Raw genomic sequence first — 144,179 nt, 5'->3', positions numbered from 1 at the left:
GAAACTCGCTTTGATCGGTTCCCCCCCTCCCCCCCGAGGCCAGCAGCGCTGCTCCTCCCCCCCCATGAGAACCGGCATTGCTCCCCCTGAAGGCCTCCCCGCGAACCGGCACCCTCCCCCCCGCGATCCGCAACCCCCCGCCACGATCTGAGGTCCCCCCAACCCACCCGAACCCTCTTCTTACTTTTCTGTAGCCTCCACAGCGGCACCAGCACCAGCATGTTCTGTGCATGGTGCCGGTGCCTGAAGATCTGCTTCCTGTGCTGGGCCTTGAGAGTTCACATGCTGGTGCCAGTGCCGCTGTGGAGGCTACAGAAAAGTAAGAAGAGGGTTCGGGTGGGTTGGGGGTACCTCAGGTCGCGACGGGGGGGTGCCCGATGGCGGCGGGGGGTGCTGGATCGTGGGGGGGAGGGTGCCGGTTCGCAGGGGGGGGCGCTCGCAAATTCAAGCGCGCTCGGTTTCCGAGGCGCCAATTTTGAGAATGTTTTGCTCGTCTTGCAAAACACTCGCAAACCGAGGTACCACTGTATAGCGCACTCTTTTGAAAGAGCATTCTATTCTTATTTATTTATTTTTGAAATAATTTTTTATTGATAATGCAGCAAAAGTCACAACAAGAAACAATTCTATCTTGCACTATTCTCATAATATATTCTAGGCGGATAACAATTTAAAAAAATAGTTTCCAAACAAAATAATTCATTTAACAATCATTCTGTACTGTATATGGTGCCCAAATGTGGGTGCAGAACCAAGATGCAGGTTCATGCAAATTAGTTAATACACCATTAACTGTCAATTAATTGACATTATCAATTATTGAAGTTAATTGCCATTAATTTGGATTTGTGCACATTACTGCCTCACTGCTGTTCTATAACACTGGGCACCTAAATCTTATAGCACACAAATCCAAGGGGGTGCATGGCTGAGTCAGGAGCATTGTGAAAATTTGCATACAATGTTATGCGAGGGGCCACTGAAAAGTTCTCAGCCCAACAACAAAATTGAGGCAGTCTCCACTGAGGGCAGTACACTTGGACCCGGATTCTGTATAGGACACCCAGTCTCAGAAGCCGCCTAAGCGGCTTTTGAGAATTGCACATGGGCTTCATATATAGAATTGTGTCTGTCCTGATGGACAGATGCCTAACCTTGCCTAACCACCCCGATTCTCTATCCAGCATCCAAGTCACAGGCGCTGGTTAGAGAATCGTGTTGCCACTGAGCTGACTACGGCAAGGGAATCTGCATGCCGCAATCAGCTCAGCAGCCGTAGCAGGGAACCCATATCCCCCTCCCCCACTAAGTTGACCAGCAGGAGGGATGTCCACTCCCAGAACCCCCGAAGCCCCCCCCCTAAATGTTCAGGCTGGAGAAGTGCCGAATTCCTCCTGCTGCTACCACCCCGATACATCCCCCAGCAGGAGGGATGCCTATTCCCTCCTGCTAGAACACCCCCCTCCCCTGAGAAATCCCCCAGCAGGAGGTATGCCAAGTCCCTCCTGCTGGAACCCCTCCACTCCCCCCCCCCCTGCAAGATCACCGGCAGGAGAGATCCCTTCTAAGATCATCGGCAGGTAGGATGCCCAGTCCTTCCTGCTGGATACCTCAACCCCCCACTGAAGATCACCTGTAGGAGGGATGCCCAGTCATCCTATGGGGAGTGACCTAAGAGATCTGACCAATTGGAATTTTAGGCCACTCAAAGTGCATCCCAGAATGCACTCGGAGAGAGGCCTAAGATTCATGTTGGCTCAGGTGCCTAAGGCCCCTCCTATGGGAGGTGTTTTAGGTACCTTGGCCAATCAGGGTCTTAAGACCCTCCCCAGTGCATCCCACGATGCATCAGGAAGGGGAAAGCCCAACATTTTTTGGAGGCGAGCATGCCAGCTGGAGGGAGTAAGCATCCCTTTGGTCGGCCAACAAAAATAGGTACTGGTGGGGTCCAGGTGGGTTGGGGGGTCAGGGGGGTAATGCTTCAGAGGGGGTTCCAGCAGGAGGGACTGGGCATCCTTCCGATGATCTTAGAGGAGGATGGGGTGTTCTGGAAGGAGGGTCTGGGTATCCCTCTTGCCGATGATCTTAGGGGGGGGTTCCAGCAGGATGGACTGGGCATCCTTCCTGCCGGTGATGTTCGGGGAGGGGGGTTATCGCAGGAGGGATTGGGAATCCCTCCTTTTGGGGGATGTGTTGGGGTATTTGCCTACATTTCAAGTGCCTAGTGTGGCCCTAGAGAGATGTCTAGGGCCACCTAAGCTTGCCTAAGGTCACTTCTGGGCAAAACTATGCCCACACCTAGTCTTGAGTGAGCTTAGGCAGCTCTATGTGCCTTCCTAAGCTTGCGAAGATGCCTACAATGTAGGCAGCATGCCCTGGGGTGTTTTTTTTTAAAAAAAACAAACAAACATACATCCCAATTGGCTGGTTAGACAGCGTTAGGGCACCTACCGTTGCCTACAATCAGACCTAAGTGCAGTGATTATCTATTTTTTTTCTGGCAGAAAAATACAGAACAAAGAAAGTGGAAAATTGTGAAACTAAGTGCATTGCCCTCGATAGAGGCTGCCCCAACTTTGTTGATTGGGCTGAGAACTTTTCAGTGACCCCTTGTAGAACATTGCCATTTATACCAGTTTTCAGCTAGTACCCAAATTTGGGAATGGTAATTAGCAATACTACTAAAATACCTGCTTCTATAGATGTACACAGCAGTTACTTTCCCTGTCCCCAGTGGACCCACAATTTAAGTCTTTGTATCTGGGGCAATAGAGAGTTAGGTAACTTGCCCAAGGTCATAAGAAACTTCAGTGGGAACTGAACCCAGATCACCAGGGTCAATACCCCTGCGCTAACCATTAGACTATTCCTCTACTATGAGTTACGGCCTCTTTTACAAAGCTACGTGGCAAATCTCTTTGGGCTTCGGGGCCATTAGCGCAACGCAGCCGCTAGTGCGGCTTTGTAAAACAGGCCGTTAGTCTATAAAGGGTGCTCAGCCTGAATCTCTTAGGGCCCCTTTTATCAAGCTGCGCTAGAGGTTTTTTGCATAGAATTCCTATGATCGTCAGAGCACTTACCTCACTGGCCTGGGTTTAAAACCTCTAGTGCAGCTTGATTAAAAGGGAGGAGGGGTAGTGATGATTTCACTGGTGCCGATTTATATATTTCTAACAAATACATAAATAGAATGCTTCAGAAATCTACTAACAATAATTTAACCAACTTCTTGATTCATCGTATCAAAGTAGCAAAAAGCTGCTGCTTACCGATTGTGGAAGCATTCATCCAAAGGCTTGAATGAAGAAATCAACTGGCTATCTATTTATAATTCTGCCTTACCAATACAATTGTTCCATCGGTACTTTCAATATATGAAAGAAGTTGTCATCAGTTCTCTTTTTAAACCATTTTTAATGCAACTTTTGTGCCGGGTAAGCGATGTCCTTGGAGGTCCCGGTTCAACAATCCTCATTAGCCATGAGGTCCCGGTTCAACAATTCTCATTGGCTATGCGTATGACGTTGGACGCTGTACGTCAGCTCATGCGGCTGATCAGCTGAAATAAATTAATTTGAGCTACAAGCCACGGCCATGTTCAGACTTCGGATGAATGCGCCCACAATCGGTAAGCCGCAGCTTTTTGCTTCTTTGATAAGATGAATCAAGAAGTTGGTTAAATTATTGTTAGTAGATCTCTGAGGCATTCTATTTATGTATTTGTTATGAAAGCTATAACAGTAAGAGCGTATTGGTTCTATTTTTAGAACCCCTCGACCCTGAAGAAAGTTTCTTTTGAAACATGCATGTCGGTAGAGGTGGTCGTGATGAATTTTAAAGTAAAGTAAAGAAGGAAAAGAAAATCAGAATTTGAAGCTAAGTGCTATAATAGATTTTTATATCAACAGTCACATAAACAAATTAAAAGAATTTTTGGTTCTGATGAAGAAATAATATGAGGAAATAAATTTAAAGTGAATTTCAATAAAAGTTGGATCGACGAAGAGTTCAGCAGTTGGAAGTACTTAATGCCCTTCTGCATTCTGAAGGTCCATACATATATAAAAAATAAAAAAAATGAAAATATTCTCTTACATATGTAACTGCTATACATTGAGTAGGTTACATATAGCTATATGATAAATGGAATACGGATACAGTTGATTAGATTAGTACTTTCTGGAGGAAAATACATTATTCACTACTAATTTAGAGGCAGGAGGAATGACATAGCATGAACATTTTCTGGTTGCCTATCCTTACCAAGCAAACATTTCAGCTTGCTCAGACTGCCTCAGAAAAGAGTTATAATACTGAATGGGATGGTTCACTGTTGTTGTTTATTTTTTATTAAAAGCTTCTATGCCACTGCTAATGACTGGGGGAGTCCATGCTGAGTGGTTTATATGAGTTTTCTGAGTTGGTTCTCAATACAGCTCTCTTAAACCGTAATCAATCCTCTCTTATTTCTACCTAAAATATATAATCAATCTACCTGCATATACATACCTATATAACATATATCATATTTAGTCATATTATGTCTCATTATACACACATAATTAGTATCGTGTACTATGTTCATGCTACTCCTATTTCAATTTGCACTTACCCCCTTTTTCTACAAAGCCGTGCTAGTGGCTGCCTTTAAATCTCTATGGGCTTCGGGGCCGTTACCGCGTGGCTTTGTAGAAGAGGGGGTTAGTGTCTCTATCTTGATCTGTGTTCACCTTGGATGCACTAACTTCCTGATAAATCTTATCCCCTGTCCCTACTGTGTTTATCCTACAGATGTTCCTAGTGGAGACTAGCCAACTATCTTCTTTTTGTTGCATTATTGGCTATAGTATTCTGTGAAGAGAATGGTCTTCATCCCTTTCTTGAACTTTCCGGTGTCCTTTTCTAATTTTAGTTCCTTAGGAAGGGTGTTCCACCACCTTGGAGCCATCACTGAGAACATTCTTTTCCTGACGCTTTTGTATTTGATGTCTATGAAGGATGGTATTTCCAGCAGTACTATTGAAATCTATGAAGCTGAGGAATAAGGAGGAAGAGCAAAGAGTCCTATTTCTTTATTCATTTTTTATACCATTCTCCCCAAGGAGCTCAGAACAGCTGTATGAATGAGTAAGGTGTGGTAACTTAGTAAATGATGGCAGGTGAAATCCAGCATTGCCCATCCAGTCTGCTCCGTAATGTTATTAAGCGTCACGCCATGCAGAGTATTCTCTCTTTTCTTTAGGGTGGTTTCTGCTGCTTTGTGCAGGTTACTCTATGCTTTTTTTATAGTGTGAAAATCATTTAAGTTTTGCTATAGAGGAGTTTGTTTTCTTAATATTCTGAGCATGATAAAATTTAATAAAGCTGTTAACCAAAATACTCCCACGATCTTAATTTCCTGCATCACATTCACTGTGTATCAGTTTCTGAAATAACTAAATTAGTCTTTTCAGATGCATGGATTTAGCTCATTCATTTTCAATAACAGCTCAAGGCAAGTGAGATTCCACTAATATATGCATTTCCCTGTCCCTGGAGGCAGTGGCATAGCAAAGGTGCAAGGCGTCCAGGACGGTGGCGCCCCTTTTCCCTTTCCTTGAACCTCTAATTGTTCACCACCGCGAACAATAAAAACTTCAACATGCTCCTCCCATCGTCTCTCCCGCTGACGTCACTTCCTATGCGTGGCATCCGGAAGTGACATCAGTGGGAGAGATGACGCGGTCGGGAGGAGCACGATAAATCTGTTGCTCATGGTAGTGAACAACTAGGGCTACAGGGAAAGGGGCGTGCACGTGGTGAGGGGAAGATTGGAATGAGGCGGGAGCAGAGAGTTGCCGGTGCGCCTGCTAACATGATGCCTGGGGAAGATCATCCCCCCCCCTCACCCCCTTAGTACGCCACTGCCCGGACGGTTTACAAATGAAGTCTGTAAGTGAGGCTATCGTGGGTTAAGTGATTTCCCCAAGATCACAAGGAGTGCCAGTGAGATTTCCTGGCTTTCCTGATTCTGAGCACACTGCTGTAACCATTATATTCCTCCTCCTCCACTCTACTGCCATCCCTGCCCTCTAATGCTTCCTTAGAATAATTTATTTCTTCAGTGATTCTAAGGAGGATACTATGAATTATCTTAAAAAGGCTGCATTGCTAGAACTTTTACTCTTAGGAATATGATATACAAGGGACCGCTGAAAAGTTCTCATCCCAACCAACAAAGTTGGGGCAGAGTTCATCGAGGGCTATACACTTAATCCAGCAATTTTCCACTTTTTTGTTCCATATTTTTATGACAGAACGAAAAAAGTGAAAAATCACTTGGCTAAGTGTATAGTCCTCGATGGAGACTGACCCAACTCTGTTGGTTGGGCTGAGAACTTCTCAGCTGCCCCTTACATCTGTCAATGATTATGCTGGTTCTCCTCGTTCATCTACAGTTACACTATTCAATGTTTATCTTTCATCATTAGGCTCATGTTTGAGCAACCTGGATGTAGAACTGTTTAGTTACACTGATGACATTACTATTATCATCAGGAAAATAGTATATAATACTGCTCATACTGGACAATACATATCTGTATTAGAGGCCCAACATACTTGAAGGGCTCTGGCCTCAGAATCGGAGCCAACACACAGCAGTGAATCACAAACTGAGAAGATCCGCGTAGTTAATACAGCTCCTGCTCCAATCATTGGCCAGTAATTTAATCTTTTTTTGAAAAAAATTTTTATAAAGCAATTTAATGAAGCTAAAACCCTTTCAACTTTAAAGGGGTATTATACATATGTAGTAGCCAGGATTTGAAAAAATGTGAGACCAAAAAGACTTATCTCAGAACTTGACTTGTCTTTATACCATGTTCAGTCACCAGTGTCTAATTTGCCGACGCGGCCACGTTTCGCGGGAATTTTTATCATCCGCTGCGTCAGGGCCACCAAGACACTCAAAATCACAGGCTCACTTAGTTTGCTGCCATGGTAAGGATTGATGCTTTCTGGCTGTCTTCCTTCGGCTTTAAAATCCTTACCATGGCAGCAAACTAAGTGAGCCTGTGATTTTGAGTGTCCTGGTGGCCCTGACGCAGCGGATGATAAAAATTCCCGCGAAATGTGGTATAAAGACAAGTCAAGTTCTGAGATAAGTCTTTTTGGTCTCACATTTTTTCAAATCCTGGCTACTACATATGTATAATACCCCTTTAAAGTTGAAAGGGTTTTAGCTTCATTAAATTGCTTTATAAAAAATTTTTTCAAAAAAAGATTAAATTACTGGCCAATGATTGGAGCAGGAGCTGTATTAACTACGCGGATCTTCTCAGTTTGTGATTCACTGCTGTGCGTAGGCTCCGATTCTGAGGCCAGAGCCCTTCAAGTATGTTGGGCCTCTAATACAGATATGTATTGTCCAGTATGAGCAGTATTATATACTATTTTCCTGATTATATTATATGTTGCTGGGGTAACTAGTTTTAGGTTGATTACTATTATCATGCATTTTACTTCAGTCCTATCTCAGATTACCACTAAAGTTGAAATCATAATGAAACAGATGGATTCCCGGATGCAAAAATTTAAACAAACTAAACTCTGGCAAAACAAAGGTTTTCGTGGCGACTGCTAGTAATATTTCTTCTGAACCTTCTATTAGTATAAATTCAACTCAGTATATAATTCATCCAACGATTAAAATTTGGGGAGTTATTTTAGACCAGCATTTTACAATGCACGCTCAGATAGATACTGTAGTGCGTAAATGCCACTTCACATTATGGAAATTGCGAACAATTAGATCTTATTTTGAATTTACTGCTTTTAAATTACTGGTTCAATCATTACTACTGAGTCTTCTCGATTATTGTAATATTATCTGACAGTCACCACGAAAGAATTAGCAAGACTTACAATAATACAGAATACAGCGGTCAGAATGATTTATGGCCTGAAGAAATTTGATCATGTTACACCCTTTTATCGCGAATTGCATTGGCTGCCAATGGAGGCCCAGGTACTGTTTAAACTAGGCTGTTTCTGTTACAAGGCTGTTTATGGTACAGCTCCTTCTTACTTAGTCAATAGATTTTCTTTAGCATCATACAGACATAGTAGAAGAACTCATCCTTTGTTTAATTTTCCATCTGTCCAGGGTTGCAGGAGTAAGAAATTTCTAAAACATACTTTGGCATCTCAGGCAGCTCTTCATGACAACAAATTCCAAATATTGTTGCTTACTATCCATTCCTATGGCCATTTTAGAAAACAATTGAAGACCTATCTTTTTTCTAAATATTTGACTGTTTAATGAATCATCTTATTTCATGTAACATGTTTACTTTTATAACTTTTTGTAAACCGCGTTGAACTTCTGGTTACGTGGTCAATAAGCACAATGTTATGATCACAATGTAATCAACTTTAAACTTGACATCGGGAAAGGGAAACATGCCAAAACCTTAACCACCACCTTAAACTTTAAAAAGGGTAAATACGATCGCATGAGAGCCATGGTAGAAAAACGACTCGAGAAGATGGTGGACAAACTTGAAACGGTAGATCAGGCATGGTCCCTACTGAAAAATACTATCACAGAAGCACAAGATCTCTACATTCCGAGGATTTCCAAAGATCGGAGAACAAAGAGCAAAAGAGAACCGGCATGGCTTACCATACAGGTGAAGGAAGCCATAAAAGAAAAGAAGGACTCTTTCAAAAAATGGAAATGCATAAAGACAACCGAAGCCTGGAACAAACATAAAGATGATCAGAAGAAATGTCACAAGGCGGTGAGGGATGCCAAACAGGAATATGAGGAAAAAATAGCCCCAGGAGGCCAAAAACTTCAAGCCCTTCTTTAGATACGTGAAAGGGAAAAAACCTGCAAAAGAGGCAGTGGGACCCCTGGACGACCAGGGAAGAAAATGGTACATCAAGGAAGATAAACAAATCACAGACAAACTAAATTCCTTCTTTGCGTCCGTCTTTACGAAGGAGGACACCTCAACAATACCTGAAGCGGAGAAAGTGTTTGCAGGAGAAATAGAAGACAGCCTCACCACAGTTGAAGTGGACTTTGACCAGATATACTATCAGATCGACAAACTTAAAAGTGACAAATCCTCTGGACCGGATGGAATTCACCCGAGAGTCTTAAAGGAATCGAAGGTTGAAATCGGAGAGTTATTGCAAAAACTTGCAAACCTGACAATCAGAACTGGACAGATACCGGACGACTGGAGGATAGCGAACGTCACGCCAATTTTCAAAAAAGGATCGAGAGGGGAACTGGGCAACTATAGGCCTGTGAGTCTTACGTCGGTCCCCGGCAAGATGGTTGAAGCACTGATCAAGGATAGCATAGTCCGGCACTTGGACGCACACGACTTGATGAAACCCAGTCAACATGGATTCAGGAAAGGGAAATCATGTTTGACGAATTTACTCCAATTTTTGAGACCGTGAACGAGCAAATTGATAGTGGGAAGCCGGTGGACATAATATACTTGGACTTCCAGAAAGCGTTCGACAAAGTTCCACACGAAAGACTTCTCAGGAAACTACAAAGCCATGGCATAGAGGGAGATATACAAAGATGGATAGGCAAATGGCTGGAAAACCGAAAGCAGAGAGTGGGCATAAATGGGAAGTTCTCCGACTGGGAGAAAGTGACTAGTGGTGTACCCCAGGGCTCGGTACTTGGGCCGATCCTTTTTAATATTTATATCAATGACCTGGAGGAAGGAACATCCAGTGAGATCATCAAGTTTGCAGACGATACAAAACTATGCCGGGCAATCAGATCGCAGGAGGATAGAGAGGAACTCCAGAGCGACTTGTGTCGGTTAGAAACATGGGCGGAGAAATGGCAGATGAAGTTCAATGTGGAGAAATGCAAGGTAATGCATTTAGGCAATAAGAATAAGGAATACGAGTATACAATGTCAGGTGCAACTCTGGGGAAGAGTGAACAAGAAAAGGACCTGGGTGTACTGATAGATAGGACCCTGAAACCGTCGGCACAATGCGCGGTAGCGGCAAAGAAGGCAAATAGAATGTTGGGCATGATAAAGAAAGGAATCTCGAGTAGATCGGAGAAAGTTATAATGCCGCTTTATAGGGTAATGGTCAGACCACACTTGGAATACTGCATCCAACATTGGTCTCCCTACCTAAAGAAGGATATAAAACTGCTGGAGAGGGTGCAGAGACGAGCAACAAAACTGGTGAAGGGTATGGAGAAACTGGAATACGAGGATAGACTTATAACACTAGGATTGTTCTCCCTTGAGAAAAGGAGACTGCGTGGGGATATGATCGAGACCTTCAAAATACTGAAAGGAATCGACAAAATAGAGCAGAGAAGATTATTTACATTGTCCAATTTGACACGGACTAGAGGACATGTAATGAAGCTAAGGGGGGACAGGTTCAGGACTAATGTCAGGAAGTTCTGCTTCACTCAGAGAGTGGTTGACACCTAGAATGCCCTCCCAGAGGTGATTATTGCGGAATCGACCGTCCTAGGCTTCAAGAGCAAACTAGATGCATATCTCCTTAAGAGAGGCATATAAAGATATGGTGGACTATAAATTACGCCAGGTGTACACCTGGCAGGGCCTCCGCGTGTGCGGATCGCCGGACTTGATGGACCGAAGGTCTGATCCGGAGATGGCAGTTCTTATGTTCTTATGTTCTTATGTTATGCCTTCTACTGTGAATAACTCAAACTTCAGTTATCACCAGAACCCCCTAAATGGACTTAACTTCTCTAATAGTAGTAATGGGCTAATTACAATCAATCAACTTTGTGGCTAATTGGGAACTTTGTACTGCACTGAAGGTGAATCCGAATGACATCCCCAAATGAATAATTAACAAGAAAAGACCCCAATATCTCAGTGAGAATGATTCAACCAAATTACTATAAAGTGCTCAGAAGCTTAACGGTAGATAGAACACAACCAGGGACACGCCCCTAAATGCGCCTCTCTTAGTCTTTCACTGCACTTTATACTACCATTGTGCTACTATTACTGAAACAAATTTTTGTTGTTTAATCGGTTCATAAGAATAACACTTATCTTGAATTTGTTCAATACTGAGAGAGCGGGAGCCAGAAGGCCCTGAGCATGCGCAGATGCTCAAGGCCCAGCCGAGGCAAGAGGCAGGAATTTTGGGCTGCGTGCCGGTACCAGATCGGGGTAAGGACTTATGTTCATGTGGGGGAGGGCAATGCCGGCTCTCGGGAGGGGGTGAAGGGTGGAAGCACACCAGTAGCCTCGGGGGTTGGGGGTGCGGTGGAGCAGCGTCGGTGGCCTTAGGGGATGGGGAACGAATCAAGCGAGTTTCCCTTCCTATGGGGAAACTCGCTTTGATATACGAGCACTTTGGTTTACAAGCATGCTTCTGGAATGAATTATGCTCGTAAACCAAGGTTCCACTGTATATAAGTGAAGCATAAAAGCATGCCAGTGGCAGTCTCACAGGAAGAAGGATGGATGGGTAAGGTGAGAGACAGAGAGATATGGATAGGTGATAAAAAGATGACATGTAAGGCCAAAGAAAACCAAGATCTTTGTTAAGCCCTGTCTGGTAAGTGTCAAAATATTTATCATTTTGATTTCAAGGGTCTTACATTCCTGAATTGTCTTAAAATTTCCTTTTAGTATTCTCATAATAAAATCATTGATGCCGTGTTCTGGTTTTCTAAAAGTGTTGTCTGACAGAGCTGATATCCTGATTGGCATTCCAATGTTTAATATGATATCTGTGTAGAGTCTGATCATAGTGTTTAGCATCTTTTTCTTTACACTTTTGGAATTGGATGATATATACCATATTAGAAGATCAGCATGTGAAGGATCGCCTTATGCTGAATTTTTTCCCCAAGTGAGTGACAGTGTGGTCCTATGAAATGTGTTGGCATAGTGAGGAGTAGTGGCTCGTGGCCAGCAGGGGGTGCTGTTTATGGGACGATAATGGATGGATGTCGGAGCATGATAGTGCAGTATTTTTGTGGAGTTTTTCTACAAAAGCGCCAGTTTTTCGTACAATTCTGGGTAATTCTAGTTAGACAAACATCTGTGTCAGTTAGGGACACGCCCAGTGGAAACATATGAAAAACGGGTGAATAAAAGTCTGAATAATGTAGCTAAGGCCAGAGAAAAACACACTAAGGATTAATATAAGGGAAAGCATAATAATATCTGTTTATGTACTTTGCTGTTGAGCCAAATCATGGTGGAAATCATGATTACATGATTACATGAAATCCATGGGTTCTCTGTTTGGACACCATCTTGTGCCAGTGAATAGTTTTCTGTCTTCTTTGTCCTCTCTGAGTTTTCCCGCTCCCAGCAGCGTGGTGTTAATTAACACCAGATGTGCTTGTTTTAGACTGGTAGAGAAGGATAGCGTGTCCCCATACTGAATTGGATGTAGTTTTGAATGAAAATTATGATTTATTGAATGTATGGAGGCTTGGCCAAGCAAAGTATAAATGAAGTGTATGACTGTGTTGCTTTGAAAAAACATATTTTATATATTTTAAACCTGAAGAAACACTAAGGAAAATCCTAAGACAGCATCTGGAAGTAATTAGAGTCAATCTCAAGAATAGGAAGGAGGGGCATTGGAAGCCCACGCTTCAGGAAGAGGAGAGAGGGACTTGCCCCCCCTCCGCCTCCAGAGTAAGGTTTCTGTGTAAGGCTATGCAGTTTGAACCTGTCAGCTTAGGAAGAGTTTTTTCCTTTAGGGCTCTGCATTTGTCAGCACCCTGTTAATAATTCTTGTCCTAAGCGGGGAATTTCCCTATTTTCATTCCCAACATTAAAAGGATGCACTTCAAGAAGATTTCTGGGCAAAACTTTATCTTATCAGGCTGGTGTTTGGAGTAAAACTATAAGTGGTTTATTCTTGAATTCAATCTCTTACCAAATGTTTAGAAGATCTGTGAAGGCTTATTTATATGATAACATTTGTGAAGAAATTTTAGTTATATGACAGATACATTTCTGTATGTACTTCATCTGCGTCTGGTAGATCTTCTTGATATAAACTGCTCTGATCTGTCAAGTTATAGTGGGTTATAAATTTAAAAAAAAGGTATTATTATTATTAATAAATGGCTTTTCTTACTAGCATTGCTTGCTTAGAATATGGAAGAATACATGTAAGCTCAGCACCTGTGTTATCCCTGGCACTCCTACCAGAAAGCTACTCTCTATGTGTGTGTTTGGCCCTTTTATATGCCTGTTTTACCACCCTTGCTGGGTATCCCACTGAATAAATCTATGGAACATCTGATCAGATTGAACCTGAAAATCCTCCTGGGACATGCAGATACACTTTAAGGAACTGGACTATAGGATTGCTACATTTCAGGTGCCTACCTTTTTGGAGAATTACACTTTACGGTGCCTAAGTAACTTAGGCATTGGGCACCACTAAGGGCCTGTTTTATAAAGCCACGAGGCAAGAGCCCCAAAGCCCTTTAAATCTCTATGGGATTCGGGGCTGTTACCGTGCTGCAGCCGCTAGTGTGTCTTTATAAAATAGGCCCTAAGTGCCATGTGATAGGTGCCTCTCTTTTATAGAATTGGATAGGTGCCTATCACATAATTAATTTTTTTTTCTTGCGATTTTTATCAAAGCTATAAAGAGAACCACAAAATTTTTTTTTTTTTTAAGGTTCAAAATGATGAAGAAAGACAATACTTAGCTTTCAATTAGCCTTTTTCAGCTGCCATTCAATCATGCAGATTCCACTGGCCAGACCCGACAGCGGCCCTGTTTCTCTTATCAGCTGTCTCCGGGGAACTGACAAAAGCAACTTCTCCAATGAACCACAAAAAAGGAAGACAAAGTTGTCCTGACTTAAACTCACTGACAAACTGAAGCTCAATCCAGAAGTCAAACATTTAAATCCTTTCTCCAAAGAAAATGCTCACTACCAGTTGCTGAAAATGCCAAAGATGGTGTTCAGTAGTCGGTTTGTGTGATGACATCACAGACAAAAAAGGCGCAAAAAATAAGCATAAGAAGAAAAACCCTGAGGGAAATCTCCCAATGATACAACAGTACTATGCAGTCAAAAAATTAATAAAAAGCATTCCACTCAAGGCTATTATTAAGTGTCATAGGAGAAATAGTATTCCGTTCGGGACAGAGAGAGTAGCTCAATGCTCATATTTAGTATTGTAAACCACTTAATACCTATGATCAAGCGGTATATCAAATGCAATAAATTCAATCCAATCCACTTAAAAATCTATTTTTGATCCATCTGCCACAGATAAGAACATAAGAACATAAGCAATGCCTCTGCTGGGTCAGACCTGAGGTCCATCGTGCCCAGCAGTCCACTCTCGCGGCGGCCCAACAAGTCCTGGACCTGTGTAGTAATCCTCTTTCTATACCCCTCTATCCCCTTCTCCAGCAAGAAATTGTCCAATCCTTTCTTGAACCCCAGTACTGTACTCTGTCCTATTATGCCCTCTGGAAGCGCATTTTCAGTGTTCCCGCTAAGCTGCGCTGGGGTGCGCTGACGCACAAAATATTACCTCGCAGCGCACAAGTTTCTCGTCACAGCGCACACAGTGTAGAGCACAGTTCTTCAACCGCCGGTCCGCAAACAAAATCTTGCCGGTCCGCGAAGGATTCGGTCCCCGCCGCAACGAAAGGCCGGCGTCAGCTGACTTGCAACTTCCTGTTGCAGTCGCTGTGCCGGGACTCCTGCCTTCGCCGGGACTCCTGCCTTCCACCGCGTTTGCCTCCTGCCTTGTCTCCGCACCTCCAGACCAGCAGCGGCAGCTGTGTATGCTTTTAACTTCGGCACAGAGCTGCCCCTAATCAATAGTTTAGCGCGGTTTCATAAGGCAGCCTCGGGGCCTTTGCTAGGCCGGCCCACATCGCATCATCGAAGCGGGCCGGCTATCAAAGGCCCCGAGGCTGCCTCATGAAACCGCGCTAAACTATTGATTAGGGGCAGCTCTGTGCCGAAGTTAAAAGCATACAGAGCTGCCGCTGCTGGTCTGAACTCTTGGGCCGCTGAAGGAGGGCAAAAAGCAGCTGTCCTGGAGGTTTCCCTTCCTCTCGCCTTTACAGGTTCCTTTTTTCCACCTTTTTTTTTTTCTTTCAAACGGCAACGGGCCCCAGCATCGACATCAATCAAGTAAGTTCCACTGTCAATCAAGCGGTTCTGCTCGGCCAAAGCTTCCCCTGTGACATGAGCCACCCTCAGGGGAAAGAAAGTGACCCACAAAGGTGAGGGGAAGGGGGGCAGATGATGGAAGTTGGGGGGGGGAGAGAGAGAGAGAGAAGGGGCAGATGATGGAATGGAGGAGATGAGAGAGAGAGAGAAGGGGACAGATGATGGAAGTGAGAAGAAGGGAGAGAGAGCAGAAGGCAGATGGATGTCAGTTGAGAAGGGAGAGCAGATGCTGAATGGAAGTGGGGAAAGAACACATACTGGATGGAAGGAGGAGATAAATAAAGGGGGAAGAAAATAGTAAGATAATGGAGGGGTGAGGGAAAGGGGTGACAAGCTGTGTGTAGACACAGTGAAAAGAGGGAAACGGGACTAAATAGTAAGAAAGAATTTAATTTAGATGGAGGCAGAAAATAGAGAAGGAAGACCAGAGAAGAAAAGGGAAGAGAGAGCAGAGAATGATCAGATCTGAGTGGAGGAAATGAGAAGAGAGATATGCTAAAAACCACAGGGGGGAGGGAAGGATAGAGATGCCAGACCATGAGGGGAACAGAAGGAAGATGATGGATGCTAGACCAAATTGGGGGGTGGGGGGGGGGCAGGAGGAGAGATGGCAGGGAAAGACAGACAGTGAATGGAAGGGGCAGATGCTGGACTGAAGAGACAGAGAAGGTTATCATGCTGCTGTACCGGGCCATGGTACGCCCTCACCTGGAGTACTGCGTCCAGCACTGGTACTTTAAGAAGGACACGGTACTACTCGAAAGGATCCAGAGAAGAGCAACTAAAATGGTTAAGGGGCTGGAGGAGTTGCCGTACAGCGAAAGATTAGAGAAACTGGGCCTCTTCTCCCTTGAGCAGAGGAGATTGAGAGGGGACATGATAGAAACATTCAAGGTACTGAAGGGAATAGACTTAGTAGCTAAGGCAGGGAGAACGAGAGGGCACTCTCTAAAGTTGAAAGGGGATAGATTCCATACAAACGTAAGGAAGTTCTGTGGTAGAAAGCAACATATTTATTTGGCTCATAACTTGCTGGCGCCCGATATTTTTAGCTCACAGTGAAAAAAGTTTGCTCACAACACCCGCCCGCTTAGAGGGAACACTGTGGTAACCACCACACGTTGGGTAAAGAAGAACTTTCTAGCATTCGTTTTGAATCTGTCCCCTTTCAACTTTTCTGAATGCCCTCTTGTTCTTCTATTTTTTGAAAGTTTGAAGAATCTGTCTCTCTCCACTTTCTCTATGCCCTTCATGATCTTGTAAGTTTCTATCATATCCCCTCTAAGTCTCCTCTTCTCCAGAGAAAAGAGACCCAATTTCTCCAATCTCTCAGTGTATGAAAGGTTTTCCATACCTTTTATCAGATGTGTCGCTCTCCTCTGAACCCTTTCAAGTAACGCCATATCCTTCTTAAGGTACAGCGACCAAAATTGGACGCACCATCGCCCGATACAACAGCAGGATAACTTCTTTCGTTCTGGTTGCAATACTCTTCTTGATTATACCAAGCATTCTATTTGCTCACTTAGCGGCCGCTGCGCACTGTGCCATCGGCTTCATTGTCATGTCCACCATTAACCCCAAGTCCCTTTCCTGTGTACTCTCATTCAATAATATCCCTCACATCGTATAGTTGTACCTCAAGTTTCTGCTTTCCATATGTAATACTTTACATTTCTCAACATTGAACTTCCTCTGCCACCTCGTCGCCCATTCCCCTAGCTTGTTCAAGTCCCTTTGCAATTCTTCGCAGTCCTCTATAGCCCGAGCACCACTAAATAGTTTGGTGTCGTCTGCACATTTTATTATCTCACACTTTGTCCCTGTTTCTAGATCATTTATGAATATATTAAATAGCAGCGGCCCGAGCACCGAGCCCTGCGGGACACCACTCGTGACGCTCCTCCAGTCCAAGTAGTGGCCCTTCATTCCTACCCTCTGTTTCCCAACTGTCCCACTACTTCTACTTTCTTTGCAGGTCCCCTTAACCCATTTAGGATTAGATCCAGAGTGGCATTTCCTCTGTCGGTTCTCTAACAAGCTGCTCCATGAAGCAATCCTGTGTAACCTCCAGGAATTCTGTCTCTCTAGCGCATTTTGAGCTCCCAAGGCTCCAGTCTATCCCGGGGTAATTGAAGTCTCCCATAATAACCGTGTTGCTGCTTTTACATTCTCGCTTCATCTCAGCTTCCAATGCTTTTGAAAGTTTCCTCTCTGAATCAATATAGCATCCAGCAACGCAAATCAGTACATTTATGATGGGCAGCTATACAGTGTGGAACCTAAGGAGCTGTCATCTTCCCAGTAGCATAGTAAGGAGGTGCAGGGGGTGTGCTCCATCCCGGGTGCAGTCTTCCTAAGTGTGCGGCGGCAGCCCTCCTCCTCTCCTCCCCCCTGCTCGCCCACCCGCTCATCTCCCTCTCACTAGCTTGCCTGCCTGCTCACTCCCTGATCCTCTCCTTTCCGCATATGAACCTTGCCTTCCCCGTGCCTTTTTGGTGCTCTCTCCGATGTCTCTTCTGGGACCCGTGCCTAGAAAGTGGCATCAGAGAGAGTGGCAAAAAGGTACGGGGGAAGGCAATGGGGTGCATGCATGGCAGCGGGGGAGGGGCATTGCCTCCCTGAGCGCCCCTCACCCTTACTAGGCCCCTGCATCTTCACCAGCAATAAACAACTCCTATGTTCGATCAGTATATTTTCAAAGCTCTAGTACTTTGACCCACATATAGCCGATGACATGGACATTCCAACATGTATATAACGCAAGTAGATGAATAATACTCCTGCCGGTGAAATTTTTTTTTGGGGGGGGGCGGGGAGACTGGGTATCTCTCCTGCTGGAGAACTATCGGGGGTCGTGGCTGGTGCCAGGCAGGAGGGTGCCACAGTCGTTACAGGGGTGGGGGGATGTTTGCCATGCTACGTCCCACCTTATAATGCTTGTCATGCTATGTCAAACCATACCAAGTTATGTTATGTTGTGTTTTGCTATGCTTTGTTGACTGCTTTGCCAGCCCTGTCAGACAATGCCATGCCATGTTTGTCAACACCTTGTATAAAAACACTTTAATATGTACGTAAACTTGTAACCCGTTCAGAGCTCTCCTGGGAGGACATGATGTAAAACCAAATAAATACTATTAACTACATGCTTTGGACTAGGTGCCTACATTTTATATAATTGCGTTTTTTGAGTTTGATAGCTAACTTTCAATTAAGTCCATTTAATGTCAATTATGAGGTATTAAGTGCCAATTATCAGTGCTGATTAAGCCTATCAATCAGTTAACCCCCCCTCCCTTTTACTAAACCGTAGCACGGTTTTTAGCGCCAGCCACGGTGGTAACAGCTCCGATGCTCATAGGAATTCTATAGGTGTCAAAGCTGTTACCGCCATGGCCGGCACTAAAATCCGTGCTATGGTTTTGTAAAAAGGGGGGGGGATAAGTTAGGCACCTACGTTGGCTAGGCATGTCAATGTAAGCACCTAACTTTAGGTGGACTTTATAGAATCCGTCCCTTTGTACTCAGGTCAGCCTTTGTAAAAATATTGAGACTGACATGTTGCTGTGTTTACAAGACTGATTAATTCCTTTTTGTTGGAAGACTCGTCAAACTGTTCTTATGCCATATAAAACATGTAATCGTATGTATATTATGACTATATATCATCATTATTATGGAAAAGTTAATTTTCAGTCTACTTTTGTCATTGATTTATGCGATTCTCATTTTTTCAATATAATTTTTATTGAATTTTATACAAATACAAATTGTAAAGCGATGATAATAAACAGAAACTGAATACCAAAAATCATCGAGGTATTACAAACAGTAAGAAAGTTAAACTTTCAACAATAACCACAACTAAACTAACAGAGGAGCCGTGTGTATATAAACGTTAAGAAAAGGATGGAGATTGACAGTATTTAGAAAGAAATTCATCAGCTTTCATCCATTTATGGTTACATTTACAGTTTAAAAGAACAGAATTTGTAACATCTTCATATTTTCTATATTGCAAAACTGTATTCCACCATACCCTGCCATCCTATTTGTCTGTCTTGATTATTTAGATCAGGGGTGTCCAACCTTTTGGCTTCCCTGGGTCGCTTTGGCCGAAAAAAAATATTTCTGGGGCCACACAAATGTGCAAACACTGCAGCAAGACAGAGGAAGGAGCTGGGTAAACACCCAGGGGCAGCAGAGGAAAACACTTCATTGCCCTCAACCGGGGCCGTACAAAATACTTCATTGGGCCGCAGGTTGGACACCCCTGATTTAGATTGTAAGCTCATTTGAGCAGGGACTGCCTCCTTTGTGACTGTACAGCTCTGCATACATCTGGTAGCGCTCTAGAAAATATTAGTAGTAGTAGCAGCAGTAGTGGTGTTATGTTGTCTTATGGTGCATTTCGAAAAGTTATCAAGTCAACGTTGTTTGACAAATTTATTTCCTAAATGAGGACGTTACTATTAACCAAAATCTTACATTGAATATTTTAAGAAACTTGTTATATTTTAATTAATTGTATTTCACTGATTGTCCAGCCTTCTTCTGTTGTAAACCGCCTAGAAATTGTTTGATTATGGCAGTATAGAAGAATAAAGTTATGTTATGTTATGTTAGTAGTAGTAGAGATAAGAGTTGTCTTTCTAGTGCTGGATAATACATTTTAATGTTTTTAACATACTTTTAGACTCATCCCCTCTAATTTTATAATCTTGGGCACCCAACTTTAAGCTTAGCATGCAAGGTTATATATACAATTTACAGAATAAGGTCAGTTGCATGAACAATTTAATTTAATAACAGCAGTTGGATGTGCAACTGCCTTAGGCCTAGATTCACTAACCTCACCGATCATGTCCAGACCAGTTTGCGACCCCGACCTGATTCACTAACCTTCCTCCCGATCCGATCCACGCAGGATCCAATCCGTGCATATAAATGAGGGGAAATGGCATGCAAATTTGGATGGCAGCGATTCAATAAACTCAAGAAGGAACACCAACTGGGCTGGCTGATCCAATAAGAAGCGTCTGCTGAGGACCAGTCAATCACGTCCCTGCCGACTCTCCTGCTCCCTTCCGCCCTGACTCTAAAGTAGTTTCCAAAGCTGAGAAAATCCCAAACTGCCTACACATATGAGCAAACAAAAGAGAAACAGTAGTTCCCAGCAGCTGTCTATGGTGTCCTGCCAGCAAGTCACTCATAAATACAATTTTTTTCACTCAGCTTCAACGCTTTGTCAACAACTGTTCGACTCACCTGCTCTCTGCCGCCCTTCCCTTCAGTGCAAACCCATGTTTTTAACCCACAGGTTTAAAGCGGGGATGCACTATGGGCGCTGGGACTGGTGGGAAAAGGACAGCAAAGGGGGATGGGGAGAGCAAGTGCTGCAGGCAGCCTCGTCAGCTGAGCCGGCGGAAAGGGGAAAGGGAAGAGGGAGAGCGGCGAGCACTGCTGGCAGGACTCAGTCGCAGGTGCCCAGTATAATGAAAGGCAGAGGGGCGATTACGGCAGCGCCCGGGGATACCGATGACCGGGCTCTGGTGGGGAGGACAGGGAAAGGCAGAAGGGTGGCCGGTGGGACTCCCTCACAAGAGCCAAAGATGCAGAGAGGGAGAGCAGCAGGTGCTGCTGCCACAATTGGGCATAGGAGTCGGGAGGGATGAAAGTCAGAGGAAGCAGGAGAAGCAAAGTGGTTACAGGTGGGACTTCCTCGCTGGAACTGGGGGAAAGAGGGAAGGTGGTGGCGGGGGACCAGGAAACTGCGGAGGTAAGTAAGGAGATCAAACTCATGCGCAGACCATCTACAGCAGGGGTGTCAAAGTCCCTCCTCGAGGGCCGCAATCCAGTCGGGTTTTCAGGATTTCCCCAATGAATATACATGAGATCTATTTGCATGCACTGCTTTCATTATATGCTAATAGATCTCATGCATATTCATTGGGGAAATCCTGAAAACTCGACTGGATTGCGGCCCTCGAGGAGGAAATTTGACACCCCTGATCTACAGGCAAAGAAGATGGTCTGCCATGCATCAGGATCACTCTGCAGGATCGCTCTGGGGCATGCCTCCAATTACATTAATTTGCATGAGGTGGTTGGTTAATTGGTCTCCCGGGAAGACTCGGCCACAGATCGGCCATGGATCGAATTGCTAAGGTAAGTTTAGTAAATCTAGCCCTAGAAATTGCACTTGAAACTGTTCTAGCAGTTTCAAGTGCAATTTCACTCATGCACAATTCTAGGCAGGGCATGGGTCAGGGCATGCCTAGGAGTTACGCACCTAATTGCCAACACTTAGATGCAAGCACCTACACCAGCCTTTGACATTGCGTGAATGCTCATGCCTAAAGTTAGGCACAAAATTACAGATTATGCTAGCGTTCTATAAGGGCAGTTCCATGTGAAACTGCCATTGCAGAATTGCATGAACCCACCACCTAATGTTTGGTGATATAGCTAGGTACTTGGGTTGGCCACCGGATACTGGGCTCGATGGACCTTTCGTTTGTCCCAGTATGACAGGTTTTATGTTCTTATGTGAGCCAAGTATAGGACAATCAAGCCATTATATCACATCACTGATGAGGTAGGCTCTTAGGGTGACAGGTCAAAAGCGCGCGCCGACAAAGGCGCGCCGAGACAACTGAGCGTAAGGCGAAAGCCCGTGCCGAAGAAAAACGGTGTTTTAAGGGGCTCCAACGGGGAGTGTGGGGGTGAACCTCCCACTTTACTGAATACTGATCGCGCCGGCGTTGTGGGGGTTTGAGGGGTTGTAATCCCCCCACATTATACTGAAAACTTTACTTTTTCCCTAAAAAACAGGGAAAAAGTTAAGTTTCAAGTATAATGAGGGGGGTTACAACCTCCCAAACCCCCCACAATGCCGCACAACGCCAGCGTGATCTGTATTCTGTAAAGTGTGTGTGTGGGGGGGGGTTCCCCACCAACACCCCCCGTCGGAGCCCCTTAAAACACTGTTTTTCTTCAGCGCGGGCTTTCGCCTTGCTATCAGCTGTCTCGACGTGCCTTTGTCGCTGCGTGCTTTTGACTATGAACCGCTCTTAGGTATTGATGGAATGAGGCATTATGACATCACGATAAGAGCTCTGGAATTTTGCTACTATTTGGGTTTCTGCTAGGTACTTGTGACCCGGTTTGGACACTGTTGGAAACAGGATACTGGGCTTGATGGACTGTCAGTCTGTCCCAGTATGGTAGTTCTTATGTTCTTTATCTTTCTTGAATCTACCCCTTATGTTTAGCTTTTTATTTCTGCTCTTATACAAGATATTGATATCTTTATTTAGCATGTACAATTTTCATTTTTATATGTTGCTTTTATTTATGATCTTTTACATTAGACCACGAAGCAGACTTTTTAGGTAGGTTAAACATGGTCAGGTTGGTCATATTTTTATCTATAAACTTGGAACTCTAATTTTGGACTATTGTACAGTGTTTCCTGTTTGAAAGTATTATACCAAAGTTCTTTACTTGTTTTGTACATCAAGTTTTGTTGTTTGAATAAAGACAGCTCAGATAAGGGCTAACATAATGCCACAGGATGTACTATGGCTTCAATGGGAGTGTATGGCGCAGTGGTTAAAGCTACAGCCTCAGCACCCTGGGGTTGTGGGTTCAAACCCATGCTGTTCCTTATAACCCTGGGCAAGTCACTTCATCTCCCCATTGCCCCAGGTACATTAGGTAGATTGTGAGCCTGCTGGGACAGACAGGGAAAAATGCTTGAGTACCTGAATAATTTCATGTAAACTGTTCTGAGCTCCCCTGGGAGAACGGTATAGAAAATTGAATGAATAAATAAATAAATGAATGAAGCATGACTTCAAGACCTTAATATGTATAGCCTGGAGAACAGAAGCAAGAGATATTCAAATATTTAAAATGTATAATATGAAGAAGGAAGATCAAATGTTGGCGGATAGACTGAAGAGTAAGGGAATCATCTTACCTCAGTCGGGGAGTTCAAGAATGTGAGACAAGTACAAAAGGATCTTTAGGATGGGAAGGAGAAAGTTAAGCTGGTGAACCAGTAAAATTACATTACATTACATTACATTAGTGATTTCTATTCCGCTTGTACCTTGCGGTTCAAAGCGGATTACATAAGAAGAAGCTGGACATTTCCAGGAGGGTACATGACATTTAGGGTAAGACATAGTAACAGAATGAGTATAGTCTTAGTAACATTGGATGAAAGCAGTTATATTACATTACATATCAAATCTTTTCCAGGCGTTGGTAGGTAATATGATTCGGTAGGATGAATTGGGTTTGATTTTTAAATTTTTTTTTGTTTTTTGGTTTTTTTTTTTGTTTTTTGGTCGGTTGAGGGTATGGTGCCAGGGAGTGGGTAAACCTGGTCGGTGTACGTGGAAGAGGAGAGTGAGATTAGGTGTTTTGAATATGCTTTTTGAAAAGTAGCGTTTTGATTTCTTTACGGAATGCTTTGAAGTCAGATGTTGAGGTTAACAATCTGGTTATGGAGGGTTCGAGTTTTGCTGCATGTGTTGCTATGAGGTTATCATAAAGCTTTTTGCGATGAGTGCCGTTGAGTGGTGGGTATGAGAATGGTGTCAGTGATCTTCTTATTCTGGGTGGAAGGTTACGGTTTAGACGATCGATTAGATAGGCAGGTGCTGTACCGTTGAGTACTTTGAAGATTAAGATCTGTCCTTTGTGACATGGAATTATCTGCTTAGCCTACTATGCTTCCTTTCTCCTGTCTTCCATCTTCCTTAACATTCAAAGATTCTTGAGAAACTACTCTCCAATTCTGTCTTCGCAACAGTGAACGTTTCTAAGAGCATTCACCATGTAGGCCTGGCAAACTGTCTGCCATCAATTTCTATGTTGTATTCGTATATACTTTAGTTGGCACTCTGTTGTTTTTTGCTAGTACAGCATTAGAGTAATTGTGTGTGCTATAAATCTGTAAATTATCAATGGCAAATTAGTGTCAATAAATGAACACTAAAATGATGACTTCCATAGCAGAACACACTATAATTCCGCTTGTAAATCTGCTCTTGATGCCATCAATATGACTGGCTAAAAACAGCGTCTTATGACTCTTCATCCTGCAGTATGAGTACTCGAGGGCCCACTAAATATATATTTTGGAGGAGTTTCATTTCACACTGATGGTAACAGTAAACAAAGGTTGCAGGCATTCCAATTTCCAACTTACGTAGTGGTCCATCCAGTCTGCCCAACCATACATGCTCCATAAATTAATTTAGTTTAAATGGTCCTTTTTCTTAGATATTTCTGGGCCAGAAACCCAAAGCTCTGCCCAGTAGTGTGCATAGGTGTCTCCGTCAAAGCTCACTCCAGCCCATCTTAATCATCCCAGCCATCGAAACCCTCCCCAGCCCAAACTCAACTGAATGTTCATATACGGGACCCAGGCTGTGCAAGCCTGCCCAATACTAGCCTTAGTTCCTTCAATGTATACCCATTTTTTACTGGCAATCAACCGTCTGTGAGTACCAGATTAACTTTCAAAAAGTGAATGCCATATGACCCCCTTATTGGTAGCTGCACTGAGTGTATATTTGTGATAGATTGCAATTCTTACATTGTCATGGGAAGAAAAATCAGCACCTGAGTCTCTTACAAGTAATAAGAGTGAACTGTTGCTTGCAATGACACAGGAAATGTCAACATAACCCATGTCATTGCTTGTTGTTAAAACCTGAAAAAAGTGGGAAACCCTCCCCCACAAAAATTCAGGTCTGATAATAGTGTGTATTCTTTCTGAAAGAATGTACATTCTTTTTCCAATAGTGTACCACTGCGTGAGCACGAACCACTGTGCATGTGCAAATAGCGCACATGTACATATGCTATCGGGAAGAGAGTGCAATCTTTTATAGAGGGCTCCCTTTTTCCAAATACAGTGGTACCTTGGATTACGAGCATAATCCATTCCAGGAGCATGCTCGTAATCCAAAATGCTCGTTTATCAAAGCGAGTTTCCCAATAGGAAATAATGGAAACTCGCTTTGATCGGCACCCCCTCTCCCCCCCCAAGGCCAGCAGCGCTGCTCCTCCCCCCTGAAGGCCCCCCTGCGAACCGGCACCCTCCCCCCCGCGATCCGCAACCCCCCGCCACGATCTGAGGTCCCCCCAACCCACCCGAACCCTCTTCTTACTTTTCTGTAGCCTCCACAGCGGCACCAGCACCAGCATGTTCTGTGCATGGTGCCGGTGCCTGAAGATCTGCTTCCTGTGCTGGGCCTTGAGAGTTCACATGCTGGTGCCAGTGCCGCTGTGGAGGCTACAGAAAAGTAAGAAGAGGGTTCGGGTGGGTTGGGGGTACCTCAGGTCTCGGCGGGGGGGTGCCCGATGGCGGCGGGGGGGCCCAATGGCGGCGGGGGGGGGTGCTGGATCGCGGGGGGGAGGGTGCCGGTTCGCAGGGGGGGGGCGCTCGCAAATTGAAACGCGCTTGGTTTCCGAGGCGCCAATTTTGCGAATGTTTTGCTCGTCTTGCAAAACACTCGCAAACCGAGGTACCACTGTATAGCGCACTCTTTTGAAAGAGCATTCTATTCTTATTTATTTATTTTTGAAATAATTTTTTATTGATAATGCAGCAAAAGTCACAACAAGAAACAATTCTATCTTGCACTATTCTCATAATATATTCTAGGCGGATAACAATTTAAAAAAATAGTTTCCAAACAAAATACTGTAATTCATTTAACAATCATTCTGTACTGTATATGGTGCCCAAATGTGGGTGCAGAACCAAGATGCAAGTTCATGCAAATTAGTTAATACACCATTAACTGTCAATTAATTGACATTATCAATTATTGAAGTTAATTGCCATTAATTTGGATTTGTGCACATTACTGCCTCACTGCTGTTCTATAACACTGGGCACCTAAATCTTATAGCACACAAATCCAAGGGGGTGCATGGCTGAGTCAGGAGCATTGTGAAAATTTGCATACAATGTTATGCGAGGGGCCACTGAAAAGTTCTCAGCCCAACAACAAAATTGAGGCAGTCTCCACTGAGGGCAGTACACTTGGACCCGGATTCTGTATAGGACACCCAGTCTCAGAAGCCGCCTAAGCGGCTTTTGAGAATTGCACATGGGCGTCATATATAGAATTGTGTCTGTCCTGATGGACAGATGCTTAACCTTGCCTAACCACCCCTATTCTCTATCCAGCATCCAAGTCACAGGCGCTGGTTAGAGAATCGTGTTGCCACTGAGCTGACTACGGCAAGGGAATCTGCATGCCGCAATCAGCTCAGCAGCCGTAGCAGGGAACCCATACCCCCCTCCCCACTAAGTTGACCAGCAGGAGGGATGTCCACTCCCAGAACCCCTGAAGCCCCCCCCCTGAATGTTCACGGCTGGAGAAGTGCCGAATTCCTCCTGCTGCTACCACCCCGATACATCCCCCAGCAGGAGGGATGCCTATTCCCTCCTGCTAGAACACCCCCCTCCCCTGAGAAATCCCCCAGCAGGAGGTATGCCAAGTCCCTCCTGCTGGAACCCCTCCACTCCCCCCCCCTGCAAGATCACCGGCAGGAGAGATCCCTTCTAAGATCATCGGCAGGTAGGATGCCCAGTCCTTCCTGCTGGATACCTCAACCCCCCACTGAAGATCACCTGTAGGAGGGATGCCCAGTCATCCTATGGGGAGTGACCTAAGAGATCTGACCAATTGGAATTTTAGGCCACTCAAAGTGCATCCCAGAATGCACTCGGAGAGAGGCCTAAGATTCATGTTGGCTCAGGTGCCTAAGGCCCCTCCTATGGGAGGGGTTTTAGGTACCTTGGCCAATCAGGGTCTTAAGACCCTCCCCAGTGCATCCCACGATGCATCAGGAAGGGGAAAGCCCAACATTTTTTGGAGGCGAGCATGCCAGCTGGAGGGAGTAAGCATCCCTTTGGTCGGCCAACAAAAATAGGTACTGGTGGGGTCCAGGTGGGTTGGGGGGTCAGGGGGGTAATGCTTCAGAGGGGGTTCCAGCAGGAGGGACTGGGCATCCTTCCGATGATCTTAGAGGAGGATGGGGTGTTCTGGAAGGAGGGTCTGAGTATCCCTCTTGCCGATGATCTTAGGGGGGGGTTCCAGCAGGATGGACTGGGCATCCTTCCTGCCGGTGATGTTCGGGGAGGGGGGTTATCGCAGGAGGGATTGGGAATCCCTCCTTTTGGGGGATGTGTTGGGGTATTTGCCTACATTTCAAGTGCCTAGTGTGGCCCTAGAGAGATGTCTAGGGCCACCTAAGCTTGCCTAAGGTCACTTCTGGGCAAAACTATGCCCACACCTAGTCTTGAGTGAGCTTAGGCAGCTCTATGTGCCTTCCTAAGCTTGCGAAGATGCCTACAATGTAGGCAGCATGCCCTGGGGTGTTTTTTTTTAAAAAAAACAAACAAACATACATCCCAATTGGCTGGTTAGACAGCGTTAGGGCACCTACCGTTGCCTACAATCAGACCTAAGTGCAGTGATTATCTATTTTTTTTTCTGGCAGAAAAATACAGAACAAAGAAAGTGGAAAATTGTGAAACTAAGTGCATTGCCCTCGATAGAGGCTGCCCCAACTTTGTTGATTGGGCTGAGAACTTTTCAGTGACCCCTTGTAGAACATTGCCATTTATACCAGTTTTCAGCTAGTACCCAAATTTGGGAATGGTAATTAGCAATACTACTAAAATACCTGCTTCTATAGATGTACACAGCAGTTACTTTCCCTGTCCCCAGTGGACCCACAATTTAAGTCTTTGTATCTGGGGCAATAGAGAGTTAGGTAAATTGCCCAAGGTCATAAGAAACTTCAGTGGGAACTGAACCCAGATCACCAGGGTCAACACCCCTGCGCTAACCATTAGACTATTCCTCTACTATGAGTTACGGCCTCTTTTACAAAGCTACGTGGCAAATCTCTTTGGGCTTCGGGGCCATTAGCGCAACGCAGCCGCTAGTGCGGCTTTGTAAAACAGGCCGTTAGTCTATAAAGGGTGCTCAGCCTGAATCTCTTAGGGCCCCTTTTATCAAGCTGCGCTAGAGGTTTTTTGCATAGAATTCCTATGATCGTCAGAGCACTTACCTCACTGGCCTGGGTTTAAAACCTCTAGTGCAGCTTGATTAAAAGGGAGGAGGGGTAGTGATGATTTCACTGGTGCCGATTTATATATTTCTAACAAATACATAAATAGAATGCTTCAGAAATCTACTAACAATAATTTAACCAACTTCTTGATTCATCGTATCAAAGTAGCAAAAAGCTGCTGCTTACCGATTGTGGAAGCATTCATCCAAAGGCTTGAATGAAGAAATCAACTGGCTATCTATTTATAATTCTGCCTTACCAATACAATTGTTCCATTGGTACTTTCAATATATGAAAGAAGTTGTCATCAGTTCTCTTTTTAAACCATTTTTAATGCAACTTTTGTGCCGGGTAAGCGATGTCCTTGGAGGTCCCGGTTCAACAATCCTCATTAGCCATGAGGTCCCGGTTCAACAATTCTCATTGGCTATGCGTATGACGTTGGACGCTGTACGTCAGCTCATGCGGCTGATCAGCTGAAATAAATTAATTTGAGCTACAAGCCGCGGCCATGTTCAGACTTCGGATGAATGCGCCCACAATCGGTAAGCCGCAACTTTTTGCTTCTTTGATAAGATGAATCAAGAAGTTGGTTAAATTATTGTTAGTAGATCTCTGAGGCATTCTATTTATGTATTTGTTATGAAAGCTATAACAGTAAGAGCGTATTGGTTCTATTTTTAGAACCCCTCGACCCTGAAGAAAGTTTCTTTTGAAACATGCATGTCGGTAGAGGTAGTCGTGATGAATTTTAAAGTAAAGTAAAGAAGGAAAAGAAAATCAGAATTTGAAGCTAAGTGCTATAATAGATTTTTATATCAACAGTCACATAAACAAATTAAAAGAATTTTTGGTTCTGATGAAGAAATAATATGAGGAAATAAATTTAAAGTGAATTTCAATAAAAGTTGGATCGACGAAGAGTTCAGCAGTTGGAAGTACTTAATGCCCTTCTGCATTCTGAAGGTCCATACATATATAAAAAATAAAAAAAATGAAAATATTCTCTTACATATGTAACTGCTATACATTGAGTAGGTTACATATAGCTATATGATAAATGGAATACGGATACAGTTGATTAGATTAGTACTTTCTGGAGGAAAATACATTATTCACTACTAATTTAGAGGCAGGAGGAATGACATAGCATGAACATTTTCTGGTTGCCTATCCTTACCAAGCAAACATTTCAGCTTGCTCAGACTGCCTCAGAAAAAAGTTATAATACTGAATGGTCACTGTTCACTGTTGTTCACTGAATGGTTCACTGTTGTTGTTTATTTTTTATTAAAAGCTTCTATGCCACTGCTAATGACTGGGGGAGTCCATGCTGAGTGGTTTATATGAGTTTTCTGAGTTGGTTCTCAATACAGCTTTCTTAAACCGTAATCAATCCTCTCTTATTTCTACCTAAAATATATAATCAATCTACCTGCATATACATTCAGACGTTCAAATACTTAAAGGGTATTAACGTAGAACAAAATCTTTTCCAGAGAAAGGAAAATGGTAAAACCAGAGGACATAATTTGAGGTTGAGGGGTGGTAGATTCAGGGGCAATGTTAGGAAATTCTACTTTACGGAGAGGGTGGTAGATGCCTGGAATGCGCTCCCGAGAGAGGTGTTGGAGAGTAAAACTGTGACTGAGTTCAAAGAAGCGTGGGATGAACACAGAAGATTTAGAATCAGAAAATAATATTAAAGATTGAACTAGGCCAGTTACTGGGCAGACTTGTACGGTCTGTGTCTGTGTATGGCCGTTTGGAGGAAGATGGGCAGGGGAGGGCTTCAATGGCTGGGAGGGTGTAGATGGGCTGGAGTAAGTCTTAACAGAGATTTCGGCAGTTGGAACTCAAGCACAGTACCGGGTAAAGCTTTGGATTCTCGCCCAGAAATAGCTAAGAAGAAAAATAAATAAATAAATTTAAATTGAATCAGGTTGGGCAGACTGGATGGACCATTCGGGTCTTTATCTGCCGTCATCTACTATGTTACTATGTTATGTTACATACCTACTTGTACATACCTATATAACATATATCATATTTAGTCATATTATGTCTTATTATACACACATATTTAGTATCGTGTACTATGTTCATGCTACTCCTATTTCAATTTGCACTTACCCCCTTTTTCTACAAAGCCGTGCTAGTGGCTGCCTTTAAATCTCTATGGGCTTCGGGGCCGTTACCGCGTGGCTTTGTAGAAGAGGGGGTTAGTGTCTGTATCTTGATCTGTGTTCACCTTGGATGCACTAATTTCCTGATAAATCTTATCCCCTGTCCCTACTATGTTTATCCTACAGATGTTCCTAGTGGAGACTAGCCAACTATCTTCTTTTTGTTGCATTATTGGCTATAGTATTCTGTGAAGAGAATGGTCTTCATTCCTTTCTTGAACTTTCCGGTGTCCTTTTCTAATTTTAGTTCCTTAGGAAGGGTGTTCCACCACCTTGGAGCCATCACTGAGAACATTCTTTTCCTGACGCTTTTGTATTTGATGTCTATGAAGGATGGTATTTCCAGCAGTACTATTGAAATCTATGAAGCTGAGGAATAAGGAGGAAGAGCAAAGGGTCCTATTTCTTTATTTATTCATTTTTATACCATTCTCCCCAAGGAGCTCAGAACAGCTGTATAAATGAGTAAGGTGTGGTAACTTAGTAAATGATGGCAGGTGAAATCCAGCATTGCCCATCCAGTCTGCTCTGTAATGTTATTAAGCGTCACGCCATGCAGAGTATTCTCTCTTTTCTTTAGGGTGGTTTCTGCTGCTTTGTGCAGGTTACTCTATGCTTTTTTTATAGTGTGAAAGTCATTTAAGTTTTGCTTTAGAGGAGTTTGTTTTCTTAATATTCTGAGCATGATAAAATTTAATAAAGCTGTTAACCAAAATACTCCCACGATCTTAATTTCCTGCATCACATTCACTGTGTATCAGTTTCTGAAATAACTAAATTAGTCTTTTCAGATGCATGGATTTAGCTCATTCATTTTCAATAACAGCTCAAGGCAAGTGAGATTCCACTAATATATGCATTTCCCTGTCCCTGGAGGCAGTGGCATAGCAAAGGTGCAAGGCATCCAGGACGGTGGCGCCCCTTTTCCCTTTCCTTGAACCTCTAATTGTTCACCACCGCGAACAACAAAAACTTCAACATGCTCCTCCCATCGTCTCTCCCGCTGACGTCACTTCCTATGCGTGGCATCCGGAAGTGACATCAGTGGGAGAGATGACGCGGTCGGGAGGAGCACGATAAATCTGTTGCTCACGGTAGTGAACAACTAGGGCTACAGGGAAAGGGGGCGTGCACGTGGTGAGGGGAAGATTGGAATGAGGCGGGAGCAGAGAGTTGCCGGTGCGCCTGCTAACATGATGCCTGGGGAAGACCAACCCCCCCCTCACCCCCTTAGTACGCCACTGCCCGGACGGTTTACAAATGAAGTCTGTAAGTGAGGCTATCGTGGGTTAAGTGATTTCCCCAAGATCACAAGGAGTGCCAGTGAGATTTCCTGGCTTTCCTGATTCTGAGCACACTGCTGTAACCATTATATTCCTCCTCCTCCACTCTACTGCCATCCCTGCCCTCTAATGCTTCCTTAGAATAATTTATTTCTTCAGTGATTCTAAGGAGGATACTATGAATTATCTTAAAAAGGCTGCATTGCTAGAACTTTTACTCTTAGGAATATGATATACAAGGGACCGCTGAAAAGTTCTCATCCCAACCAACAAAGTTGGGGCAGAGTTCATCGAGGGCTATACACTTAATCCAGCAATTTTCCACTTTTTTGTTCCATATTTTTATGACAGAACGAAAAAAGTGAAAAATCACTTGGCTAAGTGTATAGTCCTCGATGGAGACTGACCCAACTCTGTTGGTTGGGCTGAGAACTTCTCAGCTGCCCCTTACATCTGTCAATGATTATGCTGGTTCTCCACGTTCATCTACAGTTACACTATTCAATGTTTATCTTTCATCATTAGGCTCATGTCTGAGCAACCTGGATGTAGAACTGTTTAGTTACACTGATGACATTACTATTATCATCAGGAAAATAGTATATAATACTGCTCATACTGGACAATACATATCTGTATTAGAGGCCCAACATACTTGAAGGGCTCTGGCCTCAGAATCGGAGCCTACGCACAGCAGTGAATCACAAACTGAGAAGATCCGCGTAGTTAATACAGCTCCTGCTCCAATCATTGGCCAGTAATTTAATCTTTTTTTGAAAAAATTTTTTATAAAGCAATTTAATGAAGCTAAAACCCTTTCAACTTTAAAGGGGTATTATACATATGTAGTAGCCAGGATTTGAAAAAATGTGAGACCAAGTCCTTGAATTATTACAAATGTTCATCGGAAGTTTGGAACAATATTTGTGCCTGATTAAAACATAAATATGTTCATCTGCCCCCCCCCCTTTTTTTTTTTAACTTACCATTCCATTTTAATCCTGATCTTTTGAGCTTCTAGCTCAGTTGAAATAAGGGTTGATATCCAACACCACCCAGTGACTGCTATTCTTAATTGTATATTACTTCTACTACTAATCATTTCTATAATGCTATTAGACTTAGGCAGGGCTGTACATCAAAACACAGAAGAGGCAGACCCTGCTCGAAAGAGCTTACAGTCTAGTCAAGACAGACAAACTGTACAAGTAGGTGCATCTATACACAGTACTCAGGTGGAGGGAATTACCGAGGGACAGATAAGACAGATATTGGTGCTTAGAAGGTGGGTTGGAGTTTGGAATTGAAACCATATTCAAATTAGTAGGCTTTGAGTCTGGATTTGAGATGAAGTCTGACACAGAGTCAGGCAGTTTGTTTCAGGTATACAGTGAAGCAAGGTAGAAAGGACAAAGTCTGGATTTGGCTATAGAGGAGTGCTTGGAGGAGGGGAAGTGTGGGGAGAGATCCTGAGGAGCTGCGGAGTTTGGACTGTATATATATTCTCTCCCACCTTCCTTTAATCCAGTGAATGCAGCAATGCTCAAGATTCTGTGATCATAGGCCCAAAATACAGCCATTGGATCTTCCACCCCCAAGAGGAAGACCCCCCCCCCCCCCCCAGTCACAGAAAACCTTGAAACGGAAGACGGGTTCCTTCAGAAGGCAGTGTTCACAGCTCAGTACTCCTATTAGCCATACTGACCTCAGTGCTTCTTCCCTCGGTATAGAATCTAACAGTTTCTACTGTTTGGAATGGATTATTCTAATTGCATCAATCATTTCTGCAGTTGACAAAGAATAATAGGCCTGGCTGAATAAGAGGCTGTGTATTTCTCAGAAATTACCCAGCTTCAGAATTAAAGTAATTTACTGATAAATGATTATCTGTTTGGAGGTAACACTGTCAGCAAAAGCTAGCTCAAATTAATCTCTTTCCAAGTTTTTTTCTCTTTGTCCTTGATGTTTCAGGGGAGCAGGCTTACCAGCTTTCCCAATATCATGGGGAGAGACTATGTGATTGTGACCTACTTGCAGCCCCTTCACTCCCTCTAGAGAACTATCTTGTCAAAGGATTTTGAAACAGTGGGGACCCCCTACCCCCCCCCCCAAAAAAAAAAAGAGAGACACACATCAGCATACATGGTCCACCCCTAGTAGTCCATTTAGCTATTTGTAACTGCTAATGTGCTATATCTGTGATCTTTTCCCTCCCTACACCACTTAAGTCTTTCCTTTGTGCTATTAGGACTGAATTATGTCACTGTTTTGGCTGTGCTGATCTCTGTTAGAAATCTTTTTCCAGAATCCACCCCTTCCCCATATATATATGGGATTTTTTTCCCCTCACATTCCTGTGGAATTTAAATCCCTTCAGCTTCATGTGATGACCCCCTGTCCTCAAATATTTCAGTCTGTGGAAAATGAAAGTTAGCTCTGGTACCTTTTTTTGGAGCCAGACAGATATTTGAATGTTTCTATCATATCTTCCTTTTTCCTTTTTTCTTGTAGAGAATACCTAACTTGCTCCTTCGATTTTTCCATTCTATTGGTCCTCCTTAGAATTGCTTCTATCTATCTCTGACATCTTGATTTGTCCGACAACAGTAAGGTTTCCTATAGTGCCTATGACCTAAAATTGAGCGTAATGATAGCACTGCAAAGAGAGATTCTACTTCAGCTTAAATGAGACTGCCTTTGGAGCCACACAAAATTATAGCCCACTAGAGATGGCCAAAGATAAAGAAAACAGTCCTATAAGGATCCCTCTTGTCACTGCATCTGCAGAAAAGGTAAGAGTTTCTGGTACAGATTCTCCAGTGCTCACAGCCCGTTTTGCTATATGCTCCTATATCAGAAAGCGGATTTGGTGCTGTTGCTTCTCCGCAATAAATCACTGGCATTGGGGCTCAAGTGTGCAATCTACCTGTGGGTACAGAAGATCCAAGAGCATTAGGAGCTACTGGAACAATTCCACACGAATAAAATAAAGGAGTTAATTAGAATCGACTAACTTCAGGACAATTCAAAGGTGTGATTCACCTGGGATGAATGCTCAACAGAAATCCAAGGGCATTAGAATGCCTGGTGCTACTTCCATGTGACAGCTTCATTTTAAATAACGCAACCTTATGACCCCAGTGGCCCAATTCACAGTATCAGGCAAAAAAGGGCTTTATTGAAATATGGGGACATTAGGACCCAGTGGTGTCATTTAGTGAATTATGAAACGACACTAAATGATACTTCTGTACAAACTGGGCAGCATAGCAATCAAAACTTGTTTTATGAGGATAGCACAGAAGTGAACAAGTGATTGCTCGAGGCATCTCTCTTCCCTTACTTTAACAACACAATATTATAGCAAATGTATTTTATTTAGTGCTAGCAACCCAGATCTACCTCTCCTGTCTCCTCCCATCCCCATCTCCCTGACTTTTCTATCCTACTCTGTAGCTAGGCCTAGGTTAAGGCATAAGCCTCTGCCTTCGTTGTCAACCTCTGATAGACACTGGAGCATTGCCAGTACTGCTGCATCTCAATCTAAGCTGGTAGTGCTACAGCTAAATCAGGGCTGGCGCTGTTGCCTTGTTCAGCACCTTGGTCCCCAAGCAATGGCATCAGCAGCAAATCAACTTGCAAAATTCAGTGTAGGATCTGTGAGCCTTTGTGCTTTGTACAAAGAGCAGTGGATACAATTAAAATAAATCAATGGTGCTCAAATTGCCTTTAATGAGTGTCTTCTACACGACTTAACACAGGCCTTGTTTTGGCTCAATGGCCTGCATCAGCAGCGTTTCCAGACGGTGAGCAGACAGCAGTTATGTCGGTGTGCCATAAAGCAGTTCCTTTACGATTCAAAACCTGAGGTAATAAATATTGCCTCGTTCTGTTGGATTTGTTTGCTGAGGACACTGAAAATCAACATCAATTGTTGATTAGAACGTTTCCAGACTCCTGATGCAGGTCATTAAGCTGAAACACAGCCCATGTTGAGTCTCATAGAAGATATTAAAAACGATTTGAGCACTGTTGGTTTGTTTGGGTGTTTTGTTGTTGTTTTTTTGTCATCTACACTGTTCTTTTAGTCCTTGTGCTTTGGCAGATCCTGAAGTGCCCCACCCTCTCCATCTGACCCACCCTCTATTGAAGCTAAAGTGAGAGAAGTCCAAAAGATCATGGATGAGAGAAGATTGGGTACCGCAGGGCCTATCTAAGTTTAAGAGCTTACAAGTCATGAATATCAAATTTTCAAGTGGATTTGCAGCTGCCACTGCTTAGGGACTAGGCCTCTGAAGATGACAGTAAGGATGGTAAAAAAAGGTGCCATAAGAAGGCAGATCTGGAGAGGGGTGAACAGAGCATTTTTCCACACATCCACCCCATTTCCTAAGGTTGACTAAAATAGTGGTGAAACATCTACCGGCAGAACATTTGTGATTACCAGTATGGTTTTTATTGGATAATTTCATCGTTGAAAGCTAAAAGTAGTACTTTGATGGATTGAAGTTCAAGATGGCCAATTATATAATCATGTTTGATGTTTTTATGGTCACTAAAGGGGTTCTGTAGTATAATTGAGAGTGATTAAGTGGGGATATTGCTTAGTATTATGATATTGTTTTGAATTATATTGAACGATGAAAGAAAAAATTTATAATAAAATGTGATATTTATAGTTTAAAAATGTGTTAATAGCTTTCTCTACCTTTAGTAGTATCCATATTCATTGGAGAAATCCTGAAAACCCGACTGAATTGCAGCCCTTGAGGACTGACATTTGACATCCCTGCTCTATGACCTCACGGGGGCGGGGACAGGGACAAATTTTTCTCCCCCGTGTCAATCTCTACTACGAATCAACCCATACTAGCATCTTTTCCACCCATCTTAGAGGCTATATATTTGCCAATATCCAAACAGTATATTTTATAGACTAATCTAATTCAGACCTAGCTAACACTCGTGTCTAGACACTGAGGCCATAACAAGACGAATCTCCCTAGCCCCGAGAAGGAAAACTGTGTGCAGGGGAAGAGACTGCAGTCTCTTCCCCTGCACACAGTTTTCCTTCTCGGGGCTAGGGAGATTCGTCTTGTTATAGTTTTGCTTAGCTCCCTATTTTTTCGGGTTAGTTTTTGATTCAGATAGACACTGAGGCCAGCAGGCTTTCCCAATTGGGCAGTGTATCGCAAACTGTGTGCTGCGAGACGCTGGGGAGGAGAGATGCTGGCTGAATGACTACAGGGCGTGCCTCTCATGGCGACAGGCACATCCTGTAGGCCAGTGTCCTGCAAACTTTTCCAGCCGGCGGTACACTAAATGCAGTGCTAAGGCTGAAAGGCACCCCGGAAGTTGACAAGATGACATTACGCACATGTGTGATGTCATTGCGTCATTGTCTGCACATGCACAGAGGCCCATCTTGCCATTACCCCACCTTTACAGGGATTTGAGAGATGCAGGGAGGAAAGGAGAGATATCAACCAGGAGGAGAGTCGTTCATGCCAGCTGACTTCCTACATGACATGCCTCTTGCCACGAGAGGCACATCCCATAGGCAGGCATCCAGCGTGGACGACTCTCCTCCTCGCCAGTGTGTTGCTGCACACCAGAAATCTCAGGAGGCACACTGGTGTGCCGCAGCACACAGTTTGTGATACACTGCTGTAGGCAGTCAGCCAGCACTAGTGCCTCTCCTCCTTCCTTGCCCTTCTCTGTGCCTCTTCCCTTCCAGCACCCCCTTTCCCCCCCACTGGTGGCTCAGGGCACTGTCTAGAGGGCTTTCACACATGCATGGACGTCGACATCATGCATGTGCGAGATGCCATCACGTCGATGTCCGTGCACTTCTGGATGCCCCTGAGCTGCGGCCACCAGTTTAGTGTACTGCAGCTTTGCAAAGTTTGCGAGACACTGCAATAGGGCAGGGAACTAAACTTTTCAAATCTAAGGTATTATGGATTTCATGTGTCCCCTCTTTCCTCCATTTAGTGTTGTATCTATATAATCCCAGTTCTTTTCTTCAGGTGTATTAAAATTCTTTATTGTAAGTTTGACTCCTTTCTGGCTTTTGATTCTCAAATTACATCAGTTTATTTCATCTTATTTCAACCTTAGGCAAACACATTCAGTAAATCCTTTTTTATCCCTGAGAACATAAAAACCTTAGGGCCTCTTATCAAGCTACGCTAGAGGTTTTTAGCACGAACTGGCACAGTAAATGCCCCAATGCTCATAGAATTCCTATGAGCGTTGGAATACTTACCTTGCCAGTCCACACTAAAAACCTCTAGAGCAGCTTGATAAATTGGGGGGAGGGGAGGTTTTTGTCCTAATTTTAAACTGTATTACTGCAACTCTCTTTACTTTGGACTGACTCATTCCACTTTTTCAAAAATTGTAACTCCTACAAAATACAAGATTCAGGGCTGGTCTTAGCAACTGCAGAGCCCTGTGCAGACTAGTTCAGTGCCCCTCCCCCCAACACACACACCTGACCATTCTCCTGCCTCAACATACAAAGTACCTCAAGACTACACTGAATAAAGGAAACAGGGCCGCCATCAGAAATTTCTGGGCCTCTTACTGAGCAATCCTATTGGGCCCCCATGTACCCCTTCCCCCCCCTGAACCCCTCTTCTTCCATGGGCCGAATACACACATACTTTTCTCTGTCGCCACACTCTTTGACCAAAAGATTTGTAAGCATGCAACCACGTCAAGGTAGACTCTTTCAGCAGTTCCCCTCCCTCCCCCTTATATTTGTGGCCAAGTCAAAATGATCTACCAACAATAAAATTTTAAAAACACAAAGCACGCTTTACGCAGAGAAAATGTTAATTATCATTTATATTCCGCGGGTTTTCAAAGAGGTCAAGGCAGATGACTTTATGCAATGTCACCTCAGTAACAACTATACAAAATTAGACAAATATTCCCCCTCCCTTTTTACTAAACCGCAATAGCGGTTTTTAGCGCAGGGACCTGCGCTGAATGCCCCACACTGCTCTTGAAGCTCATAGGCTCTCTGCGCTAAAAAATGCTATTGCGGTTTAGTAAAAGGGGGCCATAGTGCAAAATATAGACAGCATATATAAATTCTCAAAACGGACACATTTTGATCACTAAATTGAAAATAAAATCATTTTCCTACCTTTGGTAATTTTATCAGTCTCTGGTTGCACTTTATTCTTCTGACTGTGCATCCAATATTTCTTCCCTTCTTTCAGCCTCCTGTATGCTTCCTCTCCTCCAGACCTCATTCCGTCCCCAAACTTTTTCTTTGTTTCACCCTGCCCCCTTCTTTCTTTTTCTCTCTCTCCATACCCCCTTTCATTCTGTATGTCTGTCTTTCTCTCTCTCTCCGTGCCCCATTTTTCTTTGTTTCACCCAGCCCCCTTTCTTTTTTTTTTTTCTGGCTCCCTGTCCCCCCCCATTTCTTTCTTTCTCCTTGCCCTCCCCTATGCCACCACCATTGGGAAAATGCTGCCACCGCCACTGGGGAATAGGCTGCCACTGCCGCTATCGGGAACAGGCCGGCGCCGAGTTCACCCTGCTTCTCTTCCCCGCGGGGCCGACCAACTCTCGCCACTCAACGTCAATTCTAACGTCGGAGAGGACGTTCTGGGCCAGCCAGGCAGCGATTGGCTGGCCCAGAACGTCCTCTCCGACATCAGAATTGACGCGAGAGTTGGTCGGCCCCACAGGGAAAAGCAGGGAGAACTTGGCACCGGCCTGTTCCCAATGGCGGCGGTGGCACTCAAGTGGCTAAAAAGACGCAGTTTGCCAGCCTAGGGAGAACACTGGAGGGTGGCCAGCAGTGCACCCCCTTGGGGCGTAAACCCGGGGCAGACCGCCCCCACCCCCACCTTGGTATGCCACTGTCTGTACCTCACTCCCTCCCTATGACCAAAAATTCTCCTTTCTTCTGTTCCCCGTGTACACAACCATCTTTTTCCCTCCCTTCCTCTCTCCCAAGTCCATGCTTTCTGTGTCCAAAAATGCATTCCCTCCCCCACCTCAGCATCTCTTTCCCTCCCTTCCTCTCTCCCAAGTTCATGCCTTCTGTGTCCAAAACCCCATTCCCTCCCCACCTCAGCATCTCTTTCCCTCCCTTCCTCTCTCCCTAGTCCATGCCTTCTGTGTCCAAAAACCCATTCCATCCCCCACCTCAGCATCTCTTTCCCTCCCTTCCTCTCTCCCAAGTTCATGCCTTCTGTGTCCAAAAATGCATTCCCTCCCCCACCTCAGCATCTCTTTCCCTCCCTTCCTCTCTCCCAAGTCCATGCCTTCTGTGTCCAAAAACCCATTCCATCCCCCACCTCAGCATCTCTTTCCCTCCCTTCCTCTCTCCCAAGTTCATGCCTTCTGTGTCCAAAAATGCATTCCCTTCCCCACCTCAGCATCTCTTTCCCTCCCTTCCTCTCTCCCAAGTTCATGCCTTGTGTTCAAAACGCACTCCCTCCCCCTTTTGTGTTCTCCGTTTGCCTCCCAGCCCATCTTAGCAACTTTCTCAGCAAAATGTAGCTCAAGCCGCTTAGGCTTGTCTTCTATTTCCTGCCTGTCCCGCCGCGCAAACATAGCCGACTAGAAGTCTTCCCTGACTTCAGCGCTGACGTCGGAGGGCGGGCTTTGCTTAAGCCCTCCCTCCGACATCAGCGCTGAAGTCGGGGAAGATTTCAGATCGGCTGTGTGAGCGGCAGGGCAGTCGGTGTAGAAGACGAGCCTCGCGGCTCGAGTTATATTTAACCCCGCGGGTCCCCCATCATCCCCGTTCAGCTCTCTCTCTTGTGCACCCCTTTGAGGCATGCACCCGGGGCGCATCACCCCCCCTAGGTACGCTACTGGCCCGGGCCCCCTGTCAGCTCCGGGCCCCTGAATGCAGGACTGGTAGTACTGCCCTGATGGCGGCCCTGAAAGGGAAAACCAAAAATGAAATACCGGTAAACCAAGAAGCAGCTAGTAGTACTGTCAAATAGTCCCTAGCTAATAATACCTAGTGGTTGTTACTTGAGACACTTTCATTCCATTGCAAGTTTCATGAATATGTTTCTTGGATCAGCTAGGTGATTTCAAAAAGGGACCTCTGATAAAGGTATTTTATGTTATAAATATACCTGTGTGTTCCCAGTTCATAATCTCCACTGCTGCCAGTTTCTTGGTTCACCAGTGTTTTGTTTTGGGTTTTTCCTTCCCTGCCTCACCTATTCCTGCCCCACCCAGCCCCACTCCCTGCAGGCAAGAATTTTTTAATTTGTTTTTTAAATTTTTATTTATGAAATTTCAAATAAAGACAAACCAAGCAAAATGTACAGAAAAACTGATTCAAATAAGCACAATGCTATCTTAGGTAACCTAGTATCAAGCCCCCTTCCCCTCCCCCCCCAAAAAAGCAGCCATCTGGCTGCACCACTAATTATAAAAACATCTGTGATGCACATATCCAAAAGCTAATATATTCCAGTTAATAAATTCAAAATAAAACACTATTTTCTACTTTTGTTGTCTGGGCATTTTGTTTTTCCATTATCTTGATCTCAGTTTATCTTTTCTTCTTTTTTGTCTGTCTTCTGCTAATTCTCTTTCCAGTCTGTTGTCCATTTTTTTTCTTTTTCCTCTCTTCTATCTTGTTCCATTTCCTCACTATACCTGTATCTAAGATATTGATTTTCTTTTTCAGCTCTTCCTTTTTTTCTGCCTCTGTCCAACCATATTTTACCCTCTTTCTCACCCTTCTTGTTTTAAATTCTCAACAATTTTCCATCTCCTCTCTGTTCCTAGCGCTCCCATTTCCCATCTCACTCCTTTCCCAGCCTCCTTTTTCCTTCCATCTTCTCCCCACCACCATATTTCTATCTCTGTAATCACTATTCTCCTCTCACTCATCTTCTTTCCATGTCCCTTTTGAACTCTCCCACATGATTCCACCATTTCAAAAATTTCCTCTCCCTTTTTCCATTCTTGTAGCCCATCTCACTCTCATTCCCTGTCTCTTTTCCTTCCATCCACTAGCATCTTCCTGTTCCATCCTTCTTGCCCCCCATGGGTCCGTCTCTCCTCCTCTCTCTGTCTCTCTACCCCTATAGTCCAACATTACTTTCTGTCTCTTCTGTTCTTCTTCCTTCCCCTCTTTGATGCTGAACAATGGGATGGAAAGAGGAAAGAGATGCTACATCTCGCCCTCCCTTCCACCCCAGACCAAACATTTTTCCTTTTCCCTTCTCTCCATCCCTCCCTCTCCTTTCCTTCACCAGACCCAGTTTCTCTCTTTCTCTTCCAGACTGCCCTCCTATCCAGATTATCTCCTTCCCTCTCTACCTCTCCTGGGTCCACCATCTATCTCTTTCTCGTCCCAACTGCTATCCCATCTCATATATCAGCCTTCTTCCCTCCCCACCTCTTTTTGGTTCACCATCTTTCCCTTTCTCTTTCCAACTGTACTCCCATCCATTATATCTCTCCACCTCCCTCCCCATCCTTTTCCTCTCCCTTTCTATTCCTTCCCTCCACCCCTCTCCTGTTTCTATCATTCCATCCCTTCACCTGTACCCATCCCCGATCTGGCATTTTCCCCTTCTCTATGAACACCTTCCCCCCAGTCTAATTTAAAAGCTACTCCAAGGGTCCAAACTATTTAAAAACCAGCTACTTCAAGGGTCATTCCCTTCATTCCATCCGAGTCTCCCTCACCTTCCTGCTCTATGCTGTGCAGAGGGTCATTGGTGGCAACAACTCTTATATGCTGCTGGCGGCCTTCCTGGTGCCGTCCCTCTGCCATGGTCAGCCTCATGATGCAACTTCCAGTTTCCAGGGCAGACCACAGCAGAGATACAGTGACAGGAAGGCCACCACAGCATATCAGAGTCACTGCTGCTGGTGACCCCCCCTGCAGAGCATGGAGTGGAAAAGATGAGAAAGACTCGGATGAGGTGGAGAGAAGGAGATGAAATGCTGGGCCGTGGAGCCCTGTGCGACTGCACCTCTTGCTCATGCCTAGAACCAGTCCTGGCTAGAATACTTTCAAGCACAAGCAGATTTAAGCTTATTACCTCAGTTCTTAAGCAACTTCATTGGCTCTCAGAATCCTCTACATTTTAGTGCTGATGCTCAAAATACTTCATGTAGACATTCCTTTTTACCTTTCAGACCTTTTCATTCAATACCACTCCACATATGCTACTTAGTCTCAATATGTCAACCAACTATTTATACCATCCCAATACTCCCATCACCTGGATACAACCTTCTCATTCTTTGGCCCCTTAGAATGGAACACATTCTTTCCTCACCTGAGAGAAGAACCAAACCAGACTTGTTTCAAAGCAGCTTTAAAAGACCTACATATTTTCTCTAGCATACAGTGATGAGTGATTTTCATGATCCTGGGTTTTCCAGAAAAACAGAGTATCTATAAATTGTGGTGGTTCTGTGGCTGCCTCCCACCACAACCTTGGAGATGAATGGAGCAAATTGGAAAAACCTATGCCTAGAGCAAGGAGCATAGAAGAATACGTCCAGCCACCCTGACCTAACTTGGAGTGAAACACTGGCTGGCTAACGTCGGAGGAAGGCATCGGAGGATGCCACACACAGTTTTTGAAGACAGGCAGTGAAGTTGGAAAGAGGGAGAGCCGCTGATAGACAAGATAAATAATTTTGTCCTGTGTTCCCGGCTCACTTTAAAGTATAAGTCAACTTGAATTGACTGAATTGTTTTATAAAACAAATCTGAAGTTAAACAAATCCATACTGAGAACTTTGAGTAAACAGCAAGCAAGGAGTTTTTTTTTTTTTAAAGCCGGTGAGGTTGTTACCCTTTCTAGTCTTTAAGCAAGATTTGCTCTGGCTTTGGATAGGGATCTGAGGCTTTTTTTCTCCTTGTATAAGTAATTTTTTATGGTACATTGTATAATAGTGTGAAACAATAATATATAAGAAGTGGAAGGGTATATAAGATTTAAATAGTGGGGTTCCCCAGGAGCCTATGCTGGGACCGCTGCTTTTTAACATATTTATCAATGATCTAGAGACAGGAATAACTAGTGAGATATTTAAGTTTGCTGATGACACAAAGTTGTTATATCGTCAAAGTCAAAGTTGTTAAATCGTAAGAGGATTGTGAAAAATTGCAAGAGGACCTTGTGAGACTGGAAGGCAGGGCATCAAAATGGCAGATGGCGTTTAATGTGAGCAAATGCAAAGTGATGCAAGTGGGAAAGAGGAACCCAAACTATAACTACGTGATGCTGGGTTCTATGTTAGGAGTCACTGCATAGGAAATGGATCTAGGTGTCATTGTTGAGGCAATGTTGAAACCCTCAGTTTAATATGCGGTGGCGGTGGCTAAGAAAGCAAATAGAATTTTAGGAATTATCAGGAAAGGAATGAAAAACAAAGATGAAACTGTTATAATGCCCTTGTATCGCTCTATGGTATGGCTGCAACTTAAATACTGTGTACAGTTCTGGTCACCATATCTCAAAAAAGATATAGCAGAATTAGAAAAAAAGGTATAGAGAAGGGTGATAAAAACGATAAAAGGTTTGGGACAACTTCTGTATGAGGAAAGGCTAAAGCGGCTAGGGCTCTTCAGCTTGGAGAAGAGATAGCTCAAGAGTGATATGATAGATGTCTATAAAATACTGAGTGGAGTGGAAAGGGTAGATGTGAAACGCATGTTCACTCTTTCCAAAAATACTAGGACTAGGGAGCATGTGATGAAGCGACTAAGTAGTAGATTTAAAAGAAACCGGATAAAATATTTCTTCACACAACGTGTAATTAAACTCTGGAATTTGTTGCCAGAGAATGTGGTGAAATCAGTTAGCTTAGCGAGATTTAAAAAAGGCTTGGATAATTTCCTAAAAGAGAAGTCCATAGGCCATTATTGAGATGGCTTGAGGAAATCTACTGCTTATTCCTAGGATAAGCAGCATAAAATCTGTTTTACTACTTGGGATCAAGCTAGATATTTGGGACCTGGGTTGACCACTGTTGGAAACAGGATATTGGGCTTGATGGATCTTCAGTCTGTCCCAGTATGGCAATTCTTATGTTATGAATAAGGCCTGGCATTAAATACCTGGTTCTAATTAAGTCTGCAGCCTCAGCAGTATTAAAATCACTGCTTGTCAAATGTCAAGGGGTAATAAACTAAATAATTAAGCAATGAAATCTAGAAAACATGGTCAAGGCAATTAATATAACAGGGTTCAAAAGAGTTTTAGAATAAATCCTAGTGGAAAAATTATTAGGCAGGTAGACTTGGGGAAGCCATCACTCATCCCTGGAAGTGATCTACTTTTGGGATCTGCCTGCTATTTGGTGAGGCAGGATGTTCGGCTTGATAGACCATGGTCTGAATCCGCATAGTTTTTCTTAATTTCTGGCAGTCATTATACTAGATAACCATACTCATCCACATTTCTTAGAAAACTTTGGCTGGCCAAGTAGATTGTATTTAAGATGTCATGGACAAGGTATTGAGTTGGGGCTAGCAGCAGCTTCTATTCCAGCAACACCTTGCAGTTCAGAACAGTTCCAGGTCAATGATCTAGTATGATCTGGCAGAAAATCAACACTGTGACAAATTATTTCTCTGTAATCATCTCAGATCATGGACATGACTGCCAAATATTTTAGTAGTAATGTAGCGGTCCTCAAATCCAGTCCTTGAAGTCCACAACCCAGCCTGATTTCCAGGATTCTTCAATGAATATGTATGAGATCTATCTGCATTCAATGGAAGCAGTGAATGCAAATACTGTAGATCTCATACATATTCATTGTAGAAATCCTAAAAACCAGGCTGGCTTGTAGACATCAAGGACTGAATTTGAGGACCCTGTAGTAATGTCTAGCTCAGGGGTGTCAAACTCATCACATTAAGGGGCTGAAATCCAAAACACAGGCTAAGTCGTGGGCCAGACCCTGCCCAATCTCCGTCTCAGACCCAGCTCCTATAATAGTACTAATTATAACATCATTTTTTCCATTCATATTTCATATATACACACACACACACACACATACACACAATATAATCTTATTAACACATAATGGTTAACCACAAAATTAAACTATATAAAGCACACTGTATGCTTCTCAACATTCATTCCTACCAGAACACAGATAACCCCTATGCAAATATGGGACCAAAAATCAAAAGTACGAATATATAAAAAAGAAACCCTAAGATTCAAGACTCTGTATGCAGTACAACCCCCAGAGAAAGAGAAACAAATGTATTTTTTCCTGAGCAATGCAAAAGATAGACGTCAGATTCAAATTCCCAAAATCAACACAATTCAAACACTAAATTGAAAATAAAATCATTCCCCCCTACCTTTGTTGTCTCCCTCTCTCCATGCTGTGCCTCCCTCCAGCGGATGTCTTACCTTCTGGCCGGCTCCAACCTGGCCGTTTTATGCGGCCCACGATCCAATGCCCCCCAGTGTTATCTTGTGGCCAGCTCCCTCCTCTTCACAGCCTCAATGTTCCTGCGCCTGAACCAGAAGCCTTCTCTCTGACATCGCAACATCATAGGAAATGCTTTTGGATGAGGCACAGGATACGCGAGGAGCCGCTGCACGCGGCTTCATGCACACTGCGGCTGTGAGGAGGAAGCCGGACACAAGATAACATGGGGGGCATCGGACCGCATAAAACTACCAGGCGGGCCAGATTCGCCCCGCGGGCCTTGAGTTTGACACCTGTGGTTTAGCTGTTTGACTCTTGCTGTGAATTTCCATTTTATTGGAACTGAATTCAAGAAGGATTTGTCTGATACATGAAAAAATGAACCACTCACTAGTCTATAGTGAAGAAAAGGAACTTGCTGATGGTAGAACAAATGAAAAAATTTAAAATCTCAGATTTAAAAAAATAAAACTCCCTGAAAAGGGAGTGTGGATGACCCTGTTCTATATAATTCAAGTGAATGTAATTTGGAGTTATATATACATTTTTATGCAGTAATTCCACACTTGACTTAAAGAGCTTATTTAATGTGCTACACAGTATTCAGTCAGTCAATCTCATGTTAGTCTGTGCACATGCTGTACCTCTCAACCTTCTGAATCCCTAAAGAAGATTGGCGGCTGTCAAAGGTTATAATGGGATTCAAATTCCTAAGATAGTGAAGTCTTTGAAAGTGAATGATTTGGTGGCTTTCTTCCTATGTAGTGTTGAAGGCAAATGAGGAGTTGTGTCAGCATTAGCCGGAAGCATCCATCCTTCTGGATAATAGTGGATTCATGGTCACGTTTGAATATGTCATGTCTTTTGCCAGGCATTTCAGTTAATGTGTAATTACTCAGTTGCAAGCCCTGTTCTTGTAGTGACTTGCATCCGTTTTCATACTACATATGTAAAAGGATGGGAACTGCTTTCAAAATGCGAGAGAACAATTTTAAGCCTGCCATGCCAGTATTTTCCAGGGGGGATCCATCCATTTTATCAGTGAATTCAGCAAGAAGTCATGCTGCTCGATAAGTCTTCTCAGGCATAAACAACCACTGTGCACGCAACCTATGTGTTTAAACTGCAGTCCACACACAACCATGTAGAGGGTAAACTTCATTATGCGGTGTATGTGGAGGGACTGAAGGTTGCCAAGACCTCTAGAAGCTAATGGATTTTATTCACTGTTCTGCATTTTAGTGTGGTGTAGATGAGGTACAGTACAGCCTTCCAGGCAGTTGAAATACTGCCTCCTGTGAACCCAGAACTTCTGCTTCTGCCAGGTTGCTGGAAGACCTGAGGTGATGTGGCAAGCCATCTGGTTGCTTGCTGGTTCCAGGACAAGAAAGAAATCCACACAACCCTTTATTATAAAACCAGATATAAGATACAGCATCCTATATTAACTGTCCACATTATTGTTTTTGGTGGAATTCTGTTTGTCATATATATAAAATGGAAAGGGCGTTAGCTGTCCAAAAAGGGAATTATAACAAATTTAAGGATGTGTGGAGGCCATTGATGGATTTTTGTAAAGATTAAAAAATATTGTTCCCTGAATTAAAAAATTAAAGAAAATAGGGGAGGGAGGGAGGTGGGTATTTTTTGATTATAATAGAATGAATATATTTTTCATAATTATATAAGGAAGGGAGATATTATTACATTTTATAAGGGTTGTTTATAAGATGTCAAGTGTATTTGAAAGTGAAATTGATATTTGTATTGATTGTACTTGATTGAAGATATGTAATGAATAAAGTATTTTAAAAAAACTGTCCACATTTTAAAAATGAACCCAGACCTACTGAATTACTTACAGGAAGTAAAGTTTAGCAATTATCATGAAGTAAATGCAAACCTGTACAGTAACTTCTGTTGACATTCCAGGCATATTTCCACATGATTACTGCATAGATAAAAAGCATTTACTGCAAGTTAAGTGTATCAACAGTTAGAGCTCCTTTTACAAAGGTGCGTTAGCGTTTTTAGCTCACGCTATAGCAGATGCTACCCGAAAAACTACCGCCTGCTCAAGAGGAGGCAGTAGCGGCTAGCGTGCGCTATTCCGTGTGTTAAGGCCCTAACACACCTTTGTAAAAGGAGCCCATAGTTCTTTTATGTGTATTTTATTTATTTATTCAATTTTCTAGCCCATCCTCCCAAAAGAGCCCAGAATGGGTTATAATCAAGGTTAATGACAAGGTAGGCGCATTCTTCATACAATAGTGAGACATTTCTATACTTGGTAGAGGTTAGTTGCTAGGTTAGCAGGAAAGCTGCCAAGTTAGCGACTAGATGAGTACATTCTTTGTATAGTAGTGAGACAATACATGGTAAAACATTTTAATAGACAGTATATAGCAGTGGTCTTCTTTGCTAGGCCTGTGCAGCTTTGTGTGGCCTGTGCAGCTTTGTGTGGCCTGTGCAGCTGTCCAGGGTTCCTTCATCCCCTCCCCAATAGCATCTAATGCTTTTCAAAGCCAAATGCATATATGTGGAGAACCTTAGATCCTTTTTTATGCATTTAGGCAAAGCATTTCCAGAGACTTGTTTTGGGTATAATCAGACAATAAGAACGCTTGATTATATTTTCGAATCCATGTGCATTATTTGAACAAAAAAAAAAAAACCACAGCATAAAGCAGGCACAAACATACCCAGCTACTTTATGCCTGTAGCAGGTTTTAAACTAAAAGTATGTTTCCTTAAAGTAACTTTACTTGCAGCTAAGCAGTTTAAAAAAAAAAAAAAAAAAATCTATCCCGCATGCTGTCCATATTTCTTTCTTACTCCCAGCATTTCAGTGAGCAGTAAGTGGTAACGGACCAGCATTTTCTGACCACTGGAAAAACAGAAACAGCTTTCCAATCAATCCATGCCATAAAATTTTGCAGTTCATGAGATGGTACATGCCACCATAGCATTGAGCATCGGTGCCAATTCTGTGTTAGATTTTCGTTCTTCTAAGATGACTGGAGTGGAAGAGGCATAGAGGTGTCTGCTGCATGGTTTACACAATTGGCCTGTCCATCAACTGCCATTTTAATGCTCTTGTAAAGGAGAGTTTTCTTTGATAGCATGCCACAGTGTCATTGTCAGCAGTGATGAAATGCACATAGTATCTGTCTGAGTACAGAATCTGCATAAATCTCTATCCAGAGCTCTCATGCTTATTGACAGATTCATTGCTTTCTCTGAATTTGCTGAAGAGCACACAACTGAATATTAATGCTTATCCCAGCAAAGGAGCAGCTTAGGGCATGACATAATGAGATGCTATTGAGCAAGGATGAGATGGTGTGGATTGTGGGGAACTCTAAGTCAGAGAAATACTGATCCAAAGCTGTATGATGTGATTTTATGATGGGGAAGTAGTGAGAGAGGGTCCCGAATTAAATAGTAAATCACTTTTTTTTTAGGGAAGCAATATCAAAATTTGATCAAACAAACAGGAATTCTGGACCTTAGAGCAACTGTTTGCATGAGGCACTGTTTGGAATCATGCAGGGTTGTGGTCATAATGGAGCTTGAAACAACTATGGTCCCAGACTGCCAGGAGGAGGCACGGCACTACTATATGTAGAATGAGAGAGCTGCATAGAAATGGGATTTGCTGGAATCCTGTGGAACCTGTGGAGCTCCCACAGGTATGGATGAAGTTGCCATGATTTTCCCACAGGAGTGTAGTCATAATCTCTAGTGAATCCAGAATGAGGCTTGGAATGCACTGAGTGAAGCAACTGAAGCACAGGAATGAGGCTTGGAGTGTCTGGCTGCCTCGCTGGAATACCAAACTGGCTGCTATTGCGTCCAGCTGGCTCGCTGGAACACCAAACTGAGGCTTGGTACACTCACCGCTTGAATAGTGAATACCATCCAAAAAAAACATAGAAGGCTGTTGAGGTTGGGAGGAAACAGAAGACTGTGAACAAGTAAATAATAGCATCCACTCCTGTGGGTACGGTGAGAAGGAAGAAGATTAATTGTGGGGAGGGGTGGGGATGTGATGGATCTTAGTGAGTATGGGTGGGTATGGGTTAGATTAGGGTTACCATATGGATCCAGAAAAAGGAGGACAAATTGAGACATCCAGGTTCTACTTCCATTGTTTACATGGAAGTAAAACCTAGATGTCTCTCTATCTGTCCCCCTTACTTCCATTGCTTTCAGTGGATATAAAACCCAGGTATCTCAATTCATTCTCCTTTCTCTGGAACCATATGGTAACCCTAAAATAGATTCATTTGGGGATGGGTAAAATTTCTGTCCCCATTCAACTCTCTAATAGGAATAATGCCTGGCTGAATGAGGCATAGAATGGTAGAACCCTATCCTTCAAGCACTAGTACTATCTCAGATAGATTACTGTAATGGTATCTATCTAGGTTTACCTCATGCACGTATTAAAGCATTACAAATGATACAAAACTCAGCAGCCCGGCTATTGGCTGGAGTATCTCGATATGAACACATTACACCTATTTTAAAAAGATTGCACTGGTGGCCGATTTTATTTCGTATCCAATTCAAAGTTTTGAAACTTGTCCAACAAGGTGTTTATGACATCCCGCCAAATTATTTGACAAAATGCCTAACACTATATACTCCGCCAAGGACGCTAAGGTCACAGAATTGTTGGTTGTTAGACACATCAGAGGGGAATATTTTATGATATGTATGGACCAAAAAGTTATGTTTCTCTATAGCTGGACCATTTATGTGGAATGCATTGCCTGGTATCTTATAGTTTTGTAGAAATCTATTGCAATTTAGAAAGTTCCTCAAATTGCATTTGTTTGTTCATTTCTTTTTAAGCTAATATTCTGCTTCTTGAGTTAATATTTTACTTTCCGAATATCATCTTTTATGCAGGTTATTAGATTTATGCATCTTGATTGAAGTAATGTAGTAAATGAGTGGTTGAGATGGTATAATCATATGATTTTTTGCTGATGTATGGTATCTTTATGTTGTGCTAATCCTGAAATATGTATGTAATACTGTGAGCCACCTTGGATAAAGGTGGATTAAAATTTTTTAAATAAATAATCTAAAGAAAAGAACACACATATAAACAGCATCAAATGGCGTCTTATTCCTAGGCACTGCTTTGCGCAGTTGCCAATAGTAGTGGTAGTAGGCGTCATAATGTTAGATGCCGGCAATGTAGGCCAGGGTTTTCCTGGTCTACTTTACTGGGATGTAAGTCATATCATGCCTATTTTCACCCCTAACCACACCTATTTTTCACCAGGCGCCAGTAGAATTCCAGGCTCTGCTCGCAGTATTCAGTGCAAAATGCTAAGCACGATATAGCTTAGGACTTGCATCTACTCTGATCTTATTTTTTGCACATAGAAAGCATTCAGTGAATGCTACATAAGTGCTACTAACAATTTAAGACGAGTCTACTCTTGCCAGAATCATTATAGGAGCCATACCACCTCCTAAAATTTAGTTATGCTGCTGGGTCTTTTGGTCAAGTTTTTAGCTCATCCACTAGGACTTTCTATAGAAGTGGACGCAACAGCTCAAGATGAGGTAATATAGAAATAAGAGAGAAGGCTGGAGAAGTGAAAACAAGAGGAAATAGCATTCTTGCTTCCAGAAGTTTGTTCTCACCCACATGCAGTGCATGAACATGAAAAATGAATCAGACTGTATCTTCAGTTCATCATGTCTCCTGCACCAGGTGTCAAATTCTGAAACATCATTTGTCACTCCAGCATTTCCTAGTGCCTGCTAAGTGTGTGGGGGCGGGTGGGGTGGAGGGATTACAGAATTAACTGCTGCTATGCTACAGAAGCTGGCACCAATATCTAGCTGTCACTTTGAAGAGAACTCCATTTTGTTCCATGATTTAGAAAGCGCAAAATTTGAAGTGACAGGAAAACTGGCCCTTTAGTTAAGAAGGCAGAGAATTGTCAGGTAGTGAACGGCAGCTAGAGCAAGGGGCACACATAGCTTTCTTTTCTCCCCTTTTCCCCAACCTCCAAATCCAGTAACCCTTTACACTTCAAATACAAGCCAAATACTGAATATATTTAGGAAAACCAGAAGTGAGGCCTTAGTGTTTGATACAGAGCTAGTGAACCTAAAGGCAAGGGGTGAAGCTCCTTGCAATTATGGAATCACTCCCAACAGGCCTGAAGTTCACTACATCTACCATAAATATGCATGAAAATGCATTTGTCTCTGATGTATGCAAATGCATTATGCATATTTATGGTGGGTACCCTATAAACCACCACTCATTAGGCAAAGCACCATGACCAGGTTAGGAAACCACTTTGCATAGTACATGCCTGCCACAACCATGTTGTCACTTAAAATTAGGGCTGTGCATCTATTAGTGCAAATACATTCGACTATGCACCTAAAAACAAGTGCGCACACAAATGACTTGGGAACATGCATTCCTATGGATTAACAGATATACAATTAATTTGCACATTAAACCAATAGTTGTAACACCCATAGTCTGCATGCATTTAAAATAAATATGTGAAAAAACACACAAAAAAATATGAAAACTGAGGCCAATTTGGAAAATAGGAAATTGAGCCAAAGTGTTTTTGACCATGAATCTCCCTACATACAATTAATCCTTACAGCACAAAGGACGATGCTGTGAGGCATTTGATTTTCAATACCATTGAGATCATTATTTTTATATCAGCTCTTGCACGTTAGTGTTCATCTTTAGCATTCTTTTCTCTTTTATTTAACATTATCTGCAAGAAAATGTATTTGAGCAAATATAGCTTAAATTGTTTCTGATTATCCCTCTGTCTATATACAAGAACTTGTCAGTCTACTGCATGCAAGTGCTTTTAGCTGTACTTTGATGGAATCTTTCCTATCATGTCTCTGTCTGTGTCTCATGGGTATGAAATAGCCCTTGATTTTGCAAGCATTTTAGCTTCCACTATTGTGTTCCCAAGCATGCCCAAAATGCATTTATCACACGTAACCTGTGGCACACCGAGAGTTAAGGAGCGACATTCACTGATGCTATGGTAAATATCCCTTGTGGTTCAGTAGCATTTTTGAGGGATTAGCTCTGTCTTGCTGTATTGAAATGTTAGGTTGTAATAAGCGATTTCACCATAAGAGCTTTTAACTGTCAGAGGCATCAAAATACCACGGCAATGGTTACGAGTAGATTTAAGTCAAAAGCTTGACAGTTTCATGTGTTCCTCAGCATGGAAAGTGATTCAGTAATGATGGTATAACATACCCGCCTGGGGCAACCCATAGAAAAATTGTTACTTTCACCATATGTTGCAGCATCATTCCTATACTCCGTTGTCAGAGACACTCACAATCCACTCCTTTCTGTCACACACAGGAAACTCGTGGCTCTGTTTTCCGCTGATCCAAGAGAATCTCAGCTCCTTGCACCCATGTTTCAGAAATAGAGTCAAAACACAGCCTCTGCAAAGGGTGTTGTGGGTTGAGTGAAGAAATAGCCTAACAGAGCAGTGGCATAGCTAGTGTATGTGGCATCCGGAGCCCATCATTTTTTGACACCCCCTCTTGTAAAAAAATATTTTTTGTAAGAACCATGAAACGGAATAGAAACAGGCAGTGAATATTTTCTTTTACTGAACCTCATATATGGAACCATTATTCCAAACATAACATAACATAAATTATGTCTGAATTGTCATGACATCAGAAGTACATATGGAGTAGTTGCAGGTGATGCTTGGGACAGTTATGATTGTGTTAGTTCGATTTTATGTGTTTTTTGAATAGAAGGGTTTTTATTTCTTTTTTGAAGGTTTTGTAGTCTATGGTCGAGGTCAATAGGTTGTAGAGTTGGGGATCTAGTGTTGCAGCTTGAATGGTTAGGAGGTTGTTGAACAGTTTTTTTTCTCTTGACGTTTTTGGTTGGAGGGTGTGTGAATGGTGCATGAGTTCTCCTATGTCTGGTTGAGGTGGATTGAATTATTTAGCTGAAGAAATTAGTTACCCCCATTCCACACACATTAATTCTCTTCCATTTTTGTTCCATTATAAAAAACACTGATAAGTTCCCAGAAAAAAAATACATTAAAATAAGAAGTGAAAACAAAACATAAGAATAGCCTAACTGGGTCAGACCAATGGGCCATCATGCCCAGTAGCCCTTTCTCATGGTAGCCAATCCAGGTCACTAGTACCTGGTCAAAACTCAGAGTAGCAACATTCCATGCTACCGATCCAGGGCAAGCAGACACTTCCCCCATGTCTTAATAACAGACTATGGACTTTTCTTTCGATCACTACATAGCCTAATGACACACAAGCAGCGCTGTTACAAACATATTCTGAAGGTCAATGCTAAGGTTAACAAAGTTTCCTTCCTTGGACCACAAGGAGATACTGACAAACCACTGGAAGAGATCCCAAAACAACTACCCAGGCACAACACCCAAAGACCCATTCAGTGTGTGAACCAGTTGAGTGGCGTGGACTAACTGGGGGGTGGAAATGGGCCTGGAGTTTGCTCAGCAGAATTTCTCAGACCACAACACATTGACACGATGCCACCACCACCACTACTAGGAACACCTCACCGGGTAGGCCAGCAATGCTTATAAACTTTATACAACACATTATTATATTTTCTTATAAAGCACATATTTTAACTGAACTCTCTGACATCCTCAGCCTTGCCATTCACAAAAATAGAAGGAAGAAAAGGTCCCGTTTCCTGCTGTCTCATGTCCCCGGCCTATACAATATTTTTCTTCTGCAGACCCTTCAAAAGTCTGACCAAATCCTCGTTTCACTTGCATTATAAAGTACTGAGGATGCCATCTCTCCCCAGTCCCAGGTCCTAAAGTCTAAGACAGTAGCACAAACTAGTGCTGCCCAATTCAGGAAAAAAAATTTAGATTCAATTCAGCCTATTGAATTGGTTTTTCGATTCAATTTTCCTGCCCAATTGGGTGTTTTTTTCAAACATCTTGGTGGGTTTATTTTATAGCTTTTTCACCCCCTTTTGGCTTCTCCTAACCACACTGGTGCTGTGGTGTAAATAAAATAAAGAAACAAAAAGGACTTTTCCTCTCTCTGTTAAATCCTAGCTCACTTTTGCAGTCTCACACCAGCTCTGGCAGGATACACATTTCAAATCTGACATATTGTAATCACAAAACAAAAAATAAAATTAGTTTTTCTACCTTTTGTTGTCTGGTTATTTTTTAAATCTTGTTGATCCAAGGCTCTGGTTGTCTTCTGATAACTTGCTTGCCAGGGTCTCCTTCTTTCTGCATACTAACCATCCATCTGCCATCTCTGTCCTCCCCTTCCGTTTCCCTTCCCTCCCCAGGAGGTCTGGCATCTTTCCATTTTTTCATCTTCCTCCACAGATCCACCTTTTCTTAACTACCCTTTCATCCGGCATCTGTCCCTCCTTCCCTACCACCCCAGGGTCCACCATCTCTCCCTTTCTTTTCCCAACTACCCTCCTATCCAGTATCTCTATCCCCCCTCCACACCATCCCTTGTGTCCAACTTCTCTCCCTTTCTGTTCCTTCTCTCCCTAAATCCCATGGTCCATCATCTCTCTCCCTCTCCTCTATTTTCAGACCCATTATTTCTTCCCCCCACAAAGTTTGACATATGCATGTCTCTTTGAACCCCCCTTCCCTCCGTGTACTTCTACACCAGGGCCCCCCCTCCCCTGAAGGCCTGTCCCCCTCCCCCTTAAAGGTCTGCATCCCACCCCTGAAGGCCTGTCCCCCCCCCTTGAAGGCCTGCATCCACCCTGAAGGCTTGCCTGCCTGCCTCACCCCGAAGGGCCGCTCATCCCCCTGGCCTCCCCGCACCATTTTCCGTAGAGAAGCAGCCAGCAGCAAGATTGCGATGCCAGCGATCTTTGCGCTGCTTCGGTGCCGTTTCCTCCACCGTGGTCCAGCCCCCTCCTCTGACGTCAATCTTTGAAGGAAAGGCAGGAGAGGGGAGATGGGATAGAGAAGTTTAAATACCTACGTGATGTAAATGCACATGAGTCGAGTCTCTTTCATTTGAAAGGAAGTTCTGGAATGAAAAGGCTTAGGAAAGGGGTGTCCAACCTGCAGCCCAGTGAAGTATTTTGTGCGGCCCCGGGCGAGGGTGATGCAGTGTTTTCCTCTGCTGCCCCCAGGTGTTTACCATCTTGCCGGCTCCCTCTTCTGTCTTGCTGCAGCGTTTGCGCGGTCCCAGAAACATTTTTTTTGGCCAATGAGGCCCAGGGAAGCCAAAAGGTTAAACACCCCTGGCATAGGATGAAGTTAAGAGGTGATAGGCTCAGGAGTACAATGAAATATTTTTTTACAGAAAGGGTGGCATATGCATGGAAAAAATATCCTGGAAGAGGTGGTGGAGACAGAGACTGTTTCTGAATTCAAGAAAGCCTGGGATAGGTACATGGGATCTCTTAGACTAGAGAGAGGAAGAGATAATGGTAACTGTGGATGGGCAGACTGGATGGGCCATTTGGCCTTTATCTGCCATCATGTTTCTATGTAATCATATTTTCTCCCCCTACGTTTCTAAAAACAGCATCTAATGGCGTCTTACTCCTAGGCACTGCTCTGCGCGTTTGCCAATTAATCGGTAGGTGCCGGTTATAGAAGCGCACCTATAGGCGCCTAACAACTTAGGAGCCAGTAGGCCCCATAATGTTAGATGCTGGTAATGTAGGCCAGGGTTTTCCTGGTTTACTTTATTGGGACGCAAGTCATACCATGCCTAGTCCCACCCCTACTTTTCACCATTTAGGCGCCAGTAGGCACCTGTGTTGCTAATTTAAACCTGTTTTTTTGATTGGCTTAAAACTGGCGTGATCAATTATGCAAATTTTTAAAAATGTTAGAATCTGCATGCAATTCGACTAGGTGCCTGTGATCTAGGCACCACTTATAGGATTAAGACCATATAGCCTACTGTCTGACTGTGTAAATCTCATTAATCTGTATATGCAAATACTGCCCTGGAAACAGGGCCTGATTGAGCAGTGCTCCATTTGTTATCAGGAGATGGGGCTGAACAGTAATCAAAGCATGTGCGATTGTAAGGCAATCATAATTCCAGTCTGACCTCAGAACATGGATCCAATGCAAAGGCAACAGACAAACAAGCACAGTATATCAAGCGATGAAGGCTAGGAACTGAAATGGCATTTTGTACATTATGACTTATTATATAGAAGGGTTTTTTCAAAAACTATTCTGGTATGCCTAGTATTTTTTTCTGCACCTCAGTAAATCATTCTGGCATTTTACCCATTAGCTAATGTATGTGTTTTTAACTTACTGTTCTACCATTTTAGAATCCTTTGCTCTGGGCATCAGGTCATTTTTTGATTGCCACGGCACTAAATATTCACAATTATTTTGTTGGAATAGTGAACACCTCCTCTGGTATCTCGCGGTCACAACTTGAAAGAAACTGATTAGTTATGAAAGGGCAGCCCCCCTACCTTCCCCAGAGAGGAGTATGAATGGAATACACATTCTCTATATCTTTGGTCGGAAAGAAGTGGATTTAACATCATCTAGGAAGCCATACCTGCTCTGGAACCTATGTTGTGCCAATAGCATCCTTTAGTATTCTTTCCATAAAGTATGTCTTCTGATTGCTGGCCTGTGAGGAGAGATAATGTCAGCTAGGAGGAGCTGGGCCAGATGACAGGTATGCATTTATCAGAATTGGCTCCAAATGGAAAGAGTACTGACTGCTGTGCTACATAGGAAAACACCGTGGAGTTGACTTTGATAAGTCTGCTATTATATCATCAGTTTTTCTCTTATTTTGGAATATGCAGGAAAACAGACAGAATGGAAAGAACTCCCTCTATGAAGTTCAGACAACAAAAAGACTTTTCTAACCTTATTCAGTTAGGGCCTCTTTTACAAAATCGCAGCTTTGTAAATGGGACCATTAGTTATCTAATCTAAACATTACCGTATCTGACTAGGTGCCAGCAGCCAAGTTATATCCAGATATCGAGTACCAGCTGGAGACCGGATACTGGCACTGAATATGCAAGGGTGAAATAACCATGGCAGCTAGCATTTAAATGAAGCAGAAACAAGGAACTTTGTGGAGAAGGTGATGTTCAAGATGCAGGCTTTATTAAAAGTACAATTTAATAATCCATATAAAATATATCTAGGACCCAAAACGTTGGAAGCTATGGACCCATCACAGTCCATGTTTCAACGATGCTGTCTTCCTCAGGGGTCCCTAAAGATCCAGATATACAAAAGCTTGTGGATTAAAACCTAAAAACAAACTGAATCTTAACTCTGCTCGGGTGAGAAATTCTCACGAGTGGGAGAAAAATGCCGACCACAGTGGCTACATAATGGGGAGTTAAAATTGGTTTTATTTATTGAGAAGTATTTATGTCACTCTAATCAGTAACACTTCTAAGCAGTGTTACTAAAACAAAAAAAATATGAAAAAAAATCACATAAAATATGAACAAATAATTAAACATACAAGAGGGTGCTGAAAAGTTCTCAGCTCAGCCAAGCAACTTCCTAAATTCTGAGTGTTATTTTGCCACTGTAGCTGAAAAGTGCAAATTTACACTTAGTGTTATCTTTTTTCATTAAGTGTAAATTTGCAGAAACAAAATCCAATATTTTGACATTGTTTCAGATTTTAGTTTGAACCATATTCATATCATTCTCTTCTTGGTTGGGCTGAGAACTTTACAGCACCCTCTCGTTCCATAATAAGATATACATTCCTATGAGCGTCGGAGCTTTTACCACAGTGGCCAGCGAAAAATATCCCTAGCATGGCTTAATAAAAGTGGGCCAAAGTAAATAAAATAAATACAGTAAGGACAATTAACTTAACCACAGAACCCAGTATGACATAACTTAAATATCTTTCCTGCAAAATCCTGAGCAAAACAATGTGTTTGTTCAGTTTCTAAGATCTTCTTATACTGGAAAAGTACAAATATTGTTTTTAAATTTGCTGGTAGGTTTCTGTAACTGAAGCAAAATTACTACAAGACATCAGGGGTGCCATGAAGACCTTGCTGCACAAAAAGAGGGACAAAAGGCATCGCAAGCCACTGTGAGATGGGCAAACTGGCACAAACAGCAGAATGGATCCCTTATGGAACCAGGAAATGGACAAAAACAGCACCATCATTATCAGAAATAAAAAAAACAAACCACCAGGAGTAAAGTGGCATCAACTTTTCAGTACTCTTAGAATTTTATCTTCTATCAAGCCTCTCACTAAAGTCAATCTTCCATTGCCCCAGGTACAGAATAAGTACCTGTATCTATGTAAACCACTTTGAGTGTGCTTATATAACTACAAAAAGCCGGTATACAAGTCCCAATCCTTTTCCCTTTCCCCATTTCCAGAGCTGCCAAGTTATCCAGTTCAAGAAATAAGAATTTTAGCCAGTTCTCCTTTTGAATTTATATTCCAAAGCAATAAGGTATTTATTGTCCCAGAATCTTGTTGAAATCACCAGTGCAGTCCCATAATGAATCAGGATGGAGATGTTAGAAATTAAGGACTCTTAAGTATACAAAACTCCTTAAATAGTCCAAAGAATTTTTTTTTAAAAAAATATGTTTTTTAGAGCCTCAGTCCCACCACTCTACCGCCTCAAATATCTTTCATAGCGGTGAGCTTTATGTGGTAATCTCCTCATCGTCTCATACTGTTTAAACTTTTTTTTCAAATTCTTTCAGACTTTTTTTATTTTTAAATTCTTTCAGACGGTTTAAAGTGCACCGTGCTTTGTGCTAAATTCTTCCTATATCTCAAAAGTGCAAGTGCTTTATCATTTACTTCATATGCACTTGCACTTTTGAGATAAAAGAAGAATTTAGCACAAAGCATGATGCACTTTAAACCGTCTGAAAGAATTTGAAAATAAAAAAAGTTTAAACAGTATGAGCCAATGAGATTACCACATAAAGCTCACCGCTATGAAAGATATTTGAGGTGGTGGAGTGGTGGGCTGAGGCTCTAAAAAACCATATTAAAAAAAAAAATTATTTAGACTATTTAAGGAGTTTTGTATACTTAAAGTATTTTCTATATACTTTGTTCCTTTTCTATACTCTGAGTAAAGGAACTGGGAATTTTTGTAATAGAAATTAAGGACTGGCACAAAATCTTGCTTCTGGATTGGGGTAAATTGGCAGCTCTGCACCTGAGCCTTGAATATGCTCTTGTTTTCTCTCTTTTTTTTTTTTAAGCCTGATGATTTTCATCCCTTTTCCTCTGAAAAATTTACGTTTATAGCTTCATAGCTTCTCCCTCTGAGAGACACATGGTGTTGGTTTCAGTTTTATGACCAAACATCAACCATGGGATATGGAAGTGCTGGAATAAGCTTGTTTGGCTGCTTGTCAAAAAGTTTTAAACATGTTTCTTCTTTTTTCCCTTCCTAAGTTGGCTCCATTTGATCTGGCTGTTAAGCTCATGGAGAACTGAGCCCTTGACCCTCAGAAAAACTTAAAGGTGAAGCCAAAGGAGTCAAACAGGAAAAATAAAAGCCAGTAAATAATTATCCTCTGGTCAGCTGAAAACAAGATACATCCCCATAGGAGCTCACTGGATCCCCCTCTCCCCTCCCAAGGGTGTTCCTTGATTAGGACCAAAGACCCTAATTGTATAAAAGAGGCTTAAAGTTAGCGCCTAGACCGCGTATAGCCAATATAGGTCCCTAACTTAATTATTCAATTTGACTTAATTGGCACCGTTAATTGAAAATCTCAATTAAATAGCAATTAAAAACAATTAATTAGATTGCAGGCACCTAATTTAGTAGGCATCTACAACTCCCAGATAGGCATCTAGACTGATGAATCTGCCAGAAAGTAGGCATGGTTAAGGGTAGATTCTGGGTGGACCTTGGGTGCGTTTTGCATCTAGGCACCTAAATTAGACTTAGGCACCAGAAGGCATCTAACTTAGGTGCCAGTATTTAGGCCAAGAAAACCCTGGCCAACTTAGGTGCTGCTAGGTGCAATTCTATAAAGGGTGCCTAACTCAGGATTGACAGCCACTATGCACTGCATTACTCAGCATCTCTGTTTTAGGTGCCATTTATAGCATCGGGGCCAAAATGCTGGTACATTGGGATCCTCCAAAGCTTCAGAGATGCCAAGTTATTCAGTTCCAGGCTGGAGATATTTTGGCCAATCCTGGTTTTGAACTTGTAACTTAGCTGTGCAGAATTGGCTGTAATGAATCATCCTAGTCCCCAATGGAATCATTTAGAGCTTAGAGATGCTAAGTTACAAGTTCAAAACCAGGACTGGCCAAAATATCTCCAGCCTGGCTCTGAATAACTTGGCATCTCTGAATCTCTGGAGGATTCCAATGGGGTCTAGGATGATTCATTACAGCCAATTCAGCACAGCTGTTTCATCGTAGTCATTTTATCACTGAATCGTCCATGGCAGCATCTGACCTTTTGTGAGGGGGAGGGTCTATGCCTCCCACACCTCCCAAAGTAGGAGTGCCCCCACTCCCCCATATCCCCAAGGTAGGAGCATCCTCCTGCCCCATATACCTCTTGAAAAGTTTACTGTCACGAGCACAATCTTCTACTCCCTGCTCGTGCCAGCCTTGGCTCCCTCCTGGCGTCATGTCCTGATGCCACGAATAGGAAGTGATGTCAAAAGGGAGCCAAGGGTGGCCAAGCAGGGGATTGAAGATGCTGCTTGCGCTGACGGACTTTTCAAGAGAGAAGCGGAAGGGTAGAGAGGATGAGAGGCACCAGTGGGGGAGGAGGGAATGGGGAGGAGAGGAGAAGCATCAGTAGTAGGGGAAGAGGAGAGGCACCAGTGGAGGGGAGGACAGGCACCAGTGGGAGGGGAGAAGAAGAGGGACGATTCATCATAGCTTTGATGAAATGTCTCGTGATGAAATGGCCACAATAAATTGTAAACTCAACCAAATCGTCAAAAATATGGGGAGAGGAGGACACCTCTTCCCATATATTGAGGAGAAGGGGATGAATGAAAATATCTATAAAAAAATCTCCTGCAAAAATAGCCAGGCATTTTTATGACCAATGTCAGTTTTTTGGAAAAATGGGCGACTGACGTCTCTTACACTTAGAGGTTTATTAAGCAGGAGATTTTTTATAGATATTTTCATTCATCTCCTTCTCCTCAATAGATGGGAAAAGATGTCCTCCTATCCCCATATTTTTGACGATTTGGTTGAGTTTACATTTTAAATTTCGGCAATTTTTGGTTTTTTTTGCTTTTGCCTTTGTGGTCACAATAAATTGTCCCATTCTGGGTCAGAAATCCAGGACTGTCCCAAAGTTTACAGCCTGGAACTGGGTAACATGGGGCTTGTTGTCACTTCTGCAGCCCAGAGGATAACTATTCACTGGTTTGAACTCTCAATATGAAATGCCTATGATTTGAGCTGCAAACTGTAAACCTCCATTCCAAAGGGATGATGAGTCTGGTCTCCAGTGAGCCTAACAATAACAAATCAAAGACAAGTGCTGTTCCTTGGCCTCATAGATTATAATGAACGCCTAAGTCCAAAAGATTTGGGGATTCATTCTAGATCTTTACCCATTTTATTATATCAGAGATATACAAACTAAAAATGGCCTCATTTCTTACATTTGACCATTAGTCAAAAAAACTAATGTTCCTTCCTATCAACTCTTCTATAACATTTTGCAGATCTATAGTAAGAAGTAAATTCCATGTAGAACTGAAACCACAGAGCATCTCATACCATGTCTCTCATGCAACTACCTAAGCAGTAGAGTCAATTTTTCATGCACATTTTCTGGTTGTATTCTTATAAACATTTTAGTCTTATTCAGACTAGCATTTTTGCTTGTACTCCTAATTTGGGACCCTATTAGCACTGAGGCACTTCTTCAACATCCATCTGCACACCCACATAAACTATGGACTGCTCCAGACAGGGGCTGCAAAAGTCAGCTCCTTCAAATGTCCACATCTTCCCATACTGTGCCGGCCTGGGGAGACTGCATGTACAAGATAAAGAAATACAATTGCCCCATGTGTGTGGTTAAGCAAGGACTGGAAGAGAAGATAGTGAAGAAAGACATAGAGATACTCATTAATGGAAACACTTTTAAAACAGAGAATGGCGAAGTTTCTGGAAATCTGTGGATTACAGGACTGGAGGCAACATGGATTCACTAGAGGTAGGTCTTGTCAGACAAATCTGATCAATTTCTTTGACTGGGTGACCAGAAAATTGGATAGAAGATGTGCGCTAGATGTGGTGTATTTAGATTTTAGCAAAGCCTTTCACAGTGTTCCACACAGAAGTCTGATAAATAAACTGAGTGCCCTTGGGATGGGTCCCATAGTGACAGGCTGGGTCAGGGACTGGTTGAATGGAAGGTGACAGAGGGTAGTGATCAATTGAGATTGCTCTGAGGAAAGAGATGTTACCAGTGGTTTGCCTCAAGGTTCTGTTCTGTGGCCTGTTCTTTTTAACAGTTTTATCTAATCTAATCTAATCTAATCCTTAGGTTTGTATACCGCATCATCTCCACGTTCGTAGAGCTCGACGCGGTTTACAGTAGGAGAAATAGGAAGGAACCACAACAGAGGGTTAGAGGTAGAAGTGTGAAGAAAATTTAGAGGACTTGGGATGCCAAGATATAAGAGTTTCCTTGATTCCTAAGTTGGAGGGAGACTTACATTCTTTGAGAAAAGCCAGGTTTTCAGATATTACTGAAGGATTGTCGGATAAGATTTACCTCTTTGCGGATGATACCAAAATCTGCAAGAGTAGACACGCCAGATGGTATGAATAACATGAAGACAGACCTGGTGAAGCTTGAAGAATGGTCTGAAATTTGGCAGCTAAAATTTAATGCTAAGAAATGCAAGGTCATGCATTTGGGCAGCAAAAACTCAAGGGAACGGCACAGTTAGGAGGGTGAAGAACTTACCGTATTTTTCACGTGCCATTTCCTGAATGGCTATTGTCAGGCACACGAGAACTGGTGGCAGCCGTTTGGGGGGTGGCACACGCCCACGCAACAGCACACTTGTGCGCTGTTGGCCCTGATATGCCAGGGAGGACAGGATATAAAACCAAATAAATAAATATCTACATAATTATGACCGATGGATTGAACTTTTCTCAACAAGGAACTGACCATGTCCAGACACAGAGCAAGTGTCCACATTCTCAGAAAATCTAAATGGCTTCTAGTGGATTCAGCAATGTTAAAGTCTGAGAGAGAGCTTTGAAAAATGCCAGTAAAAGCTAACACCTCAGCAATTCCCCCCACCATCCTTGCTATCAATTTATTTGTTTATTTGTTTTGTTTTCTAGCCCGTTCTCTCCAAAGAGCTCAGAACGGGTTACAGGTTAACAGATTTAGGCATATCGTCTAATACTGAAGTGGCGGACAGCCTCTCTCGGGGGAGGGGGGTCTGCTGGCAGCCGGTACTTGAATACCTGCGACTGGTGTGTGCCTTCTCCATTTATTTTCATTCTGTCACCAGACATTTCTGTTTAAGCCATTCAGAAGGTTCTCTAAATGACATCTATTCTGAGCTTAAGGAGACCGGGGACTCAGGCTGACAATTATCATTCTTTTTGTTTACAATAAATATGATAGTAAAAATTGATAAAAGTCTACCGCTGGTGCTGACGACATTATAAGCATAAATGCTGAAGATTTTTATGATGGCTGTGGTCTGAATTAGGAGCTGTAAATAGGAAGGGATTATCGCCTTGATAAAGCCTTTTGGGCGAAACATGTTGGCCTGAAATCCCGGCGTCCCGACCACCAAGCTAAGTACCTTAAAGTTCAAATGTTAATTAAAACTAAGTCATAAAAGTTATATTAAAATATCAGTCCAATGAGAAGGAGACACATAAAGCTAAAGAACTATGAGAGTAATCGAGTTCATGGTGGTGTCGCCAAGGACTATTAACTAATGGTTTTGAGAAATATTGAAGACACTGTCTAAGAGCTGAACAGTTGTTTATTCTATCTATGAACTATAGATTTCTCAAATATACTCTTGGAAATTGAAACGGATATGCTAAAATATAGAAGTATATATAGATGCATTACAAATTAACATTAGCTCTGCATGAATCATTGCTAGGTGTTTACTGTGTGCTGAAGGAGTATCTTCACTGTACTCGTGCACCAGCAGACAGATTACATCACTGACTCTGATGTTTTGCTTTTATCACTGGCAAAGTGGCTAGTTCAAAGTCTCATTACAACTCCCACTGTGGTCTTGAAAACCACATTTGAGGTCATGACCTAGGAGGTAGAACAGAATGGGCCAACACCAGGGAGTGTTTCATGCTTTCTGTGATTGAGCAAACGTCCACAGAAAGATTAAGCAGCACAGAGCTGTAGTGTATGTATATACTAGTTAATACAGTCACTGGTACTCAGTGACTAATGGAAACATTGCATTCTTGATTATTTCATATAATTTATTTTGATGTGATTTATCACTTGTTCTTATTGCTATAAGTGACGCACAGAATCATTATAAAGTGAAATGATCATGCATAAAAATAATTACAACACTATTTCATAAATACAATTAAGGATTTATGGGTTTATAAACTGTAAATGTTAAGAGAGTAGTGGCATACCTAGTGTATTTGACACCTAAGGCAGATCTTTTTTTTTTTTTAACACCCCCTCCCACCCCCCCATTAAATGTTTTTAGTAGGTTGCCAAATGGCCACCAGGCTTCAGCTCTGCTAGCTTTAATGTAGTGGTTCCCAAGCCTGTCCTGGGGGAATCTCAGCCAATTAGTTTTTCAAGATACCTGCAATGAATATTCATGAGACTGATTTACACATACGGTTTCTGTTTCTTAGGGTCATGCATTACAAATATCTCTCAAGCACATTTAGGGGAAAATTCTAGGCCCTACCGGCACCTAAGTTAATTAACAAACACTGTTTAAAATGACAAAAAATGAAACCATTAAAGCACCTAGAAGATACAAAAAACAAAATGGAGAAATGATGTTCCTGAGATGGACTTTATTAATATTAAAACAATATTAAAACTTGGCAAACCACATAAAAACCTCTAGGACGCAATCCGCCGAAAAGCTTTAGACCCTGGACCCAACACGGCCGTGTTTCGACAGAATGTCTTCTTCAGGGGTCCCTATGAAGTCCCATGGTAAAGATACGTGGATAAAAATGCCAGTCGGAAATAAACTGTTCCGTAGAAGCTGTGTGCAGGACATGGGCTCAAAAAGCCGAGTGAAAAGCACCTACTAGCGCCTAAATAATACATGCTGGAATCACACCTACATAGGCGCTTTAGGACACTGAATGCTACTATGGGCGTGGCTAACGTAGGAAGTGGCGTTAGGCATCTTAAAGCATCTACTTAGGTATGATACACAACAAAGAGAGACGTTGGAAATGTAAGCCCGGAAAACCCTGGCCCCTACATTTACGGCACTATCTTTTGCGGAGGCACAATTCTCTATAAGGTGCCAAACATAAGAACATAAGAATTGCCGCTGCTGGGTCAGACCAGTGATCCATCGTGCCCAGCATACCGCTCAAGCAGCGGCCCTCTGGTCAAAGACCAGCGCCATAACTTAGACTAGCCCTACCTGCATACGTTCTGATTCATCAGGAACTTGTCTAACTTTGTCTTGAATTCCTGGAGGGTGTTTTCCCTTATAACAGCCTCCGGAAGAGCATTCCAGCTTTCTACCACTCTCTGGGTGAAGAAGAACTTCCTTACGTTTGTACAGAATCTATCCCCTTTTAACTTTAGAGATGCTCTCTCGTTCGCTCTACCTTGGAGAGGGTGAACAACCTGTCTTTATCTATTAAGTCCATTCCCTTCATTATCTTGAATGTTTCGATCATGTCTCCTCTCACGATGGGAGGGCTGTTATTGAGTGAGTTTCCAAGAAAGGGACTTGGGGGTAATAGTTGACATGACAATGAAGCCATCGGCACAATGCGCAGCGGCCGCTAAGAAAGCAAATAGAATTCTAGGAATAATCAAGAAAGGTATTACAAGCAGAACAAAATAAGTTATCCTGCTGTTGTAACGGGCGATGGTGCACCCGCATCTGGAGTACTGCATCCAATATTGGTCGCCGTACCTAAAGAAGGATATGGCGATACTCGAGAGGGTTCAGAAGAGAGCGACACTTTTGATAAAAGGTATGGAAAACCTTTCATACGCTGAAAGATTAGAGAGACTGGGGCTTTTTTCGCTGGAGAAACGGAGACTTAGAGGGGATATGATAGAGACTTACAAGATCACGAAGGGCATAGAGAAAGTGGAGAGGAACAGATTCTTCAAACTTTCAACAACTACAAGAATGAGAGGGCATTTAGAAAAATTAAAAGGGGACAGATTCAGAACCAATGCTAGGAAGTTCTTCATCCAATGGGTGGTGGACACCTGGAACGCGATTCCAGAGGGCTTGATAGGGCAGAGTACGGTATTGGAGTTCAAGAAGGAATTGGACAATTTTCTGAAGGAAAAGGGGATAGAAGGGTATAGATAGAGGGCTACTATACATGTCCTGGACCTGATGGGCCGCCGCGTGAGCAGACTGCTAGGCATGGTCTGACCTCTGGTCTGACCCAGCAAAGGCATGGCTTATGTTCTTATGCTCTTATGTCCTCTTTTCAAGGGAGAAGAAGCTCAGTTTCTCTAATCTTTCACTTTATGGCAACTCCTCCAGCCCCTTAACCATCTTAGTCGCTCTTCTCTGGACCCTTTTGAGTAGTACAGTGTCCTTCATGTACGGCGACCAGTGCTGGATGCAGTACTCCAGGTGAGGGCGCACCATGGCCTGGTACAGCGGCATGATAACCTTCTCTGATCTAAACTAAACTAAACTAAACCTTAAGTTTATATACCGCATCATCTCCACGGAAGAGGAGCTCAGCACGGTTTACAAGAACTTAAATATAAGAAGAGAAAGGAAAAGGTTTACATGAGCTTATATATAGAAAGGAAGAGTAAGGGGGAAACAGAATTACATGTTAGAGAAGAGCCAAGGTTTCAGTTGCTTGCGGAATAGTTGGAGAGATCCCAGGTTCCGCAGCGGGATAGTAAGGTCATTCCAGAGACCTGTGATTTTGAAGAGAAGAGATTTTCCCAGTTTACCTGCATAGAGAATACTGTTTAGAGAGGGGAAGGATAGTTTATATCTATGGGCAGGTCTGGTGGAGTCAGGATTCGAGGAGTTAAAGGATAGTGGGATTAGGGGAGGAAGAATAACGTGAATGATCTTAAAAGCCAGGCAGGAGCATTTGAAATGGATTCTGGAAATCACTGGGAGCCAATGAAGATTGGATAGGAGTGGGGAGACATGGTCAGATTTGCGTTTTGCAAAGATCAACTTGGCTGCAGTATTCTGGATAAGCTGGAGTCTTTGAAGACTTTTTTTGTTAGGCATAAGTAAATGGCATTGCAGTAGTCAAGTTTGGAGAGGATAATGGATTTGACGAAGATGGCAAAATGTTTTTGGCGAAAGTAGGATCTTACTTTCCTCAGCATGTGGAGGCTGAAAAAGCATGATTTTGCCAAGGAGTTGAGGTGGTAGTTGAGGAAGAGAGAAGAATCATTAATAATGCCAAGGACCTTGCTTGAGAACTCAAAGTGTAGAGCAGTGGGTAGTGCGAAGAGGGTGGGCAAGTGTTCTAACTTTGGGCCGAGCCAGAGTAATTTTGTTTTTGATTCATTTAGTTTCATCTGTACCAAGAAGGACCAGGAGTGGAGTCTCATTATGCAAGATGTAATGTTCTCGTGGAGGTTGTTGAGGTTCTAGTCTGTTTCAAGGAGGACAAGGATGTCATCAGCGTATGTGTAGATTGTTTCAAGGGGGGAAAGTTAGAGGAGCTTCAGGGAGGACATGTAGAGATGTTAAAGAGAATAGGGGATAGGGGTGATCACTGAGGGACACTGCAAGATGGTGTCAAAGGAACGGACATGGTGCCATTTGTGTTGACAGTGTAGGAGCGAGAGCGAAGGAAGTTTGAGAACCACTTTAGGTTGAGTCAATTCCTATCTCGTAAAGTTGATAAAGTAGTATGTCGTGGTGGATGGCATCGAAAGTTGCAGAGAGATCGAATTGTAAGAGAACAGCGAATTTGTTACGAGAATGTAGTTGTTGAGCCTTTGAAATTAGGGAAACTAGGAGGGACTCAGTGCTGAAGCTGGGTCTGAAGCCGTGTTGGTAGGGGTGGAGAATGGAGAATCTCTCTAGGTAAGAAGAGAGCTGGGAAGTGACTATGGTCTCTAGCAGTTTAGTTAGGAGAGGGATATTTGCTATGGGGCGGTAGTTCGATGGTAAGGAAGGGTCGAGATCGGCTTTTTTCAGAAGAGGGGATAAGGCAATGTGTCCCATTTCTGTTGAGAACAGGCCCGATAGTAGAGCAGTATTTATAAGACTGGTAAGGGAGGAGATGGCCTGTGCAGGAATGTTTTCGTACAGGTAGGATGGGAAAGGATCTAGGATGCATTTGCAGGATTTCAGTTTGAGACAAAGTTTAGAGATCTGGGGTTCGGATACGAGTTCAAAGGCAGTCCAGGATCTATTAGCAGGGATAGGGTTGAAGTCATTGGGAGGCAGAGAATTGTAAGAGACAGCTGGGGGGGAAGAACTCCTTATGGTAGTAATCTTTTCGTTGAAAAATTTGGCTAGGTCATTTGCGGATGGGGGGGAAGGGGGAAAGGTGGAGTCGTTTTTTGAGGTTAGGTTGCGCCAGATGTTGAACAATGTATTGTTTTGGTTTTTTGATCTGTTCGCCCTTTTCGCCTCCGCCGCACATTACATGGATGGCTTCATCGACTTGTCAATCATAACTCCCAAGTCTCTTTCCTGGGAGGTCTCTCCAAGTACCGCCCCGGACATCCTATATTCATGCATGAGATTTTTGTTACCTACATGCATCACTTTACACTTATCCACGTTGAACCTCATCTGCCATGTTGATGCCCATTCCTCGAGTATGATTATGTCACATTGCAGATCTTCGCAATCCCCATGTGTCTTCACTACTCTGAATAACTTTGTATCGCCCACAAATGTAATCACCTCGCTCATCGCACCTATGTCCAGATCGTTTATAAAGATGTTGAAGAGCATGGGTCCAAGCACTGAGCCCTGTAGCACCCCACTGGTGACGCTCTTCCAGTCAGAGTATTGTGTGATTGTGATTGTGATTGTGATTGACACGCGATCTATTGCTTTTCAGGCAACTGCCAATATCAGCACCCTATAGAGAATACGGGCCTTAGTGTGGATATCCCAGAAACCTGACTGGCTGGGGTTGCCTATGAAAGGTATGGAAACCCTTGACCTAATGGTTACAGCAGCCTGCCTAGAACCAGGGGAACCAAGATGCAAATCCCATAGCAGCTCTTTGACATTTTAGACAACATACTTAACCCTCTACTGCCTCAGGTATAAAATTTAAACTCCAGGGACAGGACCTACAGATCAATCTACCATGCCATAATAGCAGTAAGTTGAAAGGCTACACAACAAGAACTTACATAGGAAAAGGCAGTGCCTTAAACATTGCAGTGAGCACTGGAACAATAATCACCCATTAGAAAACTAAACCAGCCAGATTGGAACAGATTGATCCTGCACAAGCAATACAGTACTAATATGAAACCATGTGTCTTTCCTATACATGGAACACAGACTCTCAGGAGTACAGAATAAGACTAAGGGCCTGTTTTACAAAGCTGTTTTACAAAGCAGTAGTGGCAACAGCCCCGAAGCCCTTTAAATCTCTATGGGCTTCGGGGCCGTTACTGCGCTGCAGCCGCTAGCACGGCTTTGTAAAACAGGCCCTAAGTAACCACAAACTAAAAAAGAAATACTGTATATAGAGAAAAATTGATCTAAATCCCCCAAAAGCCAGACTCTGCAAACAGAACAACCTCAGAGAGAAAAAGTGAAGATAGCAGATGTACATTTAAAAAACTGACTTATTCCAATTACTATCCTACCCCATCCCCCCTTTTATGAAGCCATATTAGGCTTTTTTTATCACCGGTCACAGCAGTATTAGCTCTGATGTTCATAGGAATTCTAAGAGTGTTGGAGCTAATACTGCTGTGACCGGCAATTAAAAAAAGCCTAATGCCACTTTGTAAAAGGGGGCCTATATTATATATTCACAAATACAAATAAAACAAAAAAATGGAAAATAAGATGACATCATTTTTATGCTAAATATATTTTTCAATTAGCTTGTATTACAATTCATCTAATATAAAATTCAGCTTATTTTCGTTTTCAAATTATATCCCCTCCCCCCTCCCACCTTTTACAAAGCTACACTAACGGCTGCCATGCAGCAACAGCCCCAAAGCCCTTTATATCTCTATGGGCTTCATGGCAGCTACCACAGCAGCCCATACTAAACTGTTTTGTAAAAGAGGCCCTATATTTATTAGTCATTAATAAGACAGCTATCACACTACTTTATCGTAAGCTTAAAAAAAAAAATATATATATATATATATATATTTATATTTATATTTTTTAACATTGTTGTGTGCTATTTCCTTTTTCTAATTGTTGGTCCCAGTCTCTGGTTTGTGCTTTGCTCATCTTCTCTTATCTCTGTTGCCAGGATTTCCTGCCCATTTGTCTTTTCTCTCCCTTCCCTTTCAGATTTCTTGAATTTATTTTTTTCTGCCTCTTTCTCCAGATCTAATTCTGTCTTACTATCCAGCTCTTCGATTTCCCTCATTTTACTCTGTCTACCTACAACTTTCAATTTGTCCTTCACCCTCATATTCCCTAGTCTCTCTCAAACTCTATCCTCTTTCTCTTCCTCCCCTTCCAACCAGTGTCTGCCCTATTTTTCCTTATATCCAGTGTCTACCCCCTTTCTTGCCCCTGTTACATCCATTCTGTACCCTTTCTCTCTCTGCCCTCTCTCTATCCCTTTCAATCCAGCAACTACACCTTCTGTTTCCAGTCTCCTCTTTCCGTCCAATATATTCTTTCACCCCCCTCTTCCCCCCCTACATCCATCAACTGCCCTCTTTCTCTCTCCCTCCCATATAGTGTCTGCCCTTTCTTTCTCTCTCCATTCTCTCCCTTCCATCAAGCATCTCATCTCTTTCTCTCCTTCCTTCTATCTAGCTTCAGTCTATCCCCGTCTCTCTCCCCCTTCTCCCCAGCATCTGCCCTCTTCCTTTCCCTTTACCACAAAGCACCTGTCCATGATCTTTCTCCCTTTCATCCAGAGTTTACTCTCTATCTTTCTCCCCTCTAATACAGCATATGCACTTTCTCTTTCCAGTCTCCCTTCCATCCAGCATCATAGTCTACCCCTCTCTCCTCCCTTCCATCCAGCATCTGCCCTCTTTCTCTGTCCCTACCACAGAACATCTGCCCTCCCTCTCTCCCCTTCCATACAACCTCATAGTCTACCGTTTCTCTCTTCCCTCTTCCCTCTTCCATCTACCATCTGCTCTCTCTTTCTCCAGTCTCCCTCATGTGTTCTCTCCCCTTCCATCAATATCTCCCTTCTCCCTCCCTGACACCTCCATCACTGCTGCTGCTTCTCTAGAAAAGCAGTAGCAACAGAAGCAAAATAGCTAAACCCATAACAGCCATTAATGGGAAAAAAAATAGAAAATTGTGGTTTTTACAGTCACTGTAAAAATGGCCTTAGCACACAGGAAAGACCTGTGAAAGGGCATGTTAAGACCCATTTTTACAGCAGCTTAGTAAAAGGACCCCTTAGACTATATGTGTTCTAGACTAGAAACAGGAATATACCTACTATACCTAAATATAATTTGCCTTGAGCTACTACTGAAAAAAAGGTGTTCACTAAATCCAAAATCTCTTCCCCTTCTCTCCTGTCTAAAATGTGCTTTTGAATTGGCACCATGTACTACTAGGACAAGTGTACCATAGCAAGCAATGGGACAAGAAAAAAAATTGCTGCAGACATGGTAACAAATGATGTGTGAGATTCCTTTTACAAGAGCACCCTTGATGCCAGTTAAAATATACTTGTAAACAGAAAGGTCTCTTACAAGAGGAATTACTTGCAGAGAAAGGAACAAGCTGACATTTCTGGCCCTGCAAATGGAATCTTCTGTACTACTGTATAATGAGGGCTTCTGATTTTCAGTTATAACCAGAAAAACCTAGGTAAAATCACCCTTGAGAAAGAAAATTGAGGTTTTCAGTTTTAACAGGAAGAAATCCCTGGAAAACTCACCTGCCTCACTGATGACATCATCATACTGTTGCTGCTCGCACATGAAAAAACAACAGTGTAAGCAGTTCAATTGTAAACTATCTTGTTATGTTTCAAGAAAGACAATTTAATAAGCGAAATAAACCCATAAACTATAAATTTCCTTGTTCCTGTGGTGACCACACCAGATTGCTGCCACAATTTCACCCCTCCCCCATTTGCTCCTGCTCTCCCAAGAACAGAAGAGAAAATAGGAGGAAGGAGTCTGAGAAGCAGCAAAAAATGGATATCTGATGATTGACAGTAGAGTTTAACCTACCCTCTTGCAGGGCTCACATAGAGGTAGACCTATGGCTAGGGTTACCACACAAGGGGCCACTGAAAAGTTCTCAGTCCAACCAACAAAGTTGGGGTAGTCTCCATTGAGGGCTATACACTTAGTCCAACAATTTTCTTTGTTCCATATTTTTCTGACGGAATGAAAAAAGTGGGAAATCACAAAGCTAAGAAGTAGAGAATGACATGGGAACAAATATTTACCCATCCCTGCAGGAACTCAATGTCCCTGTCCCATCCCCACGAGTTTTGTCACTGTTCCTGTCCTTGCCCCATTACTGTAAGCTCTGCCTTAACTGCACAAGCCTTGAACACTTATGATTTTAAAATATTTGAGGCTTGTGCAGATGAGGACAGAGCTTGCATGAATGGGACAGAGAGAAGAAAAGAACTCTTCAGAATCGGATGAGAAACTGAGTTGCCACGGAGACGGGGAAAAATTTGTCCCCATATCATTCTCTACTAAGAAGCTCATTTTCAAAAAAAAAGATAGACGCCAAAAGAAAGCATAAACAAGCACTTGGACATCTTACTGGTCAAAAAACCCAAGTGGGCATTCTCAAAACAGACTTTCTAGATGCCTTTCTAGCCGTTTTGTCTCCAGTGCATCCAAATCTTATGGGGGCATATTGGAAGCATGTTTTAGGTGGGCTTACAACTTGGACACTCGGCAGGCAAAATCAAACCTTTAACAAAACGTCTTGGGCTTTTTTTTTAAGATGTTTGGAGCTATATCTGTTTTAAAAGCATTTAAATGCTAAGATATCTAAACTGACCAGATTACCACTGGAGGGATTAAGGCATGACCCCCTCCCCCTTACTCCTCCAGTGGGCACTCACCCCCTCCCATTACCCAAAGTTGTAAAAACAAAACAAAACACACCAGTATTTTCCAGCCTGTATGACAGATTCACATGGATCACATACGAGGGGTGCTGAAATGTTCTCAGCCTAACCAAACTTCCTACATCCGACGTTATTTTGCCACTATAGCTGAAAAGAATGTTAGTTTAGTTTTGCATAGTGGCAATTTGCAAAGTAACGAAACAAACTAAAATAACACTCTTTTCAACTACAGTGGCAAAATAACGTCATTTAGTAAGTTGGTTGGGCTGAGAACTTTTCAACACCTCCTCCTACATCTCCACAGCAGAGCAGAGGGACTCTCTAAGGGTTACTGTAGAGACACATCACATTATAAGTCCCAGGCAGATGTTGCTTATATTTTATGGTAAGCTTTCCAAAACCTACTGTACCTACATAAGGATGACACCAGCAGGCATAAGGGCTATTGTTGTGCTGTACAGATGGGTACAGTAAGTTTTGGGTGGGTTTTATAGGGCTCATCATACATTTCTCCCTCCAGATTCACGGGAGTTAGGGGCAGAATATAGAAAAATTACAAATAACTTTTAGGGCCGACTGACCCACCCCCACCTCCCTCCTGGCCCTCTCAACACCTTACCAGGTGGTCTAGTGGTGAAGTTGGGCAGGAGTGATCTTCCTACTTTCCTGCCCCCTGCAAAGCCATTATAAAATTTGTTACCCAAAGATTCCCAACAATGTTTGCTTTTAACCCATACCAAATATGAGTTCTTTCTATTACCACCCCCAGCTGAGCTATCCTACCTTTGACACCATTTGACACAGATGGCAAAACAGTTAAACCATAATATGATAAAACATGGCATGACGACCATAGTACGGCAAAGCATAGCATGGTAAATATAGTATTACAAAGCATGGTTAACATAACACGATTTGGCAAAAATGGTAAGACAAGCATGCTTGACGCGACATGGAGAGGGAAACATTGGCCTGGAAAGAAAAGAAGGATAAGCAAAGGTAGCCAAATTAACAGAAAAGTGTTAGAGGCAAATTGAAGAGAATGTTGCAAGGAAGGGGCAAATCCTCCATTAAACCCTTTATCATCACAGAACCTGATTTTACAATAGAGCACCTAAAGGTACCTATTTTAAGACTATTTTCTAAAACTAACATGGAAGAAAGAAGAAGCAAAGGTGTGCATACATAGTTTATAACATATGCACATATACTGCAACGTTACCTCTGTTCCTCCCAGACTACGCCCCCAAGAATAACTATGCACTGATCATGTAAAATTAAAGGCAAACAGTGGAGATGTCCAAAACCACAAGTGTGCTTGTTTATTTCAAAACTCTGCTTTATTTGTGCGACATGTGTTTCGGCCCAAAACGGCCTACTTCAGGAGGAGTCTACAAATTGGTGATGCACAAAATATTAAAAACATGTTAAAAACATTATATGCATGTATATCACTTGATTGAAACAAACAATCATACTTGTGTTTTTAGACTTCTCCACTGTTTGTTTGCCTGTTATTTGCCCGTGGAGGTGACTCCTGGTTTTGTTTGCCCTGTAACATTAAACACTTATTTTTCTGTGCATATTTGATTGCTTAATTTTATAAAAATTATTTTTCTGCATGTAAAACAAACTTTACATTAAGAATGTACATTCATTTGAAATGAGATGACAAAGATCAACAAAATAACGGGGAATACAGGAAAGTTCTCGGTTATTTTCATGCGTTCTTAAGAGCGTGAACTATTTCAGAATAGGGCACACCATTCACAAAAAGTGGCCATTATTTGCAAAGAGGGTGCATTCCTTCTGAAAGAGTGTGCTGTCTTTGCAAAATGACCAGCCTCTTTCCAAAACAGTGAGCACTTTTAATGACATTGCTGACATCATGAAAAAATGCAAAAAAAAAAAAAATCCTCAAACAAAATGTTCTGTAAATAACACGATAAATTATAAGACATGTCAAAAAAGTGTTGTGCTGCATTCTACTTTACAAGCAGAAGAACTTTATAAACTTTACTACCAAAATGGTTTATCAGTATGTGTCTTGTCTGTCATGACTGGCTTGTAAGCCCCAAGGACTGTCCATCATGTGTCTCTATTAAGTGCTGCGTACATTTTTTTTTTTTTTTTAATAAACTATTCAAATAACAGTGATAAAAATAATATAATGACCTTGGAAAATGATGTTTGAGTGGCAGTTCTGAGTAGTGAAGTGGCAAGGAAGAGAAAATAAAGAGAGGAGACTGGGGAACAAAAGAAGGAACATTTTACAGCACTGAAAAAAGATTTTCTGTTCATCTCTATAAAATCACATAGTTCAAGAATGTAGGTAAAGGTATACTACTGAAGTCAACCTCTTTTATTCTCAGACAGGAGTACAGTCAAACCGTGGTTTGCGAGTGTTTTGCAAGATGAGCAAAACACTCCTGCAAACTTTGACTTGCAAACTGAGTGTTGACTTGATATGCGAACCCCCCACTACACCCCCAAGAACCGGCTTTGCCCCCCCCCCCCAACACTTACCTCGAGCGGACACTGGCACGCATCACTAACCCACAGGATGTGCCAGTGCCGAAAGAGCCTGCCGCTGATCTCTGCTGGGCCGCTGCGAGGCCTTGAGCATCTGCCGCTCAAGGCCTTCTTCTAGCTTCCACTCTCTCTGAGGTTCTCATGAGATTCTCGGAGAAACCTAGAATCTCAGAGAGAGTGGGAACCAGAAGACCTTGAGCATGCGCAGATGCTCAAGGCCCCGCAGCAGCCTAGCAGAGATCAGCAGCAGGTGCAGCAGGCTCTTTCAGCACCGGCATGTCCTGTGGGATGGTGCTGTGTGCCGGTATCTGCTCGAGGTAAGGGTTTGGGGGTGGGGGGCTGCAGAGGGGGCAAAGCCGGTTCCCAGGGGTGGGGTGGAAGCGTGCCAGTAGCCTCGGGCAGGGGGAAGGTCTTTTTGGGATGTGGGACAAATCTTCCGAGTTTCCCTTACTTTCTATGGAGAAACTCGCTTTGATATATAAGCACTTTGGTTTACGAGCATGCTTCTGGAACAAATTATGCTTGCAAACCAAGGTTCTACTGTAACTTGAAAGCATGAGAAAACAAATTCTGCAATTATAATAAGTGCACTTTTCTGAGCATTTTGGTAGTCTCCAGTGGATTATGGGGCTCATTTTCTTTTTTTTTTTTAAAGGTCCAAAAAGTGACATAAATGTGCACTTGGACATTTTTCTTGCCAAGCCCTTTCAATTCTCTATTTTCAAAACCCATTTTGTAAACAGATTTCTATGGTGGTTGTTTTAACAATGAATAAGTTCCAAAAAGTCCTCAAACCGACCAGATGACCACTGAAGGGGTGAATGCACACACACTCCCCAAGTGCTCAATGGCCTCCGCCCATCCCCTCAAAATATGAAACAGTATATATTAGCCTGTATGATAGCTTCAGATGTTATAGCCAGCCCTAGTAGAGCAGCAGGCAGGTTCATGAAGTAGCCTAGTGAGCGGTGTCATCAACCATAGAGATGGGGATTCAGGCCCATACCCCACTCTAACTACTACACTTATGGTCTAACATTTAAGCACTCCAAAACTCACCCAAATCCCACTGTACCTACTGGGATGCTTATGTGGCCAGTCTACTAAAAATGCTGGTCCTTCCCAATGGCTTGTTTTGTGCATTATTCTTTTCACTGTGTTTTTTGTGAAAATGGTTCAGAAATATAGACACACTGAATAGTGGCGTATTAATGGGGGGGCGGGGGTCAGGGGCAGTCCACCCCGGGCCCGTCTTGGTGAGGGCACAGGCACCTGTCCTTCTCTCCACTCTCCCACTCCTTCCCTGCCTTCCCCACTGCCGCTCGTGTGTGCTGTTTCCCTTCCCCCATAGCTCTGTAACATTCCTGGTGCGAACAACCCCAACCTGCTGTTGTGCCATCATCGGCTCTTCCTCTGATATCACTTCCTGGACCCACACCTAGGAAGTGACATCAGAGGAAGAGCTGATGCTGGCGCAACAGCAGGTAGGGGATACCAGGAATGTTACAGAGGTACAGGGAAAGGGAAGTGGCATGTGTGCAACAAGAGGGGGCGAGGGAGGAATGTGTGGAGGGAGGGGCAGAGAAGAGGGTGGGGGAGGGGCGCCACTGCCCTGGGTGCTTCTCACCCTCGCTACACCAGTTGCACTGAAGACAAGTCTGAAAAGTGACCATTTTTGAAACAAAAAGTTGTTTAGCTGTTTTGAAAATGGTCATGTTCACTACTGGATGTTTGGGTCTTCCGAATTCCGGATTAGAAACATAGAAACATAGAAAAGACGGCAGAAAAGGGCTATAGCCCACCAAGTCTGCCCATTCCAAATTCCCGCCCCCTTGATTTTACTCCCTTAGAGATCCCACTGAACATCCCATTGTCTCTTAAAATCTGACACGCTCTTGGCCTCAATCACCTGTAGTGGGAGTTTGTTCCAATGATCCACTACTCTTTCAGTGAAGAAGTATTTTCTGTAGTCGCTATGGAACTTCCCTCCCCTGATTTTTAACGGATGCCCCCTGGTGGTCGAGGATCCCTTGAGGTAGAAGATATCTTCTTCCGACTCGATACGGCCCGTGATATACTTAAATGTTTCAATCATGTCTCCCCTCTCTCTTCGTTCCTCAAGTGAGTACAGCCGTAGTTTATTCAGTCTTTCTTCATACATGAGATCCCTGAGCCCCAAGACCATCCTAGTGGCCATACGTTGAACCGACTCAATTCTCAGCACATCTTTCCGGTAGTGTGGTCTCCAGAATTGAAAACAGTATTCCAGATGAGGCCTCACCATGGACCTGTACAGCGGCATCACTACTTCAGGTCTCCTGCTGACAAAACCTCTACGGATACAACCCATCACTTGCCTTGCCCTGGAGGAAGCCTTCTCCACTTGACTAGCAACCTTCATGTCATTACTGATGATCACCCCTAGATCACGTTCCGTCGTGGTCTTGGCCAAGGTTTCACCATTTAGTATGTAAGTTCTGTGCGGGTTTCTCTTTCCCAGGTGCATTATCTTGCACTTTTTAGCATTGAAGCATAGCTGCCATGCTGCTGACCACCGTTCTAGCAGCAGTAGATCCTGCGTCATATTATCAGGCAAGGTGTTTTTACCTACTATGTTGCAAAGTTTGGCGTCGTCGGCGAACAGTGATACCCTTCCTCTAAGTCCTTGGGTCATATCTCTTATGAATAAGTTGAATAGAATCGGGCCCAAGACCGACCCCTGCAGCACTTCACTGATCACGCCTGACGTTTTGGATGGGGTACCGTTTACCACCACCCTCTGAAGTCTACCACTCAGCCAATCCTCAACCCATGTAGTTAGAGTGTCCCCTAATCCTATCGACTTCAGCTTGTTCAATAACCTTCGGTGTGGGACGCTATCAAAAGCCTTACTGAAGTCCAAATATACCACATCCAGTGACTCTCCGGCATCAAGTTGTCTAGTAACCCAGTCAAAAAAGATGATCAGGTTAGATTGGCAGGATCTGCCCTGGGTGAATCCGTGTTGTTGGGGATCATGTAGGTTTTCCTCGTCTAGGATTGTGTCAATATTTCGTTTGATCAGTGTTTCCATGAGCTTGCACACTATAGACGTGAGACTCACCGGTCTGTAGTTTGCCGTCTCTGTCCTGCAGCCCTATTTGTGGAGTGGGATAACGTTGGCGGTTTTCCAGTCCAAGGGGACTCTTCCTGTGCGTAGGGAAAGATTGAAAAGAACAGATAGTGGCTCTGCCAGGACTTCTCTCAATTCCCTGAGCACTCTGGGATGTAGGTTGTCCGGTCCCATGGCTTTGTTTACTTTGATTCTTGATAGTTCGTAGTAGACGCTATTGGGCGTGAACTCGAAGTCATGAAACGGGTCCTTCTGGCTGTCTCCCATCTGAATCTGTGGACCAGCTCCCGGCGCTTCATGGGTGAAGACTGAGCAGAAGTATTCGTTTAGTAATTCTGCCTTGGCAGAATCTGATTCTACAAGATTACCGTCCGATTTCTTCAGGCGTTCTATCCCATCTTTGTTCCTTTTCCTGTGACTAATATAGCTGAAGAAGGATTTATCCCCTTTTTTAATGTTCCGTGCTAGATCTTCTTCCATTCTGAGTTTGGCCTCCCTGACTGCTATTTTGACAGCTTTTGACCTGTCCAAATAGTCTTTTTCCGCCTCTTGTTTTCCTAAATGTTTGTAGGTGATAAATGCTTCTTTTTTCTTTTTAACGAGGTCCGAAATTTCTGCACTGGATTTGGATGTCATATTGAATATGCCTCTCCACATCAGGCATTTCATTTCTCACTTTCAGTAAAAACATTTGAATGAGGTTGCCAATTTCTTCAATGCAAAATGTTCTGCTAAATTATCCTCTCTACCTCATTTTAGAAGACTTTCCAACCTCCTTCTCCTCTCTCAATCTCTTCTTTCCCCCCGTCTTTTCTCTGCATTACTCGAATTGCACATCGCCTTGAACTTACTTAGGGGTGTCAAACTCAGGCCTGTGGGGTAATTTGGCCTGCAGGGTAATTAAATTTAGCCCGCGACTTGGCCCTAGATTTGGCCCACCATTCCTTCCCTCCCTCCATCCTGGCTTCCCGGTCTCTTCTTCAAAGCAGCCTGCAGGGGATCGCTGGTTGACTGTAGTGAACCTCGCAGGCTGTCATTGACCTCCGCAGCATGTTCCCTCTGCTACGATCCCATACATCAGAGGAGGGTTGGGACTGCGGCAGAGAAAACGTGCTGTGGAGGCTGAGGCAGCCTGCGAGGTTCGCTACAGCTGACCGGTGATCCTCTGCAGGCTGCTTTGAAGAGGAGATCGGGAAGACGGGATGGAGGGAGAGAAGTAACGGTGGGTCATATCTCGAAGGTGAGACCGGGAAGAAGGGAGACAACATGAAGGCCTTTGGTGGGGGAGGAGGGGGGCTGGTGTAGAAGTATATGGAGGAAGGGAAGGAGGGGTCCAAAGAGACATGCATATGCTGGACTGAGGGTGTGGGGGGAGAGGGGAAGAAATAATGGGTCTAAAACAGAGGAGAGGGAGAGAGATGGTGGACAATGGAGACAGAAAGGGAGAGAAGTTGGACACAAGGGATGGTGTGGAAAGGGGGATACTGGATAGGAGGGTAGTTGGGAAGAGAAAGGGAGAGCTGATGGACCCTGGGGTAGTGGGGAAGGAGGGAGAGATGCTGGATGAAAGGGTAGTTGAGAAAAGGAGAGATGGTAGATCTGGGGATGGTGGGGTCTTGGGATGGTGGGGTCCATCGCTGCAGCTGCGGGGATGGAGACAAAAAAAGGAAAGATGCCAGACCTCCTGGGGAAGGAAGGGAAATGGAATGGGAGGACAGAGATGGAAGATGGATGGTTAGCACAGAGAAAGAAGAAAACGACAAATGGGCAGGAGACCCTGGCAAGTGAGTTATCAAAAGACAACCAGAGCTTGGTACCAACATGATTTGAATAATGACCAGACAACAAAAGGTAGAAAAAATAATTTTCTGTTTTGTGATTACAATATATAAAATTACATCACAGAGCCGGTGTGGGGTTGGAGAGGTTGTAACCCTATAATTCTACTAAGACTAAGAGGTCCTTTTAGTAAGGTGTACATTTAGCGCACGCTAAATCAGTTAGCATACCTTACTAAAAGGACCCCTAAGTATCTTTTTTCTTTAAATTATTTATTTAATCAAACATTATCAAGAATAACTTCTAGGACCCCTAAATATCTTAATAAAAAAATTTGGCCCACAACTTAGCCTATGTTTTAGATTTTGGCCCCTTATGTGATTGAGTTTGACACCTCTGGCATAAAGTGACTCACAAATTGTAGATGAGTTTAGATTAGACTTTTCAGAAAATCAATATTTTAGAAACCAATTTGTAAAATTTATAAAAATGCTGATTCTATAAAATTGAATACAGTGTAAATGCTCAGAAAAGCAGGCTTAATGTAGTCTTGCTCTTATGCCACAAAATTGTTATGCCTCGAGAAATATTCAACCATCCTGCAGAGTTCTCCTGCCTGATAATGGGAGACATTTTAGATTTTCTTTCATGAAGTTGAATCAGCCCAAAAAAGGTACACATAGGAGTACTGCTTGTACTAAGAAAAACTAATTTTATCATGTGTTCATTTTTTATTATGTATATAAATTATGTAAACCACTTAGTTTAAATGGTATATAAATTTTTAAATTAAAAAATAAAATCTATTTCCATGTAGAGATCCATGTAGACCCAAAATTATATCTAGTGACTCTACTAAAGTAACATACTTTTGACTTTATCATGTATCAATGGTATAGCCAGACCTAGTATTTTGGGTGGATCCAGAGTAGGGTTATCAGATTTTTTTCCTTAGAAACCTGGACTAGAGAATGACATAGGGACCGTTTATCATAGTAAACCGTGGTCACCGCAGTAAATCCGCAGTAATGGAGACATTTGCAACCGGTTTACCGCAGGAATTAGGACAAGACCTTTCACTGCCCCATGGGAACGGTGAAAAGTCTTGCTCCTGTGGTAAAAAAAATTGCACCCGTCAGACTCAGCATCTTCTCCCCAGTTCCTCTTGCGCCTATTTTACCTTCAGGAGCCAGCCATGCCACGATGAAGACAGAAGGAACCCACAACCAAAGCCTGAGACCAATGTGATTTGAAGAACAAAATGACCAGATAACAAAAAGGCAGAAAATAATAAATTCATTTTATATTTTGTGATTAGGATATTTCGGATTTGAAATATGTATCCTGCTAGAGCTGGTATTAGACATAACTGGGGACTGCAAAGCCCAGGCTGTGCATCTTTAGCTTCCAGCTGACTTAGGGCTCTCTCTCTGACCAGGGGGCAGTTGCCGTAGTTGCACTCTCCTAACACTATTCTTGCCATGTGTGACTGAAGTATTCTGTTAGCTTGATTTTGCTATGTAGCATTCTGTAATAATTTGGTTTGTTCAGTTTTCACAATAGTGGAGGGGATATTTGTGAAAGGGAGGGGAAACAGGGGTTTTGTTGATCCTTGCTCTGTATTATTTGTGTTTATACAATAACAATTGTACAGAATATTGTTTCTTTTTATACTTTAATAAAATAAGTTCAGTGTAAAATCATAACTATTCAAGGCTTGTGCGGATGGGATCTGACATTTTGCGGGACGGGGACTGAGCTTGCAGGATGGGGATGGGGACTGAGCTCGCAGGGATGGGGCAGGGACTGAGCTCACAGGGACAGAGCAGGAACCGAGCTCGCAGGGACGGAGACGAGCTCATTGGGACGGGGTGGGAACGGTGATAAATTTTTTTCCCCATGTCATTCTCTAACCTGGACACATGGCCCTGCCCCATTCCGTCCATAACCATGTTCTGATCTGCCTCCAGCCCTGCCCCCCACAAAGCCTCATCTTCTTCTAGGCCACATCTGGAGGGTCGCTAAGCATGCCCCGATGCATGTGACATCATCCGCACATGCCCAGAGGCCCTCCAGGCTCAGCCAGTAGGTTGGGGCTTTCCAAAACCCAGACAAACTGCCAGATTTTAGAAAGTCCATCTGGGCACCCAGACAGTCCTCTAAAAGAAGAACGTGTCCGAGTTTTCCCAGATGTCTGGTAACCCTAGCCTAGAGCTAACTCAGATGGGCCTTGCCAAGCACACACCCTCTAGAGATATATAAAATTTAGGTTTTTCTTTTCACCTATCCCACATCCAACATCTCTCCCCATTGTCTTTCCTCCTCTACTATCCCTCCCCAGTGTACCTTACAAGAATACTTGGCAGTTCCAGTGATTCAGCCCCACAGGCTTTCTTCTGCTGCATCCTGCCTTCATTAACATACTTCCTGTTTTCTGGCTGGTGAGTCTTGGCAGAAGGAAGCCTGCTGGGCTGTTGCAGGCCGGAAAAATGAATCACTATAGCCATCGTGGACATTTGGGGAGGGACAGAGTTCCGAGACAGGAGGGCAGATGCTGGGCCACTAGTGGAGGAGGGAGGAGAGTGTGGTGCTGCCAATGGGAGGGCTGGACCAAGAATGGGTAAGCCTGTGCCTACCCAAGCCCACCCGTAGCAACACTGCTTCCATTTATCACTTTTTCTTGAAAAAAAGGAAGTTCTCCTGTGACGAGTATTACCATTGGCAGCGGAACGCTTTTTTGTTTGGGGAGGCCCACAAGCTCTGCCCCAGACCCTGCCCCCATAATAGTACTAATTGTAATACCATTTTATATTATAGCAGGTAAAATAACCCCAGCTAAAAGCTAGGGTTATTCAACTACCTGGGAGAATCTTTGCCCTTATATGGAAACCCGACCACTAGCAGTAATATCATGAAACTACACCTAGGACTCATCAGTGCAATTTTGGGTGAAGGCACCAGCAAGGGCAGAAGAACTGGGAAATTACTCCTGCCTAGATCACTAAGAACCAGAAAGTTTACTAAGGTAGGTCTGATTCAGCCCTTTGGTACAGTAGGAAGGCCTAGAGTTACCAGACATCCAGATTTACTCGGACATGTCCTCTTTTTAGAGGACTATCTGGGTGTCCGGATGGCTTTTCAAAACCCGGCACTTTGTTCGGGTTTTGAAAAGCTTCCAGCCCGGGTCAACATCAAGAGGACATCTGCCCATATGTGGATGCAACGTGGTGACATCACATGTATGCGCGCATGCATGTGACATATCACATCAAATCTGCGCATGCAAAGATGCCCTCCCGATGCGGCTCTGAACACGAGAAGAGGTTGGGGGTGGGGCGTGACTTGGGCGGAACAGGGCAGAGCTGTGTGGAACTGGGCAGGCCCGGGGGCGGGGCCATGGGTTCAGATTTTATGATCATAAAATCTGATAACCCTAGGAAGACCTAAGGGCATCTTCCATTGGGGGAGGGGAACTTCTGGATGGGGGGATTATGAATAGGGGTACCCTAAGTTGGAAGGGTTTAGTTAGGGGGCCTTGACTGAGGAGTCAAAAGGGAATTTGGCATGAGTGGAGCAATCTGGCCACTACTAATTTGACTGGTGACAGCCCATTAACTTAAAGCCTGGAAGCAAGCTACAGCCCAATGCTCCCAGGGTGATGGAATATTGCTGCAAGTAAGCATTATTCATTTACCACAGGAGTCAGCAACCTGCAGTACTGAGATACCACAAGTTGGTGATTCTCATGGTAAATCAAGATATGGTAGAAGCCTTTTTTCTGCATTTTAATAACTTCTTCCCCTGGCCACATATTTATGCCCTTAGGATATCTATGTTGCCTTCTCTAACTCAATTAAGGCTTTTAATATACTGTGTTAAGGAGGTAATATGGCAATTAAGACCACATTGTTGGCATATGCTCCTGCTAATGCTAGCACAGTGGCTTGAACCATAGCAAGTATTAATTTACATGTTAACTGCCAAATGTGGACTAGGGTAGGGAATGGGTTGGATCTGCACCTCTCCGCATTAACCGCTGGAGAACATGCTGGACACTCTCCAAACAGATTTCACAGAGGCTTTGTGGTTACTGCATTTTAATTTTTGCCAATAATGCAGAGTGCTACACTATTGCAATGTAGCTTAATTAAAGAGGGCCTTAGTCTTTCCTCTCCATATTTTTACCTTAATAGTTCTGCATTCCTGGACCTGCCTAACATCCTACTCAGGATATTAAGGGTTTGATTGATAATATTTTGAATAGGGCCCGAGATGAGGGAGTAATCACGGGTAGGGAATTTAAGTGTTTGACTGTTGAATTTCCTGAAATCCCTTTTATCTATTTTACCCCTAAAATCCACAAGTCCCTCACGTGCCCTCCGGGCCGTCCGATTGTAGCGGGCATTGGGTCAGTGCTGGAGCCTCTCTCTAGGTATGTTGATGGTTTTATCTGTAAGCAGATGTCCATGGCTAAATCTTATGTGCATGACTCCTCTCACTTCCTTCAATGTTTAGAGGAATGTGAAGGCAAGGACTGTAAATTCTTAGTCACGGCTGATGTAACAGCACTGTACACCAATGTCCTCCAATCGGCGGCTTTAGCAATTATCAGGCAGTCCCTAGGTAAATCTAATTTGCCAGTACAGAAACAGGAATTGGTGGGTGCATTGGCTGAATTTGTCATACTTCAGAATTATTTTCGTTTTGAAGATAAGTATTTCATACAGACTAAGGGGCTGGCGATGGGGGCTACTGTTGCCCCCTCTGTCGCTTGCCTCTATATGTCTCAATATGAAGAGCTTTATGTGTATACTTCTCGTTGGTTCAGTAAAGTTGGCCTTTGGAAGCGATTTATTGACGATATTTTCCTAATGTGGAATGGGGAGCGTGACGAATTGGAAGAATTCCTTAAAGAATTAAATCACATGGATGCTAACATTAGGCTCACCTACAAGGTGAGCAGTGACACTATATCTTTCTTAGATATTTTATTTGCAAAATCTAATATTGATGCAGAGGTACATTATGTGACTACCGTACTTTGTATAGGAAGCCTTCTGATTGTAACACGCTCCTCCGCTACAATAGTTTCCACCCAAAGCCCCTCCGTGACAGCATTCCGGTGGGGCAATTTTTGAGATTGCGGAGGGTTTGCTCTGACGATTTGGATTTTCACCAGCAGGCTGCCCAATTATATGGGAAGTTTATAGAGCGAGGGTATCCATCCAGGGTGGTGAAATTGGCATGGAAAAGAGCCCGCAATTGTCGGCGGGAATGGTTGTTTCACCCCCCCAAGAACTTAAGAGAGAAGGGGCCACGGTATGTGTACTGCCGTATTCTAGCTGTAGTCATCAAGTTAAACAGATCATTTTGAAGCACTGGTCGGTGTTGCAGGTCCGTGAGAGCATGAGGGAAGCCCCCCCTGTTTGCTTTTACTCGGGGGCAAAATTTGGCTCAAATCCTTAAACATCAAGGTCCCACTCAGCCATGCAGAGGGGGTCCTCATGTGAGTTGTCAACATTGCGTGTACTGCTCTCGTGTCCTTAACACTGACCATATGCCGATTCCTAGATCAGGGGGTAAGAAATTTTATTTGCGCACTGGAACCAATTGTCAGTCTCATGCAGTAGTTTACTGTATTGCATGCCCTTGCGGCTTGTATTATATAGGACATACACGTCGCATGATTAAAGTTCGCATTGCTGAACATTTGAGCAACATTCGGTGCAAACGTGTGTCAGCTCCCCTAGTTGTTCATTGGTTAGAGCAGAATCATAATATTGAGGATGTAAAATACACTGTGTTAATGCGAGCATATAAGGATACAGGCAATGTTGTGCAGTATCTGTTATATCAGGAACACAAGTTTATTTTTCAGTGGCATACCCTGGCCCCAGCAGGATTAAACAGTGAAATAGACTGGTTTCAGTTATAAGGAGAGCAAGTTTTCAGTAGTAAAATCTTGTATGATATCAGATGTGTGGGAGTATTTGAAGAGGCGTGGCCTGCTGGTGTGCAATCCGACGCCAGTAGCGTTTCTGTTAGCAGCATGGTAAGCCAGAGGCAGAGTGTAATGTATTTTGTGATTTGAGGAGTGTTTGAGAAGTTTTGTGTGTGTGCTGGAGTCAATCAGAGTTACTTTTTTGTTTAGTGTACCCCTCCTGAAGAAGCCATTTGGTGAAACCTAGGTTGGAGGGGCCGGAGAATTGCATGTATGCAGTTGAAGCAATCAAGATGGTGCCCGGAGTAGCTGTATTGATCATTACCCACCATTGCAAGATAAGTTATTTCTTGTTTTGTTCTTGTGTCTACAGTGATGCAGCATAAGTTTTGTTGTTAAGGTGGGTGAGACTGTGAACCACTATGATGGTCTCTCTACACAGCTATCCCGTGATTTCACTGGGATAAAGTTGTGGGTCTGAGTATTCACTAGGTGCTCCAGCTGACTGTAGCAGTTTATTTATTTAAGTTAATGTGTTTGGAACTACAAGGTGACCAATGATAGTGTTGATATAAGACATCACCTTTGATAATTTGAATTCCCTTGCATAGTGTTGCATAGACTATAATGGACACATTGGCATTTAGTGGGGGTGGGTCAGTAGAGTGGGCAGACCTGATGGGCTAAGGCCCTTATCTGCCGTCATCTTCTATGTTTCTATGTTTCTAAAACGGCTAGCACACCTTAGTAAAAAGACCCCTAATTCTATAAATGGTGCTAAAACTTGTGTGCTGAAATCTGGGTGTGTGCCCAGAAATTTAATTAAATAAGCCAATTAGCGCTGATAATTGTCAGTTGTCAGTGCTAATTGGTATCAATTAAAATTTATGTGCATATTTTTATGTATCAAAATCCATACTTAAAATTTACACACGGTTCCAAAAAGGGAGCATAGGTATAGAAGTGTCATGGGTGGATTGGGGCATTCCTGCAATTTATATGTGCTGTTATGGAATAAGGGGAATCCGCAACTAGTTTAGGCATAAGGATTAACACCAGGGTTGTAGCTGGTGTAAATCCTCATGCCTATAGTTAGGCATGGGTCCTGGCACTAAGTGCTATTCTACAAATAGCGCCTAACTATGAGCATCATTTATAGAATAACGCTTAGCACATTTTTTAGTCAGCGCTGATTTTTCAGTGCCATTTATAGAACTGAGTCCTAAGCCTATTTCTAATGAGCCATAAAAATATACTCAACTGACTGCAAAAATATTAACTCAGAAACACTTAACTGGATAACATAGACCTAACATGGGATCACATAGGGCCCGGTTCTACAGCATATATGGCACCTAAAAATTAGACGCTGATTAGTGTGGCACTAAGCATGATTCTATAAAGTTAGACGCACTTTATAGAATTATGTCTAATGCCACCTAAGCAGCTTTAGGTGTCCTTAGGTGTCCGAACTTTGAGGCACACATTATTTATGCCTGGTCTTTCTTGGCCTATATACCTCTATGTGGCACATAAGTCTAAAACAAGCATCTACATACAAAACACACCAACAGCCTGACCCTAACCATGCCTACTTTGTGGTAGGTACCTTGAACTAGGCGTCTACCTTAAAGTGGTAGGCAACTACCAAATTAGGAGACTAACATCCAATGAAATGCAATTTACGTGAATTACGAGGTGCTGATTGTCAGCTATCAGTGCCAATTAAGTCTATTAAACAATTAAGTTAGGTGCCTACAATGGTTAGGCACACCAATGTAGGTGCCGTTCAGTGGTGTAGCGAGGGTGAGAGGCGCCCCTCCCCCACCCTCTTTGCCCCTTCCCCACCCTCCTCCTGCCACACGCACGCCTCTTCCCTTCCTCGTACCTCTTTATTGTTTTCAGCACAAGCAGTAACCACAACCTGCTGCTCACATCAGCGTCAGCTCTTCCTCTGATGTCACTTCCTAGGCGCGGATCCAGGAAGTGACATTAGAGGAAGAGTCGATGCTGGCGCGAGCAGCAGGTTGGGGTTGCTGTTTGCAATGGTAATGAAGGTAATGAAGTACAGGGGAAGGGAAAGGGCATGTGCACACTGTAGTGGGGGGGGGAGGAGAAGGGGCAGAGGGCAGCATAAGCACTGGTGCCCCCACCAAGACAGCACCCGGGGCAGTCTAACCCCCCACCCCCACCCCCCTTATGACACTGGTGCCATTTATAGAATTTTTCCCCGATACTGCTTCCTAAATAGGTTTTAAGTATTCAATGTCAATTATTTTCAAGTCTCATGCGCTAATGTCAATATCAGTGCAGGGAAGAGGTAAAACGTGGACCTCACGGACCTGATGAACCTCGCTGATCTAAACCCGCAAGTCCTTAAAAATCTGAGGTCTGTGCCGCTTGTAGTTAGTTTCTGGCTCTGACAGACCTCGGTGACAATTTAGTGCTGATGGATCCGTCTCAGCATAGGGAGGGAAAAGTATTAGGATCCGTCAGCACTAAAATGTCAGAGTCAGAGCCAGAGACTAGTGCTAGTGCTGGAGCGGCTCTAAAACGAATCCTTTAAACGGGTTTCCTGCAGCCCCAGTAAATCGGCTCTTACAGACCTCGATGACATTTTAGCGCTGACGGATCCTAATACTTTTCCCTTCCTTTGCTGCGACGGATCCGTCAGCGCTAAATTGTCACCAAGGTCTGTCAGAGCCAGAAACTAACTACAAGCGGCACGGACCTCAGATTTTTAAGGACGTGCGGGTTTAGATCCGCGAGGTCCGTCAGGTCCGCGTTTTACCCCTTCCCATCAGTGCACAACCTGCAAATTAAAAAAAATAATAATAATTAAGAAGCCCTAAAAAGTGCTGCGTTATGTCTGGGCTTAGTGTGCAGAAAAGACTTAGAGCACATTAAGCCCAGATTGCTGCATACTTTAATGTGAGGGCCCCTCTTCATTTGTCATTTTTGTATTCTGTGTTATTTTTTCTTTATCAAACTATGGGGCCCTTTTACAAAACTGAGGAAAGTGCTATGGACTCCAAGGAACCTTCTTTTATTCATAAGTTCCTTATTCCTCATGATCCTCCAAGAACTTTATGATCTGCCTCTCAGCACCTTCATGTCCCATCCTTAAAAAGATGAAGAAATACAAGCCATTAACAAAAAACTAGAAAAAATAAAAAACTGGTTAAATTGTAACAAACTGGCACTAAATATACAGAAATCTAAGACCATGCTTTTCACCTGGAAAGCAAATCTAATACCAATATCACCATTTATTCTAAACAACCTCCCTATAGAATCTGTATTTAAACTGAAAATTCTCAGAGTAATAATTGACGCAGACCTATCATTTCACAGTCATATTAGCGAAATAGTTAGATCATGCTTCTATAGACTACGTCTTATTCGATCAATTTGCACCTTTCTTGACTCCAAATCTATCAATATTCTGATTCATTCTCTTATCATATCTAAATTAGATTATTGTAACTCCCTCTTCATTAATATAACCCAGAAAGAAAAAAGACGACTTCAGATAATTCAAAATACCGCAATAAAATTAATTCACAAAGCTAAAAAATATGATCACGTCACTCCACTACTGATTAAATCACATTGGCTACCCATTTCCCACCGTATTACTTTCAAAATTATACTCTTAGTACATAAAACTCTGACTTTCAATGAACCGCAATTTATTTCTAAAATGATCATTCCATACAACTCCGTACGTTCTTTATGATCATCGGCTTCGAACTTACTATCTATCCCCTCCTTGAAAATTATTGGCATAAGAAGAAACGACATATTTTCCGTTATGGCACCTACGTTATGGAACTCATTACCAAATTACATAAGAATAGAAAAAGACTTACAAACATTTAAAAGACTTTTAAAAACATTTTTATTTCAAGATGCATTTGAACATATGATATAACTCACATAATTTTTATACTTTTTATTACAAATATTGGACTTTTCAAATCCCCTCGCCCCGTATTGTGTTTTCCCTTTCATGTAAATTTCAATAGATAAAAATGATGTAACTTTTCCCTTCTTTCCTGCCTAGTCATGTTATTCTTTGACCTTAAATGTATTGTATTGACTGTTCCTTAAAATTTTTATACTGTTTTAAATTGTCTGTAATATGTCTAATCTGTCAAAATTATATGTGAAACCACTATCTGTGGCTTTTAGAGTGTACATCGCCTAGATATTTCGATAGGCGATTCATAAAATGCTAATAAACTTGAAACTTGTTAGTACACGTAGGGCAACATCATTCGCCACAATAGCCCCTACAATATGGAATTTGTTACCACCACATTTAAGGTCTGAGAAAAATCTAGATAAATTTAAGGGCGGTCTTAAAAGCTTCTTATTTAAAGACGCTTCTGATTGCTAAATGATCTTAGGGTCCTTCCATGCCAAATTCTGCTTTATTTATATTCAACACTGATATGATCCTTCTCTTTTCCCTCTTGTTTTTAACCTTAATTGTTCTCTTTTCTTTTAAAATTGTATTTCTCCCTACCATCCTGTTGTTTCCATGTAAGTATTGTTCTGTCATTAATAAGTTTGTTAATTGTTCCCCATTTTAATTTAACTGTAAAATGCTTAGAATGTATGCCTAGCGTTTTATCAAATTTTAATAAAACTTGAAACTTACTTCAGCAAAAAGTGGCTTACCAAAGGGTGTACTGAGGTGTTGGATGATCATTTTTGGATGTGTGCATACTATTGTCCTTTTGTATCGGTAATTTAATTTGTACGTTTATACCTATAATAATAATAATAATAACAGTTTATATACCGCAGGACCGTGTTTTATTTTTGTCCCCTATTTTTAAACTGTTATACGCATTGAAGTACTTGACATTGCGTGTACAACAAACTTTTAATAAACTTGAAACTTGAGTGTGGGTGTGCTGTATGCTAATTGGTTAGTATGAATTCCCACTGCTGACAAAACAGGTGGTAGAAGCTCACACACTAATGGGAGAATTAGCATATGGCCATTAATATAGAAAAAGTAGCCATTTTATCCTGGTGGTAAAAATGGCTTTAGCATGTGGGCATGACCCATGTAAAAATACTCTAAGACTAATTTTTACTACAGATTAGTAAAAGGGCCCATATGTTTGATGGGCTGTACGTATTTTGAAATGAGCTATATAGAAAAATGAGGATTTTTTGAGCTTCTCTTACTATTCTGTTTGTTTTTGAGATTCTTAGCAAAAAGACAGTAAACCTTAGAAAGAAACAATCCTGGGCATGAGTCAGACATTATGATGAATTCCCAACCCATGGTTCCGGGCTATTCCCATAAGACTTGTAATTTTTTGTTTTAAATTGTAATTTATGTATTTTTCGTAAGCATGCATTGCTTCCATTGATCTGCTTTCTGTAAGTACATTCAAGTTAAGTTGTTCCTTTGAAAGGTTTTTTATCTTTACTTAAGTTTTATTGATTTTTTTCAGTCCTAGCATCTAATGTTACTGTGCTTTAAAAACATATTTAAAAACCTAAAGAAACAATGAATAAGCTAGATTGTGGTTTCCATCTGTTTTGATTGTCCTAACAATTGTACATTTTAACTTAACCAGGGTGGAAAAAAAAAATAATCCTTAAAAAAAAGAAAAATCTGCTGGTCAATACTCAAAAATCTTAATTGGTCAACTTGGGATGCATAAGTGGCTGTTTTTAAAATTTACCACTGGCAAACATTTTGTCTGTATAAATCAATATACAGTAAAAATTTATCCTAGTTAAGGAGCTGACAGGGGCATACCAGAAGGTGAGGCCTAAAGTTACAGATAATGAAAACAGTCACTATACAGATAACATTTAAACAAACAGTAGAAACAGCAGTCCTGAATTTAAGACCATATATTTATTGGTTTGATTTAATTGACCAGGCTGGCTGATAATCACCCCACTGAGTATTGATCTTCAATTTTTTACAATTAAATAGGATGTTAAATGTTGCCTAAGTGGTTTCTTTTTTAAATGAACCTAGCTCAGGAAGATATCATCATAGACAGTAATCCTGCATATTCTGTGAACATACTTGTTAACAACACTGTGTGAAGATCAAAGATAACTGATCTGATCAACCCTCTTAGGAGTTGCATATGCACATGAATAAACAAGCTCTTCTCTCTCAAATTGGATGATTCTCAAAACTTGTGACTTGGATTAGTCACTGTGGAAGCAGGATACTAGGCTAGATGGACTATTGGTCTGACCCGGTTTAGCTGTTCTTGTGCCGTACAGCAGTGGTTCCCAATCCTGTTCTGGAGGACCGCTTGGCCAGTCGGGTTTTCAGGATAGCCCTAATGAATATGCATGAGAGAGATCTGCATATAATGGAGGTGCCAGGCATGCAAATCTGCTCCATGAATATTCATTAGGGTTATCCTGAAAACCCGACTGGCCAAGTGGTCCTCCAGGACAGGGTTGGGAACCACTGCCATACAGAACAGCGCCAGAAAAACACCATGAAAACAGCACAACAAAATAACTTTCCAATGCTCAATGCTAATGATGTGCAAATTATATGTGCTTTAAGCATTGGGAAGTTAAGGGGGAGGAACGTGCCTAGTGCATGCACATAAGGGCTGTATGGTAAGTATAGCTGAATGCATACCCAGTCAAGTTGGAGACCAGAGAGCCCATGCTGAGAAGTAGAGGCTGGCAGGAAGGAGAGTGAAGACAAAGATATGCATTATGCCTTCATTATGGATGTGTGTTCTTGTGATCCTGAGTTCCCCCCCCCCCCTCAACACACATACACACACAGACAGCTTACAGCTGGGTCCCTCTGCAGGCTGATGTTTAGAATTTCATGAGAAATCTCTCTTCAGACAACCTAACACTAACTCCGAGCTGGTGCTAGGTTTTCAGCAGTAAGGGCAGCGTCCGGTTTCACTGGTTTAGTGACCGATCGTATTTGCTGACCTGATGCACAAATTAGCTCACTGTGTGGTTTTCAGTACGATTACTCATTCTCCAATTCTGGCATGCAGATGAGAGCATTAATATTAAAACCAGCAATCCAACTTATGCCCTAACTTTGCATGCCAGAATCAGATCTGAAAACCCGATCCTGAAAAGCCAACAGGTCTAGATCTGTCAGTAGCTGTGTTACAGACAGGTCTGCCTGGTTTTTTCATGTTTTTTTTCTCTATGGGTACAGATGTGCTTATAAAAAAAATAATAATAATAAAAAGGCCTGCCCTGCCATGCCGCTCCTCCCTCCTCCTGGATGATCCGGGTACCAAAAGAGGCAGGAGGGATGCCCAGTGAATCCCCCGCATAAAATACTGCTCCACCATCCCCCTCCCCCCCAATGACCTGAGTACTAAAAGAAGCAGGAGGGATGCCTACTCCCTCCTGCAGTGATGAAACCCTCTTGCCAGGCCCCACAAGCTGACCCTTCCCGTCCCCTTCCTTACTCCCCTTAATTAAAAAAAATCATCAGGAGGGATGCCCACTTCCTCCTGCCACCAGATTCACCATGAGCCCCCCTCCCCGATCTTCCCATGCCCCGCCCAAACCTTCCCTGTACATGGCTCAGAAGTTGACAGCAAGAGGGATGCTCGGTCTCTCCTACTTTGAGGCCTGCCACTCTAGAATGGCAGGCCTTCCCCTTTCCAGTATATCATATGATGCATGGGAAGGGGCCTAAGGCACTGATTTGCTTAGACACCTAAATGTCTCAGCCAGTCAGGCCTTAGGGTCCTCCCTCTATATCGTGTGATACAGAGGGAGGAGCCGAAGGCACTGATTGGCTCAGACCCCTCCTCTTGGGAGGGGCATTAGGTGTCTGAGCCATTCAGGGTCTTAGCCCCCTCTCCATGCATCATATAATATAACATCATACTTCTTAACCACGTAACCATGACTTCTACGCGGTTTACAAAAGATTATAAACTAAAAACAATTTAAGAATGACAGAAAGAAAATTATTTGACCAAGTATTTTGAAAAGAGATAAGTTTTCAGTTGAGTTCTGAAATATTTATAGAACAAGCTCCAAGCAATAACAATCAAAATTCTCTGTCATGTGAAGCTGCTTTGAATGCTAAAGTATGCTCCAGAAATGTCTTACTTTTACAGCCCTGTACTGATGGAAACGTGAATAGGGCATGAGACTTTCTACTATTTTTATACGATGCTAGAGAATATATTAACCATATAAAACGGAGCGGTACCATACATAACCTTATAGCAAAAGCAACCCAACTTAAACAAGACATAAGCCTCCATTGGCAGCCAATGCAAGTCACAATAAAATGGAGTCACATGATATTTTTTAAGACCGTAGATCATTATAACCGCTGTATTCTGAATCAATATGAGTCAAACCATGTCTTTCTTGGGGATTGCTAAATACACAATATTACAATAATCCAAAAGACTCAATAATAAAGATTGCACCAGAAGTTTAAAAGCAGAAAGCTAAAAAAAAAAATAAGTTTAATGGTATGAAGTTTTCATAGCATGTACCACAGCATCTATTTTTTTCATAGTCAGATGCTGCTCCAAAATAACTCCCAATATTTTAATTGTTGGTTGAATTGTATACAAGGTAGAATTTATAGTAATTGATGACTCATGAATAATCTTATGTGGCAACGCAACAAAAAACTTGTCTTATCAGGGTTAAACTTGAGTTTGAAATCCTGCATCTGAGTTCATCAATTGCAACACACTCAATTTTATGAGAGATATGAGATAGAACTGTAGCACAAGGTATAACAACTGTAATATCGTCAGCATAGCTGAACAGTTCTATACCTAGGTTACTCAAACTGTAGCCCAAGGAGGAGAGATATACATTAAATAATGTGGGTGAGAGTGGGGAACCCTGGGGTACACCACTCAAATTTTTCCAGTTAAAGGAAAACTGATTATTAAATTTGACCTGATATTGTCTGAATTCCAAAAACACTTTAAACCACATGAGAACGTTACCCTGTAGGCCAAAAGCATCCAAATAAGCCAATAATTTGGTGTGATCTACCAAATCAAAAGGCACTATTTAGGTCAAACTGAAACACCAGCGCACTGTGACTGTAACCCTTACTCAGTAGGCTATTTAAATGGTCTAATAATGTAGCCAGCACTGTCTCGGTGCTAAAATAGGTTCTGAAACCTTATTGAGAATCATGCAGTAGGGAATGTTGCTTAAGATATTTAGTGAGCTGAATTTGAACAAGACCCTCCACAATTTTTACAAAAAAAGAGAATGGATGCAATAGGTCTGTAGTTAGATGGTAATGAAAATGGATTCTTTGATGTTTTTAATTATTGGCGTAATAATTATATTACCTTCCTCATGTGGAAATATTTCTGCTTCTAAAGAGTTAGATAGCCATTCAAATAAGTTCAATTTAAAGCTTAAAGGGTCAGCTGCCCCAGGTACATTAGATAGACTGTGAGCCCACTGGGACAGATAGGAAAAATGCTTGGAGTACCTGTATGTAAATCACTTTGAGTATGGTTGCATAACTACAAAAATCAGAACTTTAAAACATCTGCCTAAGTCAGCACTTTGATATCCTAATAGACAGGACGTCCAAGTGCCAATAATCAAACCAACTTTCTGGACGTGTAGCAGGACTTCTTATACCACTGTGCACCCAGAGCTGAAAGGAGCGTATCTGGAGGAGTCGTCAGGGCAGTATTTGTGCGGGATGTGGGCAGACAGACATCCTGCAGGGATAATCAAATGTTTTACTAGACATCATGGATGAAACTTAGACACGAGTTAGACAATGTGAAAACAAGTATAAGTGCCAAAAAGGTATCCAAAGTGACCAGATAACCACTGCAGAGACAAGATAAAGACCCCACACACACTGCCCCATTGTTCGCTGACCCCTCACACCCCCACAAAAATCTGAATAAAAAAGTACATACCTGTCTCCAGAACATCAGCACCTGGTATAGGAAAGCCTAGTAGAGCTGCATACAGGTGTCTTAAATATCCTGAGGGGTTGGCTAGTAAACCATAGAGAGGAGGAGCAAGTCCCATAAGACACTCTAACCATTACATTTATGGTGGCAAATGTGAGCCCATCAAAACCCTCCAAAACACTAAGGGGCTCATAATCAAAAGAAAAAAACATCCAAAAACCATCCTAAGTCGGCACTTAGATGATCATAAACGAAAGACGTCCTAGTGCCGATAATCGAAACAGGTATTGGATGTGTTTACAAACGACTTAGGCCTTCCCAGTGCCACTGAACGACCAGAGCTAAACGGGGCGTTTCAGGAGGAGTGTCGAGGGTGGGATTTGTGCGGGACAAGGGCCGTGCTAGACTTAGTCGTACTGAATGTATAACTGAAAGTTTTACAACACAGCCTATACGAACTTGAACGTTGTGATTTAGGCCATTTAAAACATGGCCTAAGTCACAAAAACCTATATAAAGTGACCAGCTAAGCAATGCAAACACATAGTACAGACCTCCCCTCTAAAAATCGTAATCGCAACTTTAAATATCTGCCTCCAGAACATTAGTCTGGCAGCCTGTCATAGGAAAGCCTAGTAGAGCTGCACAGAGGCGGCTTAAGTCATCTTGGGAGTGGGCTAGGGACCCATGGAGAGGAGGACCCAGGCCCATAAGCCACTATAATCACTGCATTCATGGTGAATCATGTGCACTCCCCCCAAAACCCTTTTGTACTGCCATGTAAGTGGCTCCTGCAGCCATAAGGGCTATTGGGGTTGTAGACAGGTGGGTATAGTGCGTTTTGGGAGTGTTTTGGGGGGCTCACCATGACCTATAAGGGAGCTGTAGTGAGATGTTTATGGGGCACCCTTTTTGTGAGGTTCACAGCAGTGCCCTGTAAGGTACTCCACTATTCAGGTGCCATGTCTGGGTGTCCAGTTCATCACTTTGCTGACCCCCTCCCACATCCAACAGGGCTTATGCTAGGCATTTTTGACTTGGATGAAAATGTGGTATAAAGATGGACGATTTAGCAGCTTGGATGATCAGATGGCTGGACGTATAGTTAGACAATTTTCGAAAAACAAAATATTTTGGATATATTTTTCAAAAATGTGTCTTAAGCTACATCTGACTTTGGATGACTCGCGACTTAAGCAAAAACGGACTTAGACGTTTCTTTCGATTATGCCCTTCCACCCTACTGTCATAGAGGTGGCACCTGCTATTGGGGCTATTGGGGTTGTAGACAGGTGGGTATAGTGGGTTTTGTAACTTGTTAACTGTATATTATATATGTTAACCTATAACCCATTTTGAGCTCTTTGAGAGAATGGGATAGAAAATAAATGTTAGGCTCTGTTCATCCTGTGCTTGAGAAATGGAAATAGTTAAAAGACGGCAGTGCATTCATACCCAGGAACAGTTGCACCGTAGGGTCTTATATGTGCTGGCATAGCTTGCATTGCGGTGTCCTGTAGAGATTTGTGCCATTTTCTTCTGTTTGGGATTCTGGAATTCATTCCTTTTAAAGATTTTTTTTGTTTCAGGTTAGGTGGTTGCTGGAAGTTTGGAACTTTGGGAGCACCTATTTTAGTAGTTCATCCTCCAGAAGCATGGGTGGAAGTTTGTTTATGGTTTTCCAGTCTTCAACTGGTATTTTACTACAAGTGATATATTTATAGTTTTCCAGGGAAAGAATTAACTTTTTAGACACTATGGCCACCTACAAACATCCAAAAACAACAAATCAGCTGACAGATGCAAGTATCTTCACTGCTCCAGTTTCAGTCCTTCACATAAAACAGCCCATTATACAGTACACTGCTAAGCTAAATGATTCCACTGTATTTGTTGTGACCCAAAGGAAAGGAGTAAACACTTTAAAGTTCTAGCAAAATACTTCAAGCAAAAGAGCTATCATTCCAAAATCATCTTGAAAACAACTGCACAGTGGTGTATCAAGAGGGGTGTGGGGAGGGGAGGGCGGGCCCCCGGCTACACGTCCTAAAGGGTGCACAGCTGGCCCACTGGGTCTGAAACCATCCTCCCTACTCTGCCGCTGCTGCTTTCCTGAACCAGCAGTGTCAGTAAACTTTAAATTGAGTCATTGCGGGACCTTTCTGCACCCCCTGTGGTTGCCGGTCCACCCCCCCTCCGATGTCACTTCCTTGTTTTGAAGCAGAGCCGGCAGTCATGGGGAGGTACAGCAAGGTTCCGCAATGACTACGTTTAATTTTACAGCAGTTCGCGTTCCATCCACCCAGGGCCGGTGTTAGGAGGGAGCAAACAGGGCAGCTGCCCTGGGCTCCACAGCTACAGGGGGCTCCCAACTGCCTGGTGAGGTGATGTAAGCTTCCCTCCCCCCTTTCAACTCCCTCGCTGCCCTATCTTCCACCACAGTCTGTAAGCAAATTGAACCCATGATCCATGGCTCTAACACTGTGCTTGCCAGCTTCCCTTCTCCTCCGAAACCGAAAGTTATGTCATGAGGGGGGGGAGAGGGTCCAAGGTGAAGATACTTTCCTGTTCCTTCTAAATTTGACCTACATTGAATGTTCTATTTATGTGATAGAACTACCAGTCATTGAGACTCTTGACAAAGGCATAGATGCCGAAACACTGTTATGTGTCGAGTATCTTCAAGTCTACGCAGTGATACTATCAAAGTGAACTTTGAACTTTACACTCGTTGCTGAATTATTGACATCTCATCCTCATGACTCCTTTGTTGATTGTCTCGTCGCTAAGGCCTCCTTGGGCTCCATTTTTGGTAGAATAAAGAAGGTTAACAGAATACATTGGGGCCTTATTCAGTTACAGCTCCTGAAGACGCTTCAAAGCGAAACAATTCTGTGTCGGGCTAAACCAGGGGTGTCCAATCTGCGGCCCGAGGGCCGCATGCGGCCCAGTGAAGTATTTTGTGTGGCCCCGGTCGAGGGCGATGCAGTGTTTTCCTCTGCTGCCCCTGGGTATATACTGTCTTGCTGGCTCCCTCCTCTGTCTTACTGCAGCGTTTGCATGTTTGTGCAGCCCCAGAAACATTTTATTCGACCAATGCAGCCCAGGAAAGCCAAAAGGTTGGACACCCCTGGGCTAAACTGTTGTTGGCTATGGTGAAATGGAAAGTTACTTTGAGGACTTTGCGCAATGATAATCGAAAACCAATACTGAGCGAGGATTATGTAAGTGAACAACTGAAGAAACAGTATGAACTTTCCTCATTTTACACATTGAGAAACGTCAGTTTTACAAAAGTGGATATGGGAGAAAAGGCTCCTGATATTTTGATGTAGTAATGTTGGGTTGTATATTGATAAGAATATTTGAATATATAATGTATAATTATTTATTAAAAGTGAAAAAATGGTAACAAATAAATAGACTTTAATATATATCATAATAGCTTCTAAGGGTTAGTATTGTGAATATACTCGGGGCTATTAATTAATAGTGGATAGTTCCATAATGTGGAGTAGTATAATTATATATTGCTATATGTTTCTGCAGTGCAATCCCAATTTTTGTGCTATCTTAAATTTAAAAAATACAAGAAGTACAACTAGTTTTGTAAAATATGAGAGCTGAAATGAAAGATAAAGGAATACTTATATTTAGTTTCCTCTAATCCTAAAGACCAATGAAAGAATTTAAAAAATCTCACTTATTATTCACATCAGAGCTCACTTATAAACACTATTCGTGTTTATTAGCTCTACGGTCCTAATGGAAATGAAAACATTAATACAAACAGAGAATTTCTTCACTTTCCAGGTTGTAATTAAAATCAGAGGCGTTAAGAACTGAAATTGTCTTTGTGGAACTACTCAATTATTTCCTGGTGCAGCTCTGATCTCGGTGTATAGTGCCTTCGAGCACATGCACTGTGTACAAACCTATCACCTTCTGAAAGCAGAGGGAAAAGCTGAACCGCAATTTATCTCAAGCAAGTACAGTTGCCAAGATGAAAATGTGAAAAGTACAATTTCAAGGAAGGCAGAGGGTATCAGAGCTAACAGGATGTTAATTAGACAATAAATAAGAAATTTATCCAATTAGGATTCAAGAAAAGGAAAATATGTAGAAATAAAACAAAAACATAAAATTAAAAAACCCACCTTTTTATTGAACTAATTTACGCTGGCTTTTACACTGTTAGTGTCGAGTCTCTTCGAGGCCATGCAGTGATACTATCAATACAGTGAACTTTGAACCCGTGACTGAATTATTGACATCACATCCTCACGACTCCTTTGTTGTGCCTCGATTGTCTCGTTGCTGAGGCCTTCTTGGGCTCCCTTTTTGGTGGAATAAAGAAGGTTAACAGAATACATCAGGGGCCTTATTCAGTTACAGCACCTGAAGACGCTTCAGAGCGAAACAGTTCTGTGTCGGGCTAAACTGTTGTTGGCTATGGTGAAATGGAAAGTTACTTTGAGGACTTTGTGCAATGATGATCGAATACCAATACTGAGCGAGGATTATGCAAGTGGACAACTGGAGAAACAGTATGAGGTTTCTGTCACGAGCCAGCGAGGTAAATGCTCAAATGCTCATAGAATTCCTATGAGTGTCAGAGCATTTACTTCACTGGCCCGTGGTACAAACCTCTACCTTTGCTTTGTAAAAGGAGCCCTTAATGTAGTTTATGATTAGCTTTCGAAGGCAATCCCTTCTTCCTCAGTCCAATAAAAAAAAGGTGTTATATATTTTGTTCCTTTATATTTTTTGTTTTATTTCTACATATTACCTTGAAGAGTTTACCAACACGGCCACCACACCTTTTCACTCAAGAAAAAGGAAGAGATGGATGGAGAGAGGTGGAAATCGGAATGCTTAGGAGTTAGCATGGGAAGTCTATAAATGACACTCAAAACTTGGTACTGGAAAAAAATCAGTACTAAGTGAGATTCCATAAATGGCACAAACCCGTTACAGAATTGTGTTTAGTGCCCATTTCCATGCCCATCTTTAGGCACCAAACTTACTACTGCTGAAACCTGGTATAGATGCTGGCACTCAAGCTAGGTGCAATGGGGCCATATTGTGTAACTATGTGTGAAACTTTTGGGAATGACCCTGACACGCCCTTGTCCATGCCCCCTTTTGAGATACATAATACTGTGTTTGTCTGAAAATAAGACACTGCCTTATATTAATTTTGGGCCCAAAAAAGGCACTGGGTTTTATTTTTGTGGTAGGTCTTATTTTTTTTTCATGTACAATGATCATCTCTCCCTCTCCTCCACCCCAATTCTTTCTAATTCCTTTCTCTCCCCCACAGGTGCAGCATCTTTCCTCCCCTCCCACCCATCCACTTGTGCAGCAGAACCCTTGCAGCTTCTATCCCTCCCTCTCATCCCCCACCGTGAACTCCTCCCCCCCCCCGACTCTTCCATCTGTCCCCCGCCAACCGTGAGACCAAAATACCTTGTAACAAATGCAACACCGGCAGCAATCTAGACAGGCTGCTTCGCGGCCTTCTCTCGCCCAGGCGTTCCTCTGCTGCATCACAGAAAATAATAGTAAATATTGAAGAACTAAGGCCAGTACTGGGCAAACTTGTATGGTATGTGTCTGTATATGGACTTGGGTTGAGGATGGGCTGGGGAGGGCTTCAATGGCTGAGAGGGGTAGATGGGCTGGCGTGAGCTTTGACGGAGACTTCAGCAGTTAGAACCCAAGCACAGTACCAGGTAGAGCTTTGGATTCTTGCTCAGAAATAGCTAAGAAAAAAAAATTAAATTGAATCAGGTTGGGCAGACAGGATGGACCATTCAGGTCTTTATCTGCCGTCATGTTACTATGTTCTTTGGTTCCACAAATTCAACAAGATCAGGCTCCCAACCGGTATAGAGAGCAAGATCGGCAATGGTAAGTGCAAGCGGTGCTCAGCACAAAGCTTCCCTCTGACTCAAAACCATCCAGGTGGAAAAAGGAAGCTGTGTCAGAGGGGAAGCTTTGGGCTGAGCACCGCTTGCAGTTCCCGTACATTCGAGTTCTGGGGAATTTGGATTCCAAGGTACCACTGTATATACAGTATATATAAAATTTACAAGTTAGAGAACAGCCAATTTTTAGGTGTATGGTTTAGTATACTTTATCCCAGTGGTCCCCAAACTACAGTCCGAGAACCAATGCAGCCTTTGGACCAAATTTTTCTGGCTCTTCATTCTTTTTCTAGCCTTAGATTCAGCAGTCTTCCCTCTTTATTCCATAATTTGTGTGCTTTCCCATTGCTCACAGCCCTCCTTTTTCCCTCTGCCAGAAAAGTGGCAACAGTCCCAAGAATAAGGTGAGAATGCAACAGGACCTGGAATTCCCACTGCTCCCAGAGACTACAGAAGCTGCCTACTCAGTCACCTTTGACCACCACGATTGCAGTTCATCCTTGTTGGCAACTCTCAAGGCACCATTTCCAACAAGGAAATAGGTGCTCCTTGCTTTGAGTAATGCAGGACGACTGGTGGCAGCTGTGGTAGAGGCGAGTGGTTGTCTCCCTGTTCCAGAACTGTTAGATTGTGAAGATATTTCTGCTTTAATTTACTTCTCCTAGGATCTTGTTATTTGCTGAATTTGTTTTATTTAGCTGAATTTATTTGTTATCAAGGGCTCCTTTTACTAAGCTGCGATAGCAGTTTTAGCGCACGCAGAATTGCTATGCGTGCTAGATGCTAACGCCAGCATTGAGCTGGCATTAGTTCTAGCCGCATAGCGTGGGTTTAGCGCGTGCTAAAAGCACTATCGTAGCTTAGTAAAAGGAGCCCTAAGTTTGTATTTTATTATGTTTGCAGTTGAATTTGTATTCTTTATAGGTCACAATTTATGTACGTTCATTTGTAATCCGCCTCGTTGATAGGCGGAATAGAAATTTTTAAAATAAATAATAAACAGACATAGTTGCTTTGGGTTCCTGGGACTATAGGACTAGAATGAGGTTATGGAGCAGCCGGGGAGGTGGAACCAATCAAGCGAGTTTCCCTTACTTCCTATGGGGAAACTCGCTTTGATATATGAGTATTTTGGTTTATGAGCATGCTTCTGGAACAAATTATGCTCGTAAAGGTTCCACTGTATACTATAGACTTCCTAAGCCTAAAAACCCCCATCAGGAGGAAGCACCCATTCTCTGACTGGAGAGGGTAGTTACTTCATAGGCTAAAACACCTCCAGTTCAAAAATGTTTCAAAATCTTTGATGCTGCTTTACTAGAGTAGCAGATCATTTGTATTTCACACTTCTTCCGTTCTTGTCGTAAAACATTTGTGTTCACACTCTGGTTCCAATGCCACAAACAATGTTCATATAAGATGACTTACAAGTAACTTTCAGCTGCAGAGCATACAATGACCTGGCCCCACCAACAGTGGCCATTTTGCTATCTTGCTGAATCAGAGGAAAAAGGACTGCATTTTTTTCTTCCCTTCTGTTAATAACTTTAAATGAAGTTTTCCTTTCCATTCCACAAGTGAAGCTGTTGTGTGTTGTAACATTGTAGGTATGCAGGTGTATCCGGTGCCAGGGCTGCAAGACTGGATTGTGTGTAGTTCTCTCTGCTTTCAGTGACACAAGATTGGACTGTATATGTTGATATAACCTGCTCTGCGGCTATAGGACCAGCCATATGGGACTGAGAAAGAAATGTGACTGGAGGTAGGGGAAGGAAGAAGGAAATGAAAAATGTCATTCTCATATATGCTGCAGAAACAAATACATACATTTAGCCAGGAGGAAGACAGCAATTTCTAGACAGGCCAATTTACCTGGCTAAATGGCTCTTAAAATTACTCCGTATGTGTTCTCTCACTTTCCTCTGTAATTTCTTTCTCTATCAATCTCTGTCTATATTTATGTCCTCTGGTGGTTGTGTGTGTATATGAATATAGGAAGATATATGTACATCCAAAAGGCACAGAGAAAACTTAAAGAAAAGAATCTATATTAGAGAAGAATAGAAGGGGAAAATCACATTTCAAGAAAACATCACTGTTGCATAGTTTATAATATTCATTGAACAAATTATACATATTTTGAATGAATAACCTACTCTGTATCTAGCTATTTTTATTTAATAATAAATAATCTGAAATATTCAAATTAAGCTGAGATGAATTTGCATCTTTAATGCCACCAGGACCTGTTTCCAAGAATGCAGTTGTCAAAGAATATACCTCCCCTCCCCCTTGGAAGGGCCATAGTGAAAGAGATGCCACTTGCATGGAATGACCCTCTCTTTGAAGTATTTCTTAGCTTGGACAGCAGTCCCCCATTGAACTAGTCCTTTAATGGAACATGCATGGAGTGGCACCGATTCTGTAGTGCTCAAATTGCTGCCCATCCTCTATTGTACCTTCGGGTAAATCTGATGAGACACTGCTGTGGGAAAAAATGTACCACTAGTAATAAGCTAGGATTCTTCTGGAACTAGTAAGATCATTAACTACATGTACTATGTATGACCCTCCCTTGCTGAACATGCATTACCTTATTGCCTTTCTGGAAAGGAAAGCATTGCAATTCAATTACATTTGAGTAATGACCAACTTATAGCTCCATAGTCGTACTAAGCATACAGATGGTCAAGGGGTGAAGGAGAGTATCATGGAAGGGTAGTTAACCTAGGCATCTGTGATAACAAATCTATTTTTATGTATCCAAGTGATCTCTTCATGTTTAAGATGCCAAATTCCCTAGATAAGGGCTGGCTTCTGACCAGAATTTAGGACATACCTTGTCTACATTTAAGACATGCATTTCTTCATATATTGATGTATTAAACAGTTGTTAATTCAGAGTACAAGCTAGTGTTTATTTACTTACAGTTTCCACACTGCTGCTCAGTGAGTCACATGCTACCCAAAGCTGAAGAAATCTCTCAATAATTTGATACCACAAAATCAAATTCATATTCCATTGTTGATCTAACGTACAGTACGTTGTAAAGGTCATCAGAACACAACCCAAGTTGTAAGACCCAGCGTGGCAGCACTCCTCATAAACCCAAATAAATAAACGCATATGTATAAGTCTATTGCCTAGGGTCATTGTCTAAAAAACCCTGCGGTCATTTTAAAATCTTGCCGCTGCTGTGAAGGGCTAAGTGAACAAACTGATCATGTAGGTTGGCTGTTTTTTTTTTTTTTGCAGTTTTGTTATAAAAATTAAAAAATAAAATGAGTAAACTTGTTTTAGTATAGAGTTACATGGGCTTATGTTGTGTTGCAGCTCCTGTTCCATCCCCAACCCTGATGAAGCATTGAAATGCGTCGGTGTGGGGTGTGCAACAATACTAAAAGCAAAGTTTAACTTTATTTTATATATGAATGCAAAATACAGTCAAAATATTAAGTTATGAAAACAATATAGAAAAGAAGGAAAAAATTAAATCAGGCAACAGGCTTATACATATACAGTACTCCCCTAAAATGTGTGGGGGTTCCATTCCAGGAACACCCACGAATTTCAAAAAAACTGCAAATGCGGTTTTGAGTCTGTAAAAAGGCAGGAGAGGGCAGCTGGGGCGCCAGTGGGTGCAGTAAATCATACCTGCTATGCTCAGGGGGGGAGAGGAGGAGGAATCAGGGAATCAGCTGTGCAGAAGGCTGACTGGCTGACCAGAAGAGGGGGGGGGAAGAGGAGGAGGAATTGGCTGTGCAGAAAGCTGATTCAGACTCATTCCCTGTCAGAAAATACTGCAAACAACTGAGTCAACGAATCGCAAATTCGTGGGGGAACACTGTACGTTGATATTTGGGTTTATGAGGAGTTCTGCTACGCTGAGTCTTACGACTTGGGTGGCGTTCTGATGACCCTTACAACGTACATAAGATCAACAATGGATTAAGAATTCGATGTGATTTCAGCGCTATTGTGGTATCATGTTATTGAGATACAGTATTGAATATTGGTGCCAATCATTTTTGTGACAAAGCTGAAGATGGCACAACCTGACAGTGGGTTTATAGGTCCCCTTCCATATTTCTGTCCTTGGCCCCAGCATGTCTAACACCAGTCCTGCTGCTGCTCAGGCTCAGCAGTGCTCAGAAGACAGTGCTGCTGAGATGAAAGATGAAGTGTTCCAGGGCAGCTGTCTCTCTTGCCTGGTAGAAAATCTGGCAGAGCTGCAAGTTACCCAGTTTCAGGAGGGAGACTTTATGACCAATCCCTATTTTGAACACAAATTCTAAAGCAGTGTGGCATTTCTAGTCTCCGATTCTACCTACTGAACTTAGTGCTGCAGCTCCCATAATCCCCCAGGATGGAGTTGTCAGAAATCCAATGCTGGCCAAAAATCTCCCTCCCAGAACTTGTTTACTTGGAAGCTCTGATCTAGGTTTGACTACATCAGGCTCTGTAGCATAGACCAGTGGTTCCCAACCCTGTCCTGGAGGAACACCAGGCCAATTGGGTTTTCAGGCTAGCCCTAATGAATATGCATGAAGCAAATTTGCATGCCTATCACTTCCATCATATGCAAATCTCTCTCATGCATATTCATTAGGGCTAGCCTGAAAACCCGATTGGCCTGGTGTTCCTCCAGGACAGGGTTGGGAATCACTGGCATAGACAACAAAAGTTATCAAACAAGTGTTGGAGGCCATTGCAACCACTTCCAATATAGTTACATGAAGGTCACTTCCTGCAGCATGTCATCATAAGAGAAAGGATGACTAGGAAGGGTCAATATGGAATTATTAAAAGGAAAGCTCATATCTGAAACAGAGTTAATGAGAAAGAAAGCAGCAAGAAGAACTTATGACATAGAAAACTGAAAATCACTCAGAAACACAAAGCACAATGATAATCATAAGGGGCTCTGTAAGCCACCCATGGTAAATTAGAGAAAATGGTCCCATTTTCTCAGCATAGTAAAGGGACAAAGCCAGGAAGGAGAAAATAGTGAGTGCTTTGGAATTTCGCAGAAAAGAAAACAGTATCCTCATATTCTCCCTTTCAACATCTGTGTTACAATAAGGCAATTTTTTTTTAAAAAAAGGTATGCTGGTGATGTGCTGGAGAAAAACCAATAGATTTCTACTCAGAAGCAGAATTCTAAGTCAAATGGCAAAGATAGCCAACTGAGAGAAATAAGATGAGACAAAGAAAGTGAGAGTTTAATAGGATTGCAGGTTTTGCACAGAATGTTCATAAGTTCAATATTCAAGAGAGATTTCTGGTTATGTTCAAAAGTTAACCAACCAAATTTATTTTATAATTTTTCCCTAGCATTACTGGATGTAGTATTCTGCTGAATTGGGCCCTGAAATTTAGTGATGGACCTTATCTGGGTACCAGCAGTGAATATCCAGGAACAAGGCAGCCACTGGGAGTTACTTGGGCAGTGGTGTAGTAAGGGGAAGGGTGAAGACCGCTGCAAAGTCTCTAATGTATTGAAATGACCTACACCAACAACTCAATTGCTGAAAAATATAGGAAAGTTTAAAAGAAATCAAAAGTCAGCTTATAAAATATATGATCCAAGAAAGGACAAAGTAACAGCAGTTGAGCCTAACGGAGGGGAAAACTCTATTCTCAGATGGAGAACGACACGGGGAAAAAAAACCTGGCCCCATCACTGGACCACAGTCCCCTTCACCGCCCCATCCACGCCCTTCCCTTCACCGCCCTGTCCCCGTCGTCCCCTTCATCGCCCCATCCCTGCAGCATCCACCCTTCTCACTCGCTTCCTCACCGCCCTGAGAATTTCCCTCTTACCTTCGCAACATAAAGAAACTTAAAGGAGGGAAGGCGCGCGGTCACCGATCGTGCGTTTAGTCCCTTCCCTCCCTCCCTACCTCCAGCCAATTCTATCTCCCTCCCCCTTACCTTTGCGGCGCTTTAGAAAAGAAACTGAAGCCAGCGAAGCCTGCCTGTGCTGCCCTGCAATCATGTGTGTGTGGGCGGAAGCTTCTTCTCTGACACAACCAGAAGCTGCGTCAGAGAAGGTTCCGCCCACACACACGCGACTGCAGGGCGGCACAGGCAGGCTTCTCCGGCTTCAGTTTCTTTTCTAAAGCGCCGCAAATGTAAGGGGGAGGGAGGGAGATACATTTGGCCAGAGGTAGAGAGGGGGGGCCGCACGTGTTCGGTGACCGCGCACCTTCCCTCGGTGGATGGCCTTGTCCCTGTGCCCGCAGTGAGCACTTCTCCCCCCCCTCCACATTTCAGCCGGCTACCCACGGCTAACCGCGGGTAACTGCCACCGTGTCATTATCTCGCAGAGTACCGGTAGTCCGAGATGCCCAGTCCGTTATAAAACAATCAGCAATTATACTTGACCTTTTATACCCAAGTCTAGGAGCCTGGGGTACAGAGTGCTACATAGCTACTAATTATATACTTAATTTCTATTGGATTTTCATACTTTATCATTTTTAATGATTTACACATAACTACAACTGAGTCATAACGAAGCTTGGTGTCAAATATGACTTCTCTATTTCCCCTGACAGTGCATTCTTAATACCAAGGTCAATGATCCTGAGAGTGAACCCCTCCTTCCTACACTGATCTGTCCTTCTTCTGTTTAAGCTTGATTGTAGTTGTCAGCAGTTTCACCTGCAGTTCATGTTATCCTGACCTGTGATTGTGGCTTTCTTGTGACCCAAGCATTTCTTGGAAGGTCCCTTAATAGAACAGCTATTAAGTGTCACAATCAGCAGATAATTGCCAGCTTCTAGGGCACAGATGAAGTTCTCTTGCAAAAGTATTATTTGTGCTGAAAGAAATGCATGCTCTGCACAGTTCATAGGTCTCATTGTAAGTCATGTTTCATTAACACAACGTCTCTCCTGAGGGTCCTCCCTCCTCACGGACAGGGGAGGGGCAGTCCTCCCTGGGTGCCTTCTTCGTAGGGGCACTGCACCCATCCTCCTTTCTGCCCCCCCTGCTATGTGTGTGCTCCTCTTCCCTTCCCCTGTACCTCTGTAATAACCATAGCGTGAGCAGCTGCCCCCAACCTGCTGTTATGCCTGTGTCAGCTCTTCTTCTGATGTCACTTCCTGGACCCAATGTCAAAGGAAGAGCCTATGCAGGCGCGACAGCCGGTTGGGGGGGGGGTTGCTGCTCGCGCCAGGAATGTTACAGAGGTACAGCAGAAGGGAAGCAGTGCACATGCGTAGCAGTGGGGGCAAGGAAGGAACAGGGGTGCAGACTACGAATAAGGCACTCAGGGCAGACTACCCCCACCCCTCCCCTTATTACCCCACGTGTGCGGTAGTGGGGGGACAGGGAAGGAGCATGAAGGGGTAGAGGAGGGGCACCATTGCCCCAGGAGCCTCTCAGCCTCACTACACCACTGTACTTGGGTACCATCAATATTCAACAGCAGTACCCATTTAACTTAGGACAGGCTTTTTTTGCTAAATATATCAGTGGTGCCTAGGTAACTTCTGACTCAGCCCAGAATCCACCCTGAACTGCTCTGGCACTAACTGAATAATGCTGTGGTGGTCTGCCCAGACTTCCAGCAGTACTCTGCAGTTATGTGCCACTGATAATCTGGGTATGACCCATTAAGCACTATTTAACTGGGCAGGAGTCTTGCCTTATCATTTTTAACTAGATAACGCTCACATTCAGCACTATACAAATAAAGATAACCTTTAGTCCAAAAATCACAGTCCTAAAGTTTGACAACTAGCAGATTCCAGTTGAAGAAACTTAACTTGGTAAATCTTTTGAATATTTAACAGGAAGTCTCATGGATGAATATTGACCCTCAACCTGTATTTTGATACACTGTCTCCAACAGTGCTGATATTCAAAATTCAGAACTTTGTTATAAGCAATTAGATATTTTATTTCCATTTATAACTTTGATTAATCATTTTATTTTTTAAATGTTATTATATAGGATTTACTATTAATTTACATGCTATTCTGTAGCTTATTACTGTATTTTTTAGTTTATACAAACCTTTGATTGTAATCTATTATTAACTTCTATGACATATTTGACAAGGTACCCCATGAACGCCTACTTCGGAAACTAAAGAACCATGGGGTGGAAGGAGACATACACAGATGGATCAGGAATTGTTTGGTGGGCAGAAAGCAGAGGGTAGGAATGAAGGGCCACTACTCGGACTGGAGGAAGGTCACGAGTGGTGTTCCGCAGGGGTCGGTGCTTGGACCACTGCTATTCAATGTATTTATAAATGATCTAGAAATGGGGACGAAGAGCGAAGTAATAAAATTCGCAGATGACACCAAGCTATTCAATGGGGCTAGGACTAAAGAGGACTGCGAAGATTTACAAAGGGACCTAAACAAACTAGGGGAGTGGGCGACGAGATGCCAGATGAAGTTCAATGTAGAGAAATGCAAAGTCTTACACATAGGAAACAGAAACCTGAGGTACAGCTACACAATGGGAGGGCTGTTATTGAATGAGAGTTCCCAAGAAAGGGACTTGGGGGTAATAGTGGACATGACAATGAAGCCATCGGCAGAATGCGCAGCGGCTGCTAAGAAAGCAAATAGAATTCTAGGAATAATCAAGAAAGGTATTACAAGCAGAACGAAAGAAGTTATCCTGCCGTTGTATCGGGCGATGGTGCGCCCGCATCTGGAGTACTGCGTCCAATATTGGTCGCCGTACCTAAAGAAGGATATGGCGATACTCGAGAGGGTTCAGAAGAGAGCGACGCATTTGATAAAAAGGTATGGAAAACCTTTCATACGCTGAAAAATTAGAGAGACTGGGACATTTTTCGCTGAAGGAGAGACTTAGAGGGGATATGATAAAGACTTATAAGATCACGAAGGGCATAGAGAAAGTGGAGAGGGACAGATTTTTCAAACTTTCGACAACTACAAGAACAAGAGGGCATTCCAAAAAAAATTAAGAGGACAGATTCAGGGGATAAGGGTATAGATAGAGGGCTAGTATACAGGTCCTGGACCTGATGGGCCGCCACGTGAGCGGACTGCTGGGCATGATGGACCTCAGGTCTGACCCAGCAGAGGCACGGCTTATGTTCTTATGCTTCTGTTCTAATATAAGAATGCATTATGTTAAGTTATATTTGTAATAATTTCATAGATTATAATATATAATTAATTAACAAATTATACGAGGATGCATAATATATAATATGTTCATATAATGATTCAAATGTGTGATCGTGGCACCAAGGTACCCCCCCCCTTCAAACCCAGCATGCACCCAAAAAGAGATGCCCTTTTCTAAACCTGAGCTGTTCTGTGAGGGAGTTTTTTGCCAGTGAAAGTATCAAAAGCAGTTTTGATTTGTATCTTTTGGTCTATATGCATGAGATGGATTTGCATGCACTGCCTCCTTGATATGCAAATCTATCTCATGCATATTCATTGTGGATATCCTGAAAACCTGACCTAGTTCCGGCTCTTGAGGACCGAAGTTGCCTACCCCTGGTCTATACTGCTACATTAGTCTGAGGACTTTTCTCCCTCCTTTTGGGTGCATGCTGGATTTGAAGAGGGGGGTACCTCGGTGCCACAATCACACAACATTTTGAATTATAGTAGATATCTTTTCTTTGAGAACATTCTTACAGAAATGCTGGAAGGAATAAAAGGCTTCCAAATTCACTTGCCCCCTCCTTTACTAATGCGTAGTACGGGTTTTAGCACTGGCAACGACGGTAACTGCTCCAACGCTCACAGAATTCCTATGAGCGTCGGAGCAGTTATCGCTGCTGCCAGTGTTAAAACCCACGCTAAGCATTAGTAAAAGAAGGGGTTGGTTCATCAATTTGTGTCCTGGCAAGACATGGCTTATAAGTTTTCTTAACAAAATCACAGAGGTCCCCATTTCCCACAAGTTGTATGGCGGCACAGAAGGTGTCATTGAGAGTGTTTTGACTTCCTGGACCATGGGATGATTTTTCAAGGGCTGCTGAGCAGAGATGGTGTGTTTCTACCAATGAAGGGAAAAAAGTATTTTCAGCAGCAGACTGGTAAACCTACTGAAGAGGGCTTTAAACTAGAATTATTGGGGCTGGTTGATCAAAGCCTTGAGGTAAGTCTAAGCCCTCAGGTAAGTGAATCATTAAATTTCTCTACACACATGGGGAAAAAAATGGTAATACTCGTAGTGTGAGAAATAAGGTTTTGGAGCTAGATCTAGAAGCTGTGATAGAGGCTGCTTTGGATTTAGTGGCTATCATAGATATGTGGTTCATGGAGAGCCATGACTGGGATATGGGATACTGGGTTATAATCTGCTCAGGAAAGACAAGGTGGGAAAAAAATGATGGGAGTAGCATTATATGTTAATGATCACAATAGAGCCACACAATTGCAGAACCTACAGGGTAAATAGGCACTTCAATCTTTAGCGTGCACTAAATCGGACCCCTAAGATTCTAAGATTTTATTATAAATGTTGGCTTAAAGTTCTATCTTCACATCTCTTCTATCGTTAGCAGATGTTTTTATAGTCTATGCCAGAGTCGCAGAATTAATGGTCTTCTTGAGCCAAAGGCTTTTTGGATATCCAAGCATGCAATTGTGCTTTCTTAACTGGATTATTGCAATACCCTGTTTAAAGGCATTCATCAAAAAGATCTTAAATATTCACAACTTATCCAAAATATAGCTGTTAAATTAATAATTTGAAGCTGTAAATTTGGCTTTGAAATACTCTCTTTGAAAGAAGAGCACTGGTTCCCTATTGAAACCTGTATTATAAATTATTGGCATTGCTACACAGAATTTACCATTGAAGGCTACCTCTATTCCTCTCATATTATCTAATCCCTTATACCAGTGCATGCAATCTTTATTTAGCATATCAAAATCTTATGGTACCTTCTTTCCAACATATTTTATTTTAGATGGCTTTAGAGATTCAAGTTAGTCTCGCAGGCTCAACCTATGAGGATCTCTCACTTCTCAACTGTGTACGATATCCTCATATCAGTAATTTAAAAATTGAACTTAAGACAAATCTTTTTGGTGAGGTGCTTTGAGGTATCCTAGCCTCTGTCTCCAAAGATGAAGGGTCACTCAATGAAATTACATGGAAATACTTTTAAAACAAGTAAGAAGAAATATTTTTTCACTCAAAGACTAGTTCAGCTCTAGCACTCATTGCCACAGCATGTGATAATAGTGGTCAGTGTAGCTGGGTTTAAAAAAGATTTGGACAAGTTCCTAGAGGAATAGTCCAAAGTCTGCTATTGAGACAGACATGGGGGAAGCCACTGATTGCCCTGGATCGGTAGCATGGATCATTTCTACTATTTGAGTTTCTACCAGGTACTTGTGACCTTGATTGTAACAGAGTAGACACCGAAGAGGGAGTGGAAAATATGAAAAAGGATCTGCAAAAGTTAGAGGAATGGTCTAATGCCTGACAACTAAAATTCAATGCAAAGAAATGCAGAGTAATGCATTTGGGGATTAATAATAGGAAGGAACCGTATATGCTGGGAGGAGAGAAGCTGATATAAAAAAAAAAGCCCCACCTGGAATACTGTGTACAATTCTGGAGGCCACATTATCGCAAAGATGTGCTGAGATTGGAGTCGGTTCAGAGAATGGCCACCCAGATGGTCTCGGGACTCATAGATCTCCCATACGAAGAACGGTTAGACAAACTGCAGCTATACTCGCTCGAGGAGCGCAGAGAGAGGGGGGATATGATCGAGACGTTCAAGTATCTCACGGGCCGCATCGAAGCGGAAGAAGATATCTTCTTTTTCAAGGGACCCACGGCAATAAGAGGGCATCCGTGGAAAATCAGAGGCGGGAAACTACGAGGTGACACCAGGAAATTCTTTTGCACTGAAAGGGTGGTTGATTGTTGGAATAGTCTTCCACTGCAGGTGATTGAGGCCAGCAGCGTGCCTGATTTTAAGGCCAAATGGGATCGACACGTGGGTTCTATTCGCTAAGTAAAGGTAGGGGAGGGTCATTAGGGCAGACTAGATGGGCCGTGGCCCTTATGTGCCATCTATTTCTATGTTTCTATGTTTCTATGATATGCACGGACGGGGAGAGGGACCTTGGGGTGATAGTGTCCGAAGATCTAAAGGTGAAAAAACAGTGTGACAAGGCAGTGGCTGCTGCCAGAAGGATGCTGGGCTGTATAAAGAGAGGCGTAGTCACTAGAAGGAAGAAGGTGTTGATGCCCCTGTACAGGTCATTGGTAAGGCCCCACTTGGAGTATTGTATTCAATTTTGGAGATCGTATCTGGCGAAGGACGTAAGAAGGAGGGCAACGAAAATGATAGGAGGCTTGCGCCAGAAGACGTATGAGAGACTGGAAGCCCTGAATATGTATACTCTAGAGGAAAGGAGAGAGAGGGGAGATATGATTCAGACGTTCAAATACTTGAAGGGTATTAACGTAGAACAAAATCTTTTTCAGAGAAAGGAAAATGGTAAAACCAGAGGACATAATTTGAGGTTGAGGGGTGGTAGATTCAAAGGCAATGTTAGGAAATTCTACTTTACGGAGAGGGTGGTGGATGCCTGGAATGCACTCCTGAGAGAGGTGGTGGAGAGTAAAACTGTGACTGAGTTCAAAGAAGCGTGGGATGAACACAGAAGATTTAGAATCAGAAAATAAGATTAAATATTGAACTAAGGCCAATACTGGGCAGACTTGCACGGTCTGTGTCTGTATATGGCCGTTTGGTGGAGGATGGGCTGGGGAAGGATTCAATGGCTGGGAGGGTGTAGATGGGCTGGAGTAAGTCTTAACAGAGATTTCGGCAGTTGGAACCCAAGCACAGTACAGGGTAAAGCTTTGGATTCTTGCCCAGAAATAGCTAAGAAGAAAAAATTTAAAAATTTAAATTGAATCAGGTTGGGCAGCCTGGATGGACCATTCGGGTCTTTATCTGCAGTCATCTACTATGTTACTATGTTACTATGTTTAATTGCCCTGGTGGTTCAACTTAAGGGCAATATCAAATAATAAACCTGGAACAACTAGAAGATATTTGTTGGACACTGCTTAAAAAAGATATTTTCAGTTAAAGGTTAAGAGCATGTGATAAGTCAGAGTAGGGAAATTTCAACCGATTATCCACTCATGGCCTGTGATCGGAAACAGGCCTTACTATTTTCTGCCACATGCAAACCTTCCCTGAACAGCATTTGCACCTAAGTGTTGTGGCCACCAGGCCCTGGTTATGCTGATAACACCCCTAGTGGTTCACAGGCTTACTGCACCAGGCTCACTGCTCAATAGGGAAACCAGCCCTACAGGCCAAAATTCAAGAAACAGAAACAAAAAGAATCAGGAAGTTACACATTCAATGCTGTATTTTCAATCCTTGCAGTGTTCTTATTCAGGATGGGTTAAGAACATAAGAATTGCCACTGCTGGGTCAGGCCAGTGGCCCATCGCGCCCAGCAGTCCGCTCACGCGGCGGCCCTTAGATCAAAGACCAGTGCCCTAACTCAGACTAGCCTTACCTGCATACGTTCCGGTTCAGCAGGAACATGTCTAACTTTGTCTTGTATCCCTGGAGGGTGTTTTTCCCTATAAAAGCCTCTGGAAGAGCGTTCCAGTTTTCTACCACTCTCTGGGTGAAGAAGAACTTCCTTATGCTTGTACGGAATCTATCCCCTTTTAACTTTAGAGAGTGCCCTCTCATTCTCTCCACCTTATTGCATAAGAGTTCAAAACAGAATGGCAAAAAAACCCAAACAAACTTATAGCAAAAATCCTGGTCAGCAGTTTAGGATTTTCAAAAGTCACTGGGCCTTAGCAATTCAGAACAACCTACAGAAACTAGGCCTGCTCAGAATGGAGCACAAGTCCATCTACATTAACTCATATTCATTCACTACTTGGCTTTCCAAAACACAAAAGAAAATGTCCAAGAAGCCTTCAGCTCTTGTCCTGAGCTGAGGCAAAAGAATTGCCAAGTTTGTCCTCACAGCTTACAAAGCATTCATATAATCCTGCCCAAAGTCTTGACAAACTTCTCCCCACACAATTCTCAGTTCCTTTGAATTTCAGCATTCAAAATTATAATTCCACCAAGCAAAACATTTGCAAACAAAACTGTGAAAGCTCCAGCCACATAAACTTAGATAACACAAAAGGGTGCCCTGCCCCCACCCTACATGAGGCTAAAGCAGTGCTGGAGATACATGCAGCAAAAAGAAAAAAAAACAACACAGTTTTAAAGTCAGTAGGCCTTACAGGCAACACCTACTTCCATAGCTTCAGGTCCTGGAAATACCTGCTCAAAAATCTTTATCTGGAGGATCCAAGATGGCTGCCGCTATCTGATGCTGGAAGGATCCCTGAGAGTGTCTCTCTTACCTCTCGAACATGCCGAAAAGAAGGGGCAGGAGTGTTGGTGGTGCCTCCCAGCGCTCGGGACCCATGGTTTCTACAATTGAAGACATCTTCAGATGCCTTCAAAATGAGCAAGTTGGTTCGGGGAATCGCCCGCTGGAAGCGTCGGCAGAGAGGAGTGCTTTGACGATAACCCACGGGCTAGACGTGACTCTGAGCCCCGATGTCAGGACGCCTCCCCTTCAGCCACTGCCGCTGGGAGCTAGCTCACCGCAAGAGGAGAGCACGTCCGACGAGGCAGTATTCTCCCCTCGAGAGGCCAGTATGTCGGAGGGCTTGCTGCAAGAAACAACCCAGAAGGACTCGTTCCCCCTGGAGAAACCAGCGACTGGGACAGCTCGAGCTATGGAGGAACAAGGCATTGGAGAGGTAGACCAACCATCTGAACTATCTTTAACTACACCAACAATTGATTTTGTTCCTGTTAAACCCCCAGAAGTCACTTTAGACTCGCTTTGGGAATTAGTTGTGGCTTTAGGAAATTCTCTGAATCCTCAAATTAAAAATTTAGATAAAGAACTTAAAGACCAGAAAGAAGTAATTAAGATTTTGAAAGAAGATATAGAAATACTGAAATTTGATATTCAAGAAGATAAGAAAGACATAAAAATGACAAAAACTAATCATGATTTATTGGTAAAAGATAATTTGATTATGAGGAGAAAATTGGAAGTACTTGAAAATAATACTCGGATTGATAACTTACGTTTAATTAATTTTCCAAGGGTCTCATCAATTTCCCCAAGAGACATGATAAAGCGTTACTTTTTAGAAATACTTAAAATTCCTGAGAACTCATTACCACCATTGACAAGAGTGTATTATTTACCTACAAGGACTCAGGATGTTCAGAAGAAAGAAGTTGTTGGAAAATCCCAGGAAAATTTGCTGGATGTTTCTGCTTTATTAGAACAGTCGGACAGAGAGGTGGCTATTTCAGCCACTCTCTTGCTGACTGTAGTTCTGGCTCCAGATAAAGACTGGATCCTTAAACTTTTCTTTAAAAATAGAGCCAGAGACTTCCTGGGTTTCCATATCCAAATTTTTCCGGATGTCTCTAAAGAGACTCAAAAGAGAAGGGAATTTCTAATGTTGTAACCTGGTGTGACCCAGATTGGGGGTTTATTTTTCCTTAGATATCCTTGTAAATGTGTAGTAAGGTATCATACTTTGAAATGTGTGTTTTTTTGAACCAGCTCATTTGACGGTCTTCCTTTCCACGAAGCGCCTTTGGAATGGAGAAAAATCAGTGTCCAAGGAATAATTAGCTCCTTCTCAGTATCAGATAATGTGATTCCGTCTGGTTGTTATTTTGTACCTTATCACTCCGTTTCTTAAGTCTTGGATCCTAATCTTGAGGACTAGTGTGTGATTAAGTTGAGAATTATTTTCTATTATTGATTGGTTTATTTTCTGGATTGAAAGTAACTTTAATATTATGTTTTCTTAATTGCACTTTCTGTATAAGATGATATGCTTGTTAAATAATGTAAAAATTTCTAAAAAAAAAAAAAAAAATCTTCATCTGTTCCTCCTGAGGTAGGGCTTCAGCTTCCAGGCTTGGAACTATTTCATCAACTTCCATGAGTTCCAGATTATGAGCTGGCAGGCTGAGCAGTAGAAAGCAAACCATCCCTTCTTCTTGTCCTCTCTGCCTCTAAACACTGCTGACTTTTCAGTATGAGAGCCACACCCTACTTTCTGTGTGCCTGCTCTGCTCTGAGGCTCTCCTGGGCTCCCCCTGTAAATGTCCAGGAAAATGCAAGGCTTTCTAACAGGCATTTTGCCTGAACCTTATGGTGATAGATTTGGAGACAAACCTTCCAGTGCTAGGCTGAGTCTCCATTTCCTCTACCTCAGAGCTATCAGAGAAAAGCTCGTTTTCTGCAAGGTTTTCCTCAGTGTACTTGGGGAACCTAGGCTGCTGAACTTTTCTGGGCTTGTGAACAACATTTCTGGCCTTAGTTCTGCCTTTCCTAGGGTTTTTAAAGGGGAACATGTGAGGCATAGAGTCTGACTGGTCATAGTGTTCACAAGTAGAAAAATGAACTAACAGAATCAGATGGAAATAGGCTGAACATAAAACAAACCCATTTTTCTCTGGCTGTCTTGCACTATGCCAGTGCCTCCTTTTAATTAAAGCTGCAGCAATACCGTGAGTTTTGATGCAAGCAAAAGAAGGTATAATAGCAACCTCTGGCCCAAAGAACTCCAGAAGACTGGGCAGAAATCTTAAATGGGATAGCAGTCATTTGGCCCTGCTGCAGAATAATTAATGTGCTACAGAAATCCAGAGGGTGGAACCGCTTACTTTCCACTGGGCTCCATTTGTAACTTCAGATCTTTACCTCTCTCTCTCTTTGGACCTAATCAGCAGTGATAGATGGAGCCTTATGCTGATTCCTTCCTGCAGGCATCCAATAGCACCATCCCTCATTTGTCACAGAATCGCTATCTGTTCCCAGCTCCATCATTTATGCAAATGAGCAAGGCCCCAGCAGGGTCCGCTAACAGGGCTTTGACTTGGATAATGGGCCAGCACTCATAGGGAGGAAAATTGTTTTTAAGCTTTCTAATATCAGAGTATATTGCAGAAAATAAAATTTAAAAAAAGCAAACCACATCTGAAGAAAATTTGCAGTATGATTCAGAGCAGTGAGGAATGATAGAAGGGCCAAGTACTCATAGATTGTACAGTATTAGACATTTATAGCAGTGGTAGTTTAATTAGATTGTAGCTGCCAGGCTAAGCCAGACCTAGAATTAGAGCTAATGTCACTTGATGGCCAGTAGCTACTGTAAGTTACTATACAGTGGTAAATATGTTTAGATTTAGCTCATGCCTTTTCTATATCTGGGACAATAGTAGGTTTAACGACTAGGCAGCTTCTTATAACATTAACCACTGAAGTGTAATTCTCTAACTGCCCGTGTTATGCAAGGTCCAGGTATACTTTTAACGAGTGATGTACAATTTATACAGGAAAGGTCAACAACATATCCTATGTCACTCATATCATTTTCATAATGGAATGACAGAAACCCAGGGCAGGGAGTTATTGTTGTCAGTAGGGCACATTATTCTGTGCATATATTAAGTAAGAATAGCATGCTGATAACAAAGAGAATATCCAAAATGAAACATTTCTTAAAATGAAGCACAAGAAAAATAATCCAAACAGGTATGAAAGTGCACACCCTTGATTTGTATTTATGGACTTTATCCCTATTTCAAAGTGAAAGCATATGTGTATATTGTCATAATCAGGAGAATGTGGATCCAGCCTCTTCCTCAGGGCCAAACCCAAAGCCCTATACCGCTGATGAAAATACTTTCGCTATCCAGGATGAAGGGGGACATTAGGGAAAAGGGATTAGGTTATGGGGGGATAGGGGGGACTTCCAGGTTGCCTAGCATGGGGGGAAAAAACTACCCAGGAGGGTGAAGCCCCATAGGTTCATTAAAAGTATATTTAGATTGTAAGCTCTTTCGAGCAAGGACTGTTTTCTTACTCTTTGTGACTCTGTGCAGCACTGCGTGCATCTGGTAGCACTACAGAAATAATTAATAGTAGTAGAAGCAGCCTCCTTCCATGGGGGCAGATGGGATGAGCTTTGGAGACATGGGGTCTGGGTGATAGTACTCCTGTAGAGGTGGAGGGGAGGGGAGGTGTCAGGGGAGCCTGAGAAGGGTCAGTTGCTAGACCCAAGGGCAGTGGCTCTTAAATCTGTCCAGGGACTCCCCCAGACATTCGGGTTTTCAAGATATCCCTAATGAATATGCATGAGGCAGATTTGCGAACCTGTCACCTTTATGATATGCAGGCTAGGAGGGGCCTTAAACAACCTGGGGGAGAGGGTGCTGGTCATCAGAGGCACAGCAGGAAGAGCGGGTGTTGCATGGCAGTGGGAGAGAATGGACATCACTCCCGCTGCTGGGAGGGGGGGGGTCACTTGGTGGCGGAAGAGAGGGCATCTCTCCCGCTGCAGGGGGGGGGGTCCCTTGGTGGTGGGATAAAATGGGCATCTCTTCCACTGCAGAGGGGGTGTTATTTGTGGTAGGAGAGAATGGCATCTCTCCCACTGCTGGGGTTTTAAACAGTGCTGTCACTGTACTGGCAACCCTGGACCAGTTGCTGATTTTTGTCGCCAAAAGCTGACGCCACTCATGGAGAATGGGTCGGCGATTTTTAAGAAACCACTGGAGTGCTCATTTCAATATTGAAGAGCCTATTTGCATGGCAGTGTCGGAGACTGCTAGAAAGCTTGCTAAATGCCAAGATAAGCCGTTTTGATCCGACGCTAAAATGCATGCAGGCTAAACCATCAGAAACCAGTTTAATAATAATAACTTTATTCTTTTATACTGCCATTACCAAGAGTTCTAGGCGGTTTACAAAAAAAAGAGCTGGACAATCAGCGAAGTACAATCATTACCATAGAAATACAAATAGTAAAATAAAATATAAAATACAGTCAGTAAGAGAATCCCAATGTTAAGTAATAAATTTGTCAAACAGAGTGGTCTTAACTAATTTACGGAAAGAGCAGTAATTCGATGCTTGATGAATACATTCACCTAACCACAATTGTAATTTACTGGCCTGAAATGCTAAAGATCTATCCAAAAAAGTCTTGTATCAACAACCATTTATCTTGGGATAAGCGAATATATGAGAGCTTCTGGTTTCCCTCAATGGTTTATATAATTCTAAATGAGGGAAAAGATAAAAGGGAGACAATCCTAATATCAGCTTAAAGCAGATACAAGAGAACTTAACTCTTGCCTCTAATGGTAGCCAGGGTAATAGACAATAATATGGATTGACATGTTCATTCTTTTTTAGACCAAAGATCATCCTAACAGCCGTATTCTAAATTATCCTTAATCTTTTCAAAATTTTGTTGGGAGATCCCAAGTAAATAATATTACAGTAATCCAGAATGGATAAGATTAATGATTGAACCAATAGTCTAAATACTACTGGGTCAAAATATTTTTTTATTGTCCATAGTTTCCACATTGTAAAGAAACATTTTTTTACTACTAAGTTGGTATGATCAACCAATGTTAGATGCCGGTCCAACGTAACTCCCAGAATTTTAATGGAAGTGGATATCGGGTAGTCATATCCATTTAAATGCAATACTGTATCTGTTATTTGGCATTTGGACTAGCCAGGAAAAATTTAGTCTTTTAGTTTTTTCACTATTAAGTTTCAGTTTAAAATGAATGATCCACTGTTAAAGTTTTAAGAATCTAGTCCTAAGAAATTAGCACAGGGCATGCCTACTCTCTGCCCCAAACACTACGCTAAAGAAAAAATGTATTTTTTAGTGTGTGAATGCAGTGGCATAGTGAGGGGGAAGGGGAGGACCGCCCTGGGTGCCTTCTTTGCAGGGGCACCAGTGCTGGCACCTCTCCTCCTCTCTTCCCCTTCCCACACACCTCTTAAAATGTTCACTGGCGCAAGCAGCATTTTCCACCTGCTGCTCGCGCCAGCCTCAGCTCCCTTCTGATATCATTTCCTGGCCACGAGACCAGGATGTGATATCAGAAAGGAGCTGAGGCTGGCATGAGCAGCAGGTGGAAGATGCTGCTTCCCCCAGTGAACATTTCAAGAGGTACGCAGGGGTTGGGGGAGACGCTCAAGCGGTAAGGGGCGGGGACTGCACAGCATGGTGAGGAAGAGTAAGGGACGCATGGTGTGGTGACGCCAGGCACCACCGCCCAGGGCGCCAACCACCCTAGCTACGCCAAGCCTGCAGTTAGTGCATGGCTCCTGAACATAGCCTGCTAATGCCATTTTTAGGTGATGGTAAGCATGCATTAGTGCCTACAGCCACTTAGTAAAAGGGCCCCATTGTACTTTGTTAATGGTAGAGATTATGGAGGTATGTCGATAGAGCAATGTGTGTGAGGCCAAAAGCTGAATACTAAAAGAGGTCTTTCTGTCTCTCTCATGCAAGAGACGCGTATCCTTTTAGGTCAGGGCAGCAATCATTAAGCTATGTAAGGCAGGCCAGAAGTGAATATATATGTGAATTCCCTTCTCACCTAAGAAGACATTTGTCCCTCCAGGTTATATTTGCAATTCATTACTGGAACACTATAATGAAGCCCAAGACTTGTTAATATTGAGACTTGAATTCTGCCCCTTAGGAAGGATAAGTACCTCTAGGTACAATTCTAGGCACTATGCAAGATTCATTAGTATGCAAACATGCTTCTTCCTCTAGCCCTAGAGTATATAATGTTTGGATAAGCATCTGCCTTTCACCCTTCATCAATGCTACAGTTTCACACAAACTGTATAATAGAAACGTATGTTTTTATGCCTTGTTCCTATTAATCCCATTACCTTTGTCTTTATGAGCTCTAACAGTTACTTTTATTCCCTGGAGGGCCTGAAGAGAAGTGAGATTTTGCATCTCAATGTTAAAGTGCTCAAAACTTTTTTTTTTCTCAGTAAAATTAAATAACACCCTGTGTTCTGGCAGTAGATGCCTTGAATCCATTTCCTACATACAGTCTTCAGCCATTTTAGACTTGCTCATCTTGTCTGCTCACCAATTTGTCTACCACTGGGAAGAGGCTTTCTTAAATTAAGCCACTTCCTAAAACCAACTAAAAGAGTCGGAGAAAAAAAAAAAGCCTACAGCAAATCTTTCTCCTAATTTCTCCCTCTCACGCAGTCTCACTTGTGATTAACTGCAAATGAAAATGGCTGCAGTTGGAGGCCAATTAGTGTATCGATCCACTAGATTTTAAAACAACTTGCACATTCGATTCATCACTGCACCGAGTTAGCAAAGCTCAGATCTCAGTTCACGATCCATGAATCGAACAAAAATGTACGAGGCTAAAAGATTATATTAGACTGGAGAATAAAATAAAACTCCAAATAACAGTGAATTGAGGCAGGGCATGCACGGAGCCAGCCAAGGTTATTAAATCATATTGAATCTTATAGTTCTGTGGATAATGGCTGTGAACATTAGAAATCAAAACCAATTTGTTGAGAGTTTACTTTTTCACCTCTATCTTGTAAAAAAAAAAATAAAATGTACATTGGAAAAAAAGGCTGAAGTGCAACTCTTGGCTTCAACTGCAGATGGAATAAAGAACATCTGCAAAGAGACAGAAGAAGGTGAAGGATTCCCCGATGAGGCTTTAGAGCAGCTCCCTTTCAAAAGCAACATCAATCTTGGCTTATGATAGGACAGCAGCGAATCTCAAGAATAAATGAAGTTGCACCAGTTAGAGAACTCATGCTCTTTTCCCTTCCCCCTTTCATACCTGCTGCTTGGTCTCTGACAACCTGCTGCCTATCAATTCCGACAAGGTTGTGCCTTGTGTTCTCTCATTACAGATGGCAAAAGGAAACTGGATGCAGCAAAAGAACTCAAGAGGTAATGAGCAAAATAACATAACCCCCTCCCCCCCAGGCCCTCATTGCCAAGTGATAGGATGCAGCTGCCATATAACGCCAACATTCACATTTTCTGGCCAACACCCCCTCCCTTGTTTTTGCTTAGTGAAGATATGTATAGGGGAAGCAGATTAGCACAGTGGATGCATGGATTCTCTGGTTGTTCACCTGTAACAACTGTCTATACAATAACCATAAAATTCTATAAAGGGCAGTAAAAACTGGTCACGTATTGGTCATTTATTTATTTTAGTTTTATAGCCGGTCCTCCCCAGGAGCCCAGAACAGGTTACAAGTATTCGCACACAGTACACAACTAAATTTGCTAACTGGAACTAAATTGGCATTAAGTACCAATAATTGGCGTTAGAGAATGACACAGGGGAAAAATTTGTCACCGTCCCCGCGACCACTGTCCCCGCCCCGCCCGCACGACTACTATCCCCGCAGCATCCATACAAGCCTCAGTACTACAATGTTTAGCTTTTTCCTTCCTTATAAATCAAAGTTCTGGCTGCTGAACTAGAGAAAGAGATGTTCAGCTGGCAGGGCTTTGTTTATAAATTTTTATCAACACAACTAATATACTACTTTATCCTAAAGCAAAAAAAAAAAAAAGGAAATAAATAAATATAATTTTTTTTTCTACCTTTGTTGTCTGGTTTCTGCTTTCCTCATCTTCTCATTCAATTCCTTCAATCCACTGTCTGTCTTCTCTCAGCATCTTCCATTTGCTCTATTACTGTGCCTCTCCTGTCACCCTCCTCCCCCCTCAATTGGTCTGGCACCCATCTTCTTCCTTCCGCTGCCCCCATAGTCTGGCATCTCTGTCTTCTTCCCTTCCAGCGTCTTCTCCTCACTCTCTGTTCTCCATTTCCCTTCAGCATCTTCTCCCCACTCTGTCTTCCCCAATCCCCATTTCCCTTCAGTGTCTTCTCCACACTTTGTCATCCCCATTTCCCTTCAGCATCTTCTCCCCACTCTGTCTTCCCCATTTCCCTTCAGTGTTTTCTGCCCACTCTGTCTTCCCCATTTCCCTTCAGTGTCTTCTGCCCACTCTGTCTTCCTCATTTTTTTCTCCCCACTCTGTTTTCCCCAATCCCCATTTCCCTTCAACGTCTTCTCCCCACTCTGCCTTCCCCAATACCCATTTCCCTTCAGCATCTTCTCCCCACTCTGTTTTCTCCTTCAGCGTCTTCCTCCCACCATGACCACCCTTCCCTTTGCCACCTCACTACCCTTCAGCACCCGTCGCGCGGCCCAAGAATCTCCCTCCCTCCCCCTTACCTTCTCGGCGCGTTAGTAAAGTAACTCACTGAAGCCAGCCGAGCCTGCCTGCAGTTGCGTGTGTGTGGGCGGAAGCTTCTCCTGTGACGCAACCGGAAGTTGTGTCAAAGGAGAAGCTTCCGCCCACACACACGCGACTGTAGGCAGGCTCGGCCAGCTTCAGCGAGTTACTTTTCTAACGCTCCACAAAGGTAAGGGGGGAGGGATGGAGGGAGATAGATTTGGTAGGTAGGAAGGAGGGAGAGGGCCGCGCGTGATCGATGACCGCGCGCATTCCCTCCCTTAACTGTGGGGATAAGGCCATTCACCACTCCATGGGGTGGTGGATGGCCTTATCCCCGTGCCCACAGTGAGCACTTTTTTCCCCTCCACCGTTTCGGCGCGGGTAACAGTTACTGTGTCATTCTCTAATTGGTGTCAACAAGTACTAATTGGCACTAATTTGTAGTTATGTATTTAAATGACTTACACTCATGTTGGGCCATTTTTGATAGGATGTCTAAGTCCAACTTTGAACATTTTCCGAAAGATGATCAAATGTCGGGGCAGGAAAACGTCCATTTTTGAAACCATTAGAGGTCCAGATTTTTTTTTTTTTTAAATGACCTATTTGGATTTTTTTCCCAGTTTCACCTCTCCTTCCACTTCCATCCCTCCAATCTGATCCTCTCTCTTCTTAGAACCTTTTTCTCTGCCCCTTGCTCTTTGAATTCCACACAGTGCCTCTCTCTGTCCTCATCTGTTACTCTTCCTTCAGCCAATTCCTCACCCATTTATCTTTGTATCACATTCCATGCCCCCCCAGCTTGCATTCACTTCAGCTCTGCTCTCCCTTTCATAGTCCATATCTCTTCCCTCATCCTCTTTTCCCTCATAACCCATCTCTTCCAGCTCTCACTGCTTGTGCTACTCTTTGCTTCCTCATTCCTTTCTGAGAGACTCTCTCAGCACTTCTCTTCCTTTCTATGGTAGGAAGCCTCTCTGATCTACACTGCAGTTCTTCTCTGTTCCCTGCTATTAGCCCATTGGTTAGATATTCCTTAGACAGCCAATAAGTGCAGATGAAGCAGGATCAATAGCTTAGGAGACACCAACCTTCAGTCTTGCTTTCCCCTGCAGCCCATTGATCAGACATTTCTTAACTAGCCAATAAGCTGCAAAGGAAGCAGGACCAGTAGCTTAGGAGACATCATTGGTCAGACATTCCTTTGTGAGCCAATATGCTGCAGGGGGAGGCAGGATCAGTTGAGTTGCAGGCCCTGGTGAAGCCAGGGCCAGTGTCATGACACAGAGTAGTGTGGACATCGCAATAGTACGATAGAATCCAGAGTATTGTTGAGTAAGTTCATTATATCAAAAGGGACTTGTGTTTAGATAACACAGCTTAACTGTAGCCCGCATTGATAACTGCACTCGAAAAGCATTATAAAATCTTATAAAAACCAATTACATAAGCCAATCACAGGCATAAAGTGCTACACTCCTTCATAAAATAACCTTGGTGATTCATGTTTTAGTGATCTACTTCTTATAAAATAATAGCAGTTTTATCAAGACATACTTGGAGGGGCTTATTTCAAGGAAAGGTAATTTCTGACTTTTACGAGTGCTCTGCTGAGATGATTAAAATGGGGGAATATTTGTCATTCTTTCTTTCTCTCTCCCTCTTTCTCTCCAAGACAATTTAGTACTTTTTTGAAGTTGCAGTGATAGTTTCCTTCCTCCCTATTCCAGCTCCTACACATTCCAGTGTTCCATCTTGTTGTATAGTCTGACTTGCCAGTTTAAAGGATGAATTAGATAAATTTCTTCTTGGAAAAAAATAGGAAAGTAATTAGATCAATTTTTTTGTTCTCTCTGAAAATGAAAGCAATAAAATATTTCATGTGGCTTTTGATTAATAATATCTTATTAAATCTTTGAGGTAATTCTACAAAGAGAACACACTAGCCTACACACCTCAGATGTTCTGGGTCACTAGAGACTTACCTCATCTTCTACGAAACTGCACTAGCAGTTTCTAGCACGAGGAGCCGTGCTGAATGGCCCGCGCTGCTCCCGATGCTCATAGCTATGCTATGAGCGTTGGGAGCAGTGCAGGCCATTCAGTGCGGCTCCCCACACTAGAAACTGCTAAAGCACAGTTTTGTAGAAGAGGGGTTTAGACTGGAGGAGAGCACTAGATGCGATATACTTAGATCCGATCAAGCCTTTGACATAGTCTGGGATTGCCAGTGACTCACTTGTTTTGGGAGGCATGGGATAAAACAGGGGGAGGCCAGCCCTGAGATGCCTAACACTTCTCCCTTCTTTGACTGACCCCCTTCTTAGGAACTCTCAATCTCACACTGCTTCCTGCTTTCTATCCCTAAGAGTATAGGCCAGGGGTGAGCAATGAGGGCTGCAATCCAGTCAGGTTTTCAGGATGGCCCAAATTAATATGCATCAGATCTATTTGCATGCATTGCCTCCCATTGTATGCAAATGGATCTCATGTATATCTATTGGGGAACTCCTAAAAACCCAACTGGATTGCGGCTCTCGTTGCCCACCCCTAGTATAGGCTGACTGCTTAAGTTGGCGGTACATTAGAAAGATTTCTGCCGCTGTGTGATTCAGGAATAAATTAAGTATATGTTAATTGTTTAGACAAATGAAAATGAACTTCTAAGCTCACATTCCCCTATGTCAGTGTATTGCAAACTGTGTGCTGCGGCACAATAGTGTGTCCCAGAGGATTCCAGGTAAACCCTGAGATGACGGCAAGGAGGAGAGGTGCTGGCACCAACTGACTGCTTACAGGACGTGCCTCTCGTGGTGAGAGGTATGTCCTGTAGTCAGTCAGTCAGCGCCTGTGCCTCTCCTCACCGGCACCTCTGCTCCTTCTCCTCTCCTCTCCTTCTACAACACCCCCCACCAGTGATAATAGGAAGCTCAGGCCTGCAGCTGGAAGACATCTGGCCATGTGTAGAAGTCAATGTGATGACATCATGCATGCGTGTGATTTCATCGTGTCAACAACCGTGCATTTCCAGGTGCCCTCCAGCTGCAGCCCCGAGATAAGTGTGCCACAGCTTAAAAAGTTTGCGACACACTGCCTTAAGTGCATTCACTTTCTCATAGCCATGTAGCTATAAGACAATTAATAGTATCATTGTGGAAGAGCAATAAAGAAAAGGCTAGCACGCAAACCTTGCCTCACAGGGTTACTGCGTTAACTTCTCTAGCAACCATCCCAACACAGAAATGCCCTTTTAGATTCAGATTGTTTACCTGTCTTCAAGATACAGCAACATACCCATACAAGACTTCAACATCTCTGCTGCTCTGCCAACAAAAAGAAACAATGCTGTGTGCCCAGAGTTCCTGGAAGTTTACCTCACCCCTCTGTGATCCACCAAAATCCCTCTTACTAGAAGGAGACATTCTTTACCTCTTGCAGTCTTTTCCATTATTGTCAAAATCATGCCAGTTCTCTGCCCTTCTCATGCTCTGACCAAATGTAAGTCAGAATGTGAAGAAGTGCTGAGAAGGCACCAGCTTGACAATGATGGGCAAGACAGCAGGAGGAAGAAATGGTTCAGGAAAGCCTGGCCCTGGTTCCATGCAGGTGGCTCTGTTACAGACATCTCAGAACTTTGGTGAGATGGGCAGGGCAAAGCCAGGAAAATAAATTGCCGCTCCCAGGGCAAAGCCAGGAAAAGAAACTGCCGCTCCTCTCTTCCTCCACATAACCTCCAACTATATCCCCTCAGTGTCTGTATCTGCTGAGTCAGATATTTTGGGTAGCTATGTCTGCAGGCAGGGCTCTTTAGGCTTCCATATATCATTACTCACAGTGTCTTAATGGGGGCTCTTTCTCCTCCCCAATTTGGAACTCTGCCTTGAAGGGAGTAGAGCCAGTGGTATAGTAAGGGGGATGGGGGGGCGGTCCGTCCCTGGCATTGTCTTGGTGAGGGCACCCGTCCTCCACACCCCCTGTTACTTCCCTGATCCTCCCACACTTTCGTGCATGCGTGCACATGGGATCTCTCAGAGAGAGAAAGAGATAATGGTTACTGCGGATGGGCAGACTAGATGGGCCATTTGGCCTTTATCTGCCATCATGTTTCTATGTTTTCCTTCCCCCATACCTCTGTAACGTTCCTGGAACAAACAGCAATCCCCAACCTGCTGTTGCACCAGCGTTGACTCTTCCTCTGATGTCCCTTCCTGGAACGGTGCTTAGGAAGTGATGTCAGAGGAAGAGCTGGCGTGACAGCAGCCTGGGGGTTGCTGCTCCCACCACGAACGTTACAGAGGTATGAGGGAAGGGAAGTGGTGGGCACGGCAGGAGTGGGCAGAGAAGAGGGGAGGGGCACCACTGTGCTGGGCACTTCTCACCCTCGCTACACCTCTGAGTAGAGCTATCACAAGGACTGAACCCACAGAAACTATTTGAAGAGAAACTGTTCGTTTTTCAGTTCATTTATACAGCAGAGTAATTCTGCAGACAACAGGTTATTGCAACTCACTGTAATATATTCTATGTAGTCTTCAGAGGTAGGGAAGATGCAGAACCCAAAGCACTGTTTCCTTCAAGCTGAATAGGAGTCCTTCAAATGCATTATTACCAGAGAAAGATGATGCTTCAATAATGACACGGTGGGAGAATTTGTCACCATCCCTGTGGATAACCACAGGAAACCATCCCATGTCATTCTTTAGTATCTATCTCAACCTCAGTCCTTCTACACCAGCATTCTTCAATGCAATGTGAGCCAAGAATAATGAACCCATTGTAACATCACTGATGAGGTTGGCTCTTAGGCATTGGTGGAATGAGGCATTATGATTCAAAAATAGGATAATGAACCCATTGTGATATCACTGATGAGGTTGGCTCTTAGGCATTGGTGGAATGAGGCATTATGATATCACAGTATCTGCTCTGGATACCAGAGACTGTCACTCTTTAGTGTCTATCTCAACCTCAGTCCTTCTACACCAGCATTCTTCAATGCAAGACTTGAGGGTCAGTGGTTGTACTCATTCATACTCTGATTCTTCCCTCTCTCCTTAAAGAATGACATGAGGATGATTTCCCGCAGTTATCCGTGGGAACAGTGACAAATTCTGTCACCTTGTCATTCTCTAGTGGAGTCCTTCATATATTGCCTGACCCTCACTGCTGAAAATGTGATAGTGTAACAGCACCCTCCAATGGCAGGATTGTAGGTGGAGGATTCCCATTCAACTTAAAAGGAACAGTCAACCAAAGCATGGAGTAGCCACCTAATTATTAAAACCGTAAACTGAGACTCGGGGTTCAAATCCTATTGACATTCTTTGTGGCCTAAGGCAAGCCACTTAACTCTCTATTACCTTAGGTACAAACTTAAAGAGCAATTCTATAACTGCGTGCACGTAAATGTCAAAAATAATTGGCATTTATGAACATATATGCATCATAATATAAACTCCCTTTCGAGGAAGTAATTATTTATTTTATACTGTTGTACTCTTCACTGAATGTTCAGTACTCTTTTATGTAAACTGTTTAGAACTGCTGGTGATTACATTACATTACATTACATTAGTGATTTTTATTCCGCTTGTACCTTGCGGTTCAAAGCAGATTACATAAGAAGAGAACTGGACATTTCCAGGAGGGTACATGACATTGGAAAATACAGGTTGAGGATATAGACTTAATAACAGAATGAGTGTATAGACATAATAACATTGGAAGTAGATCAGGTTACATTACATTACATAGCAGATTGTCTGTTTCCATATGTTGGTAGGTAATCGGTTTCGGTAGGATGATTTAGGTTCCAGGTAGGTTTTTTTTTTGGGTTTTTTTTAAAGTTATTATTATTATTACATGCTATTCTATAAAACAGTGGATAAGTGCATTCACATGTAACTGCAAGAAAGAATATATATGGGTGGGTCATGGGAAAGGCAAGAGCAAGTCTCCAAGCTACATGCATAGAATACTATAAGTTTCGTAAGATCAGTGAACACTTGGGTGTAAACATTTACGCCTACCACTGACTTGGTAAAACAATTCAAACATAACTGCGTGTATCAAACAGATCTACACTAGGATTCTATAACAGCATCTTAGCACATAGATGCCATTATAAAATTAGCATTCAGCACTAGCATTCAGCACATGGCATCAGTGTGCCTACCTTGAGGTGCCAAGTTATATAATTGCACCCTTAGATTGTATTTTTCATGGACAGGGGGATATCTAACATACTTTAATATAACACAGGTTGAAATAATACTTTAAAAATATGATCCAGTGGCATAGCCATGTAGGGGCCTTGGGTGCCTGGGCCCCGCAACTTTGGGTTCTTGCCCCCTCCAAATCTGCAGCAACCATTAAATGGCTAGCAAGGAAGCTGAAGCCCCACCAGCCAAATAAATTTGTTACTGAACTATTGCAGAAAAAAAACAAGCAAGTGGCGTGCCTTTGGCCGTCAATGCCAGGAATCATCACGCATGCTCGGTTCTTGTGAAATGAGCACAAGCAAGGCGTCGTGACGCCGGCTTGCTTTACTGCAGCAGTATAAGGAGGAGGGGAGTGGTTGGCAGCAAATTTCTTCACCTGGCAGGGCTTTGGCATCTACGCTAGCAAAGGAAATGTTTTTAATGTTGGGGGGGGGGGAAATAAATGGCATTGCCCCCTAGTTTACCCTTGGGCCTCCCCCCAAAATCAGAGGGCTGGTTACATCCTTGATATGACTTAAATACACCTCCTCAACCCCCTGAAAAAAAATACTTTTGCAGGACTCTATTTTTCAAACAGATGCAATGTAGATAAAAGGATTCTTTTCTGTAGTCTGTTGTTCTAATGTACAATCTGCTGTAGGTCCATTATGCTGAAAATGTTGGGAATTAGAAAAATGACACAAAACTATTTTCCCACGAAAAGAAGCAGCGGCTCTGCAGTAATTTGCACAAACAATACCAGTTCCAGCATCATGTTTAAATGCACCGTAGGGCGCAATCCAAGACAAGAGTTACACAAGACTATCCAATTGTTGCACTATATGATCATGAGCACACAAATTTACGATGATTGAAACTAAAGACTGTGGGACCAGAGAGCTCTCTGTCAGTGCCTATGTTCATTAATCTAACAGATGTCAGGAATCCAGCAGCACTAATGAAATCTTAAGAAGTCTTCCCAGCATTAAGAAATATACAAGTTTTAAGTTTTATTTTGACTTTACTAAGCGATTTACAAATTTAAAAAAGGTATAAGCATTTACCAATTTATGCATACAGTAATATGCAAAATACACTAACATGTTAAAGACGTGCAATGTGTGCTGTTTCCTGTGAATTGATTTAATAAGTATGCATAAGAAATGCCATACTGCATCAGTAAATGGTCCATTGAGCCCAACATCCTGTATCTGACAGTGGCTAATCGCGGTGTTTTGGAACAAGTACACAACAGATCCTAATGAGATGTTGTCTATTCAGAGCAGTAAATCTACTAGTTAAGAGCTGTTAATGTATCTGGCCTTTTCTCTATCCAATGTCAAATTTTGTAGTAAAACCCCAAAAAACGCTGTGGAGTGACGATGTTTAGTAGTAAACCAAGAGTCTTATAAACTAAATCTTATAGACGTCAGCGGTACCACCTGTATGAATCCAAACTTTTAAACATACAGGACTCAGGCACCAGAAATCATCATTGGTCTCAATAGATACTTTAAATATTATTAAATACATTATATTTTAAACTTTTAAATATTTTCAAATAGAAAAATACTCAATTTTTGTTGATTTTCTTACACATCCAGGGAAGGGTGGGAGGAGGGGGGCTATTTCTGTTCCATTTTTGACCTTTGAGTATTTACATATGGAGAGGGTGAAGGAGGATGGAAGGATATTATTAATTTGAATAGGGTAAGATTAGTGGGAAAAAGCTATGTATTTTGTGTTTTATTGTCTGAGCATTGGGTGGGGGGGGGATAAAATGGTTGGGTATGTATATTTGTAAGTTGAATGTGCTTTATTGACTTATTATATGTTATATATTTATGTCTTGCACTATTGTTGTTTTGAAAATCAATAAAGAATTATTAAAAAAAAAAAAAAAAGATACTCATCTTTGTCTACGCGGGTGGGGGTAGGCACTCTGACATAGGACTATGTTTCGCCCGCAAGGGCTTTATCAAGGATTTTCCCCTTAGTTCAACAGACTCATACTTCCCGTGTTCATCGGTTTCTTCTCTATCCAGCAGACTTTGCTAGCCAACAAAGATTAGAAGTGGGAAACTCCTGGGAAACCAAACCGGTGCATTTTGGCCTGTCAAACTCTACAGCTGTGATGTAACCAGTGGCCTAGTAAGGGGGGGGGGGGGGTTTGGGGGATGGACCGCCCCAGGCACTGTCTTGGTGGGGGTACTGGCACCTCTCTGCCCCTCCCATGCTATGCTTATACCCTCCCTCTACCCCACCCCATACCTCTTTAAATCTTCACCAGCATGAGCAACTTCTCTAGCCTGCTGCTCGCGCTGGCCTGGCTCCCCTCTGAAATCATTTCTGGCTCGCAGGGCCAGAAAGTGACATCAGAGGGGAATCCAATGCCGGCTTGAGCAGCAGGCTAGAGAAGTTGCTCATGCTGGTGAAGATTTAAAGAGATGCGGGGGAAAAGGGAGGGCACGAGTGTGGCGTTGGGGATGCAGAAGGAGCAAGGGGGCAGAGAAGACAGTGCAGGGGGTGCCTCCTACCCTCGCTACGCCACTGGATGTAGCTCTAATTTAGGATCCTTTGTGCCAATCAGCAAGTAGCATTTGTTTACTCTAGATACTCTATGCCCCTCTATGATCAATAGCTCATACATATGCATGATCATAAGGTTAACTCATAGAATTGATTGGATTGCAGGAGCCAGTAATTGGAGCCTTAATAAAGTGAGTTTAATCTACTGAGTTTGCATTTTTGAACTCATTTTCAGTATGCTATTTGGTACATGTTTCAAAAGTTGACTATAAGCCACTACCATTAGCATTTCTACATTCCATAGAGCTATTAATGAAGAACTATTTGAGAAGAGGCACGTTCCTCTATGGTTCAACAGTTCTATTGATATCCAAATTCCGACCGAATTAAGAAAAATGTAAATAAAAAGATATTTTGACTTTCTCACATCTTACCAGCAATGGGGGACTAATTTCTATAGGTGAACTTGAACATATTCTAGATTATCACAATATAGATATCAATTATGGCAGAGGATCTTGGATTCACTTAAGTCTTTATTATTTAAGTAAAAGGACTCTGATCTAACTAATTTCATCAAAACTATATAAAATCTTAAGAGAGTATGAGGGAGAAAAATATATTTATTTCGATAATATGTGGGCAACAGATCTAAATGAAAATCCAAGAATAATAGATTGGAAATCCTTCTGGGTATTCTCAGCTAGACCTACTATGTAGACATCCATATGCCAGTCTACATTTTTCATTATGCATAAAGCTTACTGGACCTCTGCTAAAATGGCTAAAGTGTTAAATGCGACTTCAGAGCTCTGTTAGTCATGCCAACAGCAAACTGGGACTCTACACCTCTTATATGAATGTCCTAACTTACAAGTTTACTGGTCAGACATTTGGTCCAAAATCTGCTCAATTTTAAACATGAATATTAATGAGTTGCCCATGTCATATAAATCAATCATATTGCATTCCTCTAATCCAGATATATCAATACCACCGTTATATTAAAAAATATTTGATTTCATGATTGCCTTAATGCCTGTAATGCCATTTATTTATGCCTAACAAAAAAAAGTCTTCACAGACTCCAGCTGATCCAGAATACTGCTGCCAAACTGATTTTTGCTAAACGCAAATTCGATCACGTCTCCCCACTACTTACCAACCTTCACTGGCTCCCAGTACTTTCCAGAATTCATTTCAAATGCTCCTGCCTGGCTTTCAAGATCATTCACGGCATCCTTCCGCCCCTAATCCCTCTATCCTTCCTCGCCCTGACGCCTGCTACCACCAGATCAGCCCACAGACATAAACTATCCTTCCCCTCTCTACACGGCATCCTCCACGCAGGTAAACTGGGAAGATCCCTCCTCTCCAAAATCACGGGCCTTTGGAACGATCTCACTATCCCACTGTGGCACCTGGGCTCCCTCCAACTATTCCGAAAACAACTGAAAACCTGGCTTTTCTCTAACATATAACATCTCTTCTCCTGTTACATCCCCTCTTTTTATATGCCCTTGTAAATCTTTTTCCTCTCTCTTCCTATATTTTTAAGCTTTGTAAACCGTGTCGAGCTCCACTTCCGTGGAGATGATGCGGTATATAAACTTAAGGTTTAGTTTAGTTTAGTTATCCATCATATTGTTTCCAATTGGAAAGACAATTCTAGGCTTAATTTTTACGAATGGTGGAATCACCTTTGTGTCAACATTCAAACAAAATAACATAGCCAGATTCACAAAAATTTGGACCCCTCTTGATGAATATATAAGGACTCATGTAAATCCCAATTAACTTTACTTTGTATATTAATTATACTATATTTTGCATATTATTATGTATATTTTGGTATCTGCAGCTTATTGTTTGTTTTATTCATACTCTTTTGTATTTGTAAAATATCAATAAAATTTCAATTAAAAAAACATTAACGGGTACTAGAATAGATGCGTAGCATTTCTTTCTTTCTTTCTGTCTCTCTCCCTGCCCCCATCTTTATTTCTTTCTGTCTCTCTCCTTGCCCCCATCTGTCTTTCCTTCTTTCTCCTTGCCCCATCTTTCTTTCTTTCTTTGTCTCTCTCCCTGCCACCATCTTTCTTTTTTCTTTCTGTCTCTCTCCCTGCCCCTGTCTATCTATATATCTTTCTTTCTCTCTTTCTTTCTGTCTCTCTCCTTGCCCCCGTCTGTCTTTATGTCTTTCTTTCTTTCTTCTATTGGCTCCCGACACTATCCATCACCATTTCCTTAGTCCTCTGTACCCTTTTGGCCCTCATCGATCCTCCACTGCATTTATCACCCTTTCAGACCCAGCTCCATTCCTATCTATCCTTCCTTTCATTGCCTCCAAGGCCATTCTTCCTATCCCTATATTCCACCCCCACCCACCTTCTCTTCCTTTTTTACCCTTTCTCTTGTACCCCACCCTAGGACCAGTTTCTCTCTCTCATCTCTCCCCTGCCCCTCCCCACGGTACTGCAACTCTCCCCCTCCCCATTACTTTAACCCTCTTCACCCAACCGAACCCCAACACCAGAGCCTGCATCAGTTGAAACCCCACCACCCTCCCCCACCTACCTCCTCCCTGGCCACTGCACTGAATCTTTGGGCAGGCTGCCCCACCCCAGCCCTTCACAATGATGGACCCTCCATACACACACACCTGGTTCACCGCCCCCACAGGACTGCCCTCCCTCCCTCCACGTGGGTCTGGCCTCCTGGACTCCCTTTACTTACCCAAGGCGGCAGCAGTGGTCCTGACCTACCAATCCCTCCTCCCTCCCTCTGTGCCCCAAAGCAGTAGCAGCGGCAGCAGTCCTGACCTGCCAACCCCCCATTCCTTACCCAAAGCAGGAGTGGCAGCACTGTAAACAGGCTGTTTGCGGCCAGCTCCGACAGGGCCTTTCCTCTACCGCATCTGAAGTGATGCGGCAGAGGAAAGGCCCTGCTAGGGCTTGCTGTGTGCAGCCTGTTTACAGCACTGCCACTGCTGCTTTGGGTAAGGAATGGGGAGTTGGGGGGGTCAGGACTGCTGCCACTGCTCTGAAATGCTTCCTTGTTCAGCGGTTCTGACGCTTCCCTGCTCGGCGGTTCTTCTACTGCGCATGCAGAGGCATGGCGTTTCAAGTGCACATGCAAGGCTAGGGTTTTATTATTATAGATACTCCCTATCTCAATACCTAAGAAGTATACAAAGGCAAAAGGAACTAGTAAAATATGGGTGGGTAGACAGACCTAACACTGAAAAAGATAACCAAAAGATTGGGGAAGCTTATTGCAAATTATCCATGTCAACTGTTGAGCAAGTTGTGAATAGGAATGAAAAACATTGTTTGAAATATCTTCAACCAAATGCTAGAAGCTTAAGAAACAATATGGGAGAGTTAGAATACTGTATATTGCACTAAATAAGACGATAGATATAATAGGCATCTCTGAGACCTGGTGGAAGGACGATGGGAAACTATGATACCAGGGTACAAATTATGTTGAAGTAATAAGGTGGATCAAATTGGATGAGGCACAGCATTATACATTAAGGAGGGCCTTGAATTGAATAGACTAAAACTTCTACAGGAACCAAACACATCTTGGAATCCCTATGGGTAGAAATTCTAGGTATAAAGGGAAAAAGGATAGTGATAAGAGTGTACTACCATCTGCCTGACCAGGATGAACAGATACTGAAATTTTATCAGAAATTAGAGAGGCTAACAAACTGGGTAACACAACAATAATAGGTGACTTCAAATGCAAAAATATAAAACAGCATCCGCTCTCTCCCAATGTAGGGAGAAAACACAGTACCAAAATCTGGAATACACACTCAAAGTGGAGAAAAAGACCTCAGTACCAGCTAATATAAGCTAGGAATTCACTGCTAAGGCAAAAAAGGCAGGGTTTTGAATGTAGTCACTCAAATGGTTCTCTCCCCACCTTCTTTGTAGTTTTCCTACTGAAAACTGTCAACAGGGATACAGACTAGTCACAAAGCAGGAAGATGAGAGACCTCAAAGGAGTCCAGGAGCATTCTGGGCAGTAGTACTCCAAGACACCCAGCCATTCAGTGAAACAGACACTGTTCTACATTCATATCCTTCCAGCATCTTTTTGTTCACTATGTGACCTGCCTTGCTGTCTCCTTCTATTCCTCCCCCATCTGCTGTCTGATGATTTTATCAAAATGTGTCTGCTAAAAGAAACTGTCCAAAAAGCATGCACAGTGGTATAATTTTATCTTTGAGAAAATCTATGTGTGTTTAACTGTCTCATGGAAAATGCCAAGTGTGTCACTGTAATGAATACTGTGCTCTCTTGACCTAGAAAGAAGCGCAGATAATTTAACAGAAGAAACTAAAGATCTGGGTTCTTCTGATTGTAAACACTGATGGTATCTTTTTTGATACAAGCATCTGCTGTCATCTGAAAGTACCTCACAGCCGGAGAAGGCTTAGGGCAGTTCAGAGCTACTGCAACCCCAGTCTCCCCATCAGGAGACGCAGCAGAGAATGACATGGGGAGATAAAGTAGTGAATGCTGTGGCTGTAGCATCTGTGATGGGCCAGCCCTATAAAGAATAGCACTGAAGTGCTGGTTATAGGAATGGTCAAAGGTTGCATCAGCCGCAGCCCTTTAGAGTACAAATGCTTGGAAATCAAGAAATAACTTCAGGGCTACTAATAACCCATTTTCATGTATTTACCTATTTGGATTTAACTCACATCTTATCAGTAGCTCAAGGTGACTTACGTTGCATGACGAGACTAATCAAGCACAAAGTTATATGTTTCTACCGTCTTCGAATAATTAGATCTCTTGCCACCTTATTAGATCAATTGGCCCAGGCACCTTAGGCCCTACCTGTGGGCGGGCCTTTGGGACGGCTGGGCCAATCTGGCCCCATTCTGCCGGTGGCTGCCTGCCGGGCAGGCGGGTTTGACTCCCATCTGTCCGGCCAACTTAACAAAAGGTACGGGGAAGGGGGTGGGGGTGGGGGAGTCGTGGGGGTCGGCCGGGGGGGTCGCGGGTCGGCCGGGGGGGGCGATTGGGGTTCTGGGGGGTGATCATTGGGGGGAGGGGGTTCCATCGAGGGCAGGAGGGCCTGGGATCCCTCCTGCCCATATTGTAGTGGGGGGTGGGGGTAGGGGTTTGCCTGGGCCAGGAAGGTTTGGGCTCCCTCCTGGCCCATTCATGTAGCAGTGTGAGGGTCGCCGGGGCCAGGAGGGCTTGGGCTCCCTCCTGGCCCAAGCCAGTCGCGGGGGTGGTGGTCGACGGGGCCAGGAGGGCTTGGGCTCTCTCCTGGCCCGATGTTAATCGGCAGGGCAAGAGGGCTTGGGCTCCCTCTTGCCCCGATATCGTCGGGAGTGCCGCGGTTTGCCGGGGCAAGAGGGCTTGAGCTCCCTCTTGCCCCGATGTTGTCGGGAGGGGAGGAGGTCACGGTTTGACATGGCAGGATGGCTTGGGCATCCTCCTGCCTTGATGGTTGTGTGTGTGGGGGGGGGGATTCTGTAACCGGTGTTGTTTTTGACAGACACCGATTACAGAATCCAGCTTTTAGGCGAAGGACTGGCTCCTCCTTCACCTAAAAGCCCTTCTGTTGGACATTTGGGGTATAGGCGTTTTTTGGTTTCATTATGGCTGAAAAGTGTAGACATGGTGTGGGTGTACTTTTAGATGTAGTGGTGACTGGACGTTTAGGCAGAGGAAGGCCATAATCAAAACAAGGACGTTTGGTTTGGTTATGGACACTATCCCTGCTTCTGCGTTGAACGTTTAAGGACTTAGGCCAAAAGGGGACTTAGACGCTTTTTTTGATTATGCCCCTCCACACGTACTAGCATCTTTTCTGTTACGACCCCTACCATCTGGAATTCAGCATCAAATTATATAAGAGAAATTACATCCCTGGATAAATTTTAAAGTAACCTGAAGGCCTTTCTTTTTAAAGACGCATTCGGTGTATAATAGTCCTTCTAAGGACTGTAATGGAAATCTGTTCCGTGGCACATTTTAATCATTTTAGCTTATCTTACATTATTCTAGACTATTTACATTTTGTTCCCCTTCCTTTTGTTTTGGTCCTTTTCCCCCACTTTCTTATTATACAAATTGTATTTCTGCTCTTCTCCATCCTGTATCGGTAAGTTAATGTTTGTCAGTGCATTTGATTGTTTGTAGCATTATTTGTAATTTGGTTTTAACGTACGTTCTTTTTATACTTTGTTTTTATATTATGTAAAACCGCTTTGAATTTTAATAAGGTGGTATATCAGATTTTTAAATAAACCTAAAACCTAAACCTGAAGCTGAGCCATTCTTAACACCTTCCAATTAAACAAATACCATAAATAGATTGTAACCTACCCTCTCTAACTGCATTCCATATGTATTTTTCATACAGTTCTTCACTGTCAGTTTAATTTCCATCCTATAAGTTCACATAGAATTTTTCTTTTTTCAACCATCTTTATTTTCTCTTCTTTATTAATTTCCAGGTACTTTAGTTAGATTGTGAGCCTTCGGGACAGTAAGGGAATTTTTTTAAGTACCTTCTTACTTCTCATTTATAAACTTAATGTATATTTTCTTCAAACCGCTTAGAACCTAACGGATATAGCGGTATATAAGAAATAAATTACATTACATTACATTACATTCTCATCTTTTATAAACTACTATACATGCTGGCCAGTATTAAAGCCCATGCAAAAATCATTAGAGCAGGCTGATCCATTCATACACTTCATCCAGTGACCTTTAGTCATAGATCTAACCTCAGTTAAATTTTTAATGCCCATGCAGGAAGTGGTAGGAAGGTTGTCTGTAGGGAAGCTCAGAACTACAATAACTCTATACCTTACCCAGTAAAAAGTGGTTATTATAAACCACACACACACATGCTATTTTTAGGACAGCTCAAAGTCCTTCCAAAGTAAGGAATCCCAGTCTCTTAAAATAGCGATGCAATGATAGGAAATGAAATGGAAAAACAATAGTAAGTTTGAATTAATCCACTAATGAAATGTTTTTAGAAGGATGAACAAATTTATGTTCTTAATGATGATATATGGTATATATAGATATAGATTGTTCTAATTTACACAGCAGTCTTTTACTGAGATGCCCTAATGGATTCAGCATGTGCTAATATTTAGCTTGCACTAAGGTCTTGATTCTATAAATGAGGCCTAGATTGACACGCCTTGCCAATCTAGGCACCTAACTTAATTATTTGTAATTCTTGTATTGTTGGATTTGGGGGATGGGGTGGGAGGGGCTGGGGGGCATGGGTGGGGGTCTCTGGTGGGGGTCTGCAGGGGGAGGGGGGATTTTCATGAAGCCTTGGAGGCCATAAGAGAACAGTCCTCTTTGGTGGGCAAACTTATGTTCAATTTATAAGTATGAGAGAATGAACGCTGAATGTTTGGGACATAGTAATGCATTTAATAAGGTGTGGAGTCCATTGACTACATATATAGGGTCACATTAGCTGACATGTACTTTTTCTTATTAGATTACCTCCTTGCACATCCAGGGAGGGAGGGAGGATAGTAATATTATGTATGGTATATAGTTTATGGAAACTATAGTTATAAGTATATAATTCTAATTATTGCTAATTAAGGGAAGGGGGGAGAAAATGATTTGTTTTAAAATGTTTGTATGTGTAAAGTGCTTTTTCTGATTTGCTCTTGATAATTCATTGTAGTGCACTGTTATTATTTAAAAATCAATAAAGAATTACAAAAAACATTTTTTTTGCTTGTCATCTTGCCATTGTTTCTTTATGGTTCTTTCTTGTTAATAAACACAGATTTAAATATAACTTAATTATTTGAAAGGCTTACTTGGTACCAGCTAATTTAAAATTAGCAGCTCATAGTTATGTAAATTGTACTTGATTGGATGGTAGGAGCCTAACTTGGTAGGAGCTCACCTCTTTTGAGGTAGGCTCCTAGTCCAAGGTGCCTACCAGAAAACAGGCATGGTTAGGGGACAGATTGTGGGCATGTTTGTCATGTAGGCACCTGTTTTGGACTTTAGGCATAAATATGGAAGGCCTAAGCTTAGGAAGCCTATCAATATCTAAGCTCACTTTAGGCGCCACTAGGCTATAAAGTACGCCTAACTTTTATAGAATCATGCTTAAGCACCACACTTGGTGCCTAATTTTTAGGCACCATTTATAGAATTGGACTCCAAATGCTGTGCAGCCTATCACATACAGTACCTATTTACTTCTTGGTACTTAACGTACACTAATTTGTTAGCATGTGCTAAATCTGTTAGTACGCCTTAGAAGTGGTGTAGCAAGGGGGGGGGGGTGAGGGGTGCGGTCTGCCCCGGGTACCATGTTGGTGGGGGTGCTGATCACCATCCTCCTCAACACCCCGCCTCTTCCAATTCCTCCCCTCCACGCGCGCCCCCTTCCCTTCCCTCATAAC

Source organism: Geotrypetes seraphini, chromosome 4 (assembly GCF_902459505.1).
Source record: "Geotrypetes seraphini chromosome 4, aGeoSer1.1, whole genome shotgun sequence".
In the NCBI taxonomy this organism is placed as follows: domain Eukaryota; kingdom Metazoa; phylum Chordata; class Amphibia; order Gymnophiona; family Dermophiidae; genus Geotrypetes; species Geotrypetes seraphini.
The sequence above is the reverse complement of the archived record's forward strand: the minus strand, read 5'-3'. Positions refer to the sequence as shown.